We start from the raw sequence: 144,179 nt of genomic DNA on the forward strand, positions 1-144,179 counted from the left end.
CCAGGCAATTGGTCAGGCCTAGCCCTGTGCTCCTTAGCAGTTAGTTCATTTCTCCCAACAGTGTTTATAGGGTATGTGTTTATTCATAGGTCTGTATCACCTCATGGATTATGACTTTCCTAAAGACAAGGATTCAATGCCTAGCACACTTTCAGGCTCATAGCAAGGGCTCAATGAAAGTTTAATGAATGAATGGTTGAATGTTTGAGTGAATAAACTTCATTGAGGAACTTGACCAAATATTTTAGAAGCATTTTTGTTAATATACAAAGAATGCCCCAATAACAGTTTCACCTACTATATTAACGGAGAAGGCAATGGCACCCCACTCCAGTACTCTTGCCTGGAAAATCCCGTGGACGGAGGAGCCTGGTAGGCTGCAGTCCATGAGGTCCCTAAGAGTCGGACACAACTGAGCGACTTCACTTTCACTTTTCACTTTCATGCATTGGAGAAGGAAATGGCAGCCCACTCCAGTGTTCCTGCCTGGAGAGTCCCAGGGACAGAGGAGCCTGGTAGGAGGCCGTCTATGGGGTCACACAGAGTTGGACATGACTGAAGTGACTTAGCAGCTACCATATTAAACATGATATTAACAGTAGTGTACCATAACTAAAATGTTCAACTAGCTTTCCTTCTATTAACATAGACATATATTCTATGACTTATCCCGGAGCCAAGGGTGGAAAATGTGAGTGTCATGTACTCTAACAACACATTTATTTCTTGAATAAATAGCACATTTACTCTTCAGAATCTCATAAGACTGTTAATCTACGTTCCTGAACTTCTCCAGTGTCAGGGATACACCTGCCCTCCAATTCACCCTCTTTCAAAATCAGAAAATCACCATTTTCAAAGAAAGTATTCTAAGAGCTAAAAAGAGAATTGAATTTTAAATTAAAGGTTTAGATTTGAGGCCTACATCTACTATGAACTGGCTGTTGTGTCCATCTTTTTACTATTTTAAGCTCCATTTCCTTATCTTGAAGATAACTGCCTGAGCAGGGTGGCTGTGAATGCAAAATGTGAAAATGAATAGAAAGGTATGTTGTAAACAATGAAACAGTGTATATATTTAAGGGAGGAGTGGAAGGGAGAATGGGAGGTTACTATGCACACATATCAGTTCAGTTCAGTTCAGTCGCTCAGTCGTGTCCAACTCTTTGCAATCCCATGAATCACAGCACGCCAGGCCTCCCTGACCATCACCAGCTCCCAGAGTTCACTCAGACTCACGTCCGTCGACTCAGTGATGCCATCCAGCCATCTCATCCTCTGTCGTCCCCTTGTCCTCCTGCCCCCAATCCCTCCCAGCATCAGAGTCTTTTCCAATGAGTCAACTCTTCGCATGAGGTGGCCAAAGTACTGAGTTTCAGCTTTAGCATCATTCCTTCCAAAGAAATCCCAGGGCTGATCTCCTTCAGAATGGACTGGTTGGATCTCCTTGCAGTCCAAGGGACTCTCAAGAGTCTTCTCCAACACCACAGTTCAAAAGCATCAATTCTTCAGCGCTCAGCTTTCTTCACAGTCCAACTGTCACATCCATACATGACCACTGGAAAAACCATAGCCTTGACTAGACGGACCTTTGTTGGCAAAGAAAAGGAGTACGTCAAGGCTGTATATTGTCACCCTGCTTATTTAACTTATATGCAGAGTACATCATGAGAAACGCTGGACTGGAAGAAACACAAGCTGGAATCAAGATTGCCGGGAGAAATATCAATAACCTCAGATATGCAGATGACACCACCCTTATGGCAGAAAGTGAAGAGGAACTAAAAAGCCTCTTGATGAAAGTGAAAGTGGAGAGTGAAAAAATTGGCTTAAAGCTCAACATTCAGAAAACGAAGATCATGGCATACGGTCCCATCACCTCATGGGAAATAGATGGGAAAACAGTGGAAACAGTGTCAGACTTTATTTTTGGGGGCTCCAAAATCACTGCAGATGATGACTGCAGCCATGAAATTACAAGACGCTTACTCCTTGGAAGGAAAGTTATGTCCAACCTAGATAGCATATTCAAAAGCAGAGACATTACATTACTTTGCACACATATATCTGTCTTAAATAAAAGAGAATAAATGTCAGAACAAAAGAGAAAAAATTGTTCTCCAGAGAGGAGGAAGGTACTGGAATTGTGGGGTATTGTGTTACAGGGGAGGGGAATGCCTTGCTTATAGTCATGTGGAGCTGGTGGAGAGAACAGTCTCATAACTACTGATGCTGCATCCTTCCTGCCTCCTTCCTCCCAAGTTTCTGGTCTTGTCTCTAAGAACACAGGCTCTGAGCCACCCTCTCTGGACTTGAGTTCTGACTGTGCCACTGACTGAACTCCCAGAAGTACTTCCCTTCTCTATACATCACTTTCTCCATCTGTGAAATCAGAGTAACCATAGGATCCTCACATAGGATCCTCTCTTCCCTGTTATCCAATTTTATTTCCACAGTCTCTCATGACAACTTGCTTGTATCAATACTTAGTCTCAACTCCCTTGCTGCTCTTTCTCCTCCCTGTGCTGTACTCACTTTGCAAGATCACGCCCTAATGATTTTAAGTCTCCCCAAGCTCTCTGCCTGCCCTCCTGCAGCTGAGTGGAGCTTGAAAAAAGCTCAGGACCACACTGACTGCTTTAGATGCAGGACCAAGGACCACAGGTGTGCACTTAAGACTGTCCAGCCTCCCTTTCTTATCCCCTTGGACCAACCACTCTCCCACCCTGTTAGGAACAACTTCACAACATCCTCCTCCTCAATTTGCCTTTGCCCACACTCTTGGCTAATGGCCTTGCTTTTCACATCACTGAGAAAATGGAAGCCATCAAAAGAGCATTTCCATGGACTCCCACAAATCTATCTATAAACCTGCCAGCATTTTCAAACAAGTGTTCTACCTTCCATTCTGTTAGTAAAGATAAATTGTCCACCTCCTCTGGAAAGCTATTATGGTGGAACTATGCCCTTCAAAACTTTATATTGAAATCTTGACCCTCAGCACCTCTGAATGTGACCTTATTTAGAAAGAGGGACGTTGCAGAGATAATTAGTTAAGATGAGATCACCCTGGCGTAGGGTGAGCCTCTAATTCAATACCACTGGTGTCCTCATACAAAGGGGAAATTTGCTCACAGACACACACAGGAAAAATACCAAGTGAAAAGGGAGGAAAGACCAGGGTGATGTGCCTACAAGCCAAGAAATGACAAAGATTTCCTGCAAACCACGAGAAGCCAGGGGAGAGGTTACACATAGATCCTCCCTTATAGACTCAGAAGGAGCCAGCACTGCCAACACCTTAACCTTGGACTTCTAGCCTCCAGGACTACAAGAAAATTAACTTCCATTGTTCAAGCCACTTGGCTTATGGTCCTTTGCGTTGGCAGCTCCAGAAAACTACCAAAAAGCTGACCCTCAGTCTTTTAAGTGACTAGATTCTACCCCCTTTAGAAGACCCAGAGACACTGGCTCCAGCAGCACTTTCCCCCGAGGCATTAATTTTTTCTGTCTATTGTATTATTCTCATCAGCTCCACGCAGGCTGTAATTTGTTCCATCTCAAAAAGATGTTTACTGCTTTTAACTTCCTTCGACACTCATTGCCTTGCCTGCTACCTCTTCTCTATCTACCACACTCTGCAGCAACATTTCTTATGTTGATACACTCATTATCTCCAATTCCTTTCCTGTTTTCTCTTAAACACACTCAGACTCTCTCATGAGTTTGATGCTCTCATGGCCTTTACTCCACATAGGGTTCTAGTCAAGGTCGCTAACAGCTTCCACATTGCTGTGTCTACCTGCCGGCTCAGTCCTATCCATGTCTGAACCACTAGTGACCTTTGACACAGCAGGTCATTACTGTGACCTCAAGGCACTTCTTCCTTTAGCTCCTGGGACTACATGCTGCGGACTTTGTCCTCCCTTTCTGACTACACCTGATCATTCTCCCTGGGTAGTTCCTCATCTTCTCCCAGACTCAAGGTGTGGGCCACCCCAAGGTCATGTCCTTGGTCCTCTCTACCTATGCACAACATATATCCCCTCAGTGTATGCATTCAAGCTCTAGAGTTAATAACCATCCATGTGCCAAAGACACCTACCTGCACACTTCCTGCCAAGGCACTCCCCTGTACTCCAGGCTAGCATAGCCAACTGCCCACTCCAGCAGATACACAAATGTAGCATATTCCAAACTGAACTCCCAGTCTTCCTCCAAAAGCCTCTTCTCCTGCTTTCTTCCCACCTTGACAGGGCAACTCCATTCTTCCAGGTGCTTAGGCCAAAATCTGGTATTCGTTTTTACCATTTCACTTTCACTTCTGCCATAGATCCAAGGAGTTCTATGAACTCTACATTTAAATCATATCTGGAATCTAAATCTTTCTCATTCCCTCTGCTAAGCTGCCACCATCTCTCACCAAGATTATTGCACCAGCCACCTAACTGGTTCCCTACTTCTCCCCTTGCATCCTGCACTTTATTCTCAGCACAGTGGTCAGCTCCTGGAAGACACAGGTCACCTTAAGTAAAGTCCTCCATGGCTTCTCCCTTGATTATAGAGAAAGCTTGGTACTTCCTGTGGCTTCTTGGTCCTTTCATGGCCTCTGACTTCATCCCCCTTCCCTCCACTCCAGGCACAGGGACCAGGTCCTTGGTGGTCCCAGAGTGCCCAGGTTGCTCTCCCTGCAGGGTCTTTGCACTGGAACACTGGTCCCCCAGGTAACCCCAGAGATAACTTCGTTACCATCTCCATCTTCCCTCAAATGTCACTTCCTCAATGAGGCCTACCTGGACCAACAATAAAATTGTGATTTGTTCTCAGATGTTCCCTTTCCCTTCTCCTGCCCCATTACTTCCTAATATGCAATATAATTTATTTATTCATTACAGTTATCATATAAATTCTGTCTCCCTGTACTAGGATGTAGGTTCTGGAAGGCAGGGGGTATTTTTCTGATTTATATGTAAATTTATTAAATACCCAGTAAATATTTGTTGAATGAGTGAATAAATGAATGGATGAACATAAAGTATCTAGAATACTGTGTGGCACAAAATACATGCTTAATAATATTATGCATCATCCATATTCAAATCAGATTTTGTGGCAGGAAGATCTAGGGCTGGCAGATTTCCCCTTGAAAGAAAGATCCTGGGTAAAGGGGGGAAACCTGCCAGTTATAGGTGCTTATGCAAGGCTCGTTTATTTCCAAACGACTTCGCATGTGCTCTTTCAGTTCTCCTCTGACAGCTCCCTTGTGTCAGACTTGGATGGGTCCCTTGGACCTACCCCGGCAGGGCTCTGCTTGAATCACTGCTCTGAGCTCTTCAGGAGAACTTCAGGCCCAATTTAGCTAGAGAGAAATAAAATTAATAATCTCAAAGAAATCTCAGCCTATTTCTGCTGTTACCACATTTCCTGGAGTTTTCAGTCTTTAAGAGACTTTAGGAGAATTAGGTCCAAACCCAAGAGCTGGTGGTAGTTAATACTACTGAACAGAGGACACATAGACTCTGTTGAGCCTGTCAGACATTCCCATGATCAGCAGAGCATGCAAATGGTTTGTAACTTTATTTTGATAGAAGGGTTTGCAAGGGAACTGATTTTAGGTGACTTAGGTTTTGCAGGACCACCCTGGGTATAATTTTTTAAATAGAGTGTATGGGGAAAGTAGGGAAAGCAATTAGGAGGCTATTGCACTAATCCTAGTGAAATCTCAGATCACAGTAAGGGAAGTAAGACATGGTTGGATTCCGGACACGCTTTGAAAATAGAGTCAATAGGATTTCCTGACTGGTTGGATCTGTGGCATAAGAGAAAGAGGAGTCACAAAGACAGCATGGTTTTAAGGCCGAGCCCCAGAGAGTGGGAGAACTCACAGCACCGCACATGACCCACAGGACACTCTTGGTTTTGAGAAGATGTATGTGAGGGCAGGACAGAGGAAGAGTTGTATTAAATAAAACTGTTTTGTACACAAACATTGCACATATGTCTTCTATAAAGCAGAGAAGAGTTTTTGAGAGAGAAGAGCTTGTCCTCAGAATTCCTGATAATTAATTCCTGCTTTCCTTGCTTCCTTTTTATACTCTGTCCAGGAAAACTCATTTTCTGAATAACTTTCACATAATAGAATAGTTTAAGCCTAACATATTGTTTAATTAAAATGCAACTTTAAAGATGTCCACACACTCACAGCGCTTCCTGGGGGAGCTCAGACCCTCAACATGCAGGTTTTGTCTGAAGGCTCTGCGTTGATCTGTTTATTTATTTTTAATTGGAGGATAGTTGCTGTACAATGTTGTGTTGGTTTCTGCCATAGATCAACATGAATCAATCATAGGCATACATATGTCCCCTCCCTCTTGAACCTCCCTCCCACCTCCCAGCCCATTCCACCCCTCCAGGTAGTCACAGAACACCGAGTTTAAGGCTCCTGCCTCATACAGCAAATTCCCATCTGTTGGGTTACTCTACTTTACATATGGTAATGTTTCAGTGCTCCTCTCTCTATTCACCCACCTCTCCTTCCCTCACTGTTTCTATACGTCTGTTCTCTGTGTGTGTATTTCGTTGCTGCCCTGCAAATAGGTTCGCCAGTACCACCTTTCTAGACCCCATTTTTATGTGTTAATACACAATATTCTCTTTCTGAGTTAACTCATTCAGTCTAATAAGCTCTGGGTTCATCTACCTCGTTAGAACTGACTCAAATGCATTCCTTTCAATGGCTGAGTAATATTCCATTGTATATATTTAGCACAACTTCTTTATGCATTTATCTGTGGATGGGCATCTAGGTTTCTTCCATTTCCTAGCTATTGTAAATAGTGCTGCAATGAACATTAGGGTACATGTGTCTTTTTCAATTCTGGTTTCCTCAGGGTGTATGCCCAGTATAGGGATTATTGGGTCATACGGTAGTTTTAGTTTTTAAAGGAATCTCCATACTATTCTCCATACTGGCTGTATCAACGTACATTCCCACCAACAATGCAGGAAGGTTCCCTTTTCTCCACACCCTCTCCAGCATTTATTGCTTGTCAATTTTTTTGATGATGGCCATTCTGACTGGTGTGAGGTGATACCTCATTATAATTTTGATTTGCATTTCTCTAATAATGAGCAATGTTGAGCATCTTTTCGTGTTATTAGCCAACTGTATGTCTTCTAGAAAAAAGTCTATTTCGGTCTTCTGCCCACTTTTTGATTGGGTTGCTTGTTTTTCTGGTATTGAGCTGCATGAGCTGCTTGTGTATTTTGGGAGATTAATCCTTTGTCAGTTGTTTCATTTGCTATTATTTTCTCCCATTCTGAGGGTTGTTTTTTCACCTTGCTTATAGTTTCCTTTGCTGTGCAAAAGCTTTTAAATTTAATTAGGTTCCATTTGTTTTTTCTGTTTGTTTGTTTTTATTTCTGTTGCTCTAAGAGGACGGTCATAGAGTATCTTGCTGTGACTTATGTCAAGGAGTGCATTGCCTATGTACTGCCTAAAAGCTTTATAGTTTCTGCTTTACATTTAAGCCTTTAATCCATTTTGAGTTTATTTTTGTGTATGGTGTTATGTCAGTGTTGATTTAAAGCCCACCCTGTGAGAGGGGTGAGTATTCAAAGGACTGAGAGGAGTACAGGGAGGGGGAGGGCTGTGTTTTACATTTCTAAGCACCTGGGGTAAGGACCAGCCTCATTTTCTGATCCAGTGTCCTCTGGGCTGTTGGATTTCTACAGCTACACAATGTCAATCTGTTCAATGACAGAGGCTCACCCAGACAGAGCCTGACCCATAGGATGGGCCTTGTTGGAGACAAAAAGGGGAAAAGAGTGGAGAAGAGGACCAAGGGTCTCCCAACTCCCCATTACTAACATTAGATTACTTTGTGTAGGTAGCCTATGATTTGGAAATTTGGTATCACATGAAGCAGTAAGACCAGACAGAAACCTACAACTGGTTGTCTTAGGATGGCCTGGGAGGCTCAGGACACCGTGAGGAAGAACACAAGGAACAGGAGACTCGGAGGTGTCCAGGGGTGCTTCCCTGGCCAGCAGCGCATAAGGTCTTGTATGTCTGCCTGAATCTCAGTGGAGACCTTTGTGTTTTGTTTGAATAGTGACGTCCCCAGTAAAATTGAATCCAGCCTTTGTACTACAACACTGAATTAAATCTCAGGACAGAGTTTTGGGTGAAACAGAAAAGAATAGCTTTATTGCTTCACCAAGCAAAGGGGGTCAATGCCCTCAAAACTGTGTCCCCCTTGGAGAGAGCAGTGAAGCTTTATAGTAATGGTTCAAAGACGGCATGATCAGCTCATGGACATTATTCTGATTGGTTGGTGAGGCAGTAAATGGAAGTCAATCAACATCATCGACCTTCTGGTTCCAGCTGGTCTGGGGTCTACATCTTTATGGTCAGCATCCTGTCACTAACTGTTAACTTCTCCTGCCTGGTTGGTGTTTCAGTATCTGCAAAATATCTCACAGATATTGTTGTATGTATCCCTTAATGGGGAACCAAGACCTTGCCCCAAGGATGCTCTACTGTTTCTCTTGACTGTTTGTTTCTCCCTGGTTTCACATCCCCTCCCTTCCCTAATTAACAATTGCTTGAATCTGCCTGTTGAAACTTAGGGAAGATCATGGAGGGTGTGTGCATGCTAAGTCGCTTCAGTCGTGTCAAACTCTTTGCGACCCCATAGACTGCAGCCCGCCAGGCTCCTCTGTCCGTGGGATTCTTCAGGCAAGAATACTGGAGTGGGTTGTCATTTCCTTCTCCAGGGGGATTTTCCCACCCAGGGATCAAACCTGCATCTCTATGTCTCCTGCATTGGCAGATGGATTCTTTACCAATAGCACCAGGGTGAATGAAGCCTATTTCCTATTATCAAAGAAATGAGGGACACAGAAAGGCTTTTTTCCCAGGAACCCCAGAGGCTCCTGCTTGGTATCACCAGTCCCATGCTCTTATCTTCCAGAAGAAAAATTTCAAGAAAGAAAAAGAGGATGGGCATGGTCAGACCAGTTACAATTTCCCACCAAGCAGGACTGGGTCCATCAACTCTGCTAGGAGGTAAGTTCCTCATATTTGTGTTCTTTGGAGCCCCGAGTCTGTGTCTATTTTGAACTTTGTCTCCTGCCACCACAGCCTGCAAAACCATTCAAACAAAACCAGTAGGAAGATTGCATGTCAGCAGAGCACTTCGTAGTTAACAGAAGGTATTCAGATGTTTTCTGGTTTTGATTCTCAGACTAGCCTGGACTGTCAGCTTCATCAGGACAGAGAACCGTGTCTGTTTCATTCAGTGTATCCATGGTCTTTGGAGCAGGGAGTGGTGCATAATAGGCTGTCAGTGCATATCTGTCAAATAAATAAACACTGTGGGACCACAAAAGGGAGATATTATCCCCATTCTAGATTTAAGGCCCAGAGACTCGCAGTTAATAAGTGGCAGAGCCAGAGCCAGGCAGAGCCTCCTAACCTAAGGTCATTGCTAGTCATTTGGTCCCTTGATGCTTCTAGGTCACTAGCCTAAGGAAGTAAAGAACACTAAAGCCATGAGTATGTGTAACAGCCATCCAGTGCACAGAACAGGCAGCAAAGGTTTTCCAGCACAGAGAAAGATATTCAAAGAAAACTCAGGACAGAGATGTGGGCATATAGCTGACAAAAAGCTCCACGCCCTCCTTGTGCAGAACAAAGTGTGTTCCAGCAGGCAGAAACATGTGCAGCTCTTCAGCATCCCCTGGAGCAGAGCTCCAGAATACAGCCTTTCTGCAGGGCTCAAGTGCTCATAAGAAACCCACATCCAAACGCACCTTAGTTATATCTAACTGATGCTTCATGGTCCACTATTTCGTTTTTAGCTATTAGCCATAGTAAGGCTCAGGATTCATCACTCCTTCTATTTCTTCTCTAGGGAAAATAACCAAGAGTTTAGTCTAACCACAAATCAGAAAGCAATACACATAGCTGCCCATGCTCAGTTGTTAAGTTGTGTCCGACTCTTTGTAACTCCATGGACTGGAGACAGCCAGGCTTCTCTGTCCATGGGATTTTCCAGGCAAGAATACTGAAATGGGTTGCCATTTCCTCTCCAGGGATTATCTCAACGCAGGGATCAAACTCACGTCTCCCGCATCTTCTGCGTTGTCAGGCAGATTCGTTTCCACTGAGCCACCTGGGAAGCCCAGGACAGCTGACCACTGAGAGTGAATACATGACCTTAGGTTCTTAAGGCTGAGAATTCTGAGTGGTTCACAGCCTGGGTCCCTAGAAACAAGGTCTGAGAAGCTGCTGAAATAACATGTGTGTCATGAGTGTTCTCGGAGAAGGCAATTGGAGAAGTGTTCTCGGAGAAGTGTTCTTGGCTGGAGAATCCCAGGGATGTGGGAGCCTGGTGGGCTGCCGTCTCTGGGGTCGCACAGAGTCGCACACGACCGAAGCGACTTAGCAGCAGCAGCAGCATGAGTGTTCTGGAGGACAGCATCCATGGCTTCCATCAGATCCTCACAGAGTTCTCCGATTTCAATCCAGCCACTGAGAATCTGGAGTTACCTCCCGACTTCCCAGCTTTGCTCAAAGGCCCAGGGATGGGACATAGGTCCCTAGCAAGGTATCCCAACCATTTCTTTTCAATTTCCATTGCCCAGGTGATCAATACCTGGCCCCACAGAGACTGAGGTGTGGGCTGATTTTCCCACTAGGACCTGAACAAAATATCTCCCTCCGGTATCTAGCCCATGTTGTCAGAACCAGGGCTGCAACAGCAATGCCAGGACAACCTTCAGCAGGTATCAGGGGCTGCTTTTCAAAAGTGTGTATTTAAAGACAGCTAATGACAAGTTTCCCCAAACTGAGGTATTTATATGCTGCTCATATATCTCAGAAGAGCCTCTTACATGGAAGCCACATCTGGAGCTGGTGGCGTCCATCAGGCCCAAGTCTAATGGACTGCCCCCAAACAAGATTTCAGATATGGAGGCAAGACCCAAGTTTGTGGGGAAAAAAAAAAAAAAAAGAGATCCTCTCCTGCCATCTGGTGGCTAATGCTAATTATGCACCTTTTTACAACATGTATGTATATCAAGTTCAGTCTCAGATATTTTCAAGGGTTTCAGAACTGGACCTAGTATAAACTCCTCCCTTTACTTACATGAAGTTGCAGCTCAGGAATTGTATAAGCACGTGTCACACATCTTATCAGTGGCAGAGCCCAAACTGAGGCTTAAGCCTTCTTGCTGTCCTTCAGGAGCTCTTTCACACCCTGTGCCGTGTTTTGTGTTTAATCTTTCCTATCTTTTTGCCCTTTTCCTAGGACAGGCACTTTCCATCTGGAAACAAGGTCCGGTCTGGTTGCACCCCTCCATGCTTCCACAGCTCCCTGCACTTCCCTCTATAACAGATTCTCTCTCTACCCAGGGTCTCTCCATCGACTTTCCTATGTCCTTTACTCAACAAGAAACCCGTGAGAGCAGAGACGGTTCACAGCCTAGAGCCTAGCAGATATAAACTGATGAGAGAAGTCACCTGTCATCTTGCTCACCAGGTGGGCAGCACAATCTGTGTCTGAACCAGGAGCATCTTCACCACACGTCTCACCACAGCCACTGTCTTCCTGTTCTCTGCTATGGAACCCCATGCTTCTGGGGTCCTGGAGAGAGCAGGTGTGGGTCCCTTATTGAAGAGCTCCAGGGGGTAGGAGGCCCAGCCAGGACAATACTGAGTTGGGGGAGGCTTACACCTGGGTGCCCAAAGGGCAAAAAGAGAATGTGGTACGGCTATCAGGCTCAGGGTAGTTTCGGTGAAGAATGTTCAGGGAAGTTTCTGGGACTTGAAGGTGAATTCAGGAGAACCTTGGTGGAGAGCAGCAGAACAACCAGGCCCAGAGGTGGAGCAGGCAGGTGTGTTAAGGGTACATCTAGGGTATGGAGAACTCTCGAGAGTTGTGGGGAGAAGAAGCCTAAGCCAAGAGCTGCACCAGGGCCAAATGACAAAGGCCTTAATGCCAGGATCTGGGAGCTTAGCCTCAGTTTCTGGGGAAAGAAGGCCATGCAAGACTTTAAGGAGAACAGTGAGATGGGGACTGGACAGCAGTGGGGCCGATGAGTCAGGAAACACTGGACTAAAAAGTGGGGCCCAGTGGACGTCCATAGAGCTCGTTGTTCTCACACTTCATCATGCTTTCGAATTCCCAGGACAGACAGCTTGAATGCAGATTCCCAGGTCCTCTGCAGAGGTTCTGATTCAGTAGGTCTGTGCATTTGCACTTTCAGCAAGAAGCAAACTTTTTGAGTGTTTCTGATACATATGACTTGAGGGCACACTTGAGGTATCACAGAGGAGAATGAGAGGAGAGAGCAGAGGACAACGGGCAACACGCAGAGGATGGGCAGTGAAGCTGGTGGTGGAGGGAAAGCAATTTGGCAACAGGAAGTGGAAGGGAGAAACGGAAGGAAGACTACTTTACGGAGGGGAGACTATTCCTTCCCAAATATAGGCAAGGGACTTGACACAGTAGGGGAAGGAAAGAGTGGAACAAATGAAGAAAGTGGCATCCACATACCATGTGTAAAGCAGCCCAACCTGGTGCTCTATTATGACCTAAAGGGAAGGAATAAGGGGAAGGGAGGGAGGTGATATATGTATAGTTATGGCTGATTTGCATTGTTGTATGGCAGAAACCAACATAACATTGTAAAGCAATTTTCCTCCAATTAAAAAATTAAAAAATAAAATAAGGACCAGTCACACATACAAAAAAAAGAAAAAAAGTAGAGACTATTCCTCAAAACAAACTCAACATGAAAGTTAAATTAGGTATGAATAGATAATGGGTTGATGGGATTTGGACAACTACACAGTCATTACTGACTCTATCCAGCAGTGGTCTATTGAACAGGGGGGACAAAAGCCAGACAACACAGGGTAGGAAGTCCCTGCAGGAGTGAAGCACCAGTACTCAGGGGATTTTCCTTCTGGAAGCTTGACTAGGAAAGAAAATGAGAAGGGGAATGGAGGCTGGGTGGGAAGGGACTGATGGTGTGGAGGCATTTTGGTTTTAGATGGGAAAAACTGGGATATTTTTCCATGCGCTGGAGGATGCATGGGCTGACATCAGAGCAGAGGGTCCAGGAGAGAGAGGTGGGGCTCCCAGAGCGCAGGCAGGATTGGGGAGCTGTCCTGAGCCCCCAGAGGCAGGACCCTCCTTTCTTGAGGTAGATGATAAGAGGAAGAGCGTGAATGCAAATAGGCTTGCAGGTTGACTAAATTAAGGGACAAAAGAAAACAAATAGTGTAAATATGTAAACTTACCTTGTCAAAATTTGAGTTGATAAATAAATCTGGGAGAAATAGAGAGTTGATTAAATAACTGGATTAAGAGTTAAAAAAATGTTGAGTCTCAAATGAAGACCTAAAAACTGACTTTAACCATGCAAATATAAATTCTACACTTGGTTTAAAAATTAGCTTCTGAAAATACAAAAGGGTAACTTAACCTAATGGCAGCCAACTATTTTTAAAAACTAATAATTGATGATATTCTCCATTTAACTAAAAAGGATTATGAAGCTTTTAAAAGCTAAGAATTTGAGGTTATCACTGTAGGATCCAGGAATTTGCAGAATTCTAGATTAAGGCTGTTACTCCATCCCTTTCTAAAGGAATGAAAGTGAGAAAGAGTGGGTGGTGTGATTGTTGAGACAACTTAATCTATACTCTGCTTTATATTTAAGTCATTCATTTGCAAACTTTTATCTTTTAACTGTAACTGGAAACTAGTTCATTGTGTTCTATCTCAAATCTAATCACACTGATCTCACCAAATGAAACTCACAAATCTCCCTGACCACTTAGGAAGTCCTTCTAAGGCTAAAGAATCCTAAATCTCCACCCCTCGGATGCTCTGATGGCCTGGGTCTTGGGAGTGAGATGGGAAGCTCTCCATGAATCATTCTCATGATCCGTTAGGTTTGGAAGTCACTGAACTATTAGGAAATCTTTGGGGGTGTCTGGTTGCCACACTAAGCTACTAAGGAGAAACAGAACTTTTTTCCTTGTGTTTTGCAAGTACTCAGAGCTATCATATTATGCCTTTGGAGAGTATGACAAATTACATACGTGAAACTATGGCTAATTATGGTCTACATCAAATCTAGTCAATCCTAAAGGAAATCAATCCTGAATGTTCATTGGAAGGACTGATGCTGAAACTGAAGCTCCAATACTTTGGCCACCTGATGCGAAAAACTGACTCATTGGGAAAGACCCTGATGCTGGGAAAGATCGAAGGCAGGAGGAGAAGGGGATAACACAGGATGAGATGGCTGGATGGCATCACTGACTCAATGGACATGAGTTTGAGCAAGCTTCGGGAGTTGGTGATAGACAGGGAAGCTTGTCGTGCTACAGTCCATTGGGTCGCAAAGAATCAGACACCACTGAGCAACTGAACTGAACTGAATGGCATTTGTTGGTGTTGCATAATGTTAGAAGACTTGCTCAGGCTTATAAACTCCTTAAAAAAGTTTTAGTGTTCAATATAAGCCTAATCACTCTATATCTAATCTTTTCATATGACTAGTATTCATGAGTAGTATATTTATGTGCAATGATGCTATGGAAGATATGAAGAGAGACTAATAAGGCAATAAGAGGTGGTCCAGAACTAACTCATCATGCCTAAAAAACAACACAATTGAATAAATCATGTATCATCTTTATCCTTCAGGTTTAATTTTATTAGTTGTCACATCTCTTTGAGTTATAATGTACATATTGTAAAGTTCACTCATGTTAGTGTACTATTGGATGAGTTTTAGCTCATTTACAGGGCTGAATAACATTCATCAAGTTTTAGAATACTGCTGTCACTCCACAAAGTTCCCACACACAGCCCTACAGCCCAGGAAAACCTATGATCTGCTCTCCGTCTCTAAGGTTTTGCCTTTTATAGAAATGTTATGTAAATGGAAACACAAAGTATTTAGTTTTCATGTTTGTCTTCTTTCACTTCACATAATGTTCATGAGGGTTCATCCTTGTGGTTAACATACACGCATAGTTCACTACTTACTTTTAGCCCTTAATATTTCAATTTCTGATCCATTTTAAATTCACTTTTGTGTGTCATGTGAAGTAGCTGTAAGTGTACAGATGCATATATGTATGTATGTATTTTTGAATATGGATAGCCAATTGTGCCACCACCGCCTAAAAAACCTGTTCTTATTTGTTGAATTGCCTTGGCACCTTGGGTGGAAATCACTTGACCGTAAATGTGTAGGTTTATTTCTGGATTCTCTCTGGTTTCCACTGATGAACATGTTAGTGCTTGCTGGAAGGGTAAGCATTGATTCGTGAAAACTTTGTTTCAGTTTTGTATACTAAGTTACCCTGGGAAATGTATTTCTTACTAAGGATTGTGGTAAAAATATTATCCAGGCATTTCCAGATAATATTCATAGTAAGACACAAAAAAAGGGTCCTAGAATAGTCTATCGGGATGCGTAAGGATGGTGGAACATGAGTATAGCCTCATACTTTGCAAAAGGGGAAACTGAGGCTGGAAGGGAGGAAGTAACTTACCTAAAGTTACAGCAGAATGCAACCCAGGTGCTCTTCCTGATGCCCCCATCTTTCCAATGCATCGGCTTTTCCTCCCTGTTCTTCAGCAACTCCTTAAGCTGTTTCCACCCCATCCTCCACTGAGGCTGTTCCCGCAGCAGCTGGCTGGGCCCACGTGGGCATACAGCTGGACAGGAGTCTCCCTCTCCTCGGCCTCCTCTCTGAGACTTGCCAGTCTCCTCAAGGGCTGAGTTGCCTGCAGGATGGCCCTAGATGACTTGCCCCCCGTGCTCCTGCCCCTCCCTCTTCGGGGAGAGTAGAATTGGCTTTTCTTCAGGGACTCTTCTCAGAACAGAAAGAAGAAAGTCATGCCACCGACGTCAAATGGCTCTTACACAACAGCAGCATCTTGCTGAGTATTGTGCAAATAACTCCAGAACATATGGATTGAATTTCCCTTCACTTATTCAGGAATGTAATAAGTCATTGCCATGGAGGAAAGCTGCCACTGGGCCCTGACATTCAGAACACTTGAAAGAGTCATCTCCCCATGCCAGGGACCTCTTAGTCTGGAGCTCTCCCATCCATCTCAAGTTCAAAGGGCTCCTACCCTCAGCAAGGCACTGGCTGGGTGGGTCGCAGAAGCAGTGTCCCAGGCATACTGCTGCCACCCTCCTTCATAGGAAGGCTGTGCTTCTAACCACATGAACTGGGCAGAACGTCTGCTCATTAGTTCATTCATCCATCCATTCATTCAACTGTACTTATTGAGCCCTGTGGGAGCAGGGGGAGTAAGAATATCAGAGTGAACAAGAAAGCACAGCCCTGTTCTGGTGTCCAGTGAAAGAACTTTTTTAGAACTCTAGGCTTTTGAATGGGAGTGAGTTCCCTTCAGAGGTTGATAGAAACTCAAGCATCAGATGAAGAATTGGGTGGCTGAGCTCTGAGATTCCCCCCAAAGGTTTCATGGACTTTTAAGTTCTTGGAATGCTGTCACTGCTCCCTTGCTACCAGTGTCCCTTTGGATGGCACCTGCAGAAGCTTAGACCCAGAGATTTTTGTTGGAAGGCATGAGTGGTCTCTGGAGAAGCAATAGAGGATCCAGGAAAATCAGATACCTGTTTTTCCTGCTGAGAAAACTCTTTCCTTTATTATTTCTTTTTATATCCTGTCTTCTTTATCTACTCAGAAGAAATTTGAAAACTTTATCCTCTTTAACCACAGTTTGGGAGGTTCTGACTGTGCTCGGGAAGCAGAGCTGAATAGTCAGGTCCTCAGCTTCCTTTCGGAGAAGGCAATGGCACCCCACTCCAGTACTCTTGCCTGGGAAATCCTGTGTGTAGAGGAGCCTGGTAGGCTGCAGTCCATGGGGTCTCGAAGAATCGGACACGACTGAGCGACTTCACTTTCCCTTTTTACTTTCATGCATTGGAGAAGAAAATGGCAACCCACTCCAGTGTTCTTGCCTGGAGAATCCCAGGGATGGAGGAGCCTGGTGGGCTGCCGTCTATGGGGTTACACAGAGTCGGACATGACTGAAGCGACTTGGCAGCAGCGGCAGCAGCTTCCTTTTGCCTCATTTCCCTAGAACAGTAATTTTCACACTTTTGCTGCCTTGGAATTACCTGGGGAGCTTCTTATAACACAGAGCGCTGGGCCCTGCCCCTAGAGTTCCCTGATCTCTGTTCGTTTCCAAGGCAAACCATTCAATATCACAGTAATCCAAGCCTATGCCCCAACCAGTAATGATGAAGAAGCTGAAGTTGAATGGTTCTATTAAGACCTACAAGACCTTTTAAAACTAACACCCAAAAAAGATGTCCTTTTCATTATAGGGGACTGGAATGCAAAAGTAGGAAGTAAAGAAACACCTGGAGTAAAAGGCAAATTTGGCCTTGGAATACGGAATGAAGGGCCAAGGCTAATAGAGTTTTGCCAAGAGAACACACTGGTCATAGCAAACACCCTCGTCCAACAACACAAGAGAAGATTCTACACATGGACATCACCAGATGGTCAACACCAAAATCTGATTGATTATATTCTTTGCAGCCAAAGATGGAGAAGCTCTATAGAGTCAGCAAAAACAAGACTGGGAGCTGACTGTGGATCAGATCATGAACGCCTTATTGCCAAATTCAGACTTAAATTGAAGAAAGTGGGGAAAATCACTGGAGAAGGCAGCGGCACCCCACTCCAGTACTCTTGCCTGGAAAATCCCATGGATGGAGGAGCCTGGTAGGCTATAGTCCATGGGGTCTCGAAGAGTCAGACGCGACTGAGCAACTTCACTTTCACGCATTGGAGAAGGAAATGGCAACCCACTCCAGTGTTCTTGCCTGGAGAATGCCAGGGACGGAGGAGCCTGGTGGGCTGCTGTCTATGGGGTCACACAAGAGTCGGACACAACTGAAATAATTTAGCAGTAGCAGCAGCAACAGGGAAAATCACTAGACCATTCAGGTGTGACCTAAATCAAATCCCTTATGATTATACAGTGGAAGTGAGAAATAGATTTAAGGGCCTAGATCTGATAGAGTGCCTGATGAACGGAGGTTCTTGACATTGTACAGGAGACAGGGATCAAGACCATCCCCATGGAAAAGAAATGCAAAAAAGCAAAATGGCTGTCTGGGGAGGCCTTACAAATAGCAGTGAAAAGAAGAGAAGCGAAAAGCAAAGGAGAAAAGGAAAGATACAAGCATCTGAATACAGAGTTCCAAAGAATAACAAGAAGAGATAAGAAAGCCTTCCTCAGCGATCAATGCAAAGAAATAGAGGAAAACAACAGAATGGGAAAGACTAGAGATCTCTTCAAGAAAATTAGAGATACCAAGGGAACATTTCATGCAAAGATGGGCTCAATAAAAGACAAAAATTGTATGGACCTAACAGAAGCAGAAAATATTAAGAAGAGGTGAGAATACACAGAATAACTATACAAAAAAGATCTTCACTACCCAGATAATCACGATGGTGTGATCACTCACCTAGAGCCAGACATCCTGGAATGTGAAGTCAAGTGGGCCTTAGAAAGCGTCACTAGGAACAAAGCTAGTGGAGGTGAGGGAATTCCAGTTGAGCTATTTCAACTGCTGAAAGATGATGCTGTGAAAGTGCTGCACTCAATATGCCAGCAAATTTGGAAAACTCAGCAGTGGCCACAGGACTGGAAAAGGTCAGTTTTCATTCCAATCCCAAAGAAAGGCAATGCCAAAGAATGCTCAAACTACCACACAATTGCACTCATCTCACATGCTAGTAAAGTAATGTTCAAAATTCTGCAAGCCAGGCTTCAGCAATACATGAACCGTGAACTTCCAGATGTTCAAGCTGGTTTTAGAAAAGGCAGAGGAACCAGAGATCAAATTGCCAACATCTGTTGGATCATGGAAAAAGCAAGAGAGTTCCAGAAAAACATCTATTTCTTCTTTATTGACTATGCCAAAGCCTTTGACTGTGTGGATCACAATAAACTATGGAAAATTCTGAAAGAGATGGGAATACCAGACCACCTGACCTGCCTCTTGAGGAATCTGTATGCAGGTCAGGAAGCAACAGTTAGAACTGGACATGGAACAACAGACTGGTTCCAAATGGGAAAAGGAATACGTCAAGGCTGTATATTGTCACCCTGCTTATTTAACTTATATGCAGAGTACATCTGGAGAAGGCAATGGCACCCCACTCCAGCACTCTTGCCTGGAAAATCCCATGGACAGAGGAGCCTGGTAGGCTGCAGTCCAGGGGGTTGCTAAGAGTCAGACACAACTGAGCGACTTTACTTTCACTTTTCACTTTCATGCATTGGAGAAGAAAATGGCAACCCACTCCAGTGTTCTTGCCTGGAGAATCCCAGGGACAGGGGAGCCTGGTGGGCTGCTGTCTACAGGATCACACAGAGTCGGACACGATAGAACGACTGAATTGAACCAAACTGAACTGAGGCCTAGTGCCTTCAGGGAATGTGGGTCTTCAGCAAGTCCTCAGATAATACTACTGCTGGCATGGGTTCTCTGCAAACCCAGAAGATGGCTACAGGCCCCATGTTCCAGAAAAAAAAAAAAAAAAATGCAGATTTGCCAAGGAGCTTGGCCCTGAGGCCTGAAGCCAAAGAGGAGAAAGAGATGCGGGCTGGGAGGAGGGTGACAGATGGGAGGGAGTCTGATAGAGATCAGAGCAGGGACTGGCCCTGCAAGAGAAGGTCACTCTAACTTTTCCTTTTTTTCTCCCTTCCCACTTGAAATGAAGCACTGCCGTCCAGCCCCTCTGCCCTCACTCCCACCCCTGGGAAGTAACCAGAATCAGGTGAGGATAGACCCAGGCTGAAGTTCTGAAGTTCTCCCTGGCAGAGGAAGGGAAAGGAGCCCTGGGGGAGGACCTCCAAAGCCCAAGACTCACAAGCTGGGAGGGGAGTGGAATGGAGTCCATTCCAGAATGGTTTGTTGGGGGCACGTTCCTGGTGGGTGGAAGACTACAGAAGTGGGAGCTTGCCTGTGGCTGTGCTTATGTTTGCCAAGACCCACATGTGCTGCGATGAAAAGTGAGGTGGGAGATGAAGAAGAATAGCTAACTTTTATTTAGTACTTAAGTAAGCGTCAGGTGCTGAGTAAGCACCTGAAGTAGGTATTATCCCCGTGCTCACATAGTGGATGCTCCCCAGTTACACAGACACCTGCCCCAACTGACACCTGATATCAGACAGTGCTCTCTGCATGGTCACAACCTGGGCCCTGCACTCCTACAAGCCATGAGACTTTGACCCAATCAATTTTTCTGAGTCCCGGTGTCTCTGCCAGTGTTAAAAAAAAAAAAAAAAAAAGTCAATATTGAGTGCTTCCAAAGGATGTTAGGACACAGATAAACAGCAAGATGAAACAATAAGGTGAGATTCAGTTAGCTGTGCTGTGTATATCTCAGCCCTCCACCTAACAGTTAGTAGCAATGACCCCACTGCTGGCCTCTGACATTAACTTAGAGGCCTTACATTTGGTTCTGGGCATCACCAGGTTAACATTTCATCTTGTTTTAAATAAAACCATTACTCACCAGTGTAACTAAAGTTTTATTATTACTAATTCCAAAACCATTACACTATGGAGCCAGAGTTTAAAAAGAATTTAATTGAAGACCAAAACATGCCCAGTAGCATTGCCTATTTTGTAAATAATTTCTGTTCCAAATCCTAACTTGGTGCAGCTTTTTTGGTATATTTCAGTTTTCAGTGTGTGATATAAAATGTTTTCATTGTATCTCCATGCAGAATCCTGAAACGTTCAGAAAAGTATTAACAGCAACAACAATAATTATCTTTCTCACTTTTGTAGCACCAAATGGTAGGCTGAACGACCACTCATGTCTTTTTGTTATAGATGAGGAAACAGGCCCAGGCAAGTAACATGGGATGCTCAGGTTCTTTGATCTGAATCCATCCATTCAGGTAGCATGTGTGCAGACCCAGTGTTCTTTGTCCATGCTATTTCCACAGAACATTTGAAAAAAGAACATGCTGCCCTACCCAACACTATTAGCGAGGCTGTCTTTTCATCTAAATGTGCGCAACCATCCATAGGGAAATGCCCTCTTAGAACCAACACCCATTCCAACCCCCAGCTGCTAATTTTATGGAGCCATTTCTCAGGCTCTGGGAATGACTTTGGGTGGCTTTGATCAGTAAGCTATGTCCTGGAGTTTTGTTGGTTGTGTTCTGTGTAAGTGTCTCTGGGGAGCTGTATGGTTTCACAGGGTCCCAGGAGTTTCCTGCTAAGATCATTGTCCTGGAAAAAGTCTGGAATGACTCTCAAGTGACTTAAGTTTTTTTCTCAGGACTACAAGCATGAAGCATTTCCTGGAGTGTATACTCATATGTCCTTTATTTTCTTGATAGACAGCAGAATCTTGTCTACCTTGTTAAGATTAGAGACTCCGGAGTTGTGTAAATGTCGCTTTGTTGCTTGTTGGGTATATGACATTGGAAACCTTAAATTTTTCTGAGCCTCAGTCTCCAAGTCTGTATAATGCAAATAATAATGATGTTTAACTCAGAAGATTGTTGGCATAACCTAAGTGCTTGATATATGTATACTGTCATGTTAATTATGCCTTTCTTTGCACTCAAATTAATACAGACTCTTTTGCTTCCATGAGAATATCTTTTTGAAACAAAAGAAGGGTAAAGACCTTTCCAGATACACAACTTTAAAGAACTGGAGGATAAATCCATTAAAAATATGCAATAGAGATATGTTGGGGAAAAAAAAATCAATGAAATCAAGAGCAGCCTCTCCGAGAAGGTGATAAAGTTGACAAACTTCTATCAAAACTGATCAGCACAAAAAGAGAGAAGATGCAAATTACCAAATTCAGGAATAAGAGAGGTGACATTACTAAAGATTTTATAAGTAGTAAAAGTACAATAAAGCAATACTACAGTAAACAATGTTACGCCATTAAGCAGAAACCAGCACAATATTGTAACGTAATTAACTTCCAATTAAAAATAAATTTTAAAAAAGACAGCATAGATAAAATGTACAAATTCCTTGAAAAACACAAAAATTTACTCAAGATGAAATAGATAACTTGTACAACCTTTTATCTGTTAAATAAGTGGAATTTGTAGTTAAAATGATCTCCCCACAGAGAAGAAGGGGGGGAAAGTCAAGCCTATATAATTTCACTGTATTAAGAAATGCTTAAGAAAGAAAGAATACCAATTCTATACAAACTCTTCCATAAAATTGAAGAGAAGGGAATGCTTCTCAACTCATTCTTTGAAGCCAATGTTATAAGAAAACTTCATACCAGTATACCTCAAAACCATATATAAAAAATTATTGACAAAATTTTATAAAATTGAATTCAACAATCTACAAAAAGATTAATATATCATAACCAAGTAGAGTTAATGCAAGATTAACTTTCTGGAAAAGTCGAGAAAATAAATCAATGTAATTTACCATATTTTTAAAGTGGTAAATTTTTAATACTGACATTTTAAATATTAACAAATGAAAAATCATATGATTATGTCAATAAAAGTAGAAAATGGAATTCCCTGGAGGTCCAGTGGTTAGGACTCTGTGCTTCCACTACCTGGTCGGGGACTGAGATCGCACAAGCCATGTGGCATGGCCAAAATAAATAAATAAATAAAGGCAGAAAAAAATAACTGATAAAACCTAACAGCCATTCCTGGTATAAATTCTTAGCAAACTGAGAATAGATGGGAACTTCCTCAATCTGATAAATGACAACTACAAAAACCCCACAGTTAGCAAATAACGTAATGGCAAAGACTGAATGCTTTCTCCATAAGATCAAGAATAAAACTTTTATGTTCAGTCTCCACTTCTATGCAATATTACACTTTTGGTTCCTGCCAGTGCAACAAAGCAAGGAAAAGAAAAGAAGTAAAACCGTCTTTATTCTTTTGATGATATGATCATCTATGTAAAAAATCTGATGGGATCTTAAAAAAAGTTATCATAACTAAAATGTAAATTCAGTAAGATTGCAGACAGACAGAAAGAAATCACTTATATTTCTATATTAGCAATGAGCAATCAGAAATCAAAAGTGTCATATGCAATGAAATCAAAATTTATGAAAGACCTAGAGATAAATATGACAATAGGTAGATAAGAACTATTCACTAAAAACAACAAATCATTACTGAGAGAAATTTTAAAGAACTTTATAAGTTAAGAGATATATGGTGTTCATTTAAGAATACTGAATGTTCTTAATATGAATACTTAATTATTCTTAAGATGCCAATTCTTCCCCAAACTGATGTTTAGATTCAACAGAATTCCAATCAAAATCACAGCAGGCTTTCTGGTAGGAATTAACAAACTCTTTCTAAAACAACTTTGAAAAAGAACAATGCAGGAGAGCTAACACTACATATTTCTAGTTTTTTCTAAAGCTACAGTAATTAAGACAATGTGGTACTGGCATAAAGATCCACAAATAGATGAACAGAACAGATTGAGAAACCAGATACAAATTCACACTTAAGGACAACTGACAAAGGTGTAAAAGCAAATCAGTGGAGAAAGGATGGTCCTTTTAACAAGTGATGCTGAAACAATTGGATATCTATATGCTAAAAAATGAGCTTCAGTCCAAATCTTGTGCAATGTACAAAAATCAGCTCCATATGGATCATAGACCAAACTGTAAATCATAGTATCATAGGCCTAATGTGAATCTAAATCTAAAAATTTTAGAAGAAATAAAATTTTTTAAAAAAAGGAAAAACTATTGTGACCTTGGTGTTACAGACTGAACATTTGTATCCCCCAAAATTCGTATATTGAAGCCCTGTTCCTCAATGAGATAGTTTGGAGGTGGAAACTGGGAAGTAATTAAGGTTGGAGGAGATCATGAGGGTGGTGCCCATGATTAGATTAGCATCCTTATAAGAAAAGACACCCTTTCCCTCTCCCATATGAGGACACCACAGGAAGGCAGTCTGCAAACCAGGAAAAGGGCTCTCACCAGAAACCCAGTCTGTGGCACCTTGCTTTTCGGCTTCCCAGCCTCCAAAACTGAAAAATAAATGTCTGTTGTTTAAACCCCCAGTACATGGTATTTTATTATTGTGAATACTTGGGTTAAGCAAAGATTTTCTTGATACAACACCAAAAGCATGATCTATAGAAGAAAAAAATTGATCTTGTACTTCATCAAAATTAAAAACTTTTCCTCTGCAAAAAACATTAAAGTAATGAAAAGACAAGCCATGGACGAGGGAGAAATATTTGCAAATTACACATCTCATATACAGTGGTGTGCTTAGACTCTTCATCATGTCAGACTCTTTATGACCCCATGGACTGTAGCCAGCCAGGCTCCTCTGTCCATGGGATTTTCCAGGCAAGAATACTGGGGTGGGTTGCCATTTCCTCCTCCAGGGTATCTTCCTGACACAGGGAGCAAACCCATGGCTCTTGTGTCTCCTGCATTGGCAGGCAAATTCTTTACTACTAGTGTCACCTAGGAAGTCCCATATACAGTGGATTCATATATAAATAAATCAATAATTAGGAAAAAAAAAACACAAAAAATTTCTAAAAAGGCAAAGGTTTGAACAATTTACCAAAAATGATACATGAATGAAAACACTTAAAAATGCTCAAAATCATTCATCATTAGGGGAATGCAAATTAAAATTCAATGAGATACCTCTACATATATATGATAATGGTTAAAGTTTTTCAAAAATCGAACTTACCAAGTTTGGGGACAAGTATGGCACAACTGGAATGCTCATTCACTATTGATGGTAATGTAAAATTGTACAACCACTTTGGAGAAGTGTTTGGTAGTGTATTAAAACATTAGACATACACCAACAATCTGATCTAGCCATCCCATTCCTAGAGATGGACCAAATAAAAATGGAAGCATCTTTCCAAATAAAGACACATACATGAATGTTCATAGAAGCTTTATTTGTAATAGCTGAAACCTGGTAATAATCCAGGTGTCCATGAACAGATGAATAAGCGAATCATGACATATGAAGTAATTACATGTGTAACAACATGAGGGAATCTCAAAATAATTATGCTAAGTGAGAGAAGCCAGACAAAAATGAATATATGCTATGTGATTCCATTGCCTTAAATCTCTAGAAAGTGCAAATGAACCTGTATTGACAGAAAAATAATCAATTATTTGCTAAGGAAGCAGGAGCAAAGTTGAGTGGGTAATTCTGAGTAAGAACATTTCCTTTTCTCTGTTTCCTATTCTCTAACAATATCTCATTGTAGAGGTTGAAGTAAATAATGCATATCACACCTAGAACGGAGCTAAGTCTCAGTAGTATTACTCATCCTGCATACTCCCTTCATCACTGAGTCTTACTTCAATTTTTGCCATTTCTGTAGCTCTTGTTTTCCTTTCGGCCTGTTGAAAGCCTACTCATCTTTTCAGGCCCATCCTGAAGGCCACTTTCTTTGTATACCTTTCATGGTCCTTACTCTTACTTTCTAATTATATTAATAACAACTACTATTGGTTGAATCTCCACAAAGGGCCAGGAGCTTTGCAGGTGATTTGTAAACATTACCAAAGATTGGTTTCTCTCATAGCTCAGTTGGTAAAGAATCTGCCTGCAATGCAGGAGACCCAGGTTTGATTCCTGGGTCGGGAAGATCCACTGGAGAAAGGATAGGCTACCCACTCCAGTTTTCTGGCCTGGAGAATTCCGTAAGAGTCGGACACCACTAAGCGAATTTCACTTTCACATCACCAAGGATTAATCACCAGTCTTATAAATATCTAGATACAGGAAAACTTTATACTTTTCTCCAGAGAAGGTCAACTTTTCTTAGAATCCCAAAGGTATCACTCATTTAAAAGACTTTAAGAACAACTGTTTCCTTGAAACAAGATGTGAAAAAAAGTGCTCTCATTTCTCCCATCTTGCGGGGAAAAACAAAAAAACTCAGGCCCGGAGAGTTACCACAGCTTACCCAAATACCCTCACTGTCCTGATGAGTGCAGCACTGAGTATCATGTTAACTATCAGGGTCTGCTGGCATGTCTTCAGAAGAGGCATACTTGTTCACAGTCCTATATGGTAAAGACACACACAGAGCTCGTGCCCCTTCCTGCTTCAGCCCTTTCATCTAGGGCCTGAAAATATTTTGAAGCCCACCACTTAAAAATCATTATCTGAGAGATGGCCAGCTTTCTTGCAATGCTTTTTTGTGTGTGTGAAATACTTTTGGTCTTAAAATTCTGCTTTTAAAAATTCATTATGGTTCAGGTTCACTGTTTTGTGACAACTGAACATTTAAATTAGCACTGCGGTTTGGCCAGAGAACGCTGATGGCCCCAAGGCCCATGTGCTCCAAATGCCCCTGGGCTTCAGCCAAGCTGTGCTCTGGGCTGGGTCTGGCCAGGAGGTCTTTTCAGCTCTTTTCCAAACAGCTTTAGTTCCATTAAATTTTTCCTAGCCTGGGAGTGGCTGACAATCAGACAGCCTGGGTTTGTTAGGTATTATAGTTCCTGATTATCCTCCAATCTCTTGTGAACTCATTACTGCTATCAAATATGAATTTAAAAACAAAACAAAACGCTACCTGATCAGGTCATTCTCTGTTTAAAAATCTTGCCTTTCTGTGGCCTAAAATGTCAGCGTTCCTCAACCCTTTCAAGATTTTGGATGGGATCAAGTCTGGGAGCTGTGGCAGAAATTTGAATTTGTCAAGCTCCCCATGTGACTCTCGGACTTATCCAGAGTTGAGAAAATCCTCAGCCTGCCTAGTAGGTTTTCTGCATCTAGTGTGGCATGCAAGGCCCCTTACACCCTGACCCCCACTCACCCTCTATCTCTCTTCCCCCATCTCAGTAAGTGGCAACAACACAATCTTGAGTCAGAATTCTGGGAGTTGTCTTTGCTGTCTTCCTTTCCCTGAATTTCTCACTCTCAATTTACGGCCAGGTTCAGGCTTTTCTGAAAGACAAAATATATTTTGTCTTTATCCTCTGGGTTCCATGTTCACCACCACCAGTCCAATCCATCCAGGCTTTCTCTCCCCTAACCTGGGCTTTATTCATAAAAATATAAATAAATAAACAAATGTTATATTTTAGTGTTGCATTGCTACAAAGATAATTGGATTCTTTATTATATATCCATTATCATTTTATTTTTTAATTCTGATTTTAAAAGAAATTAAAACATTTTCATGGGCCCCAGGCTCTGTGCCCAGAGTGCCTAATGGTCCTAAGTACTGCAACAGGCTCCAAACTGGCCTCCAAATCCATTTTCCTCACAATACCCAGAGTCCTCTTTTACCCTTAAAATTCCCTGCTTAAACAGCCTTGGTCAGTCACTAAAAGTTTTGCTTATTATAAATATGAATAAAGCCTCTCACCACATCCTCCACACAAGTAACTAGTTATTTTTGATTTATTTCCTTCCACTTTTGTCAGTTATATATGGAAAATATATGCAAAATATCTATGAAATGAGCAAAATGTGTATTTCATGTTGAACCTATTGCTTTTTCATTAAATAAATTGTATCCTAATGCACATACCATTCTTCAACCTGCCCATTTCACTCAACAGTAAATCTTAGAGATAAATCCAGGTTGACGCATATATCAATAGATCTTCCGTATCCCTTCTTATTGTTGTTTCGTGTTCCATAGTATGACTATATTATATTTAGCCATTATTCCACGGAAGCCCATTTTTCACCTTGACAAATAATGCTACAATAAATATGTTTGCAAATAGAAGTTTCTCTGAGACAGATATCTCGAGGTAAGATTATTGGTTTGTAGGATATGCCCATTTTTCTTTTGTTAATATCCCCAGATTGTATTCCAAGTAGCCAGGCCACTTTATGTTCTGACAAGCATGATACGCGTGTACTTGAAAGTGTTGAAAGTGTTAGTTGCTCAGTCATGTCCAATTCTTTGTGAACCCAGGGGCTTTGTGACTCCATGATCACCAGACCAGTCCATGGAATTCTCCAGGCAAGAATACTGGAGAGGGTTGCCATTTCCTTCTCCAGGGGATCTTCCCAAACCAGGGATTGAACCCAGATCTCCTACACTGCAGATGGATTCTTTATCATCTGAGCCACCAGGGTTCTAGTGTGCTTATTTCTCCACAATTTCACCAACGCTAACCAGCTCCAACATCCTCCAGTAACTCTTTCTGAAAGGGCCTGCAAATGGTAGGCTTTTTAGAGTCTGAAAATGTCTTCATTATTTCAGCTTCATGTATATAATTCTTAGTAAAAAAATGATAAATTTAAAGGTATTTTCTTTTTTCACATTTGGATATTCTCTATTTCCCTTTTGTTTCCATGTGGCTGGTGAAAATGTATGAATGATAATCTAATTTAATTTTTTTCTCTTAAAAATTGGTAATTTTAAGATTCTAATTTTATTCTTAATACATTGACCTTTCATGACAAGGAATCTAGGTCTAATTTTATGTGAATATCTCACCTGGGCCTTGGTAGATCTTTTCAGTCTGAGAATTCTTGTCTTTTCTCAATTCTGGGAAAATTAAGACCAATATATCATCAAAGATTGTTTCACATTCCCCCTCTTTATTTCATTTTTAAAGAAAATTCTAGTAGACATATGTAAGAACTTCAGAATCTATATCCCTTTATTTTTTTCTATACTTCTGATCTCTTTATCTGAGAGAATTCTTCAGCTTGATTTTTCAAATCATTAATTAATTTTTCATTTGCAGCCATTCAGCTATTTATACTCACAATTGCATCTTATTTTTTAATTTCAATAAACATTTAATAAATGTAAATTGTTACTTTAATTTCATTAATTGTCCAGTGCTTCTTTTTTGCATTTCAACCTGTTCTTATTTCAAATCTTTCTCCTTTTCTCATAGATGATATCCCCTCCTTTAACTTTCTGGAGACAGTTATTTTAAAATTCTGTTCTTGTGGTTCTATTGACTCTATTTCCTTCCATGAAATCCTTTTCTTATTGAGTTTAGTATCACTTTTCCATATATAGGCTTTGAGAAATATTTGTTGACTATTGTTTGGCAATTTTTCTGTGTTGGTGATTCTCTCTCCTTTCCCAGTGACTTTACATACAGTCTTGTCAGCCCCAGCGGGACTATGAAGACCTCCCACATGGTCAAGATGGGTTCCTACTGTGGGAAACTCACTGCCATAACTTCTCATCTACCGCCTTCCTTTTATGGACTTTCCCACTTCCTCATCCACAGGTCATTCCTTTTCTTGCCTCTGAGTGCAGCTGTTCACATTTCTATATCTTTATTATTTCTATGAACTGGGTTATAAAAATGGGGAGTTTCCACACATGTGATGTCCAAGTAGGGTAGTCCATCACTGAGAAATCACCAGCTCATCACTAGCAAACTTGTACTCATCCTATTGATTTTAAATAACAGTTCACCATGACTTTGCTGACCACTCTGCATAAATTAAGCCCTTCTATTAGCCTCTCTCATAGCTCTCTTTCTGTGTAGCAGTCATCATAATTTATAATTATAGACTTAATTATATGTTTACCTGTCCTGATATCTTTCTAAAAATTTATTTAGACATCTATACATTCAATAAGCATTTATTGAGTTGAAAGTGCAAAGGATATTGTTCAGACCCTCAAATTATTGTGATGAAAGAATGACACAAATCAACAAAAAAATTGCTCTATAATTTGACACATGCAATTTAAAGTAAAATTTAAAGTTTAAGTGTAAGGAACAAAGGTAGTGTTTACTTCCATGCTGAATGATTGGGGAAAATTTTCCAGAGAAGCTGATGTTTAAGAGATTTCAAATGATAAATAAGAGGAAGTTCTGTAGACAAATGAGGAAGAAAACAGCATTAAAGACCAATAGAACCAAGTATATAAGTGCCTACAGACATGAGAGAACATGATAAAATCTGAAATATGAAACTAGTTTGGTACCAGTTCTAGACAGTAAAGTATGATGTGTAGGCGTGCTGGTTCTGGGGGAAAATACAGAGGTGAAAGAGTAAACCCATATAAGAGTATTGTGTCAGTCAGAGCAGGCTAAATTATCTACAGTAACAAACAATACCAAGAGCTCAGTGGCTTCACACAACAGTTTCTTTCTCGCTTAGGCAGTCTGCTGTGGATCCAGGCCATTCTCCAGGCAGCTGTCCTCCACATGTTGGCTCAGCACTGTAGGCTACTTCAGTTTCACGGCAGCATTAGACTTTAAGGCTCAAAGGCTATTCTAAGGTATTTTTATTTTATTCTCTAGGCAAAGGAAGGATCTGAAAGGTCTATCAAAGGGAGAGAATTAATGAGACTTATATACTTATAAGAGTGGTACTAAAGGTAAAGAAACCAATGAGAAGTTATTGAAATAATCCAATGAAAACTAATGAATCATTCCACTAGTGCAAGGGCAATGGGGAATGGATGTTATGCATAATGATGGATTTAAAGATACTTATATGTAAACAATAGGAGTTATTGATTGATGGCAGATGAGAAGAAAAGGAAAAAATAAGTCAATGATGACACTCAAATATCTGGCTTGAATTTCTGATTTGCTAGTAGTTCATGAACATTGTTCATATGAGAGAATGAGCAGGTTGGATATAGAAAATGACTTCTGCCTAATGGAACCTTGAGATGGAGGTGAGAATAGACATTTGACTTAAGCATGAGGAACTATGGAAAGACATTTAGACTAAAGAAGTAGTAGATTTGCTAGTGATCAGTATGTAATGATTTTTAAAACTATAGTGGGATGTATGAGAAATATTTGAGATGACTGGTTACAATTGAGCTTCTGAGCTTCATGGTTTTAGGAGAGCCATCAAGCCCCTGAAATTATATCCCAAATTTGAAGAATAGTACCTATTAAATGTTTCTTGGAAGAAAACTCATTCCACAAATGTTTATTAAGGTCCTATTTTGTGCAAGCCAAGGGCATTATTCTTGGTACTGGGAATAGAGCAGTAAACAAAAAACATACAAAAATACTTGTCCACTCATAGACAGTGTTATTCTAATGGGGTAGAGAACAAACAACAAACCAATGAAAACTTAAAATAAATACCATCTTAGCTGGTGGCTAGTGCCACAAAGACAAATGAAGCAGAATATGGGGAGAGCAAATGGGGGTGAGAATAGAAGTAATAGAGTGGCCAGGAAGGACCTCACTAATAAGGTGACATTTTTAGAAAGAATTGAAGGAGTGAGGGAATGAATTATGTGGTCTTGTTGGGGATATTCAAAACAGAAGGATCTGGCTTTCATTAGATTCTCAATGATTTACCAGAAATATTAAGAATCATTCCTCTTAAGTAAGAAGAGAGTCGAGAAACTGGTTAAAAAAAAAAGAATCCACTAAGGAGTGATGGTGCTTGTTTGTGGAATGCAGAAAAGATATAAAGCCAAGAGAATCTGATAGACTAGAATTGGAATGGTGTAAGAGGGCTAGCTATCCTGATGAGGTTGAATTCTAGGGTTATTGAAGAAGTCAGACTTAGAAAGATGGGAGACAGTGGTCAGGGAATGGGGTATCACAAGAGTGAGATTTCAGACATAGATATGGCTATAAGTAGAGTAGCTGGCTATGGTGAAAAGGAAGAAATCATCATTAAACTAGGTCAAGCAATGAGAGACCACTGTCACTCAGGATGTCAGGAGGAATCAGGAAGGAGAGGTGAGCATAGTGTCACACACCTAAGTTATGAATGAAAGGAACAGAGGATAGGATAAAGAAATTGGAAGATGACAGTAGTAGAGATGAGTAGAGTGTGCCAGAATGATAGGAAAGCAGGGGAATTTAGAAGGAGTTTGGAAAAGTAATGGTCATGAAACAGCACTAGAGAGTTAGGGAGGTGATAATCCTGAACCCCCTGACCTTTCACAAGGTCTGACCCCTGCTATTCATTTGCTTCTTAAGGCCTAATTAATCCTGTCTGATGGTTGTATCTTCTTAATCCATGTGGTCTTAGCATCTGAGGAACTTCTGGGGGAGGGGAGACCTAAAATGAGTGAAGAGCAACTATAATTTGTATCAAACGTATTTAGGTGAGCAAAGGTAAGGCAAGTATAGATGGCGTATTAGCTTCCTAGGGCTGCCATACTGAAATACCACAGACTGGGTCACTCAAGTAAAAGACATTCATTTTCTCACAGTTATAGAGGCCAGAAGTCTAAGATCAAGGTGTTGGCAGCTTTAATTTCTTTTGAGAGCCTTTTCCTTGGCTTGCAGATGGCTGCCTTCTTACTGCATTCCCTCATGGTCTCCCTACTGTCTGTGTTGTCTGTATCCTAAACTCTTCTTCTTACATTAATAATTAGATTAGGCCCATTCATCCCTATTTTAACTTAATCACTTATTTAAAGCTCCTGTCTTCAAATATGTTCATATTTTAAGATACTGGGAGTTAAGGCTTCAATATATGATTTTGGGGAGGAAATAATTCAGCCCATAACAGATGGTCTATTTTTCATGTACCTAACCCTAGGACACATCACCCCTCCTAGGACTGGCAGAAGACAAAAAAAAAGAAAATGTCCTCAGGCCCACCTTCTGCCTCACTTCTTGCTACACAAGGAAAATAAACTCTGTTTCAGCACTAGTCAAGGTTTCTCTTATCACCTACCAAACAAAACCTTAACTGCCCAGTGTTTGTTAATTCCGTGTATGTGATGCTTGAAATTAGCTTGACACAGGACGGGGAAGCCTGGTGAGCTGCCGTCTATGGGGTCGCACAGAGTCAGACACGACTGAAGCGACTTAGCAGCAGCAGCAGCATGGTAGTATGGGCTTACTTACGCTTTGGGAGAAGTTCTATTAGACAGTCTGTATTAGTTTGCCCAGCTTCCATGACAAAGGATCAGAGACTAGGTAGTTTAAACAGCAAAAATATATTTTCTCACAGTTTGGGAGACTAGAAATTCAAGCTCAAGGTGTTGGCAGGTATTTTAAGGAAGTTCAAGATCAAGGTTGTTCTTCTGAGACCTCTCTCCTTGGCTCACAGATGGCTGTCTCTTCACCCCATCTTTCCTCTGTGTTGTCTGTATCTTAATCTCCTCCTCTTATAAGGATACCAGTCATACTGGATTAGAGCCCACCCTAACAACCTCCAGTTTAATCACCTCTTTAAAGATCCTGTCTCCAAACAAATTCTGAGATACTGGGGGTTAGGGCTTCAGCATATGAATTTTGGAGGAGCACAATTCAGCCCATAATAGAGCCTAGTTTATTTTTTGCATATAAATTATTTTTCCCTCCCCTAAAATCTTGCAGTCACATGACAGCATGGCTCATGAATGCTCAAAATCCACAGGCAGAATCAGGGGTCTACAGATGAGGAGTAAGAGAGCTGGATTTAGGGTCAGGAGTCCAAGGCTCTAGATGTTGATCATCCTCTTGTTGGCAAACTTAGTCTCTCTGAACCTCATCTGGAAAAACATGTCAACATTACATGTAGTGATGTACATGAAGGTATCTGGCAGATACTAAGAATATTACATCAAATCTAAGATGTCATTAATTATGACACACCATTATGTGTACCCAAAATGGGACACTTGTGCATGGGAGCTTTTAAAATTATAGATTCAAAAGCCCCTCCCAAGATTCATTGAATTTAGTCTTCTGAGACGAAGCTCAGGCATTGTTATTTTTTTAATTTCCCGTATTAGTCTGATGATCTGATAGTTTCTGAAGTCAGGGTTTCCAGCATTCTGTCAGTCAGTGTATTAAATAACCCAAAATTTAATTCTAAGGTATAATCTTTGGGGTCATTTATCAGTTTTTAGATATTCTATAGGAAGCCTGGATTTCACATTTGGTCAATAAAAACTTTTTGCCCAAATATTTTACTTTTTCCAACGCATTCATGGAATTCCAGAAAGTCTGTGCTGAAGAGTTGTATATAATAAACACTTTGGTAGAACATGTAAACAAAGCCCTGTTCTAGTTGTAGGAATGCTGTAGTATTTACTCTGTTAGTAGTAGGTTTCTGATCCGTTTCCCTTACTATAAACGGGATGTTGAGCCAACATCCGTCATTCTACACTTTTATGATTCTAACTGACATACTGTTAGTTTCTTATATGTAAGTATGTGAACCTTTTCATCAACATTTTTTAAAACAAGTTGAATCTTCTTAGAAATTATCTTTCTAAATACCTATGATTGGATCCTGAGTGATGTGATATTATAACCACAGATAAAAGCAAGTGTCAAGATTAGAAGGCCACTCTGGGCTCTTTGACTTTTAACAGATTATTAGCAATTCACCTCGCCACCCCCACTGCAATTTCATTCCATAGTCCTCACACACATTTACATGTGCTCCGTGCTCCCAATGGACTCCTATCCCCTGCAGCAAGGGGACTCCTATCCCCTTTATAGTAGAGCAAACTGATGTCCCTCCTTCCCCTCCTGCAGCAGAGAAAATAGGTGACTTGCCCAAGGTCACATATGAGTTACCCATGTTTGAGTCTATTCCTAGACCACTGTCTTTTCCATTCCTCCCACTCTTCATGATTTATTCATGTCGCTCCAGGACGTTCTTATCAAAAGATCAGGACGGTATCACCAGTGCAGCCCCACACAATGGGAAATTGCCCTGAATCCAGGCCAGATCAGTCCTGAGCCACGCAGTTTTCATGCAGATTCCATCTGAGCCTTGGCTAACTCCCAAGGAAGCACATATCAGCTCTGCTGTATATTGGCAGAAGTTTGGCTCAGAACATATTTCAAATGCCTCCCATTGAGCGTTGGCAGCCTTAAAAAAAAAACATAGGAAATTATTCTGGGACGCTCAGTGGCTCTGTGACACTTTACAAGGAGAAGCTGATGGCTTTCCCTCCCAAACTCTCCCCTCTCTGCCCAGAACAAATGACTGCATTTCCCTGGATATGCCCTAAATTAGGAGAGGGCCAGCTCATCTGCAGCACTAATGGAGGGAATGTCTTTAGTGGGCAGGGCCCTCTGCATGGCGCAGGGTGCTTTGTGCCAAGTTCTTCCTCTCTTGGTTTTAAAATGCTTGTATATTCCAAGAGAAATGCAGTCCATGTGTTTCTGATTCATTTACACTTAAATCATTAAAATGTTGGTGAGAGTTATTTGATGTCTGAGGAGCCTGTGAGTCTTCTTAATGGGACTTTTACAGATTTTTTTTTTTTCTCTTGCCTAAACCAGAAAGCAGTATTTTGCAAAAACAGTGCCTAGGTTCAAACATTTCCTCATCGCATATACTTGCACCCACAATATCAAACACAGCTTCTTAATAATGCCCAGCTTAGCGAAGTTGACCTTTAAAGGTGATAAAACAGAGCAACTGGAGAAAAAATGGAACAAGGAGAACTTCAGTAAGATTCAAGGCACTGTTCCCCCAAATGTGCCAAAGCAGTGTTATCAGAGTATGGAGAATGCATGTGTTTGCCACCTTGCTTGGAATGGGTGGGAGCCATCTCTTGAGTACACTGAACAGCTAAAAAAGCATAAGAATAATTTCCTTTAAGTCTCATAGCAAACCCCATTTTCCAGATGAGGAAATAGGATCAGAGATGTTCTTGAGTCCAAAGTACACAGTTCGCTTGAATAGAAAGGAAAGATTATAGCTAACTCTGAGTCTAATTGCTCTTTTCAAAAAATGCCTCAAATTGAGTTTCTCTGTGAATGTGGTATGTATTTGTAATGCCATATGCACTATAATATGTTAGTGAGAAGCAGCACAACATAGTGGATACCAGCTCAGATTTTTGCCCATCACTTTCTAGCTGTGTGATCTTGGGTAACTTACTTAAACTCTCTGAGCAGTTTCTTCATCTGGAAGCAGGAATAATATTACTTACTCAGCTCTGCAAAATGTAAAGACAATCAAAAGCAGTTAACTCATTACTAGACCAGTACCTGACACATAGTGCTCAGTAAATGTTAATTGTTAGCTGTGACAGCAGTAGGAGTAATAAGAGGCTGGATAATCTAGGCAAGTTATGGACCTCTCTTGCCTCAGTTTTCTTGTCTGTAAAATGGGTATGATAGTGTGACCCTCTCAAGTTTGTGGAAATAATTGAGATGACGTTTGCACCCAGCCCTGTGCCTAACACAGAAAAGGTCCTCAGTGAACTGTACTTTTTATAACCAGACATCCTTCTCCTTGTTCAGGACTGGTGGTCATGGTTGTGGAGAAAGGAAATTTCCTTCTTCAGCTCGGCTGAGATCCGGTGCTGCTTTTCTTCACAATCCCTGGGTCTAGCCACGTACACAGGCCCAGGTCTCTTCACAGCCATGGGGTGTGAGGCTCTTTGACTGCGGTGGGTCCTCCCTGGGCGGTAACAGGCCCCTGCTCAGCCTGAGTTGGTAAAAAACTCAAGCCTCACTTTCAAGTGGTGAGGAACAACTAGCCAAGTGAAGGACTGGCTGCTAGCTCACAAGCCCGGCCAGCTGCTCAGTTCACCAAAAAGCCTGTGGTTGTTTGTAGACAGACAAGCTTTGGGATTTGGATCTTTTTTTCCTGCCTAGTGTAGGATACTAGAATTGCCTTCTTAGTATTGTCCTTGGTTAATTGACGTCCTTTTGCCAGTGTCCTGAAGACGAGCAGAGAATTATAGCCATCTGGCAAGGGAGACTAGGGAGAGCTGACGTTGTCCCTCTCCACTGTCTACACACACACACACACACACACACACACACACACACACGGTGATACAAATACCTATTTGAGCTGCTCAGTGATTCTCTCCCGGGAGCTGGAAGCAGCCGTACAGGATGAAGGAGGGAACTGGAGGAGGAGATCTTGTAAGGAAGAAGACGGATTCTGTTCTGTCAGGTTCCTCTGAGTGTGTGTAAGAGCAAGTCAGAGGAGAGAGAGAGAGAGGAGAAGGCAGAGGGAGAGAGGGGGAGAGGGGATCTGTTGCAGGCAGGGGAAGGCGTGACCTGAATGGAGAATGCCAGCCAATTCCAGAGTCACACAGGGACCTCAGAACAAAGATAAGGCTGATACCACACTGGGGACGAGCTCGCGGACGAGCCAGGCCAAGGGGACCAGGCAGCCAGGAGCACTCAAGGCAGGAAAATGAGGTGAGTGCCAGGGCAGAAGTGGGCATGGGGTGGGTGGGGGGAGGCTTTCAGGGACCAGACGCCAAGTAGCTCTGGAAGGTCTGACCTTGTCTCTGGGCAGACTCACCTGCATGTCCTATGGTTGGTGCAGGGGCTCCTCATCAGTTCTTGGGGCTCTAAGAAGGGAGCCAGGCTGGGGCCTTGCCTGGGACTCCAGAGACTTGCAACTTGAAACGGGAGGCTGTGGCTGTGTGCAAATGCCGCCGGTGCCGCTGGAGCTCAGATTTCTCCTCTGCCAACGCAGGGTGCTGCCCACCGGCCAATGTGACTTTTCTCCTGTTGCCTACAAGGTTGAGTTTTTGTTTTCCTCCTTTGAAAACAGCACTGGTTTCTCTCTTCCAACACTCTGTGAGTTAAATATGTGTTTGTGTGTTTATTTGTTCTGACCGGAAAAGAAACCAGATTCCCATTGCTCAGCTCTGTGGCTTCTTAAACCTTCAGAAGTTTGCTAGTTTAAGCCTCAGTTTAAAAAAGCAAAAACCTGTCCACATTTTACAGTCCCCTATAAATTTCTGCATTTCTCACTGAAATCAGAGGCCGCCAGTAGCATGAATCAGGCTATGAATTGCACCAAATGACTCTTAAAGGGATATTTCAAATTAAAAAAAAAAAAAGTCTTCCTGATTCTGAACCTAAGATTTTAAATTGCAATTGTTTCCAAGCTCTTCAATATTTCCAATGTCTCAGCCTATACTTAGTTACTAGCTGCTTGTTACCAGACATTTCTTGTAAGTTTTCCTCTCTAAGTGTGAAAATCCAGCCACCATAATTATTTTTACTACTTATAAGTGCTAATACTGTTAAAAATACAAAAAAGAAAAAATGAACACTCCAGAGATGTGTTAAGTCTCTGAACACCTCTTTTCCCGTTAATTTTACTCTCAATTGGAAAAGGGTTTCTATTTGTTTCTCTTCTGCAGTCACCTAGCAACTTTTCAGGGTCTGGGGCCAATGAGGGGCCTCAGGCTGTGTTAACTCTTTGAACTCAGATAACCTGTGGTTTAGAGAGATAATCAGGTCTTTAAGGTTAATCCAATCACTAGGTTCTTTTTAAATCCATTGTAATGTTAAACCTGCTGTCTAACTTCATTTTCCTTTCTCCTAAAAGAGATGAGATTTATGCCCATCTACATGGAATGACAATTTGACTCATCTGTCCACTATTCAAGTCTTTACCCTACCACCCAGGACCCCAGCCATACAAACTATAGGGCCGATGATCAGTTCTGTCTTGGCATTTGCTCATCCCTCAACTCTTTTATTTCCCCTATTTCTAGAGTAGTGGTCCCCAGTCTTTTTGGTACCAGGGACCGGTTTCATGTAAGAAAATTTTCCAGGGATGGAGGGAAGGAGGGAGGGGTTCAGGCAGTAATGCAAGCTACAGGGAGCGACAGATGAAGCTTTGCCCACTGGTCTGCTGCTCACCTCCAGCTGCACAGCCCGGTTCCTAACGGGCGGCAGACTGTACCAGTCCTCGGCCGGCCCACGGGTTGGGGACCACTGTTCTACAAGACTCGATCACTCAAGCTTGCTCAAACATCACCTCCTCTTCCCTGCTCAGCTTCCCCAGAGTCAGCATCTTATCCTTTGTGCTTTTTCTGTCCTTGGGAGTTCTCTCTCTTAATATTATCATGTTGAAATGTCCACCTCCTCCTCCAAGACTGAATATTCCTTAAGGAATAGGATCTGTGGCTTGTTCACCTTTGTATGCCTCGTACCTAGCATAATGTCTGTTTCATACATATGATCATTTCTTTGCATACAATCTATACTGGCTGAATTGAATTCAGTTGTTCAATAGCAAAACTTCTCCTGGAAAAGTGCTCCACTACATTCATGCATTGGAGAAGGAAATGGCAACCCACTCCAGTGTTCTTGCCTGGAGAATCCCAGGGACGGGGGAGCCTGGTGGGCTGCCATCTATGGGGTCGCACAGAGTCGGACACAACTGAAGTGACTTAGCAGCAGCAGAAGTCTCCAAAAGGTCTTGCCTCATACAAGCACAACACTGTTTGCAAAGCACTTGTATAGTCACTGTTGCATCTGGTCTTCAGATTTTGGATGAGGTAAGGGTTTATGGAGACATGAGGATAAAAGAGTTAAGCAACTTGCCCAAAGCCGCACTGATGATCTTGAAAAAGCCGAGACCCAAATTTGGATCTTTGGGCTCCAAGTTTAGGATTTCTTTCTATAATACTGTGCCAGACTCTCAACCAAGTATATTATTGTACATCAGCAGCTCTCAACCCTAGCTGCACATTAGAACAATTTATAGTACTTTAAAAAATATGCCAATGACCAGGCCTCACTCCAGACCAATTAAACTAAAATCTGACCAATTAAACTAAATACTTTTGTATTAGTTTTTGTTTTTTTTTTAATTTTCAAATAAAGCTATGGGTTTTTGAAATTATTTTTCACAGGATTAATTGCTTTGGCCAGATGCCCAGGCATGATATGGGCATGGACCCAGCTTCCTCTGTGAGCTTTTGTTATTGCTTTTTTCTGTGGAAGCTAACTCACCATATGGCATTGGGCGTGACATGTCACCTCTTGGGGTATCCTTTTTGTCCTCTGTCAAGTAAGACTGTCAAAGAGATCTACACAAACCTTTTCAACTCTTCTATCCCAAAACAGTCTTGGTGTTGCGTAGGCTGAAGTGAGGAGTGAATGGAAAGGATAGAAAGTGCTACTCGTTCCACAACCATGGCTATATGCCGGCATTTTTTATGCATTCCTTAGAGCCTGTGCCTACAGTAGGGCTTATGAAATCCCGGCTTTATATATTACTTGTGACATTTCAAGCAAACATAACTAAACTTTTTGATTAGTCGGAGAATAGATAGCAGGTGTCAGAATTTGTACAGCCGGTGCCTGGTGGATAAGAAGCCAAAAACACTCAGAGAGCGTGATGGGAAATGGAAGCCGCCACTTACATTCTTTGATTTGCAGCCCCGCAAGCAAGCAAGTGAGCATATGCTCAGGCTTATTATGTGAAAAGAGAGATTTGTTTCATATGTTTGAAACTGTTTTGAAATGCAAACAAAATAGAACAGAGTGCTTCACAGGCCTTCCTCCTACGCTGACCAGTTGCCTACTACACGTGGTCTGAGGCCTCTGAGGATAGATGGAGCCATCCGCCTGGGCCAGCCCATGACAGAACTAGCAGCAGGAAGCTCAGGGTCTTCTCCATGTGGTTTGAAAAAAGCAGAAGTGGAGAAAGCTGACCTTTCAGCCTTGCATAATCAGAGTGTTGCTATTGCAGGGAAGTCCAGTTTGGGAACCAAAGCTCATTCCTAACCCCTGCTTTTCGGGAAGCAGCCTGATGGGGTAATAGTAACTAATGTTTAACTAGGGCTGGACAGCTGACAAAGTACTTACTCTCCAATCCTCCTTTATTGTGACAGCAGCCTTGGGGGGTGTCATTACTATGACACTTAATGAATGAAGAGGTTGAGAGGGAGAACTTACATGACTTCCCTGAGATGGGTTAGATGAATGAAATAAAAGTCTGGACTGGAATCCAGCTCTTCCAACCCAAGACTAGTGCCCACCCCTGCTCAAGAGGCACTTAACCAGAATTTCCGGTGCAGGTTGGAAATATCAGTATATTTCCTCATTTCAAAGTGGGGCTGCCTGACCCCTGCAAGCCAGAGTTTTCAAACTTACCTTTCCTACTACTTCATCAGGGAGCTTGGACCCATGCCTGCCTTTCTCTCTGCCTTGGAGGCCCTTCCTCCACAGACTGGTTTATAACAATACTGACCCTGGCAAGTGGATGAAAACATTTTGTCTCCTCAGTTGCAGCTCATGTGTTGCTGTTGTAGGGGCCTTGGAAAAAAATATACCTCTATTTTTCTTAATTGAAAAAATAGCACAATTTGAACATTTTACATACACAAAAGTAAAATTGAAAGCACTCATTTTTATTGAGTGTAGTTTTATATTACCACTTCAGAGATAACCACTGTTAATACCCCGGTGATACCCTTCTAGGCCTCTTTGCACTTATGTATTTACCTTTTATGTAAATATTATACAAAACAGCTAGATAATTTCATTGCAGTTATCTCATTGTGTTTATACACTCAAAAATTCATATATATGCATGTAGACACATATATGCATCTTTTTAATGAGCAGGGAGGGGTAGGTTGGGAGAAACAACTTTCCGATTAGCCAAATTCTAACTATTAATGTTAAAATGCTGGTATAGTTCCCCAGAACTTACTTTTTAGACTATATATTAATAAGGCTCTGGCCCCACATTCATGCTTTAGCTCATTCATTCATTCATTATCTATTATATACCAGGCTTTATATTGGGCCCTTTACATACATTATCCTTAATATTCATGTGAGCTCTGTAAATTAAAGACTATAATCTTCACTTTACATTTGAGGAAACCTGAACTCAGAGACTAATTCCCCAAGATTTCACAGCCAGTAAGGAAGTGAACTGGGATTTGAACCCAAATACACCTAACTTCAGAGCCGTGCCTAAAGCATTGCTCTAATTGGAAGCATGTACAGGGAGCTGCAATCTGGAGTGAAGGATATTCCATGGTATCCTGGGAAGCTTTGAGCTGGATGGTGGAGGATAAATGAGATGACCAGGTGAGGAATGAGTGGGGCATGTGTGATGGCGTTGAGGCCCAGATGGGTGTGGCGTGCTTCCAGAATGATCTGCCTCAGGCTGGTATGAGATGAAGCTGGACAGGCAAATCAGCGCTAGATCAAAAAGGGCTCATCAGCCAGCCCAGTAGCAGATGCTTTGCCCTGCAGGCACAGTGAAGCCACATGGACACGTCTGTGTTTTAGAAAATCAAATTTGGCAGAAGATTGCTAAATGGTATGAAATGGGGGCCAAGGAAATCAGTTAGGATTCAGTAGCAATAGTCCGGATAAGAACGTTTAAATTAATTGACTGAGGAGAAACAGAGGGTTTCCAAAACATAGGAATCAGAATAAATAAGATTTAGGGGAGAAATTGACAAGCCAGGTTTGAGATGTTGGAGTTCAAGGTCCTCGAGTCTTGCAGGGGAACAATCTATTGGATGCCTTGGTTGTACTGTACATTGACCATTAGGTTTTTGGCAAGCCTTGGACATTCTGCCTCATTATTGAATCAGCCACTTGGGTGTGTTCTGTAAGTTTTAGTTGAATTTCCCATGCCCCTTATGCAACTCTTAACAGTCTGTTATCTTGGATTCCTACAACTGGAAATAGATTGTAAGTTTTTTATCCTTTTATAAGAACACTTGTCAAAGGAGGGGAAAAACAACTTGTTTTGGTAATTTCTTCTTAATTCAAAATTTTATATTTATTGATTAATTTTGTCAAATCTGTTTAAGATACTGCAGATCCCATCATTGAGTACAAGCCTTATCTCAATATTTCCATGTTACTATTACTTACTTTTTAGGAAACTGAATCAAGAGTTTATGATTCTTAAATTAAGCTGAGCTGAAGAAATTATATCAGCTTTTACCTAACTATGACATTTATACTTTAAACCAAAAAACAATATGTCTCAGAGTCCCAAATATGATATTTTCTGGGAAAGTTTAATACTATTATTGAATCTTTAAAAGAGTACAACTGGGAGTAACCTTAGAAATCAAGTTACTATTCTCCAGTATTATACAGTGGATAAGCAAGGCCCGTAAGGGAAAAATCATTACAGCAGGTCAGTGATGTGCTGGGAACTTTGTCTCCTGGCTGCTGATTTAGTTAAATGACAAGGACCGTTACCCGAGTGTGATGAATCCATTCATGTCTTTCAGGTGGCTCCTTCTCTCTCATGCTCTGTGCTTCTCCTTGTTGAAGGCCTCAGCCCACATTGTGGAGCTTAACAACATGTTCGGCCAGATCCAGTCTCCTGGCTATCCGGACGCCTATCCAAGTGATTCAGAGGTGACTTGGAATATCACTGTTCCAGAGGGATTTCGAATCAAGCTTTACTTCATGCACTTCAACTTGGAATCCTCCTACCTTTGTGAATACGACTATGTGAAGGTGAGATCCTGATGTTCCCTTGCCGTGGCCGGTTCTCTACTGGAGAATCTGCTGAGAGTTAGAGGAACCTAGATGAATTAGATCATGCGTTTGCCCCGCAGGCTGGCAGTCCAGTGAGGGAGACATACAGTATCATAACATGATAAATGAAGGTTGCGGGTGGTACACTAGGAGCAGGTTGAGTAGGAAGACCTAGAAAAGATCTTAAGGGAAGATGAAGTTGGCAACGTGTTACTCAAATACAGCCTTCCCTTTGCCTTTCTGTTCTCAAAGTCGAACATTTCTGCTAACCTCTGCTCCAATGTCACCTTTAATTCAACAAGCAAAAGAGACTCCAGAGTAAGCTATCATTATATCCAAAGCTGAGGCATTAGAAAGCATTGTCCAGTTCCCTAGGCAATGATCAAGGTAATAGAAGTGTAGAGTATGCCACAGGGGAAATAAGAGGTGAGGCTGGAAGGTTGGATTGGAGTGAGGTCCTGAAGGGCTTTGAATGTAATGCTAAAAAGTTTGGATTTTATTAACAAAGAGTTTGGGCAACAGTAAGGGGTCATCACAGAAAATGGAAGTGACAATGGATGTAAAAAACAAAGGAAAGAGGAGCAGGAAGTGATTACAGCATCAAACAACAATTTCTCAGAATTTAGAAAGAATCCACAAGCAATGCCATAGATATGAAGCTGTTTTCTTTTAAAAGTGGAGCTAAGAAAGGTCAAAGTACTTCTGAGAAATGACACATATTACAGTTATATCTGGTTCAAAAAGAGGTGAAGACCTAAGAACCTACTTATAACCTCTCTCTGGCTTCTTGGAAGAAGCTCTTATTAAACCACTCTAGCATAAATTTCCTATATTTTTGGTTAGTATAGTTTCATTTTTCTACAGCTGTAATTCAGTAAGAATTAACCTGGTATTAACCAGAATGTTTGATCATCAGCAAAGAAGTGAGTTGGCAAGGTGCTTACACTTATAATCTCATTCAACCTTTAAAACAATCCTATGAGATAGGTTTACTATCCCATTTAGAAGCAAAGACACAACCCCAAGAAGGTGAAGCAACTCACCCAAGATTGTACAGCTAGTAAATGATGGATCAAGATTCCAAATCCATGTCTTATGACTTTCATTCTTTTGGCTCCTCCAAACTGCTCACAAGCTGTACTCCACTGAGCCCTAGGATACTGCAGAGGCTGACAAGAGCAGTGGGGTGGGGGCCGGGAAAGCCTGGTAACTGGGGCTGTGAACTCCTACCCTGATTAACTCATTTTGAATGGTGAGTGTTGCTGATTACATATGTTGGATATGCATCAAGTATCCCATTTAAAGCAAATTTTCTGTGACTAAAAACTTTCTAAAATTGGTCCTCCATGGCACAGTTTTTCAATTTTAGCACTATTAACATTTTGAGCCAGATAAGTATTTGCCGAAGAAAGCTATTCTGCAAATTATAGGATGTTTAGCAGCATCCCTGGCTTCACTTACTGGATGTCAATAGCACTCACATTCCAGTTGTGACAACCAAAAATGCCTCCAGCAGTTATCAATAGCCCCAGAGGAGCAAAAACTCCACATGTGAGAACCATTGCTCTCTCTCTGCTGCCCATCTTTGAATGTCCTGTGCTAGGAACTGTGAGAATTTAAGGACCTAGAAATCTAGTCCATTACCAAAAGAGATGAGCCTAGAAAAAGAGCCATTGCACAAAGTGGAAAAGAGTAATGATGATAAAAGACTGACAAAGAAAGAATGAGAAATGTTGAAACTATCTGCTCTCAGAGATGATGTGGCCTGGTAATCTAGATCAAATACAGTTTCTATAAATTCATTACAAATGGAGCCAACTTCTCAGAGTCACAAGGAGCAAACAGGGAGTATTCACCAAGGCCCTAAGTGTTCATCATCGTAAATTGAAATTTCTAACAAACAGGCTAGTTATGTCTTCTAAGATATAATCTAGCCTCTGGAAGAACCAAACTCCAGGATCCCAGATGTATTATGGGTAAGGGGCATTTGGTTAGCGGAATCCCCCAGCCCATTCCCCTAGCTAATGCTGGCTGTACCACCATTGTATTCTCAGATATTTAGGTTGGAAAGTGAACTTAGCAGAAGGAAAATGACCAAACATTGCTTAATACAAGAGTAAATTCCATGGATTTAGACAAGGCTAGATGTGAACTTCCTAACTGCTTTTTATCTACTTTCAAACATGTCAAACATCTAGAAATTTTGCCAGTGGAAACATTTGCCTTTATTAGTAATTGAGGCTTCAAGACCACAGAAAATTGCAATTTTTTTTTTCTTTAGCTATGACAATGACTTTGTTTTTCATTATTTCCCATCCCTCCACTGCAAGAATTCACTCTCAATTCATTTGCAATTGTTTTTTTTTTTTTTTCTAACAAGTTTTCCTATTATTGAGACAGAGGTCAAGTCTGACCTTGTTAGGACACCTCTGGGGCTTCCCTGGTGGCTCAGCTTGTAAAGAATCTGCCTTCAGTACAGGAGGCCTGGGTTTGATCTCTGGATTGGCAAAAACCCCTGGAGGAGGGCATGGCAACACACTCCAGTATTGTTACCTGGAGAATCCTCATGGTCAGAGGAGCCTGGTGGCCTATAGTCTGTGGGGCCGCAAAGAGTAGAACACAACTGAGTGACTAAGCACAGCATGGCACAGGACTCCACTACCAAGATGATAAACACACAACAGAGGACGCAGCCCATTCCTTTGCTCCCAAATAAGTGGATTCTCCTGACAAGATAGATTAAGGGGTTGACATTGGCTATTTTGTAATGGAAACACACACACACACACTGTACTTTTCAAGGGCCACAACAGAATATGAAGACCTCTTCTGACCCTGAATTAGGGACACTGGAATACATAGATGCCCAAAGCTTGGCTTTTCTGGCTGGAGAATATTTTGGAGACTAATTGATGATTTCTATTCAGGGTGATATGACACCTTCCTGAAAATTCAAGGACATGGGACTAGGCCCTCTGGAAGGCAGCATGCTCTGGGTCCTTGCCTGGAGTTTGGGAACTTCCTGTTCTGGTCCCAGATCTGCCACTAACTCCCGAATGATCTGGAGTGGACAAGACAATAATTTAGCACTCTCTGCTCCAAAATTAGACCTCTGAGCATAGCAAAGAATCAGTCTGGGTGAGACAACACAGAGTTTGAGCCACCTATCTGAAGTGCCCGACAGTTTTCCCAATTCCTTTAGAAAGGATTAACATATTGGACAGAGAGGTATTTCTTTCCTCGGGCTTACACAGCTCTCTTCCTTCCAGAATGCTGTCCAGCATCATCACTGGCCCCTCTTCAGAGGTTTTAGCAGCCATGGGGCCTGAGTAGGCCTTCCTACTGCACCCTGATCGGCTGTCAACTGATGCTCACATGGAGACAGGCCCAGTGCCCTTGCTCACACGCCCCTGGCAGAGTTCCCCTCCTAGACTCAAGGACTTATAGAATGTCAGACTGCAGAGGGCCGCTGGAGACCCACCTAGACCCACGTTGTTGTTATTGTTTTTCAAATACTTTCTGCCCCGTGGACGTTTTTCTCCTTAGAAATCCTCTGGTAGTCCTGATTCAGGAAACAGAAGTGGGGCTGTTGGGGCTGAAGATGGCTCAGAAGCTCACTCTGCTCACTTAGTCTTCTTGGTTCCCCTGAAGGTCACAGCTTGTAGGAATTACAGTCTGTATGCATGCATGGGCACATGCTAGATTGCTTCAGTTGTATCAGACTCTTTGCAACTCTATAGATTGTAACCCTCCAGGCTCTTCTGTCCATGGGATTTCCCAGGCAAGAATACTGGGGTGGGTTGTCCTGCCCTCCTCTAGGGGATCTTCCCAACTCAGGGATTGACCCCTCGTCTCTTCATCTCCTGCACCAGCAGGCAGGTGCTCTACGACTCGCACCACCTGAAAGTCAAAGTGAAGCTCGCTCAGTTGCGTCTGACTCTTTGAGACCTCGACTATACAGTCCATGGAATTCTCCAGGCCAGAATACTGGAGTGGGCAGCCTTCCCCTTCTCCAGGGGATCTTCCCAACCCAGGGATCAGACCCAGGTCTCCCGTATTGTGGGTAGATTCTTTACCAGCTAAGCCACAAGGGAAATCCAAGAATACTTGAGTGGGTAGCTCATCCCTTCTCCAGTGGATCTTCCCAACTCAGAAACTGAATCAGGGTCTCCTGCATTGCAGGTGGATTCTTTACCAACTGAATTATCAGGGAAGCCCAACTGGGAAGCCCCAATTACAGCTTAAATACTCCCTAAGTTCTCAATTCAGGTACAAGACTAGTATTTCCATCTGAGAACTCAGAAGCTTTCAAACCCAGAAGTCTTCCACATATAGTTGAACCCAATTGAATTTTTCAAATTGCATTCTCTCCCTAACCCTCTGCCCCCAGGATATGTGGATTTTCTGGCTATGAATGAGAAAGAGGCTCTTCCCTTCTCATCTGAATGAAGCGTGAGCCTGCTGGTTATATCACCCTCAGATAAGTCAATACGGCTTTACAAACTTCTGTTCTTTCATTTGTTCCATGAGGAGTAAGATGAGATGATCCCTAAAGTCCCGAAAATTCCAGAATTTTAATCTTAATTCTCCTTTCCAGGGCTTTCCAGATGACCTCACTAAATCCTCATTATCCTAGGTAGGATAATGCCAGAAAATAATAATATGGTACAACAGCCACTTCTCCAAGTTCCTTGGCCATAAGCACTCTGGTAAGAGACCACAGTCTGCTGGAGTTGCCTTAGTGACACATCATTTAAAGAGAACTTGTAAATATATCATTCTAGTGCTGTTCTTTTTCCACGGAACTGTGAATATCACACATTTCCTTCCAGTGAGATAATACTCCTGTCCTGGGGATCTTTCACTCTGTGACTGAATTCCCCTGGCAGGCCTGGGAGTGGGAGTAAAGGACCCTCCAGTTCACAGGAATCCTTTCTTCCCAGCCACAGTTCCACAGACTGCCCTTCCCATCCTGGCCCATCAGGGTCATGATGACGGAATTGCTGACACTGCACATCAGCAGCTTGAAGAAGAGCAGGACCCCAAGGCTGTGGTCCAGATACTCTCACTTTATGAAAATTCCTCTCCAGCCTAATCTCCCACAGTCCTTGGTCTTCAAGGCTCATGAGCATCTGCACGATAGTATTTGCCTCCTTGGAATGTGGCTGCAATGTATGGACTCCTGCAGTGCACAAACAAGCGTAGGAGTCCCATCTGGTTAATGCCACAGGCGAGGGGCAGAGCACAGACATGGCCCAGGGAACAGGAGGCCTGGATTCTTGTGGCCATTCTCTATAACTAAGAAACCCTGGGCAAGGGATTCCTCTCTCACATAAAGGAGTTAAGCCAGATGGTCTCTAAGGCTCATCTAGCCCTGATAGTCTATGTATCAAAGACCCCAGGAATCATGGTTCAACTTCATGATCATCACACTGAAGCCCAGGGAAGGGCAATTCTTGGGCCAAGGTCACACTACGACCAGAATTTATATCTCAAAACATTCAGTCTTTTTTTCCTTTAAAAATATTAAGTCATAGTGAAATCCCCCATCATATGGATGCTTAGGCTTTTAAGTGTAATGTAACGCAAGTGTTGTATGGATGTGAGAGTTGGACTATAAAGAAAGCTGAGTGCCGAAGAATTGATGCTTTTGAACTGTGGTGTTGGAAAAGACTCTTGAGAGTCCCTTGGACTGCAAGGAGATCCAAGCAGTCCATCCTAAAGGAAATCAGTCCTGAATATTCATTGGAAGGACTGATGCTGAAGCTGAAACTCCAATACTTTGGCCACCTGATGTGAAGAGCTGACTCATTTGAAAAGACCCTGACGCTGGGAAAGATTGAGGGCAGGAGGAGAAGGGGATGACAGAGGATGAGATGGTTGGATGGCATCACCGACTCAAGGGACATGAGTTTGGGTAGGCTCCGGGAGTTGGTGATGGACAGGGAGGCCTGGAATGCTGCAGTTCATGGGGTCGCAAAGAGTCGGACACGACTGAGCGACTGAATGGAACTGAAGGCAAATATTGTCTATAATCAAACTTAATCTCTTAAATACAGTAGGGCACTGTCTTTTAGAATGTCCAGAAGAGACTTTTTTTTTTCAGAAATGCAACCAATTATGGTTCCTTTAATTGAGCATCAGGTGAAGTAACTGATTTGTGCTGAGAAAGGAGCCCTGGAGCTATACTTACTACAAAAGGTACTCAGAAATCAGAACCACCAAGGGAACAGCAGATTGACACATCCTATTTTCGAGTTCACTTCATGGCATCTGTTCATTGGAAAAGGAGATAATAAAAACCTACATTTGGCTTTTATTCTCTTTCTCTCTTTTTCCTTCTCTTGTTGAATGCATACAACTCAACTGGCAACTGTTAAATGCTCTTATGATGTAACACCATTTTTCTCCTCTTAATCCTATATTCTTGATATATTCAACATTTTTTCCCCATTCTCTTCACTTTAGCCCCTTGTTCCAATTCTTGTTCTTCTCACCTAGTTTATTATAATAGCCTCCTAAATGTCTACCAGCAGTCAGTCTCTCCCCATCCAATCCTCCGCTACATGTGTCCAGAGAAATGTTCTTAAATACCGCTTTGATTTTGCCACCCTCAAAACCTTTCAACGGTTCCCCACTGTCTATAGAATGAAGTCCAAGAATTCTATTGAAATCCTACTGTAAGTTGGACACTGCACCAAAGACGGGGCCCATGAAGATGAGTAAAACAGTACCTGCCCTACAGGAACTCACAGTTTCATAGTATTTCATGAGACAAGTATATAATTAATAAGCTAAAGCCAGGAAGAGGAACACAAGAGTATGAGGCAGTATATATGCTGTAAAGTGGTCATTTCTGGAGGTTCAAAAAAGGCTTTGGAAATGGTTGATGTTTGAGATAAGTCTTGAAGGATAAATAGGAATTTAACAATTTCTATTTAACAATTCTCTAAATACCTTGATCTCCCTAAGCATTGGTTTTTTAATTATACCAAAAAAAAAAAGGACTTAATAATACAGTACCTTCCTCAAAGGTTATATGAGGATTTAAGTGAAATGATGGCTCTGAGTGGAATCAATACTGTGAAAAGGCAAACATGTTCAATGGTTTGGAGATCAGGGCCTAGAGCCAGTCAGACCTAGAGTCAGGTCCCATCTCCACTGCTGCTGCTGCTGCTGCTAAGTCGCTTCAGTTGTGTCCGACTCTGTGCGACCCCAGAGACGGCAGCCCACCAGGCTCCCCCGTCCCTGGGATTCTCCAGGCAAGAACACTGGAGCGGGTTGCCATTTCCTATCTCCACTACTTATGGTAAAATAGGGATAACAATAATGCCTGTCTCCTGGGCTTATTATTGTGAACGCCAAGTGAGGTAGATGCTGTATTTGCATGTGTCCAATGCCTATGTAATGAGCTCAGTAAGTACTGTTTCAGTGGTGATGATGGCAAGGGTGTGAGTACTGAAGCACCAGCTGATACTATCGGATGCTCAGTGTCAGTTTCCTCATCTCCTCTAACACTAACTGGTTGCCTATGACCTTGCTCAAGTCACTGAGTTTCTCAGTTTATGGGGAAGTACTTTGAACAGACTGATCAAATGCAAGAGGCTGTTTATTTCTTCTGTGTGTTCACCTTGTAGTAACACAAGTTTATGGCAACGTCAACTAAAAAATATAATTACAACCTGAAAACAGGGAGCTATTTTCTTCGGTCGGAATGTTTAGGACTCCAAGCTCGGGAGGCAGCGTCTCAGTAGCTCTGAGAAAACTGTTCCAGGGAGGCCAGAGGGGGAGTCCAACTATATACTGGTTTACAACAAACGGAGCAGGCAATCTGAACATCCAAGATCAGATTTCAAGTTAAGGAATTTAGTGTTCTATATATGGGAAGATACAAGCCTCTGGGCTCAGTGAATTCATTCCTTTCATATGCACCTCTGCTCTGGGGGGAGGGGTGGGGGGCGCAAACCCTGTTTTCTTGTTCACCTTAAGGAGTGGCAGATGGCTGCTTCTTGCCTTCCCCCAACTCCTTAGCAATCACGGTAGAGGGTTGACAGCATCTGTTGGATACCAGTTTTGGGAGCCCTCATTCACATTTGGAGGCCAGAAATCAACAATGGCTATGATATTTCCTGTTTATTGATATGGCAGGAGATATTTTCATTTCACAGCACTTTCTAATCTATTACTTTATTTGATGCTCATGGACTAGAGAGAGTCAGAATTATTACACCTAATTTACAGGAAAGGAAGCTGAGCATCAAGAGCTTAAGTGCATTCGTCTAGGACTTTATAGCAAAGCCAGATCTCAATCCCTGGTCTTCTTACTCCCAAGTTAAGATTGGGTCTCTCTGTTTGGACTTTCTCAGAACAGGTTTTATCCTGAACGGAGTATCAGGATTTTTATATGCTTCCTGGGTTACAAGAGAAATTTAGTAAAATTTTGTAAAACTGTGGGACCTTGAGGGTCCCTATGTTGTCCAGGTTTTGTTAAAGAACTTTTTCTCTTATCCTGACTTTGTGAGGAAAAATATATATATATTTTTTTGGAAAAAAATATTTTATAAAAATAAGAGGAAATGGACTCTGTGCTATGAAAGATGGAAAGTGCTTGATTTATTTGTTTGTGGTACACAAGTTCTAACAGTAAACTCAAGGTCATTGCATGGACTGTCAGCCTCATGAACTCAGGGCCTGTGTCTGTGTTTGTTTCTTGTAGTGAACACAGTCCTGGGGGGCAGAACAGGAAAAAGCATGGGTCTCCTGGTGGTGAGCATAAAGGAAAGGGCTCTGGTTTAGAGGTGAGCCACTGACTCCTGCCGAGACATTGGCAAGTCACCTGTCTGTTCTCAGCCTCAGTTTCTCCATCTGCTCAATGAGGAAATTGGACTGGCTGGCCTCTCCCAGTCCTTCCAGTCCTGATTCTCCTTTCACAAGCCTCGCTGGGTCAGTCTACACCCTGCTGTATAATTGAGAGATAAGTCCCTCTCATGGCCCTGCTCCAAGACTGACTCCTCTGACCCCCAGCTCCTAATTTCTGTGCAGTGCTCTGTGTTTACTCTGAACATGCCCTCGACCTTCAACTACTGATGCAGCTCTGCTCATTCTCTGGGAGTAGATAGGAGGCCTTGCCCCTGAAGGAAAAGAAGAATGAGCAAATGTTTCTCATGAGTTTCAATGGTATTCCCTAGTGGAATTCCTCCACTCCAGAGATGCCCGGTTCCCAAATCCATTCTAGTTGATTCAGAAGAATCAGGAAGTGAAAATGAGCTTCAGAAACAGTGTGACAAAGTCTTATTTTATGCAGGAGATACAAGCAGCACAGCTTTGGGAGTGATGAAAAACAGGAGGATGGTCCCGGCTCTGAGGCAGAAAATGCGGGCAAGAGTGAGGTGGAATGCTCTGGAGTGCCCTGGTGTGCAAATCTGTGAGTGTAAGTGTACACAGCTGCTCTCAGACACACCTTAGTAAAAAGCAGAGCGTGAGTTTACTTTGGGGTGCTTATACAAGAAAAAGGGAAGTATTCATTTATTCAATAAATCTTCACTGAATGCCTACCATTTACTAGCACTTGGAGTATAGCAGTAATTAAGACAGAAATGTTTATTGGCACTGCTTACATTACACTGGGGGGAACAGACAATAAACACTAAACACAATCCAAAGCTAATTATATAGTGAGTAGTAAGATATGGAAAAGGAAATGGCAACCCACTCTAATATTCTTGCCTGGGAAATTCCATGGACAGAGGAGCCTGGCGAGCTATATAGTCTATGGGGTTGCAAAGAGTTGGACCTTAATTAGCAATTAAACCACCACCACCAGTAAGGTAATAGGCAAATAAATGAAATAGAGCAGGGTAAAGAAGGGTGAGTGTTACGACTGAAATGTGTTGGTCAAGGCAGTCCTAGATGAAAGGGTGATATTTGAGCAAAGACGAAGAAACTGAGGAAGTCAGCCATGTGGCTTTCAGGGAAAAGCTCTCAACCAGAGAACAGCCAGGGCTTTAGAGGGAAAATGCCTAGTGTATTTGAAGAATGGCAAGGAAGGCTGGCTTCCCTGATATCTCAGTTGGTAAAGAATCTGCCTGCAATGCAGGAGACCCCAGTTCAATTCCTGGGTCGAGAAGATATACTGGAGAAGGGCTAGGCTACCCACTCCAGTATTCTTGGGCTTCCCTTGTGGCTCAGCTGGTAAAGAATCCACCTGCAATGTGGGAGACCTGGGTTCGATCCCTGGGTTGGGAAGATCCCCCGGAGAAGGGAAAGACTACCCACTCCAGTATTCTGGCCTGGAGAATTCCATGGACTGTATAGTCCATGGGGTCTCAAAGAGTTGGACACAACCGAGTGACTTTCACTTTCAAGGAAGGTTGTGTGGCTGGAGCACAAGGGAGAGGGGTAGAAGATGAAGACAGAGGTACACCTGGGAGCTGGATCGCCTCGGGGCCTGGGAAATAAGGGCCCTGCTGAATGCTCACAGGCAATGGCAGACTTTACTAGCTGCTTTTCTGCCCATGTGCCATTTGACCTCCTGACTCTTAGAGGATAGAATGAAGTTCCACCTAGTAGTATGTTTGTGAAAACTGAGCTGGAACCCAGCAGTGTACTTATCATAATCAGCAACTGAGTCTGGACTGGGGGGTGGACTGGGAGGGCAGACAGGAGCCTGCTCTTCACCACTCCAATATTCTAGAAGTTAGTAAACTCAACTGCAGAGATAATGGTAAAATTTTAGAATTGTTAGGAGGTGATGAGTTTGAGTCTGAGTGAACTCCGGGAGTTGGTGATGGACAGGGAGGCCTGGCATGCTGCGATTCATTGGGTCACAAAGAGTTGGACACGACTGAGCGACTGAACTGAACTGATGAGTTTTTACATAATTTATTTCTTTTTAATATAATTTATTTAACTGTAAGTTTATAAAACTGAATCTTTCATAATGGCTGTGTCTAACAAAAGCATAGCAAAAATCCCTGAGAAGTGACAGCTGGTCCCTATAGGTTGATATGAGCCAGCTTCAGGGCATGTGCTGGGGAGAGGTTGAAATAACACATATCAGTGGTAGGGTGGTGGCCAGAACCCAGGTCTTTAGGTCCCTATTCCAGGGACCTTAAAATTTTCCCTGCGAAGATTTGAGGATGTACTTTCAGGCAGGTGCAGGGCAGAGTCCTGGGCGATGTCCCTCTAATGAGTGACACACCAGCTTACACATTCCTGGAAAGTGCCTGGTGACGCTGGCCCGCGGCAGGTCCCTTCTCTCTGCTAGGCACTTACTTAATCACTGCTTTCACCCCAGTGCTGACTGCGACTGACTTGGAGCCAGGCTGCCTCTGCCATAGAAGAACACAACAAGGCTTTGTTTTTGCCTGTCCCCAGGCTATTTTCCTGCCCCTGAACCACTTGGGGCTCAGCCTCCCAGTCCCAAAGGAGATTTGCATGTGAATAGGCCTGTCTCTGAAGTCACAGAAGGGGTGTGTGGAGAGTCTAAGCCATTCACAGGCCAATGAGAGTAAAGTCCTTCCTGGCCCCCCTTCCCAGCCATGACTCCCAGACGATTCGGCCCACACCCCCAGCCCTGCCACACTGAGATGCTGGGCACCGCCAGTTTCCCACCTGCGGGATGCCTGCTTCCCACGCTGGAGGTTACCCCTCCCCAGCCAGCTCTTTCTTCTCCCCATGCTCTGCTGCCTGGAGACCATCTCCTTTTCTGCCCAGGGCCCTCCTGGCAAATGGGCAATCCTTCCTGGTAGCAGTGGGATTCCTGGATTCTAAGGACCTGCCAGCGTGTCTAGGCCCTCACACTGTGAGTGGCGTCCAGTACTGATGTCCAGTAATTGTATGTGCACAATACATACCTTGCTAGGGTTAGGGGGTTCCCCTATCTCCATTAAGAGGTTCTTACTTGAACTAACAAATATATAAGAACACTTTACTGGGACTCTCAATAGAGCTGGGCCTTGACAGTGGCTTCACCATTATGTGGCCATGTGACTTTCAACCAGGTACTTCACTTCTTTGAGCTCAGTTTCCTCATCTAAGAGAGGAAAAAGATAGCTTTAAAATCCTTTCTATGTCTGATCTGCTATGGTCTTGTAATTCCAGTTATTGAACCAGGGCTGACTCATGTCAGGACATTTAGGTTTTGTCTTAGGTCTGCTATTCCCAGGCTATGTGAACTTGGAGATTCATATCACCAGTCTGGTTCAGAAACTACAATCTACCTGAAGTACATTCATTACAAGACTACCTAAAGAGGGTTGAAAATACCCTGTCAACTGGAAATCCACATGGAAAGTGGGAGTGGATTATTTCTATTGAGATCCAACCAGTCCATTCTAAAGGAGATCAGCCCTGGGTGTTCTTTGGAAGGAATGATGCTAAAGCTGAAACTCCAGTACTTTGGCCACCTCATGTGAAGAGTTGACTCATTGGAAAAGACTCTGATGCTGGGAGAGATTGGGGGCAGGAGGAGAAGGGGACGACAGAGGATGAGATGGCTGGATGGCATCACCGACTCGATGGACGTGAGTCTGAGTGAACTCTGGGAGATGGTGATGGACAGGGAGGCCTGGCGTGCTGCGATTCATGGGGCTGCAAAGAGTCGGACACGACTGAGCGACTGAACTGAACTGAGCTACTACTATTACTGCTAGTGGGCTTCCCCAATAGCTCAGCAGGTAAAGAATCTGCCTAGACATGCAGGAGACATAGGAGATGTGGGTTTGATCCCTGGGTCAGGAAAATCCCCTGGAGGAGGAAATGGTAACCCCCTCCAGTATTCTTGCTGGGATAATCCCATAGACAGAAGAACCTGTTGGGCTACAGTCCACAGAGTTGCAAAGAGTTGGACACAACTAAAGGACTAAGACCGCACTACTAGTTTAATTATTATTAATATAAAATATAATAATATATAAAATATATAATATAATAATATATAAATATAATAAAATATAAACTATAATAATATAAAATATTTAATTATTAAGTACTTTAATTATTATTATCATTATTATTTTATAGCCAAATGACTTGGTCAGGACTGAAGTAACAACCTACAGCCCCTCTCAAATATGGCCAACTTGAGTCTTAACCACACCGGCTGTGCTATTTTTACTTACGTGGCTTTCAAGAACTTCTGAAATACAACACATACACACATCTCCTTTTTTTTTTTTTTAGTCCCAGGTTCTTGTCTAGCATCTGGTATTTTTAATTTGCTCCTTCTCATGGTCTTTGGGCTTCTCTGGTGGCTCAGTTGGTTAAGAATCTGCCTGTAGTACAGGAGACCTGGGTTCGATCCCTGGGTTGGGAAGATCCCCTGGAGAAAGGAAAGGTTATCCACTCCAGTATTCCAGCCTGGAGAATTCCATGAACTGTATAGTTCATGGGGTCACAGAGAGTCGGACATGACTGGGTGACTTTCACTTTCACTTTCATGATCTTTAACTGCAGTTTGGGCAGCTGAGTAAAGCAGTAACATTGGGCTGTTGCCCCTGGCCCAGTCCCTGGAATCAGGAGTTCTGGGTCCAGGGCTGTCACTGAAACACTGGCCTAAATTCACACACCTAGAGAAATCCTTTGAAACCCAGGACAGTAAGGGGGAGGTCTCTAGACTTAATATTATTCTCTTGTGGATATAAGCTGTCAGAGATCCTTTAAATTACTCTGGTCCTCTCGTATAAAATTAGGAAAATATCTTCACTGTGTCACCCACCTCCCAGGACCATTAGGAAGCTTGTAAAGTACAGAGAGTCAAAGAGACCTAAGGTGCCACCTGTCAGATGAGGAGGCCGTGTGGCGAGGGCTCCCTCGGTTCCCTTCCCACCCCATTAACCTGTGATCTGGGGGCCTCATAAAAAGAGAGGTCTGTGTTGCTAGCTCCAGCGAGGTTAGGAATGAAGGAGTGGAACCAGAAAACAAGGCATCCAGGAATGGTTCCAATCTCTTAATTCTTCTTCAAATGTATGAAATTACCCACACTCCACTTATCTGGGAGTCCAGAAAGATGTCACCTCAGTTGGCTCAGTCTTAGTGCTCCTGTTTTTCTCTCTGATTTACTGAGTGCTGACTATATTTCAGATAACTATCTACATAGTTTACATATATGTTCACCAAGTCCTCTGATTTACAAATACTATTATTTTCACTATTTTACAAATGAGAAAAACCTATTTACAGAGCATTTCCAATTTGTAGGGCTGTCATAATAAATTACCATTAACCTAGTGGTTATATCATTCATAAATAAATAAATATATAGCGATTTCTTCTGTCACAGTTCTGGAGGCCAGAAGTCTGAAATTAAGGTGTCAGTGGAGCCATGTGACCTCTGAAGGTAACAGCACACTCTGAATATCTGCCTAAATTAAGCCTGAATAGCTCTTCAAGGGCCCAGAGAAGATGTCAAAGGGGCTCAAGGATGTAGCTTGGGAACATTGACAAGCAAATTTCTGAGGTATTTGGACTTATACCACAGCCTTTTTGAAAAAAAAAAATGAGGTAGAGTTGATATACAGTTGTAGTTCAGTCACTCACTCATGTCCCAACTCTTTGTGACCCCAAAAACTGCAGCACGCCAGGCCTCCCTGTCCTTCACCATCTCCTAGAGCTTGCTCAATTCATGTCCATTGCGTCGGTGATGCCTTCCAACCACCTCATCCTCTGTCACCCTGTTCTCCTCCTGCTTTCCCAGCATCAGGGTCTTTTCCAATGAGTTGGCTCTTCCCATCAGGTGGCCAAAGTATTGGAGCTTCAACTTCAGCATCAGTCCTTCCAATGAATATTTAGGGTTGATTTCCTTTAGGATTAACTGGTTTGATCTCTTGCAGTCCAAGGGACTCTCAAGAATCTTCTCCAACACCATGGTTCAAAAGCATCAGTTCTTTGGCATTCAACCTTCTTTATACATTATTATGTAAGTTACAGGGGTACAACATGGTGATTCACAATTTTTTAAAGTTAAATTCCACTTATAGTTATCATTAAACATTAGCTATATTCCCTGTGTTGTACAGTGTATGCTTGTAGCTTACTTATTTATACATAATAGCTCCTTCCTCTTAATCCCCTACTCCTATCTTGTCCCCACCCTCTCCTCTCTCTACTGGTACCCACTGGTTAGTTCTCTGTATCTGTGAGTCTGTTTCTTTTTTGTTATATTCGTCAATTCATATTATTTTTTAGATTCCACATATAAGGGATATCACATAGTAGTGGACAGCCATTTTTGTTCACCTCGTGTTTTGTGTGTGTGTGTGTATATGAAGAAAGCCCTGCTTTTATTTTTTTTTTTATTTTATTTTATTTTTAAACTTTACAATATTGTATTGGTTCTGCCATATATCAAAATGAATCCGCCACAGGTATACATGTGTTCCCCATCCTGAACCCTCCTCCCTCCTCCCTCCCCATACCATCCCTCTGGGTCGTCCCGGTGCACCAGCCCCAAGCATCCAGTATCGTGCATCGAACCTGGACTGGCAACTCGTTTCATACATGATAGTATACATATTTCAATGCCATTCTCCCAAATCATCTCACCCTCTCCCTCTCCCACAGAGTCCAAAAGACTGTTCTATACACCAGTGTCTCTTTTGCTGTCTCGTTTACATGGTTATCGTTACCATCTTTCTAAATTCCATATATATGCGTTAGTATACTGTATTGGTGTTTTTCTTTCTGGCTTACTTCACTCTGTATAATAGGCTCCAGTTTCATCCACCTGATTAGAACTGATTCAAATGTATTCTTTTTAATGGCTGAGTAATACTCCATTGTGTATATGTACCACTGCTTTCTTATCCATTCATCTGCTGATGGACATCTAGGTTGCTTCCATGTCCTGGCTATTATAAACAGTGCTGCGATGAACACTGGGGTACGTGTGTCTCTTTCCCTTCTGGTTTCCTCAATGTGTATGCCCAGCAGTGGGATTGCTGGATCATAAGGCAGTTCTATTTCCAGTTTTTCAAGGAATCTCCACACTGTTCTCCATAGTGGCTGTATTAGTTTGCATTCCCACCAACAGTATAAGAGGGTTCCCTTTTCTCCACATCCTCTCCAGCATTTATTGCTTGTAGACTTTTGGATCGCAGCCATTCTGACTGGTGTAAAATGGTACCTCATAGTGGTTTTGATTTGCATTTCTCTGATAATGAGTGATATTGAGCATCTTTTCATGTGTTTGTTAGCCATCTGTATGTCTTCTTTGGAGAAATGTCTATTTAGTTCTTTGGCCCATTTTTTGATTGGGTCATTTATTTTTCTGGATTGAGGTGTAGGAGTTGCTTGTATATTTTTGAGATTAGTTGTTTGTCAGTTGCTTCATTTGCTATTATTTTCTCCCATTCTGAAGGCTGTCTTTTCACCTTGCTTATAGTTTCCTTTGTTGTGCAGAAGCTTTTAAGTTTAATTAGGTCCCATTTATTTATTTTTGTTTTTATTTCCAATATTCTGGGAGGTGGGTCATAGAGGATCCTGCTGTGATGTATGTCGGAGAGTGTTTTGCCTATGTTCTCCTCTAGGAGTTTTATAGTTTCTGGTCTTACATTTAAATCTTTAGTCCATTTTGAGTTTTTTTTTGTGTATGGTGTTAGAAAGTGGTCTAGTTTCATTCTTTTACAAGTGGTTGACCAGATTTCCCAGCACCACTTGTTAAAGAGATTGTCTTTAATCCATTGTATATTCTTGCCTCGTTTGTCAAAGATAAGGTATCCATATGTGCGTGGATTTATCTCTGGGCTTTCTATTTTGTTCCATTGATCTATATTTCTGTCTTTGTGCCAGTACCATACTGTCTTCATGACTGTGGCTTTGTAGTAGAGCCTGAAGTCAGGTAGGTTGATTCCTCCAGTTCCATTCTTCTTTCTCAAGATAGCTTTGGCTATTCGAGGTTTTTTGTATTTCCATACAAATTGTGAAATTATTTGCTCTAGCTCTGTGAAGAATACCGTTGGTAGCTTGATAGGGATTGCATTGAATCTATAAATTGCTTTGGGTAGTATACTCATTTTCACTATATTGATTCTTCCAATCCATGAACATGGTATATTTCTCCATCTATTAGTGTCCTCTTTGATTTCTTTCACCAGTTTTAAAGGAGCAGGAGACATCACTGATTGGGGAATCAGAAAGCTGCAGTGTGAAACTGAAGCCACCGCTCACTAGATAATGGCTTTGATTGAGTCACTGAAATCATCTCAGCTTCAAGTTTGTCACTGGGTGGATGTCGATGCATTGATCGTCTCTGATGGGATCGTTTTATGGACACGTGGAAAGAAGCCATAGCTGTCCTCTTACAGAAAGTTCACCAAGTTTTCTGCTGCCCTGCCTTAGCTTTGCCTAGGAGGTTTGTGCTATTTCTACTAAGATGGACAGCTCATAGAAAGCAGGCTCTGGTTTCTCCTCCTTCAATCTCTCTTTCCTGCTCCCTGTCCTCAAGAACCCCTTTCCTATATCAGGTAGTGGTGGGTAGGGAGGGGCAGCTGAGACTCCAAATGCCCTCAGAACTTTGCTACTCCCTCTACCTAGATGTCCTCCCTTCTGCCCCCTTCCCAGCTCTCCACCTACGATTTCTACCTGCCTACGTCCTACTCACCTTTTGGTCCCAGCTCAGAGACCATTCTCTTCTTCCTGTTTTCTGATTCCCTAGGCTGGAAATATTTTCCCATTTATAACCCGAGGAACTTCCTAGCTTTCATTGCAATAACTATAATCTGGTAATTCCCTAACACAGACACATGTGAGTACTTATTCTCCTACTAAGTTTTATATTCCCAGAGGCAGGGGGCTTGCTTATTAAACACATGCAACAAATTAGTAGTTTTTGGCATCCTTCATGTTATAATGAGGACAGAACTTGGTATATAAATATTTGTTGAGATGAAAGAAAGCAAATTGAGGACATGCATCCATATGTTAGTGCCGAAAATCACAATAGGACACGGCTGAAAGGACATGGCTGCCCATAATAAGTAGAAAAATAAAAGAGTCTGTGATCCCCAGCCAAATGGTTTTCTACTATTATGAATTTTTTGTTTTCATTTGATAAGGTATTTCCCCCCATCATGTTAATACAATGACCCTAGTACAGGGACAGTCCAAACAGAAGCCAGGGCTCAATCCTCCATCTGTACTCAGAAGTCAATGGGTTTTGTAGAATTTTACAGTCATAGCAAGGGCTGCAAATATTAAGTAGGGCCAGTGACCCCTCTGTTTAGGTTACGACCAGAGCTGTCACTGAGCCACATCCTCTCTGGGAGACAGTCCATGCATGCCAGATAAAGTTTCAAGAGGCCCTTGAGCCAAAAAGTTGTTTGGCAAAGTGCCTGTGTCATTTGCCTTGCAGTCTCTGGATTGGTGGGCTCCTTTCTCCAGGGTCAGAACCGTTCCAAAAGCAAATCTGGTATCAGGAAATGCTCGTGGTTATCTCTCTACTCTTGAGCAAGTCATTGCCCTTCTCTGGACCTCAGTTTCCTCTAGAAGGAGGGGATTGAAACAGCTTTTAAAGGTCCCTCCCTCCAGCTCCATTTGGAGCTGCAGGCTGAATTCCCAGGGCCCTGGGGCCTTCTCTTTCCTGCTTCTAAAGGTCTATCAGACTCAGATTTTCCCATGGGTCTCAGCTGGGGCATGCTTACCTGTCCTCTGAAACAGTGAGGCACTACAGGTGAGGACTGTTTATCTGCCATCATAAACTTAGGTATCCTTAAGCCTGGAAGTTACAAGAAGGGAGGCTGTTTATCGTAGACCTTCATTAGGTCTCTCCTTGATCCAAAAGATCTCTGGTTGGTTTCACTTGAAAGTCTCATGCTACAGGTACTACAGAACCCTGGAGACCTCGGGGTTAACAAACGAGGAATGAGGCTGTCGTGTCTAGAAATGCTGATGCTCAAGGCTTGACTCTTCATTAGTAATTGCTTCTAGAACACATGGTATAGACCACAAACAAGTTCAAGTTCTTAAGTAGGAAGCACTCTCTGTGTTGAAACTCCTCCTCACCATTCTCTAGCTCAACGAATCCCAACTTTTTTGACACCAGGGACTGGTTTTGTGGAAGATAATTTTTCCACAGACCGGGGGTGGGAGATGGTTTCAGGATGATTCAAGTGCATTACATTTATTATGCACTTTGTTTCTATTATTATTATATCATCTCCACCTCGGATCATCAGGCATTAAGATCCCAGAGGTTGGGGACCCCTGCTCTAGTTGGTTTATTTAATGTATGGATATAATGCCTTATTAGAATACTAGCATGTCAGGACTGGAAGAGAACGTAGAACTCAGCTTGTTCAAACCCCTAGTTTACCAGGTGGATAATTGAGGAGTCAGGAGTCAGCCATATACCACTTTTTGGTGGAGTCAGAAATAGGGGTCCGGACCTCTAACAGCCAGGTCCATACATTTCGCTCCAATGCAGAGGTCACCGAGATAGTGCATTTCAGCTCATGTGGTTACTCATAGAAGAAGCCTCCTCCCAGACCCTCACTCTTTATGTATTTAGTCTTATTCTCATAAAATTCTAATGATAGCAGCTTAATGAATTTCTGCTGCTGCTGCTGCTAAGTCGCTTCAGTTGTGTCCGACTCTGTGTGACCCCATAGACGGCAGCCCACCAGGCTCCCCGGTCCCTGGGATTCTCCAGGCAAGAACACTGGAGTGGGTTGCCATTTCCTTCTCCAATGCATGAAAGTGAAAAGTGAAAGTGAAGTCGCTCAGTTGTGTCCGACTCTTCGAGACTCCATGGACTGCAGCCCACCAGGCTCCTCCGTCCATGGGGTTCCCCAGGCAAGAGTACTGGAGTGGGGTGCCATTGCCTTCTCTGAATGAATTTCTACCTGAATTTAAAACAGTAAATAAAATCCTGTCTACATAAAGAAGATATAAGAATTGCAAAGGCTTTATAGTCTGGGGGCTTTCAATGCAGGGCAAGCAACATTACAAAACCCAATATCCCCAAGAAACTTGATGTTTATAATACTGTCCTTGGATCACCAAAAAGGATTAGTATATTTTCCTGAGAAAGCAGGCATTTGAATAAAGCGCTTTGAAAAGCATTACACTCACAAACACCCCAGTTTTTAAAAAAATCATAGGTAAAACTTCAGCTACCTGGAAAACTCAGATCATCAAAACAACAAAGCAGCTGAGATGTTCAAGAAAGTGACATTTCAGCTGTGTGTAGGTTGGAACACTCTACAGCAATAAGGCTGGTGTGAGTTTGGCTAGTATCTGCAGAGTAGCGGAAAACATAGCAAAGCCATGATCTCATCTTCTGTTTACACTTCAATTTCCAAAGTTAGTGATTAATTGTCCTCATGTTTTGTTGCCAGGGCAAACTGTTTTCCTTTAAAGCTCCCACTTATTTTAAATAAATAAATCATTAGTTTCAAAACAGAAGTGTCAAATGTCAAGATACTTCTGACACACTAAGCTAATGAACAAAACAATTCATTAGAAGCTACTAGAGATAGGCAGCCTTTGAGAACTTTCCTTTAAAGGCTTTGAAAGGCAGCAGACATCATTCTTGGTCAGATTTTTCTCATGCATCTTGGCTAAAACATCAATCTGGAGGATGCAGATAGAAATGCTTCAGACGCTTTACCGACTGAGCCACGAGGGAAGTCCTAAAAGGATCGAGATAGGTATAAATGATAGAATGGTAGGTAAGCAAAGTATGGTAGTCATAAAAACATACCAGCCAGCTACAACACTGCTTCCCAAACCGAACACACAAAATCTGCTTTAGACAACCAGTTTAGAATCTCTCCTTGGGTCTCTGAATCTACCCAGGGCCCCCGGCTCTTGCAAAATAGGGAATTCTTTAGCAAATAGGCAATTTTTGAGCTGAGTCTTAAAAAAATGCAACTATTTTGGGGTGATTCCAGTAGTTTCTGTATTAGTAAGACTACCTATTAAATATAGTTCTGATTACGTGACTTGCCTTTTTGTTGTTTAGTCGCTAAGCCGTGCCTGACTCTTTTGCAATCCCGTGGACTGTAGCCCACTAGGCTCCTCTGTCCATGGGATTTCAAGTCACTTGTTACATGATTCAAGGTCAATAATAATCTAGTTTCAACCTATGCCTCCAAATACATCTTTTCCTACAATCCCCACAGAATTTCTGGCTTCTCATTATTCTCAGAATAGGTCTTGCACTTTTAGTTCTGGCTGACAAATATTTATTGGATAACTGCTATATTCTAGGTCCTATTCCATGCACTGAAGATATAACTGTAAAGAAAAGAATCTGAAAAAGAATATGTGTGTGTGTGTAACTGAATCACTTTACACCTGAAACTAACACATTGTAACTAAACACATGGTTTATTTACAATGTTTATTTACAATTTACATTTTTAAAAATTCCAATCTGATATAGATAATGTATCATTTAAAAAATAAAGCTCAAATATACCAATAATAAAGTAATTAATTAAAAGTCTCGCCTTCCTGTAGCTTATATTCCAATGGTGATCTTTTGCCTCCTTCTGAGTACATCCTTCACAAGACACTTGTCACACTGTATGATAGCTCTGTCTGTTTTCCGCCATCTGAACACTGCTTCCCCATGGGCATGTGTGTGCTCAGTCGCTTAGCTGTGTCCAGCTTTTTGTGACCCCATGAACTATAGCCTGCCAGGCTCCTCTGTCCATGGAATTTTCCAGGAAAGAATACTGGAGTGGGTTGCCATTTCCTACTCCAGAGGATCCTCCTGACCCAGGGACTGAACCCAAGCATCTGTGTGTCTTGCATTGCCAGGTGGGTTCTTTACTACTGAGAGACCTGGGAAGCCCTTCCGCATGCACAGCCCAATGGCTTAGTCATCTCCCATCATCCCCATCCCACGCTTTGTTCCGTGGTTGGCACACACTGAATTCTCAATGAATGACTTATATTGTGTATAGTTTCTTTTCCTGGAAATGTAAGTTCCTGTTGTATCTAGAATCCATCTGTGAAATCTAACTCTTCTGTTTTATTAAATATGAAAATTTATTTTAACATTGAATTTTTTTTTAACAAATAAGCCATATTGTTGCCAACAGGACTAACGTGAAGCTACTTCTGATGGACTTAAACAAAATGAATGAAACGGGGAGAGGACAGATACATTGGCTTAACCTGTAATGTGTCTTTCCTCAAATTCCAGAATTCCTAAGCCTCTTTCTTTGGGCTTCCCAGGCTGCCTGGTCCACTTGTGGGCAGCTCCTCTGTCTTTTCTCCTTGAGACCAGCAGAGAAGCTAATTTGGGAAGATGCACATCATGTTTCCTTTCTTTTTGACCCTAAAGGTAGAAACTGAAGACCAGGTGCTGGCAACCTTCTGTGGCAGGGAGACCACGGACACAGAACAAACCCCTGGCCAGGAAGTGGTTCTCTCCCCTGGCTCCTTTATGTCCATCACTTTCCGGTCAGATTTCTCCGATGAAGAGCGATTCACAGGATTTGATGCCCACTATGTGGCTGTGGGTAAGTTGGAGAAGTGGGTGACTCATCCCCACATCTCCCTTTCTCTCTCAAAATTAAGTGTCTTGTGCTCTCTTCTTTAAAATGAACACCTACTACATAAATTCTACCATTAATGTCTTACTGCATTTAGTCTATCACACATCTATCCATCTATCTATCCTCTATCCATCAATTCATTTTTTTTTGACACATTTCAAAATAAATTGCAGACATCAGTACTCTTCTTCCTAAATAGTTTAGCATGCATATTGTTTATCTAGGGTTCAATAGCTATTCACAATTTTTTCTTTTCATGTAAAATCTGTATATTCAATGAAATGCATAAATCTTAAGTACATTTGTTAAGCTTTGAAAAATATATATTTGTATATAACTGAATCTCTAACAAGATGTTGAGCTTTACCATTAACCCCCAAAGTTCCTTTATGCTCCTTTCCAATTACACCACACTCTGACCTCTTCAGAGGTCACCACAACAGTCCTGATTTTTTTCACCACCATAGATTAGTTTTGCCTCTTGCAAAACTTAATATAAATGAACACATACAGATTATATTTTGGAGATGAGAAATATTTTACTCAGCACAAAGTTTTTGATTTTCATTAATGTTACAATTCATTAGTAACTGTTTCTTTTCCTGGCAGAATAATTTTCCATTATATAAATATACTACAATCTATTTATTCATTCTCCTATTGACAGACACCTGGGTTCTATCCATTTTTTGGATCTCATTAATAAAATTTCCACAAACATTTTTGTACAAGCCATTTTGTAAACATATGTTTCACTTCTGTGGGATATATATTAATATCTAGGAGCAAAATTGCTTAATCATAGTGTAGGTGTATGTCTAGTTCTATAAGAAATTGTCTTACAGTCTTTTTCCACAGTGTTTGCACAATTTTGTATCCCTCCACCAATGTATGAGAGTTCTGGCTGCTCTATATCCTCACCAACATTTGATGTCATCAATTAAAAAAAAAAAATTTAACCATTCCAAAGGACATGCGTTGGTACTTCATTATGGTTTTAATTTGCATTTTCCTGGCACCTAGTGATGCTGAGTATCTGTTCATGTGTAAGCTTCTTGGCCATTCCTGTATCTTTTGGGAAGAAATATGTGTTCAAATTGGGTTGAGAACATACATCTTTTTATCTTTATATTTCCAATACCTAAGATAGGGCTTGACCCACCTTAGAAACTTAGAAAGAGAGAAGCAACATGGAGGAGAGGTTAAAAACCCAGATTTTAGAGCCAGCCCACCTTGATTTGAACGAGGACTCCACTTACTATCTGTGTGACTTGGAGTAAGTTCTTTAATGGCTCTAAGTCTCAGTTTCTTCATCTATAACAAGGGGGTCATAACCGTCCTGCTTGCTGTCATCACAACTGTTAGAGAACAGTGGCAGCACCAGGAGTCAGGCTGCCCGGGTTTGACCAGGTTTTCTGTGACCTTGGGTAAGTCTCCTCGTTTGTAATTGGAGGCTTAGGTGAGGCTTAAATGAGACAATGCAGGTATCTCCCAACAAAGTGAGTGGCTCCACTGAGTGCTCTGTAAATGTTGGCTGTTCTCTTCACCATCACACTTGAATTGGTTGTGAGAGGCTCTACCTGCCCTACAGATGTGGATGAGTGCACGGAGCGGGAGGACGAGGAGCTGTCCTGTGACCACTACTGCCATAACTACATCGGCGGCTACTACTGCTCCTGTCGCTTCGGCTACATTCTCCACACAGACAACAGGACGTGCCGAGGTGGGGCCCAGCATTGATTCTGTGCATCACTTTTAGGAGTCATATTTTCCAGTAAGATGAGGGGAGGCTCAGAGGAAGGATGGACAGGCAGTAGGAACAATTAAAAGTACAATCGGACCACAAGAATAAAGATGCTGTAATGCCCACCAGCCTGGAAGTCAGGTTCAGATTCTCAGAGAACTGCATTTGAGAAGCCCCGGCCTCTAGGCCATCTTTCTTCCTGGGGAGCAGGGCTTTCTGCTCTTTAGTCCCTATTTCCTCTCCTCCTGTAAGTAATAGGCCAAGTCAAGGGAAAACCCAGGTTTCCCAGGTCTGAACCCTGCACTAGGTTTTACCCACCAGCTCCTTTTTTTCTGCTCTTCCCTGGCCTCTCACTTTTATATTGTGATAGAGAGAACCCCAGTGCAAGCGAGAGAAGGGGAGAGAGAGAGACAAAGATAAGACAGCAAGAAAACATCCCTTTCCTTCTTGCTCTCTTTGCTCTCCCCTCTCATCCACGTGCCTTCTCTGCCATAGTATCCAGGCTGAGGTGGGGAGGGAGAAGTAGGAGGACTAAGACATTTCCAGGAGGACCTCCTGGCTAGCAGGTAATAGCCACACAGGCAAATAATAAAATCTAGTAAGTGTTGTAAATGAAGTGTGGGTGTGGCACCGTCAGACCTGAGTCTGCAGCAAGTGAGCAAGCACTTGACAGAGACGATGCCCTTGATGAAGGAAAAAGGACAAGGAAAGGGAGGGCACGACAGGCAGAGAGAACCGCTTCTGCAAACATTCAGAAGCATGACAGGATTCGGAATGTTTGGGGAGTTGCCAGTAGATCAGTATGACTGCAGGGTAAGGATGTGGGTCCCAGAAAGACTGCTTGGAAGCTGAGTGAGGGAGCGTTGGGGGAGGGCATGCTAGAAACAGGATGTCTTTTCCTTCCTCCTTCAAAAACTTCTACTTCTGAATAAAACCCCTCAGTATAAAGCAGGCACATACATGAGTGTTCTTGAAGAGGGTTGTATTTTCCATGGTTTTCATTCAGTAAGTATTTATTGAGTATCTACCATGTGCTGACCACAGAGGGGCTAAGACTGAGCAATGTTTATGAATCCTTTTTTCATTTTTGCTTCTGCCCCCCAAGAGCCTTTTTCTGTTCCTAATTGTCTCACCCATGAAATTTAATACCACAAATACCCTGTATATATGTTTATGTACTATATGTCTGCCTGTGTGTTATGCATAAAAAGAGTAACAACTTCCCCTCTCTAAGAACCAACTTTGGCCCCTCTGGGAGCAATGTCATCCCCATGAAAATGCTTGGGGTAGAATATTAAAGCACAGGGATTCAGAGACCACTCTAAACCTTGTTCTAAAGCTTGTAACTGAGGAACTTTAGGGTTAGCTATGCCCCCTTTCTGGGCCACAGTTTTCTCATTTACAAATGACTAGAAAGAACTGATATACCAGATCCAAGGACAATGGTTCAATGGCATATCACAGGGCCTTTGCAGGGTTAAGCCATGGCCAGGATACAAGACACTGGTTGCTGGGTTGCAACTGTGATGGGGAACAGAGCAGACTCCCAGAGCTCAGGGGATTTGTGGGGGCAGGAAAATCCACCAAGAAATACATTTCACAATGCAAGCAGTGGTCAACAGCATGAAGAGAAACAAGGCAAGGCCAGGGGCCAGAGAGTGAGGGTATGTGTGAGGGTCCTGTGTTAATGAGGGATCAAGGATGGCTTTGAGCAGAGATTTCATGGAGTCCTGGGCTGAGGGGAGAGCAGCACAAAAGAGGAGAAGATCCTCTCCCTGACCACACATCTCAAAACCTTTCATCTGAGACCCCTCACGCCCCACACCAAGATCGGAGAATTGGACAAAAAGGTATATCACACTCACTGCCTGTGAGTCTTAACCCTGAAAATTACTTGCTTGTGTGACCTTGCGTAAATCTCTTCCCCTCACTGAACTTCAGTTTCCCCATCTGTAAAATGGGGATAGTGACTCCTTCCCCCACTTGGCTCTCAGAACCACTGGGAAAATTGTGCCGTAGCAGATAAGAAACGGGCTGCTGTGGCCCTGAGTGTGGTGTACCACTTTGCTCCCGTGTGCTTCCCACAGTGGAGTGCAGTGACAACCTCTTCACCCAGCGGACCGGCGTGATCACCAGCCCCGACTTCCCCAGCCCTTACCCCAAGAGCTCCGAATGCCTCTACACCATTGAGCTAGAGGAGGGTTTCATGATCAGCCTGCAGTTTGAGGATATTTTCGACATTGAGGACCATCCTGAGGTGTCCTGCCCCTATGACTACATCAAGGTAAGATAGCAGTGGCTATACGCCCTGGGGATACTGACAAATCTTGGCTGAATTGGGAAAATTGACATTCTCTACCTTCTTCCAGGATAGGGGGCCAAGCAGGCGGCTTCCTAAAAAGTAATTATTTAAAATAACATCCACCACCTTCATTGGACCCAGTCTAGGGAACTTCCCTGATCCCAAATCAGCCCTTTGCCCCACCTGAAAAATCCCTTCTGCCAGGTAACATAATATCATCATGAAGTGACACCAGGGTGAAGATCAAGGGGACCATCTTAGAACTCTGTCTGTGTGTGTTAGTCATTTAGTCAAAAAATGTCTGACTCTTTATGACCCCATGGACTGTAGTCCATCAGGCTCCTCTATCCATGGAATTTTCCAGGCAAGAATACTGGAGTGGGTTTCCTCCTCCAAGGGATCTTTCCAAACCAGGGATGGAACCCAGGTCTCCCACATTGCAGACAGATTCTTTACCATCTGAGCCACAAGGCAGGCCCAGAACTCTGTCTACCATACATTATATCCCAGCTGCTATGCTATGAGCTTATCATTAGGCAGGTAACTCTAGGGGCTTCACTGTCCCCCTCACCACAGTAAGGGTGACAAGATGAAGATATACCCAGGATTATAGAAGTCATCAAATGAGGATTAAGAAGTGCTGGTCCTCAGAGGAGGAAGGAGAAAGAGTTAAAGCAGAGGCAGGACCCAGGCCTGGGGGCTGGAAATCTGGACCAGCCCAGAGTGCCTCTTCCTTCTCTCCATCTCCACTGCCTCTGCTGCTGCTAAGTCACTTTAGTCATGTCTGACTCTGTGCGACCCCATAGATGGCAGCCCATCAGGCTCCCCCATCCCTGGGATTCTCCAGGCAAGAACACTGGAGTGAGTTGCCATTTCTTTCTCCAATGCATGAAAGTGAAAATTGATAGTGAAGTCGCTCAGTCGTCTCCGACTCTTCGAGACCCCATGGACAGCAGCCCACCAGGCTCCTCTGCCCATGGGATTTTCCAGGCAAGAGTACTGGAGTGGGGTGCCATTGCCTTCTCCTGAGTCCAATCCCTGCTCTCTCTGGTCAGCTGCAAAGCTACCTGGAGGGTTTTCTGGCATCCACTCTTGCTCTGCATGGTATGTTATCTTCTAGCATCCAGGGTAAATTTTATAAAAGCCAGGTTATATCAAGATTGTACTTGGAATAAACATGAATTCCTCAACACAGCATGGCTCATGGCTGCCTTCCCATCCTCAAGCCATGGCATTCCCTCTCCTCCAGCCTCACTGGCTTCCTTCCTGCTCTTGATACTTACCAGGCTCTTTCCCACTTTTGGCCTCAACCTTTATATACATTGTTTTCCCTGCCTGGAATGTATTCTCCCCTCCTCTCCAAATGACAAGCTCCTACTCATCCTACATGTTTCAAATCCAATGTTACCTCCACAAAGAGGCCTTCCCTAACTATTTAAAGTTATTATCTATTATACTGAAGCTTCCCTGGTGGTACAGTGGTAAAGAATCCACCTGCAATGCAGGAGACACATGCAGGAGACAGGGGTTCGATCCCTGGGTAGGAAAGATTCCCCTAGAGAAGGAAATGGCAACCCATTCCAGTATTCCTGCCTGGAAAATTCCATGGACAGAGGAGCCTGGTTGGCTGCAGTCCATGGGGTCACAAAAGAGTTGGACATGACTTAGCAACTAAACAACATCTACTATATTAATGATGAAAATTATAGAGACTACATAGATTTTACTACTTAAATTATAAACATATAGCATACATTTATATTATATATGTATGTTATATATCACCCTGATTATTTTTGTGATACTTACTACAGCTGGTAATTATTTTTTTTTATTATTATCTATTAGTCTGCCTGGACTAGACTGCAGGATCTTTGCAAGCAGGGGCATTTTCTGTCCTATGTATCTGGACAGGGCTCTGCCCCTCTCTGAACCATAATATGTTCATCTCTGAGGAGAGGAAAATCAGCCTGCCTTGTCCACTTCCAAGGTCATTGTAATCTGTGAATGGCAGAATGGAGATGGAACCCATTGGTGAATGGTAATGCCCACTAAGAATGTGAGTGAACATCATGGACTCACATGGAAGCTTCCAGAAAACCCTGGGTGCAGAGTAGCGATGATCCCAGAAGCAGTCACTGCCACTCAGGTGTGACCCTGCTTTTTTTCTATCTTGCCCCTCACAGATTAAAGCTGGTCCAAAAGTTCTGGGGCCCTTCTGTGGAGAGAAAGCCCCAGAACCCATCAATACCCAGAGCCACAGCATCCAGATCCTGTTTCGCAGTGACAACTCGGGGGAGAACCGGGGCTGGAGGCTGTCATACAGGGCGACAGGTAACACAGTCTCTCCCCTTCTGGGTCACACCTGTCTTCCATGCTCAGCCCTCATGGTGTAGCAGCCAGGGAGTGTGAGGGGGTGCTGGCCTGGGCTCCTCCGGGGATGTGGCAGGACTCCCAACCCTGCCACTGAGCAGCTTGGGACCAAGGCAGATTCTCTCTGCTGACTAGTTTCTCATCTATAAATGGGATAAAGGGCAGCAATGATGGTGGGTTTGGATAAGATGTTTTCAAAACTGGCTGCACTTCAGAATCAAGTGGGGAGATTTTTAAAAACAAAAAACATATATGCATCAGTACATGATACTTGTTTTTCTCTTTCTGACTTACTTCACTCTGTATGACAGATTTTAGGTCCATCCACATCTCTACAAATGACCAAATTTCGTTCCTTTTTATGGCTGAGTAATATTCCATTGTATATATGCATCACATCTTTCTCCATTCATCTGTCGATGGACATTTAGGTTGCTTCCATGTCCTGGCTGTTGTAAATAGTGCTGCAGTGAACACTGGGGTACACATGTCACTTTGAATTATGGTTTTCTCAGAGTATATGCCCTAGGAAAAATGGTACAGATGAACCTATTTCCAGGGCAGGAAAAGAGATGCTAATATAAGAGAATAGACATGCAAACACGGGGTGAGGGAAAGGGGAGGGTGGAACAAATTGGGAGATTGGGATTCACATATATGTATTGCTGCTGCTGCTGCTGCTGCTGTCACTTCAGTCGTGTCCGACTCTGTGCGACCCCATAGACGGCAGCCCACCAGGCTCCCCTGTCCCTGGGATTCTCCAAGCAAGAACACTGGCGTGGGTTGCCATTTCCTTCTCCAATTCATGAAAGTGAAAAGTGAAAGTGAGGTTGCTCAGTTGCGATCCAATGTACTACCTTATCTAAAATAGATAGTTTGTGGAAACCTGCTATAAAGCACAGGAAGCTCAGCTCGGTGCTCTGTGGTGACCTAGATAGACAGTATGGGGGGTGGGGGGTGGAGGGAGGGGATAAATGTATACATACAGCTGATTCACTTTGTTGTACAACAGAAATCAATACGACATTGTAAAGCAATTAGACTCCAATAAAATAAATAATTTTTTTAAACTATAATTTTCAAAAAAAATAGTTTCCAGAACTTCACACTGTGATTGACTGGGCCTGGAGAGGATCCTTCCGGCCCCAGGCCTTCCAAAGTCTGGGGCATAAATTTGGGTGTAGGCCTCTAGTACAAAATGCTTCATCATGGTGCTTTGCCTCCTTGAGCACCCAGAGTGACAAAGCCCACAGGCCTCATCGCCCAATACCTTGAGGCACCCGGTCCTGGTCCAAACCCTGCTGGAGTTACTTGACCAAGGGGCGTACAGTAACTGGAGGAAGAGGGGCAGCGGCAGGACCACAGCTGGGTGTGACTAACACAGTGCAAAGACGCTATATCCTGGCCTTGGCTCATCACCAGCTTCAGTGCCTGCTTGTGGGGAGAGGCAGGAAGAGGATATTAATGAGGGAGAATAAACCAGGAAATGCGTCAGGCATAGGAATTCTATCCAGTTTAGCCTTTTGAAGTGCAAATCACAGTCTCTCTGGCACTGTGAAGAATGATCTTGGGAAGAAAGAGTGGGGTCATCGTGAGTGGCCCGAAAGAGCCAACTACTCCCACTGAGTAAAAACTTGAAGGGTGTAAATTTCAGCGGAATATGAAAATTCTGTTCCTCTCATTGGAGGAGTCTAGTATGAAAGGTACACACTGGTGGGTACTGAGCTCCTCGTCCCTGTAGAAGTGTCCCACAGGCCTACTGTGGAAGATGGAAAGGAAACACCAGACAAGAGTTATGCTCAGACATTTAATACCTTTTCCTACCCTGAGTTTTGATGAGATCATCTGGCAAACCACCTCATTTTACAGATGAGGAAATAAAGGTCCAAGTTGGAAAGTGACCTGCTCAAGTGTCCAAAGTAAGCCTTCTACAGGGCCTGGTAGGTCTAGGCCCCCATGCCCTGGGGGTGCGGTTTTCACGTGTTCTTTCCCACCTCCATCAGGCCTTGAATTCTAGGGAAAGGCTTCTCATGACCACCCTTTCCTTTGTTTTCTCACCTACTCCTTTCATTGCTCCCCACCAGGGAATGAGTGCCCCAAGCTGCAGCCTCCTGTCCATGGGAAAATCGAACCCTTGCAAACCACGTATTCCTTCAAAGACCAGGTGCTCATCAGCTGTGACACAGGCTACAAAGTGCTGAAGGTACAGGGTCCTGCCAGGGGAGGGGTGGGTCTCCAGGCTAGAGAAACTCCCCAGAGCCTCCCAGGGCAGATGGGCTTCCAGAGCTTGTCCTGGTCCCACCACGGTATTTCCGAGCTTTCCCACAATGCGCCAAAAATTCCAGCCTTCTGAAAATTCAAAGCATGTGTCCCAGACTCTCCCTTCTGAAAGTGGTACAAAAGTCCGAGCAAAATATCCATTTAGCCCGACAGTCAGTACAAACAGCCTTAACACAGTTCATCAGGCTTACCGAGTAGCCCTGGGACAGAAGCTGAGCTTTTAAAGGTGGCAGGTGAGCATTGCTCATTCTCTGAAACAGTGGTTCTCGAAGTAATCCACTAGTTAACAAAACCACCTCCCAGGCCCCACCTGAGATCAAGTAGAATCTCTGGGGCAGGGCCCGTGATCATTTTGTCTGTTAAGTTGCCCAGGTGAGTTCAGTGTAAGCCAAGCTAGTGGACTGCTGCTCTCATGGAATGATAATCCAAGTGGGGTCCCCACCACACCAGCACATCACTAGTTAGAAATGCAAGGGCTTGGTCCCTAGGCCAGAGCCACTGATTCAGAAACTCTGGGAGGGGGCCTGCGACACTGATGCTCACTGAGTGAGGTTTCAGAACCACAGCTCTGAAGAAGGCGTCACCAGTACAGGTGTCCCTTCTCAGACAGCTGCCCAGCCCCCAACCAACACCCGCACCCCCCAGCCCCACCCTAGCACTAGGTGTCTCTCCAGAGTAGGAACGGGTGACATGAACTCAGTGTCTGTCCTCCCCTTGATTTCAAGCCCTCGGAGGCCCCCGTTGGGAAAGCCCAGCGGAGAACAGCCAGCTCTGGAGGGAGAGCTGGTTACACTGGGAAACAGTCACCAACCCACTCCCCCTCCTTTCCTCCCCTTCTTCATGCTTCTTCCTAGGATAATGTGGAGATGGACACATTCCAGATGGAGTGTCTGAAGGACGGGACGTGGAGTAGCAAGATTCCCACCTGTAAAAGTAAGAACACACTGTTGGCTGGTTATAAGGGTCATGAGCCCCCCAGCACTGGGGGGATGTGAGCAGAGCCCACACGGGGTGGGGGGAGCCTGGCAAGTGCACCCTGAGAGGGATGGGGCAGGAATTTTACAGACACAGTGCGGTTGGATGAAAAGCTCTCAAATGTTCCTTTCAGCAGTAAGGTGTTAGGATTTCAAAAGACACTACTTGTGAGTCCCAGTTTGCTTTCCAAATACTAATTTTACCTCTGCCTGCAGACAGGTTGCCAAATTTGCTAGATGAATAGCTTGTCTCCACGTTTGAAACTAGCTCTGGCATTTGCTAATATAGGACACTATTTTGGCACTGATGACCTTGACCGTCTTTAAGTGGCCATCAGCTGTATCCGCTGTCTCCTGGGATGGCTGTGAAGGCAGGGTGGTGAGGTCAGCACAGTGGATCTGCGTGAAGCAGGGGTTCTTGGAACCCAGAGTTCTTGCCTTGGCTCTGCTTCTAACCCATGCTGTGATCATGGATAAGATCCTTCACCTCAGCTACAAAGAAGTTTGGACTAGCCTTAATATTCTAGAATATATCCCAGTGGTTCTGAAATAATGCAATCCATATAAATCCTTCAGTAAGTTTTGTAAAAATACAAACTGACTGCCACCACGCCCTCTCCTGCTACCCAGGTGATTTTAATGCAAGATTTGTAAGGACCACAGTTTTAGAGGACATCTGTGGCAAAAATGATGGGAGGAGGCATAGTGACAGAAAATGAAAGAGAAGAAGGGAAGGAGGGGAGGAGGATTTATTTTTGAATGGAGAGGTGAGACGTCAAGAACTAGAGTGGGTCTTCACCCAGCCCCAGCCCCATTTCATGACCCTATATAAACTTTGAAGTACTATTCCCTTCCCTAGTCCTAAATGACTCGAGTCCAGTAAGCAGGCAGATGCATTCCCAAGGGGACACTCTCAGGGTGGGGCTCCCCTGAAGCAAATCCCAGGCATAATTTTGGATCGGAAAGTGCTTGTTTTAAATTTTATTTTTAATGGGACATTGTGGCTGGAGTCAGAGCCCAGTGTAGGAAAGAGGGGCATTTTATGACTCCAACAAAAAGTTTCAACAGACGTTTAAGTGAAAATGAGTGAAATCGCGTCTGACTCTTTGCGACCCCATGGACTGCAGCCTACCAGGCTCCTCCATCCATGGATTCTCCAGGTAAGAATACTGGAGTGGGTTGCCATTTCCTTCTTCAGGAGATCTCCCTGACCCAGGGATCGAACCCAGGTCTCCCACATTTCAGGCAGACGCTTTAACCTCTGAGCCACCAGGGAAGCCCCTGGTTGCCTATGCAGAAGTCCATAGGGATTTCAGACGGAAAAGACAAGGTCAGACGGTAAAGAACTCAAATGCCAGCAGACATGTGTGCCACCTCCTCCAGCAGGTGGCTCCTGTGTGGTGCTGTGACTGAGGCCTTTGTGAAGCACTCTGCAGGACAAGGCAAGGGAGCGTTCTGAAGGAATCGGAGGACAAGGGGTAGAAAGGACAGGATATTGCTTTGGAGACAAGAAGTTCTAGATTCCAATCCAGACTCCACCAGTTCAACATCCCTGAACCATTGGCTCGTCCTCATTTGGCCTGTTTCCAGCATTGTTGATCGTTCTGAGGACTAATTGAGATTCGGGCTCAATCCCTGGGTTAGGAAGTTCTCCTGGAGGAGGAAATGGCAACCCACTCCGGTATTCTTGCCTGGAAATTCCATGGGAAAGGGGAGCCTGGCAGGCAACAGTCCATGGGGTCAAAAGGAGTCGGACATGACTGAGCACAACTGAGTTAATGTACACATCATACCTAAGGTGCACCAGGAATAAGTGAAAACTCAGTAGAAGCTTGTTCATCTCCCCCATCCAATGCCCTTTATAAGAAGAGGTTTTGGTCTCTCTTTCATGCTTTTGGAAATTTGGGTAATAATTTTTCTTCCCTAATGAGACACATACTTTTTATGGTAACAGAAGTGTTGACAGAGCAGGGCAACTCATGTGTTTGATGGTACTTTTATGTGACATATTAATATACAAAAGTATCAGGAAAAGAGGAATTTTTTCCTTCCTAATATGGCCTGGTTCTCCCACATACCAGTTCTCAGACACACCGGCATCTCTGCTTGTTCACTGAGTAGGTATTTATTGAGCACTTTTGTTCCAGGCATGTGCTGGGTCCTAGGAGAGATGCAAAGGCAAAAAAGACTGAGAAGTTGAGAGTCCCCAGGGAAAGGGGTTGAGACAGACAGGAAGTGTACATGTGCAGTGAAGAAACTTGCATGGGAACAGGAAGTGGGAATTATGGGTTGTGGTCCTGGCCCTGCCTCCACCTGCTGTGGTGACTCCAAACAAGTCTTGGTCTGCTCTGATGCCATCTGTCAAATAAGGGTTTGGAACAGATGAATGCAAAGCTTGCTCAGGGAGCAGAATGTTACCATTGCCGCGAGCCAGGACTTATGACTGTGCGAGTTCTCAGAATGGTACACATCCCACAATCCCAAGCTGTCCTTCACGCTGACTACCTGCACTGTGCATTCTTAATCAATTCTGGTGGAGCAATTTCTGTATTTCCTGCATAAACTGTGTCTGCTTTGCTTGCTAATTTTTCTTTCTCTTCTTTTTCTCTCTCCCTTCTCTCCGCTTCCTTTCTCTGCACCTCCTAACCCCTCTTTGATCTTCATCATGGTGGCAGAAACGGAAATGGATGTGGAAAGCGAACCTGAGTCAGAGCAAATGGCAGAGTGAATGCTGGGACCCCACACTGTGCAGACATCCAGGAATGGACCACTCACAAGACCCTGGGTCCCAGGGGTCCTCCATCCCTCCCTATCTTCCCAACACTCCATTTCCCATTTCAGTGCGGGTTAGAATGGATGCTGAGCAAGGCAACTCAGGCCCAAGCAGTTGAAACTGCCTAGTGTGTGAGAACAACTCTCCTTCTGAGGGTTCACCCATCATTTAAACATTATGCTGGAAAATAATGAAAAGACAAAGGGGGATTTCTTTTTTAGCACTTCTATGTGGACTATACTCTTCTGAAAGGAAAAAATGGCTTTGATTCTAGAGACACTCGATTTAATTTATATTCAAAAGCTTAGGAGGACCAGGTCAAAGTGAGCCCTGATTTCTACTCCACACCTCAAGGTTAAATGGGCCAGAGTCACTTTGTGACTTTAATATTTGTACCTGTTGCTACTTTCTTAACAACCCTGAGTAGGTGAAGTTAACAATAACTCATATAGTGTGGGTTTTTAGGAAACCTAGATCTAGTCTCATGCCCAAAAGTTTCTCTTCCACCTGTACCTAAAATGGGGCTAAAATCCCATCACCAGGAGATCTTTCCTCTGGGGCTTACAAAGTTTGCATTTCTGAAAATTTCCTAATTAAAGTTTTTCAAAAGATAGGCATCAGACTTGAAAACAGCAGTGTTCAGCTTTGGAGTCATGGGACATCACTGGGTTATGAACAATGATGAAGAAGGGGCTGCAGAGGTTGGGAGTCTCTGCTTCAGCCTGAACAAAATCTAGGTAGACATATCAAAGAACCCTTGCATTACACCGTGACTGCTTATTAGTTTATTCGCTGATTGAATGGCCTCTTGATGAGGGCAGAATCCTGCAAAGTTGGCCAAAGAATGGTCCAGAGACTGAAGTGCCATTCTAGGTCAAGGGTGCCCCTGAGAGAGGAGCTGGGGCAATCACTAAAAATAATCATCAGTTGAATCAATATTTTTAACAGCACAAAGGATAACAGGCCTTGCACTCAGTGTGATAGAGGGGATCATCATTTAGGCAGAAGATATGATATGAACCCAAATAATTACAATACCAGGAAACAAAAGATACATGCATCAGAGGGTGAAGAATAAAGGGCCATGCAAAGAAAAATGTGGAAGCAGCTGTACCCAATTAAAAGAATGAGAAAATACTTTCAAGAAGCAGCAATGTTTGATCAAGGTCGAAGCGTGGGCAGAGCATGAACCACAGGGTTTCCCCGAGTGGGAAAGCAGCAGCACAGTGAGGGGTCCTTGACACTGGAGCACAAGGGCACCACGGGAGGGATGCCCAGAAGATGGGGCTGGGGGCTGGGTGGGCTGGGCTGGGCATTTCCGGATCTTGAGGGCCAGGTGAGCCAATTGTGTGTGGTTGCCTAGGACTCCCCTAGACTCTGTCAAAGCATCTTCAGGATGGCGGATCAAGAAAAACATGTCTGAAGGGAAATAAACGACAGCAAGAGTGAGAGTGAAGACAGGGTCTGGGTAGCAGAGCCCCATGCAGAGATGCAGGAGAAAGGGGGGCCGAGGGAATGGAGGGAGGAAGCGTATTTCGATTCCAGAGTGCGGAAGTGACCAGGTGCACTTTAGAGAAGACGTCAAGACCCTTCCTCAAGCAAAGAAGATAGACTGAGGAGACAGGGCCTGATCTACCATCTTGGATTGTGTCAGGCAGAGCTCAAAGGGTTTTGCTAAGGGAAGTTGTCTCCATGTCCCACAGAGATACAGTAATTTGCCTACTACTGTAGACCTGGAGAGAAGGTGCACCTCTTCCCCACTCACTATATCCAAGCTGCAGTGATCCTCTGTTTTCCACTATTTGTCACACCCTCTGTGTGGCTGTAAGAGCAGCTTCATCAGTGGGCCAAGTGACTTCTCTGGAGGGAAGTGAAAGCAGACCCTCAGTCCAGACAATTTCTGCTAGTGCTGGACACGTACAGGCTCTCAGGGGCTTGAACACCTAGCCCTGGAATTGCTCCACCTAATACTAGATACTAGGTTTTGAGGATAATTTGGGCAAAATAAACTGCTAGACCTAAGTTAAGGGAGACAAGGCTCATACAAAGATCCAGACACTAATCAATGATATTTCCTAAAAAAAAGGAAGAAAAAGCTGCTTTGAGACTCATCAGGAAAATACATGTAAAATTGTTTACAGTTCTAGATAGTAAATATTATTCCCTCTTGCTATCGTAGTGCTGACCCTTACACACTTTCCCCGCCCCTGCCCAGAGTAGAAGGGTGTCTCTACTTTTGGGCGATCAAAACAAATGGGAGTGATTCATCCAGGGGGATTGGAGGCCAGGAAACACCACTAACCAGTTTTCTGGGTGTGTTTGCCTTTCTTGTGGATAGGAGGTACCTACCTGCATTTACTTCCATCCTTCATCCCTCTCCTCCATGCTGGAGGCTCTTAAGATCACCTTAAGATCACCTATGTTTTAGATAACACTCTATTCAGTAAAAAAGATAAATTTGGAATTCTAATATTAAAAAATCACAACTTCTGAGTAGCATCTCACAGGTAAATTGTCCCTGTTTCTGTTTTCCAAGCAAATTCAGGAGGAAGGAAACTGGCTTTAGAATGTGATCCTCTGACATCAGACAGCTAATGTCTAGCCTTACCCAGAATATTGATTATAGGCCATTTTCACTAGAAAACAGATTCTAATAACTGTCAGTCTGGTTTACTTATAAAAAGCATTGAGTTTAAGATCAGGTCTAGTTCTCTGACTAATTCACTGTATGACCTTAGACCAATCAAGGCTCCTCTCTGGCTCATCTGTAAGTAAAGATGATGTTCTAGATTGCCTAACTTCAGATTCCATTCCCCCTGGGAAGTTCTGAGCTCCCTGGGATTCTTCAGTTCTGACAGAGGCTGTTTGGTCTAAGATTATGATTTCCTTAGAATGGAGCATCACCCCCTAACAAGGCCCTTGAAGAGATATTGACAAACTGGCTCCTCAGATATTGCTCCTGGCTCCTGGCAGACTCGTGCTGGCAACTCCCAAGACTTGCCTGGACTGGCAAGCTCTCCTAAGACCACCTCTGAGGAGCAGGTATCTTTGGTCTTGTCCTTCAGCCAGCCCCCAGGAGCAGCCACCCACAACCAGAGAAAATGTACAGGTGAAGATGAAAGTTTGGTTCACCCTAGCCGCCCCCATCCTGCCTTCTGTGCCTGCGGGGAGCCAGCAGGGTGGGGCTGTGCAGGCATGCAGGAGCTGAGTTTTTGTTTGTTTTTGTTTTTTCTTAAATGCCAAGCTTCAAAGTGAACACAGTAACTGCTCTTACTCAGCATGTGGTTGGGGCTGGAAGAAGTGAAGGTTCTTTAGTTTATATGAGCCAGAATTTTCTCACTGAGCCACGGGTTTCATATTTGGACAGAAGAGGATAAGAGGATTGCACAATAGAACTGGAAGTCAAGGAGAGGGCCCTGGTGGGGAAAAGTCTAGGATCTGCTTGAATCTCAGCAGACCAGCCCCTGCCCTGACATTGACACCAGGCCAGGTGAGCTGACCACCCAGCAGGACTATCACAGATGGGAGAGACCCCAAATGCAAGGCTGTAACATTGCTCTCTGGAGCTGTGTGCAGTGGACAACCTGCACATCGTATGGGACAGACCCACCACGCGGCCCCAAGAAGAAGGGGCAAGGCCATCTGAGGGCTCTGCTCTCTTCCCTCTCAGTTGCGGACTGTGGAGCTCCGGCAGAGCTGGAAAACGGAGTGGTCACCTTCTCCACCAGGAACAACCTCACCACATACAAGTCTGAGATCAGATATTCCTGCCAGAGGCCCTACTACAAGATGCTACACAATACCACAGGTGAGCCCTGCATGCTTACCCAGCCCACTCCCTCCTCATACTTTGGGCTCAGGGTTAGGCTGGGGGCTAACACAGCCAGTCTGCTGGCCATCGCTTGAGAGGAACTGGGAGGAGAAACCCTTGGAGACATACCTCACCTCTCCCTGCCTCAGGCCTGCACCCTGAGAGTTAAGCTTCATGACACCCCAGCAGCATGACATACTGCTAGGACCTATATGACATACGCACACAGACACACTCACAGCCCCCCGCAAAAAAGGAACCCTCAAAAAGATGTGAAGGCCAATCAGTTCTGCCTCCACCACAGACAAGAACCAAGAAAATGCTCCAAATTTCTCAGAGCCTCCAAGTCCTCTCTTTCAAAGAGGAATAGTGGCAGAGCTCACAGAGCTAGTGTAAGCCTCATGAGATGGTGGGCACGACTGTGGTTTATGAAAGCGTTTATTAAGTGGGGAAGCAGGGGCAGGGCAAGTGCGCCACCCAGAGCTGTGTGACTAATGATGAGAAGTGCCCTCCAGGGTCTGGGCGGGGCCCCCACAGGCAGGAGTCAGATTGCTCAGAGACACCATACTGAAGAGCATGCCATTTATTTTGGGGGCCAATGGGGAGCTATTGTGATTTTGAGCAGAGACAGGACGAAATCAGATTCCCATTTTAGAAAGATGCTTCAAGTTGCAGACCAGACTGGCTCAGAAAGAACAGCATCAGAAAGACTCTTTGGAAGACTTGCAGTGATTCACAGCGGAGGAATTAAGAGCTCAGATCTATTTTCCATGTGCTATGAATCAACCACGTTCTCCTTTTTCTTCAACCTTTTTTCCCTCACCCAGGTGTATATACCTGTTCTGCCCAAGGAGTCTGGATGAATGAAGTCCTGGGGAGAAGCCAGCCCACCTGCCTGCCAGGTACCTTGCTCTCAAGTTCTCTGCCTCAAGGTCCCATGCAAGGCACTGGGTCCACGGGTGCTCTGGCTGTTAATGGAGTAAGGGGTAGGGAGCATGATGCTTTGATTGCTTTTGAAGAGATATCTTTAGATGGTCAAAGGTCAGAAAAGTCTAGCCTCACATCCTCTCGAACAAACCAGCCTGTATGTTCAACCTGTTCTATCACAACAGGACACTTCCTGCCTCCTCTCTCTGCCATTCTGCTCTCTTCCTGCCAGGCTTCTCATCTCACACAGTTGGTATTTGTATCGGCTGTGCACCAGGAAAAGTGAGAAAGTGGGCACCTGCTCCTCGAGTACTCACTGTGTGGTAGTGAAGTGAAATTGCTCAGTCGTGTCCAACTCTTTGCAACCCCATGACAGTAGCCAACCAGGCTCCTCCGTCCATGGGATTTTCCAGGCAAGAATACTGCAGTGGGTTGCCATTTCCTTCTCCAGGGGATCTTCCTGACCCAGGGATCGAACCCAGGTCTCCCACATTGAAGGCAGATGCTTTACCATCTGAGCCACCACGGGGTAGAGGAGGTGGAAATCAGACAAGCACCAAATAACCATAGGCATAGCAACAAGTTCTTCCAAAAAGCAGTATGCTCAAGTCTTAGTGACTGCTGTCTCCCCTGAGCTCACTTACTGACCCTACTTTAAAATGAACAAAGAGTTTTGTGGTAACAGGAAGTGTCCCTGTGCATGTAGATTTGGGGGCTATTTTATGGATACCTGCATTGGTATTAAACGGATGAATGATTTACATCGTAATCATGATGTATGCACATATTCAAATTGACTTAGAATAGTATAGCCCTAAATGCACACTCTAGGGTTAAATAAATAACCCACCAAAAATTAAATATTCACAACACAGAAATTTACACTTCAAAAAGAAATAAGAATAGTGATTCAATCAATAGTGATTGAAAGATATAATCATTCAAGAAAAGCAGTGTTGATTTCATCATTTGGTTGAACAGCAGTAGCTTTACCATATGGTTCAGGGTTGAGTGGCATTCATATTTTACTGAATTAGAGTGTTGGGTAAACTGAGATAGTGTATTGTTTGAATGGTACATTGTAGTAACCTCCAATATTCACTCAGTAGATTTCTAGATTTAGGCATTAAAATGGAAAGGCTATGGAGCCGTCTACCAGACCTGAAGAAAGTTTTAGCATTTGGGCATCAGCTTTGGCCATCACAACTGCTACAAGATCTCAGAGAAGGAAGACATTCCTACCTGTGGTTGTCTGGGAGCAGAGAAATGAGGACGGGTTAGGAAGACTTCACTTAAGAGTGCTTTCAATCTAAGCAAGAATTCAAAGAATTCATGAGGGTCTGGAAGAAGGAAAAGGTCAACCCATCCACACTCTGCTGGCCCCCGTCATCTCAGTTAGGCTTAGCCAGGAACACACCTAAGGGCCACAGCTGGGAAAGCCTTGGAGAAGATGGGGAATGGTACAGCTGTGGCAAACTAGAGATCAATTCCTCATTTTGCTAATACTATGTGGGCCAAAGAAAATGGCAGTGTAGGTGGGTTCCATCCTGGGCAGTACTGTTGTGATGTCTAGAAGGGATGAGGTACTACGCTGGGAGTCAAGGGCCCAGCTCCTAGTCCTGGTGTTGCCTTTTCCTGATCTCCATCTTTGTTAAGTCATCTGACCTCTTTGGGGCTAGGATTTCATACCTCAGAAGTAGGGGAGCAGAATCAGGTGATCCATGACATTCTATGACTCTTGATGGTCATCATCCTCTAGATTCATACAAAGCATGCTGGATATAATGAGTCTTGAAATTCTGGTAACACCTAGTCTTGAGCAGAACATGGTGTATCATTGGACCAGGCCAGGAAATTACAAATTCTCTTCTAAAACACTGAGATTGAATGCAGAGACAAGCCAGAATAGAGAAAGCCATTTCATCTGGCATCATAATATCCACCTTTCCAAGAAAACTATTAAGCAAATATTATTTTCCCCTTATTTTACACTGAGAAAACTAAGGACCAAGAAGGTATAATGATTTAACCACAGTTATCTGCAAAAAGTTAAAGGCAAAACTGGAAGGTGGACTCAAGACTTCTGATGTCAACACAAGCAATGCTCAGCCATTCTTGACTCTGCCATCCTCAGGAACCCAGGATTCCAGAATATCACAATTTTGTTTTTAGGGACCTCCCTCAGTACCTCCAGTCTTCTAGAGCCCAAATCTGATTTCAGCACAGCTGAAGCTCTAGTATTTCAAGTCAAGTCTTCTGTCCCAGGAAAGACTGGATGGAGAATGGTAGCAGATAAAAAGAATGGCCCCATTTCAATGAGCACTCTCGAAGGCTTGTGGCATCATTCAACGTCTTGAAAGGACAAGAGCATATCAAGAAGAAAAAAAGACTTTAGTGGAAAAAATGAAGCTAGAATCCAAAGAAACAGGCTCCACTCCTGGCTCTGTCACTAATGACTTTGAATATATCTCTTGCATTCCCTGAACCTTAATTTCGCCATCAGTAAATTAGCCGTTCTCCAAGCTTCCCCAGCTTGGAGACATTCTGTGACCTGGGTATGCCACAGGCACCTTGGTTGGAAAAGGCACCATTCAGTGCTGGCTTTGTTCTGACCATGGATTGAGCCACAGGCATGTCCTTCATCAGATGCGGGTCTTTCAGCACTCAATAAGTTGCTGCAAAGGGCTAGTCACAGACCGGCCTTGAGAAGTCACTCTGTAGGCTGCTGCTTATAATTGGGATTCTGGCCTTCAACTCTGAAAGGCTCAGCCACAGCCAATTAGCAAAACCCAGCTCACATCTGGCCTGGGGTGAACAGCAGGGTGCCTCAGGATCACATAAAACATCCGGAAGAAGAGCATCTGAAAAGCATTAGGTTGCTGGAAGCCTGACCTCTCAAAGTTGCCAAGACAACTCAAATGCTCCTTGGTCTTTAAAGGATTACTGAAAGTATCCAGGGCCAAGGGGTGTAGCCCTGGCAATTTGCAACCAAGAGGAGGTCAATGCTCATACCAGGCTTACCTACCAGACCTAAGCACTCTGCTGAGAGGGGCCCTTGTGAGCTGGTTCTTAGCCAGCAGGGGGCTGGTACTGAAGACCCTCTGCTCATGGGCCAAAGGCGTATGGCTGCAGGAGACTGGTGGTGCATGTGCATGCTCGGGGTACAACTCGGTGGAATGAAGTTTGATCAGACCTTTCTTCTTCCCCTGAAGGTACTACTGGGCTCCTGGGTGCAATGATGGATGGCTCAGAGCAGAGCCCATGCATCATTGCTTGTAGATTACGCCACCTTTCTCTAAGCTCGGATGCCCTGGCCATCCCTTCACAGCATGTGTCCCATAGGCCAGAGAAGAAGAGGTTACAGGGCATGAGACCACACCCTTCATATGTAATGAGGCATTGTGGAATACAGGATAAGACATTCGTCTTAGAATCTAGTTAAGCCCTTGCTAACCAGCTTAACAGCCATGTGACCTTGGGTCAGTCACTTACCCTCTGGAGAGTTTTATTCACCTATAAAATGAGAGTGGCCAGGGCAAATGAAATAAAAATCAAAGGAATTTGTAATTTAAAGGATCCTTGAAGATCATTTTGACCAACAGTCTCATCTAGCAGATCAAAAAGTGAAATCCAGAGAAGGAAATTTACTTACCAGAGTCACACAGGACAGAGTGGAGAAAAGCCAGATCAAGACCCCAAGTGTCTTGTTTTCCACTCCAGTGTTTGCTGTGACCTGCTAGACAGTCTTTTAATCTCCTGTCTCTCAAAGCCATTGACCTGTGGTTCTCAGAAGTTTTCCAAGTGCCCACAGCATGGACCATATCTGGGTTCTGAGATGCCTTTTCTAGAGAAGAAAGGGGCAAAGGGACTGCTGCTGGAGATAGTCCTGGTAAAGATGATCCAGACCACAGGTGGTCTTGGCTGAAAGGGTTCAGGATGGTGAAGGCCCACAAGTAAACTGGTCTGGTCCATAGAGGGTCCTGGCTACAGAAGGGTCAGACTACAGAGGAGCCAGGCTAGAAAGACTTAGGCCAAAAATGACCCCATTCAGAGCTTTCTCAGGCCAGCACGGCCCCCAAACATAGGCCAGGGTCCACAGTGGCATAATCTACAGTGGGTGAGATGTGCATTTCTTTAAGAGGCTCTTTGCACCTGGCTGACCTGACCAGTCTCCTTCTCTCGTCCCTCCCCCTCCTTCTTACAGTGTGCGGTCAGCCCTCACGCTCGCTGCCAAACCTGGTCAAGCGGATCATTGGGGGCCGCAACGCCGAGCCTGGCCTCTTCCCGTGGCAGGCCCTGATTGTGGTGGAGGACACCTCAAGGGTGCCCAATGACAAGTGGTTTGGGAGCGGGGCCCTGCTCTCCGAGTCCTGGATCCTCACGGCCGCCCACGTGCTGCGCTCCCAGCGCAGAGACAACACAGTGACACCGGTCTCCAAGGAGCATGTCACCGTCCACCTGGGCCTGCACGACGTGCGGGACAAATCCGGGGCTGTCAACAGCTCGGCTGCCCGAGTGGTGCTGCACCCGGACTTCAACATCCAGAGTTACAACCATGACATCGCCCTGGTGCAGCTGCGGGAGCCCGTGCCCCTGGGGCCCCACATCCTCCCCGTCTGCCTGCCGCCGCCCGAGCCCGCAGGCCCGGCACCCCACGTGCTGGGGCTGGTAGCCGGCTGGGGCATCTCCAACCCGAACGTGACAGTGGACGAGATCATCGGCAGCGGCACGCGGACCTTGTCAGACGTCCTGCAGTATGTCAAGCTACCCGTGGTGCCCCACGCCGAGTGCAAGACCAGCTACGAGTCGCGGTCAGGCAACTACAGCGTCACCGAGAACATGTTCTGCGCCGGCTACTACGAGGGCGGCAAGGACACGTGCCTAGGAGACAGCGGTGGCGCCTTTGTCATCCTCGACGACGCCAGCCAGCGCTGGGTGGCCCAAGGCCTGGTGTCCTGGGGAGGCCCTGAAGAATGTGGCAGCAAGCAGGTGTATGGGGTCTACACGAAGGTCTCCAACTATGTGGACTGGGTGTGGGAGCAGATGGGTTCCCCGCAGGGCCTGGGCGAGCTGCAGGTGGAGCGGTGAGCTGCCGGACTCCTGCCTGCCAACCTCCCTGCCCAGCCCCAGCAAGACTGCACCCTCCTAATGACAACGCACTCCACTGTTACTCACAAGACCAAGGGATGGACACACTGTTCCCACCCTCCCCAGATGGCTCCTGGCTCCCTGAGAGGCAGCAGTGTGGTACAGGAAAAGGCCCTACATAAGAAACCTGGGTCCCTGGCCCTGGGGCAAGTCCCTTTCCCTCTCTGGGCCTCACTCTCCCGCAGGACGGGGAGGGAGCTAGACTCGGGCCAGTGCCCGGACTCCTCTCCTGGAATGCCCACCCCAAGGGCCTCATTCACTCCTAGTTGTGCATCAAATCCAGTGGCACCACCATTGGTATAACTGAGCTTGGACCTGACTGTTAGAAAATGTTTCCTTGCCTAGAGCTGAGTCCATATATTTTCCCCACTCTGCCCTCTGGTCTAGACCCTTTTCTATCAGAAAAGCCCTCAGATTTGAGGAGACAGGGATGACACCCCAGAGGCCCCTCTCTCTAAATATAAGGCCTTGTGGTACTTTCATCCCTGGGTTTTCTCTCCCCAAAGCTTCTTGTAGTCCAAGTCTTATCTCTTCTATTCCCTGTTAAAGGAATCTCAAAGGACAAAGAGAAAGCTGGGAAACTCTATGATGACCGGGGGGAGAAGAACAGTGGGAAGCTTTCCAACCCCATTAAATTCCTATCATCAACGCAAAACATGTATCTGGGTACATCCACACCTGACTCTCCAGACAAGCACGAAGCAAGCTTCCAGTCTTGAAATGTGTCGCCTGAAAGGGCTATCCGAGCCCCAGCCCTAGATGTGGAGACTCAACCCGATTGCTTGGAGAAAGAGAAGGCTCACACCATGCTGCTGTGCCTCTGGGCAGGGAAACGGAAGAAGGGAGGATTATATGAGTGACCTCCTCACACCAGACCTTGTTCCCCCCACAGCATTCCTGCAGTCTGAGCTCTACAGAGAACCCACCTGGCATGAATGTTCTGAGGGACCCACTCCTCCAGCTTCCAGGAGCCAAGTCAAGAGAAGCATGGACTTGCCCAAGAAAGGCAGTAAGAGGAGAAGGAGAGCCCAGGGTCCTGGGTTCAAGCCGCAGCTCTGCCCCAAAACTGGCTTGTAACTTTTGACAAATTGCTTTCCCTCCCTGGGCCTCAGTTTCCCCATTTGTAAAAGGAAGGCATCGGATCCCCCTCAGGGTGCTTCCAGCTCCAGCGTTCACTGCTTCCAATGCCAGCAACCTCTCCCTGGCTATCCCCAGCCTGATCGTCCTCCTCCCCGGGGTTTGCTCTCCTGGGGACTCCCCATCAGAGACAGAAGCCTTGAGAAGGATTCCAAGAGAGCAGTTGGGAAGCATCTGCTTTTCCAGTTGGGTCCTGACAGCACACTCCTGTGTCTGAGCGGTGCATGTAGAGGATGCTATACTTTGTATATTTATATCACAAGCTTCACTCCTCTGTAAGGTTCCTCTGAGCTGTTTCCTCCATCAGGGAACCAAAATGGAAATAAATCCTCTGTGGATAACCAACAGCCTTTGTTTGGGGGTTTGGTTATTGTTGGTGTTTGTTTGTTTTGACCTTTTGAAGAAAATCTGACCCTTCATTAAGCCACAATCTCTCTCACTGTGGAAAGAGTACAGTTTTTGTCACCTGGACATTATCCAAGAAAGGGTGATGAGAAATGGAGGTGGTTATGGACATGTGTTCTCTCAAAGGCTACCTGTTCCATCATAGAAGTGCCTGCCATTTAAGTCCTTGAGTTCAAAGTGCCCAGATAAGCACAGGAAGCAAGATCGTGTGCACCCAAGTCTCATGCAGGCAAGGGGAGTTCAATGTCATGAGCGGAGTGGAGATCGTAGTGTTATGGGAATTTAAGGAGGGGGAGGTTCACACAGCCGAAAGGGGTCTGGGTAACTTTTCAAAGAGGTTACAAAGAATACACTGGGAGATAGGAGGGCAGGGCAGAGGGGACAAAGGTCAGGTAGGAAAGTGTGCCCCGAGTGGATGGGAACAGAGGGCGTAGGGGAGAGTGGACAGTCTTGAATGTCATACTTGTGTTAGTGCCCTGTCCTGTAGCCAGTGACTGCCTAATTTGGGGCATATCAGAATCACTTGTGTTTATTAGGAATGCAGGTTCCTAGGTCTCACCCATGGCAGGTTCTGAATCAGTAGGCTGAGTGTGGGCAGCAGGCTGTGGCAAGTGGAGGGGGTGAAGGGAGGGACCAACCTAGAGAGTGATAGGAAATCAGTGCAACCATTCTGGAGAGAGGTGGTGCAAACCACCAGACCAAGGCGTGACACCGAAGATGTGGGGGTGCAGTCTGAAAGCGTTCAAGTAGTGTAGTGGGTAGAACTTGGTGCAGAGGCATTGTGTGAAATAGTGCAGACAGGAGATGTAGTGGAACACAAGCTAATATGTTAGTGAGGGCTCCCATGTCATACGCTCACAGTTTGTGTTTGGGGTTTGTATCATATTGAAACTGTCATGCTTTTTACACTACTGAGAACTAAAAGAATCCTACATCATACCTTACACTTTATGTGCAGCTGGTTTCAGAGATTATCAGTCTTGTGTTCCATCACATCCTCTAGGTTTTTGGATTTATATTGTTGATGTATTGAGACACTGAAGTGTCGTGGGGTTGCATGAAGAGCACACGGCGACATTACTCTCTGCTTCTCCTGGTAATTTTTTTTTTACCAGTAGCTGATTAAAGATGGTGGCTGAAGAAAAGGGAGGCAACAAGGACACTGTCTGTGCAGACATTAACAGACATCTGGAGTAACAAAAGGGAGATGGCTGGTGAAGGATGCTGTGTTTGAGGAGTTTATGAGCAATCCAGCTGGAGGTGTAGAAAGGAGGAGTCCACAGGAGAAGGCAGATTAGAGACACTGATCTGAAATTCATCAGAGTCTAAGTGTGGTGTGATGGCATGGGAAGAAGTGGCATCATCCACTGGAAAGGAAAAGAAAAGACGAGGGGGCTGAGGACTAAAGAAGGGGAACACCAGCATGGATTGCATGGAAAGAAGAAGAAAAACCCCAAGAAAGACATAGAAAAGGGAAATCAGAAACACGAGAAGAAAAGAGCTTCAGAAGCCAAGGAGAGAAAGTGTCAAGAAGAAAAAAGTGATCAACAATGCAAATGAGCCGGGACAGTCCAGAGGACACTTCCAGGCTGGATGTTCCTAGGCACCAGGACCAACAACTGCCATCAAGTCTGGAAGAGGATCCAGGGGACAGACCCATGCTCATATTTAAGTCCCTAGCCCTTCCTCCCCCTTCCTTTATGCTCCATTTCCCTAATCCTCCTCCCTTTCCTCCTCCATAGCCTCTTCCTTCTTTCCCACTTTTCTCTTCCTTGCTCTCTCCCTCCCTCAGTTCTCCCTCCTTCTCTCTTTCTCTCTCTCAAGCTTTTCCTAGGTTTTTTATCTCTTTCCTGAGGCAGCCTTTCTGGGACATCTTTGCCCAGTTCTCCAGGTTTTGCTTCCCTGAAACCAATTAATACAAACCTCTTGTTCTTGTCTGACTCTTCAAATGAGTTTGTATTTTCAGACTTTGGTTTCTGTTTTGCTCTTTCATGAGTCAAAGCTGTATCTAGCCTCACCTAAAACAACAGATGCTCCAGCTTTAACAGTGGTTAGCTGCAAGGTGAGGAGAATTCTTAGAGATGAAGAATACATGAGAGAAAATTTCAGAAATAGTGTCCTCCTATACATGTAAATATCACCACTGAAGTTCCAGTTATGGGTCCAGAGCCATTCTGTCATATGATTACAAATCTATTAGATTGTCAAATGGCCACTTTATGTCCAAGTTTGTGTGAACCATGGTACTTTGTTCTTTTGAGTCCACCTCCAAAGGACAGGGAAGGATGTGAATACTGAGTGTCAATTTTCTTTCCAGAAGCTTGACTATGGAAGAAAGGACAGGGAGACACTATGGAATGAATGAGAAGCTGAGAAAATGAAAATGCAATTTTTAGCATGAAAAGTCTTGATCATGTTTTGGAGGCATAAAGAAAGGAGAAGTGCAAGATAGAGGAGAAGGGTATGAATCCTCAAAACCAGGTCCCCAAGAGTTTGGAAGTGAGGGGATCCAGAGCCCAGAATCAGTTCTGAAGAGATGTTTAGAGAGGGAGTAGATACAAAGGAGGATGGTTTCTTGTGGGCTTTGTGTTTGTTTGTTGAAACTTTTTCTACAAACTTTCCATAAAGTGATGATTGGCAGGTCTGGGCTTATAGCCCGTAGTCTAGCAACCCCAACTGAGAAGGACCTTCTAGCAAAACTCCCAAGGCAGGCTTTTATTGGCCTGTCCAGGGTTACATTCCCATCTCTGGGCAATCACTGTGACCAGAGTATAAGAGTCTTTCACTAGTCAGGTCATGGTCACATTCCTAAACCCTAGAACCAGAGGTAAGATCATTGCAACTCAGGCTAAAGGGAAAAGAAATGGGGGAAGAGAGGACCCTAGAGGAAACTTCGGGTGCTATTAGTGAAAGGGGCAATGGGTGCTGGGAAATCAAAAATAACAGATATTCCTTACAGAGGGTGATGAGCTAGCAGCTTTTGCAAAGGGCAAGGTGGAGCCCAGAGTGTGACCTATCCTCCTTCCCTTGGCTGCAGTGTGTGGGATCCCCAAGTTCTCCCGGAATCTGTTGGCCAGGATCATCAATGGACGCCCTGCCCAGAAGGGCACCACCCCCTGGATTGCCATGCTGTCACACCTGAATGGGCAGCCCTTCTGCGGGGGCTCCCTTCTAGGTAAGGAGAGGTGGAAGGGATGGAGGATCCAGGATTAGAGGGTGGGGTAGAGGAAAGGGACCTGACCCTCTTCTTGGAGACTGACAAGGTTTCTTCACTGAGAAGCTTCCACTCTAGCAGCAGGGCCCAGAAGCACAATGTGGTAGAAAGAGCCCTTAGCTGGAGCAGGGAGACACTTGTTCTGTTCCAGCTGGCTCCTTCAGGCAACACTTCCTGAGCCCTGGTCACTCTCTGGCACTGAGAAGGGTCAGGGAGTCAGACCCTTAAACATGGACTACAACACAAAGCACTTCCATGCAGCTCAAAGTCAGGGTGTGCCAGTGCCCTGGGCCGAGGGAGAACCAGGAAACCCACCCTAGAGGAGTCAAAGAAGGGAGATTTTCAAAGCTTTGAATGCGATGCTTGGGAATCAAGATGCATCTTAAATGCTACTCCAGGTTTATAATCATGTTCCTAAAAGTCCTCTCCCGAGACAACATGGATTGAAAGAAGGGTTAATCTGGAAGCCAAGAGTCCAGTGAGGTGGCTAGATTGCAGTAGTGAGGAGGGAAGTCATTAGCCTCAGAATAAGAATAGGGGATGAGGGATGGAAACAGGCAGAGTCAGATTCAAAGCCATTGGAAAAGGGAACTGCCAGACTTTTGTAATGGACTGAACGTGGTTGGGAGTGGCAGCAGAGGCAAGAAAGAAATGATTTATGGCTCTTCCTATCACAGTTCAGCTAAGATGAGCTAAGGTCCATCCCAGCTCTGACATCATAATAAAAATTAATAGCAATCTAGAGTCCCTCTGACCCCATCACAGAGGAGGAAGGCATGGACGGGTCCACCTCTGCTTGGGCAGCTCTAGGGTTGCTGGCCTCGCCTCACCCTGACCCACCCTCTCCTCCAGGGTGCGCTCAGGGGAGGACAGCTCCCTGACAAGGGACCCCTGAGGGAAGGTGCGGGCACTGGTGAGACTGCAGCCTGGACATCTGGGTTACGTGAAGTGGTAACCCAGCAGAGGGGCTGATCCTTATATTCCCACAAACACAAAGACAGGAGCTCTCACTCTCTGGAGCCTCCCAAAGGGTCACAGTGAGTGAGCACAGGTTAAAGGGGAGCCCAGTGGGGAGCAGGCAGGGGAGAGAACCAAGAATGAGAGGGGTTAGAAGGACAGAGACAAAAATAGCGTAAGAGGGCATGTCAGAGACCTAGAGAGGGGAGTGAAGGGAGACGAAGGGCGAAATGAAAGAAAACAAGTACAAACAGAGAAAGAGAAACTGGTAGGGCAGGAAATGAGAGATAGAGAATCATGAAAGGAGAAAAGCAGGGGGACCAGAGGAGAGGAAAGCATCAGAAAAGAAGCAGAGAGGGGAGGAGCAGACAGGGAGAGTGGACGAGAGCAAAGACACTTCTGATTTTGTTAGAATGTATTATATGTAAGAGAGATGGGTTAAGTACCCACTGTTTAAGGGTTAGACTCCTGTTCTGAAGCCTTGGGTGTTTCAGCTCAATGATGTTCAGTGCTCACTGTGTCTACTGCACGCTTGTTCCCACTTCCCTAACCTCAGCCAAGCTACAAGAGCTCTGCAAGGTATCCTCAGCCTTGCCCAGAGCCCTTCTCATCTGGAATCTCCTCCTCCTCCTGTTGTCTAGTTTTGTAGAGGGAAGGAAAGGCAGGAGAGGGCGTAAGAAACCGAGAAGAAGCTGAGGGACAGACAGAGGGAACCTGCCCGTTCAGTGCCCACTATGAAGCCTGTGCAGAGGGGTCCTGACTCAGGGACTCACTATCTGCAGAGCTGGGAGATGAAGCTATGTCTTGGTCTCATCATTGCTCTCCCCAGCCCTGTTCCATGGCAGGCTTCCTAATCTGGGTGCCTCATTCCACTTTATCCACTTGGAAAATTATCCAGGAGCCCCTGGCTGTAGACAGGGATCAAAAATACCACCAGGGGAAAGAGGATGGCCTGTGTAGGGCACTATCTGGAAGCCAGTAGCCGGAGCACATGGCTGCCCCTGAGAGAGTCAGGAACCTGCACAGAAAGGGACCTCTGCCCGCAACTCTGAACTCTGCTATGATACCCACACTCCAAAGCCCTGGTACCTTTCTTTCTGTTTGGCTCATCCCAGTATGTCTCTGGGCTCAGCTATTTACGGGTTTGTCACCTGATTCACCTTGGGGATGAACCAAGCCCTGATCCTATATTAAGCAAAGAGCAGGAATGTGTCCAGCAAGGGAAAAAGAGCCAAGATACAAGAGATGTGCTAGGCTGATCATCAGGAGACCCACGGTCAGCCCTGGTCCTGCCACCCACCTGCAGAGCTGCCCTAGACATCCCCGCTCCCCTCAGGCCTCAGAATCCATGTCTATAAAATGAGAGGTTTGGGTCAGAGCAGTGGTTCCCAGCCTTCGTGACAGCAGAACTTTGGGGGCACTTTTAAAGTGTGTTTGTACCTGGGCCTCACTCCACGACTTAGATGGTCTGGCTCAAGCCCAGACATTGTCTGGGGAGGATTTCTTTGTTTGTTTTTAATTCCCCACATGATTCTATTATAAATGTGTACTCACATTTGAGAAGAATCATGTGCAGCAATACTTTTCAAACTTTAATACGCCTAGAAGTTACTTGAAGTTCTTTTTAAGATTCTCAGATTTTACTACTGAGTACAGATTCTGATTCAGTAGACCTGTGTGGGGGCCTGAGAGTCTGCATTTCCAAGAAGCTCCCAGGTGAGGCTGAGGCCGCTAGTCCAGGGACCGCACCTTGAGCAGCAAGGCCCCAAGGGGCAACCGGTGAGCAAGACTATGGACGCCTTGGGCTGTCTGGAGCTTGCCAACCCCATGCATTTAAGGGAAACCTGGAATCGTTTTTAAAATGTTCAGTGTTGACCTAGGTTGGGGAAGTAGATGAAATCACAGATTCAACTCCTCATCTTCAGATTAAGATCAATGAGTTTCTGCCCTGGGGGCTGTGAAATGCAAGGGAGTAGGGTGCTGTGGAGAGGGGTCTGAAGCCCTCAGCTTGAGGTAGTGGGACGCAAGGTGGGGCCATGAGGACAGGGTGTGTTCACAATTCTGTTCTCAGGCTCCAAATGGATTGTGACTGCGGCTCACTGTCTCCATGAAGCGCCGGATTCAGAGGACGTAACTCTCCGTGATTTGGACTTGCTCAGCCCCTCTGCCTTCAAAATCATCATGGGTGAGTGTGGGCCAAGCTGATTCCTGAATCCAGCTGTGGTTCTGGGGATGGGGTGTATCTACTCACTCAGTCATCAGGGAGGGAGTCATTGGAAATGAAGGACAAGCCAGGACAGGAGTCCAGGGACCTGCCCAAGTCCTGGATCACAGTCGAAGCCCAAGGCAGTGATTCTTGAATGTTAGGACCATGAGCAGATCATTGAAGGTGAGGCCTTATATTTTATAATAAAGACTCCCATCTGGATAACTTCCAAAGATGTCTCAGACTTCTATGAATCCGTGGTTTCAAGTGATTCATACACAAACAATCCAAGCTTCCCTTCTCCTTTGTAAACTGGCTGATGGAGTTCAGTTCACCACATATTTATGTCCTGACATTATGTCAGATCTAAAGACACAAGTTCCTGCCCACAAGGACTGATAGTCTAATAAAGGAATAAAATATGAGCACAAAGCCCCCTAATAAAATGCAGGAAGCAGTAAGTTCTGTAGGAGAGGAACAGGGGGAGTTCATAGGGAAGAGATTCCTAACTGAAGCGTCTAACTCAAGAATCTCCGAGGTTTCACGGAGGAGGCAACACATTACCCGGGTACGGAAGGGTGACTATGGTTTGGACATATGGTAATGGGCCCTGGAATGAGTATTAATTACAAGGCGATGGGATCAGATCAGATTATGAAGAAAGATAGAGGTTCGAGCCCAGGACAATATGTGGGGAAAGGCAAATGGGGAGGGATGGCTTAAAACAGGTACGTGAAGGGCACTGTAAGGGTTAGGGCTGGAAGCATGGGCTGCATGGCAGGGGCTGGCAGGGAACAAGGTGGGACTTTATCCTCCAAGCTTCCTATGCCCTCATGTCTCACATGCCTTCTTCTTGCCCAGGCAAGCTTCGGAGGACCCAGTCAGATGAGAATGAACAGAGTCTCAGAGTCAAACAAGTCTTCTTCCATCCCCTGTATAACCCCAACACGTACGAGAATGATGTTGCTCTGTTGGAGCTGTCGAGGGGCCCGGTGCTAAATGACTTTGTGATGCCCATCTGTCTACCCCAGAGGCCACCGGAGGAAGGTACCGCACCCACCTGATTCCACCTCGGCAGAGCCTCCAGGGAGGCTTTTACTCCAGCGCTGGTCAGGCTTCAGTGCCAGCTGAGTCAGCTGACTGTGTCTGCCTGATTCCTCAGCCGCCTTCCCTAAAACAGCTAAGCCAAAACAAGTTTCAAGGCGGTGCACAAAAGCAGGCAGGCTTGGTCAGTATTTCAAGCAAGTATCCGTCAGGGTCCAGACAGGAAAACAGAAACCAGACTAGTTACTGTAACAAAAAGAATTTAATACAGGGTATTGGAGAGCTGGAGAAGTAAAGCGGGATGCTGAGATCAGAGAGAGAGCACTTGCAGGGAGGAACTGCCAGTCCTGGGGGTGGAGGAACAAAGGGAAGAGGTTGGAGTTACAGAGCCTGGAAGTTTAGGCAGGGGCTCTGTGAAGTAGGAACTCAGACTCTGCAGAAGAGGCCCTGTGCTGACGGTGCCGGGAAGCAACCGCCACTGCTGGGGGAGCCACCACTAGGGTGATGCCATCGGGAACAGCAGGGCTTCCTGGAACTGCCCCCTGTTTTCAGGAATGTTCCTGATAAAATGGATCTGCCATTCCAGAGTCTCATTCGCAGCATCACAAAGCAGAGTATAAAAGGGTACGCTGGAGCTGAGAGATAATGACTTAATCGCTAACACAGGCTCAACTCTCCAGGCTGCCATCTCCTAGCTGGACAACCTTGAAGAAGTTGCCTAACTTCAAGCCCCTTCCCTTTACACTAGGAATAATAAATACCCCATGGGTGGTTGTGATGTTTCAGTGAAATAATAATCAAACATATTCAGCATAGAGTGAGAGTCCAACTCAGGGAAGTTGGTTTTTGTTTCATCCTGTTCTAAATTCAGTGGTGCCATGTCACAGCTAACCTTCTTTAGTTCAACGAAGTTATTTTTTTAAAAATGACTGAATGGAATATGAGAAGTATTGAGGGGAAGTGAGCCCACAGGAAAGGCTCTGATGCATCAGATACCATGTGTCTGCCATGTACCACTTGATTTACATTAATTAATTTATGTGCTACTTATAAAAGCCTTGTGAAGTAGTATTGTAGTCCCATTTTCAGGTGAGAAAACTGAGGCTTGGCAAAGGGAAGTGCTTTACCCGAGGTTCAGCTTGTAAGAAGTAGATCTGGGGCTGGAATTCAGATCTTCCAACTTAAGGCCCAGAGCTGTTTTCAGTATCCAGGCTCTTTTCAAATGATGAAACAAGTAAGTGCTCTATCCGTGCCCAGCCCATGTTCACATTGCCTCAAGATTTGCCAACCTTACAGACTTCTAGAACATCAGAGCTAGGAGGGGTTTTAGAGGTACCGAGTCCGACCTCTTCGTTTTATGGATGAGAAAACTAAGGATCAGAAGGGGAGGGAGCACATCCTGTTGTGGGCTAGGCTGGACTTTGTATTTATTCAGTTATTGATTGAGCATCTACTCTGTGTCAGCCCTGCTGTAGGCATAAGGATACAGCCCTGAATAAGGCAGATGAGATTACTGCTCTCACGGAGCTGAGGTTCCAAGCTAGTTGGGAGTGGGAGAGAACAGACAACTAAACACATAAACCAGCTAACATCTCATAGAAACAAATGCCCAAACCACTGTCTCAGGTAAGCTCCAGCCCAAGTCTTCCTCCTCACCATGCTGGCATTTTCTCAGGGGGAACACTCAGTGTTTCCTCCACATGCAGGGGATGAGGGGGTTGCAAGGTGCCACCCTCAAAAAACCTGCAGACAGCCTGTCCGCTCTCACTGTGTCTTCTCTCCTCCAGGGGCCGTGGTCATCGTCAGTGGTTGGGGGAAGCAGTTCTTGCAAAGGTTCCCAGAGACCCTGATGGAGGTGAAGTTCAATATATACCCTTCAGAGGGTGACACTTGTGCCCCACATTGGGCATTTCTGAGCCCCAGTGTCTCTCAGGGGTTTGGAGGTTTGGACTGGGGATGAGTGAGACAGGTACGAAGGGACCAGACTCACCTTCAAAGTTAAGTGAGATTGAATCCCAACTAGTTTGATCTATTTGTTCTACATGTCATAAGACTCTAGTCTGTAAACATTGTTTAGTATTTCTGTAGCTTATTAAAAGCTCAATTTATGGAAACACTTCCAGAAAAACAGAAGGTTTGGACACCCTAAAAGGTGATCCATCTGTATACATCAGGAAGACTCACATAGCAGTAACCAAGAATGGGTCAAGGGATGGGCCCTGAGAGCCACAGTCGTTGCAGCAATGAACTTGACTATGGCATTTGAAAGTTTACATTTCTCATCATTTCAGAAAAGAACACTGAACCAGGAGTAAGAAGCCACACTTCCAAGTCCCAGCCCCTAGTAACCTACTGGGTGATCTTAAACAAGTCATCTTGCCTCTGGACTGCAGTGTCGTTTCTCAAGCTGCAAAGCCACCAGCAACACTAGATGTCCTCCAAGAGCTGTCTGGCTTGGACATTACCAGGTTCTACGAGAGCCACGGCTAGTTTCTAAACTGTTCAATGTACATTATTTTAACCACACTTTAAATTTTGGGGTTTGCAACAACCATTTACCCCTTCAATCATTCACTCTTGAGTATTTATTCAGTGCCTCTTCCCAGGGGGCATTAGTGGTAAAAAGCTCACCTGCCAATGCAGGAGACATAACAGACGTGGGTTCAATCCCTGGATTGGGATGATCCCCTGAAGAAGGAAATGACAACCGTGGAGAATTCCATGGACAGAAGAGCCTGGTGGGCTACAGTCCATGGGGTCGCAGAGTCAGACACGACTGACATTGTATTAACGACTTTGTATTGTATTAACTACTAAGTATGCAGGGGGATAAGAGGACAGATCTGGCCCCTTGTCTTCTTGGCTTATAGGGACAGACAGAAAGTATTCATCAGTGTGATCATCGGAATGAGGAAGAGGTGCAGGATGCTTCAGAATATATAACCAGGCTCTGACTTTGTCTTGGGAGTGCAGAAGGCCAGAGGAAGTGACAGTTAAGCGATGTAATGAGTGGTGGATAGAGGTTAGTCAGACACTCGATGGTTTGCTGAGGACAGGTGCTTATACCACCCTGCCTGGCTTCCTCTCCCCCACCTCTCTGGGAAGGCGATGCCTCAGAGGGACGTGGATACCTCTGGTACCCTCCCAGCAAGGGCCAATAGAATTTGTGCTTTGTGGGAGATGTGACTCATTCAGTTCTTGGTTTGGCTGAATGAGACTCATGCGATTCCTCTTTTTATTCTAGGCACCCACTCCAACATTTACCCTCAAGCTGAATCAAGGGCAATAAGAAACGCAATACCTTACCTTTATGTATCAATGCATCATCTCAATTCAAAATAACATTTCCTGAGTAGTGACCATGTTCCAAGCTATATAAGATAGAAATGTGCAACATACAGTCTGAGGGTATGGAAACTCAAACCATGGTGAGGGAGAACATAAGTGAAGTTTGCTGCAAGGTGAGCCTCACGAACCTCTATGTGAGTGTGTGTGTGGCTCAGTCATGTCTGACTCTTTGCGATCCCCACGGACTCCACTGTCCATGGAATTTTCCAGGCAAGAACACTGGAGTTGGTTGCCATTTCCTACTCCAGAGAATCTTCCCAACTCAGAGATTGAAACTGCATCTCTTGCGCCTCCTGCAGTGGCAGACAGATCCCTTATACTGCGCTGCCTGGGAAGCCCACACCACCCACTGTGTATGCAGGGTTTGTAGTTCACAGAGCATCTGCTCGTTCAACTCCTCTCTTCGTAACAACTCCATTTAATTAGCATGTCAAATATTATGATTCCCATTTTTCAGATGAGGAAACAGAGTCTCAGAAATCTGAAAAAACAGTGAAGGCTACATGTCCCACATCCCACAACCAGTAATGTTAAGGGTGGGGAAAAGAAGACTGCCCATAGGTTTTGCATATGCTAATGTGTTTGAAATAATGCATATGCTAAGCAAAATTATCTCCATTTGACAGATGAGAAAACTGAGGTCCAGAGGGGGCAAATGACATGTGCAAGGTCACACCGCAAGTTCATGACTAAGACTGTACCAGAACACAGACCTCCTGGTTCTGCGTTCAGTACCTGTACCAGAGGGCAGTTTCTGAGGCGAGGTCTAAGGCAGACCCAGGTTTGTCCAGGAAGGAGACAGAGCGGGGGATGGGGTGTCAGAAGAGCAGGGCTCAGCCAGGGTTGGGGACTGACAACGGTCTTGTGTTCCAGATCGAAATCCCAATTGTTGACCACCACATCTGTCGGGAGGCCTATGCTCCACTGAAGAAAAAAGTGACCAGAGACATGATCTGTGCTGGGGAGAAGGAAGGTGAGTCAAGACGCCTGCCTACAGCAGGGCGCCACCAGCCAGGGCGGGGCACCACGCCCAGCAAAGGCGGCCCTGCAGACCTTGGAGCTGGCAGGTTGAACAGCAGAGGAAGGGGAGGAACGAGGCTGGGGACGGGGAGGAAGATCATGAGAGGAAAGATTCCACTGGAGAAGTTACATCGGAGAAAAGTGTGCCAAGTAAGGGATTTCCATACTTCCCTTCTCCCAGCCCAGGTTTCCCCCTATGTAACCGAGAGTCCTGAACCTACGCTTTCTAAAATCACAGAGGTAGGAGGAGGCCTGACTACAACTCTCAGAGTCCAAGTTTCAGTCCAACGGTCTGCTGCGCCCCCTGGTGTCCAATTCTCTGAACTACATGTCAGTCGTAGGGAGAGGGAGGGCCCTCTGGATTTGGGTCTAAGGAAGGAGTCACGTTAACCCGGGTCACTTCTTCCTCTAGGGGGCAGGGATGCCTGTGCGGGTGACTCTGGAGGGCCCATGGTGACACTGGATACACAGAGAGGCCAGTGGTACCTGGTGGGCACGGTGTCCTGGGGCGTGGACTGCGGAAAGAAGGACCGCTACGGAGTGTATTCGTACATCTTCCACAACAAGGACTGGATCCGGAGGGTCACCGGCATGAGCAATTGAGTTCAGTTCCTCACCCTCTGCCTCACCTGCCCATGGTCAGTCAGCACCAGAGGATAATTATCTGATGCCAAACGGCCCTCACCCTACACGCACCTCATTCAGCCCACCTATTACTGGCCAATTAAGGGGGCATCTCAGCCATCTTCTCACTCTCCTTAAAGAAGCAGAGTAGCAGAGTGATCAGAACCCAGGTTGTATCGCCTACTAGCTTTGCAACACTGGACAGGTGACTTCACCTCTTTGAGCCTCAGTTTCTTCATCCCTGTGATGGAAATGGCCTACCTTACCTGCTCAGAAACATATGATGAAGATCAAATTTATTTCATAGCACTTAGCGACTTCACTTTCACCTTCCACTTTCACGCATTGGAGAAGGAAATGGCAACCCACTCCAGTGTTCTTGCCTGGAGAATCCCAGGGACGGCGGGGCCTGGTGGGCTGCCGTCTAAGGGGTCGCACAGAGTCGGACATGACTGACTCGACTTAGCAGCAGCAGCAGCAGCACAATGCAGGTATAAACTAAGTGCTGAATAAATGTGACTTAGTGGAAGGCCGGTGTGTCTACCAGGCACACTGCATTCGCTTATAAATCCTGGCTGGGGCTTAGGGTTGAGCAAGTGTGTACCTGTCCCCTCAACCTTGACCATAGCCTTCGCCTGCCCCCAAATGCGCTATGCTTCTTTGCTGCCACGCATTCCCCAACCCCAGTTCCCACCCCTCTCCATGAAAAGGTAAAAGAGACAGTCTGAGTCTCTGCAGGTCCCATAGTGATGCACTTATGACTGAGCTGGATACCGAACTGTGAGAGTGCCTGAGAGAAGCAGAGACAGGGAGAGGGGAGACTGGGAACCAGCTCGCCCCCAGCTCCCTGTGACTCTATGCAAGTCCCTTCCCCTCATCCCAACAAAGACCCTCCCAGTTCTGACAGTCAAGGATCCAACAAAGCCATTTCTCCCTGATGAGATGAGTTAAAGCCAAAATTACCAAAAGGTCAAAAAGGGCCAATAGAGCTTTGAAGTGAAAGTGTTAGTCGTTCAGTCATGTCCAACTCATCGTGACCCCATGTGCTCCAGGCAAGAATACTGGAGTGGGTAGCCATTGCCTTCTCCAGGGGATCTTCCTGACCCAGGAATTGAACCCAGGTCTCCTGCATTGCAGGCAGATTCTTTACCACTTGAGCCACCAGAACCCGTAGAGCTTTGATGCAGACCAAATCCTGCTGCTACTGCAACACCTACCCCGTGCACCACACCCTGGCTCCCCAGGATGTAGCCCAGGCAGAGTGCAAGCCTAGGGGCCTTTTCTTATTCCTAAGCAGAGCCTCTGTTCTAGGTGCCCACCTCCTTTTCTTCCTGGGAACCTGGCATGAGGTGGGCCCTGGGAGGCCAGACTCAGGCCCCTGTACTCTCGCTCCCTGTGTCCACAGCTGACCCCAAGCACCGTTCCCCTGGTTCCTCACCCCTGTTCCTCAGCCAGAACACCCCAGCCCTGCAGGTCATAAAATCTTCCCAAGCAGAATGCCTCTTCCCTTCAGGAGCCACCTTCTCTCTCAGGAAGATTCCAGGGTCCTCCTCCCCTCCAGAACTCTGAGATGTGAGCCCTTCAAGGGATCAGAAGCTCCAAGTCCTGTCTTCTGTTCTGTCTTCAATTCTGTTCCAAAATTGGTCTTCATGGGAGATTTCAGTTCTTGACCTGCACTGCATTCAAGGTCTCTTGCCGAAAGAAGATACTGGGAATGAGAACTTATGAACACTAAGCCCTAGGCTGACCACTCAGGGACAGCAATTTACAGCCAGTTTTTGATTCTCTGAGCAGGGCATTCTACCTCTCTGTGCCCTGCTGTTTGTTCTCTACAAAGAAGGCGGCCTTCATACTCAGTCCCACCAGACATTTGTCAAGCAAACTGGAGTTCTATTTTAGATACCAAAGAAGAATCACAATGCAAAGTTTTGGAACTACCTAAAGCATTCCAAACATCATGCCTGCTCATTTCACAGCACTGCCTGAGTGTCCCTCCCTGTGCCAGGCTGTCATGACTGCTATGGGTACCACCATGATGAAGGGAACATGATTCATACTTTCCAGGAGCTCCTGCACAAAGAACTGACACCTACACAAGTATCCACCATAACAGAATGAACCCTACTGCGTGCTATGTGTCAGAACAGCACAGATGTGAAAGAAAGGCCATTCCTGTATGCAGGCATTGGAGGAGGGGACACCAGGAAAGCATCTCAGAGGAGACGGTGTTGGAATTGGCCTTGAAGAAGGTGGGCATTTCTACAGGTAAGACAAAAGGAGGCCTTCTAGACACAACAATAAGAGCACATGTCCATTCTTCTCTCATAAAAATGACGTGTCCAGCAGACCAGTGCTCTGACTCTGGAATCAGAGTCAATATCTAGAAGAACTTTTCTCCTTAAATTCAGGCAATTCTGGGACTTGAAGCAGCCTCGAGATTTGTGTACAAATGCCAATTTCTGGCTGGATGAGTTTATCCTGTTTATTCCAATTGCAACTTCATCCTTATCTAAGGGATGTCTAGATGTGCTGCTGGACTTTACCTTACCCTTGATCTATGAGCATTTACTAGATATGCCAGCCCCTGCACTGCTGCTAAGGTCCAAGAAACCCAAATGTCTCACAGGGTTGTAGAAGCAGAGGGTTGGAGGGTCTGTTAGGACCATATTGTCTAACTCTATGACCTCATTCTTGAGCATATCTAAAGATATGACACTAGCTACCTCCAAATATAGCCAACTTCAACGTCAAAATGACTATCTCTTAGAGAGGTCTCTCTTCTATGCAACCACAATTCACCTCCCAGAGAATAGTTAGTATACCTAAAGCTAGGATTCTGTACCATGGAATGTTATTATTAGCAACACTGATCATGCCCAATTTCATCAGAAACAGAAACTGTTGCTCTACAACATGTGTAGCTGTAACTGCACATTTTTTCCAATAAACATCTGTATTGAGTCAAAGCATCCTATTTGGCTTGTATGTTTTTCATGGACTGATGGTTCTGGTGAGTTGCATTGTCATTTATCAACAGTTCTCTGTATCCAATTAGGATCCCTGTACCATGGAGAGAGAGAGAGAGATTATGATGGGAAAATCAAATCATTGATACCAAAGCACTTCTTAGGCTTCTCAGGTCAGTTCTGATGAAATACCTTATTCTTTTGTTCCTGTAAGTTATCAAAATATTCCAGGAAGACCATCTTTCAATATCCAAGTTACATTTCTTGATTCATCCACACCCAGAATAGAAAAAACATTTTTTTTTTTTTTTTTTTGGATCATGTGTTCAATTGTTTGGTTCAGAGACTATGGCACCAGGTTGATGAGTAGCCTATTCTGAATTAGAGTACGTACTTTCCTTCTGCAATGAATTAAACTTATTACCAGGTGACAGAATCAAAGAATCAGCACCACCAAGAAGTCCTTAAGTAAAGGTAAGCAAGAATCAGGGAAGGAAAATCTATAGCCTCTTGCAGCAGAAACAGTAGCCAATCTGGGTCTAGAGTGAGTCTTGAAATCAAGAGACTTAGGTTGTAATCCAAGCATTGGTTGACTTCTTTATTCACTTAATTTTCCCATCTACAAACTGGCAGAAAAATCTTTGCCCTACCCTTGTCTGAGGGTTGTGCTATCAGATGAATTAACATACAGGAAAAAAATTTGGAAACTAAATTAGATCAATATAAATAGTTCTATGGGAGATTATAACACTTTGGAGTATTTCCCAAGCTTGGGTCTTCAACTCAGGTCACACATCTGGTGGGAGGCAGAGGCGAGGCAGACACCCTCCTGCTCTGGCCCTAGATCCAGAACTACTCTGACTCAGCAGCAGCACCATCACTAAGACATTCCGCTTTAGTGTTTTCCTGGAAAGAACCGTGTTCTTTTACTTTGCAAACTGAAGAAGAAAGCATCCCAGTCTCTGAACCAAACAACTGAACAATGGACAATAGGATATGAAAAAGCAGGGAGATGAAAGGGTAGTGAACGGGGAAGACTGAGCGGCCCATTGTCCCTGGAGAGCCAGAGAAATCAGGAGAAAAAAGATCACCTTCAGGAAGTCCCGACTGGGATGCTTAGCGTGGTTTGGGGAATTTGAGGATTGTAGACCAAGGAGAGACGTGATCGGCTATATCTTTCAAAATCAAGTTTACTGCAGAGAGTAAACTGAGGGAGAAGAGCCTAAAGATAAGGAGACTCAATATGGCTTCTGAACAACAGGCGAGGGACCCCCTGGCCCTGAACAAGGGCAGGCTGAGGAGAGGGAGGAGAGGAACCCGCTTCCAGGGGCTCTGAGGACCTAGGGCTGGGCCCTGAGAAGCCTGTTTAGAGAGGTTCAAACGTCTGTTCATGTGTGAGAGTGAATAAGTAGAGAGCACAGAGGGGAAAGAGCAGAGGCCAAAACCCAAAGGCAGTCATCGTTTTCAGGTCCCTGGATGTTCTGTGACCCTCCGGCATCAGCGCGGTCTCCAGAAAGCAAGCCAGGGCATTCTCTGAACTTGAGAGAGAGAGACAAACAGAGCCTTTGTGGCCCCCTCCTGTGTCTGGTATGTGCTGACCTTTTTTCAAGAAGATAAGGAAAATGTTTTTTGTATGCAAAAACACAGGCTCTGTTCTCAGCAATGAGCCTCTGATCACAGGAAAAAGAGCCAGGACCCTGCCAGTATTTAGGCAAAGGCTCCATGGGAGGCCCCTGTGAGGAAGGGCGTTAGGACAATACAGTGCTCTGACGAGGGGAAGATGTGCCAAGCTGGGCCTGTGCCCAGGGCGAGCGTGCAGAATGGTGAACAGATTAGTGTGGGTGGGAACAGAACTCTTCCTCTAATATCCTCCAGTCCCAGGGGAAGACTCTGCAAAGTAACATGCCAATGGGCCAGCACCAAACAGAACAAGCCCCAGGCATACGAAAGGCACAGCAGAGATGCAGTGCAGGCCCGGGGCTCTCAGAAATGCTGACCTACTTTAACAGTGAGGATTCTCGCCTCCCCCGAGCTATTCATCCTATGCCACTATTCCATCTTGCCCATCTTCTGGCATTATCTGGTTTATTTAACCAGGCCCACTAAACACTCACATGTGGCCCAGACCTGTTGACGGGATCCCAGACAATGGAATCTTTCCAAAAACAACTCCCTTTGGTCTGAGTTTGTATGCCCAAGGCCCAAATCCATGTTGGCAGTCTAGGCCTCCCATTATGTCTTTTTATTTCAGGGCATTTCAACATTATGAAATGCTTTTAAAAAAAAGAAAAAAACAGAGACACAAATCTGTGTCCAGCTCAGACCTGCCGAAACAACACACCCCACACGGAGGACGTGGGCAGGATTCCAATCTGAGGAGTAAGTTGGTGCCACTGGGAGAGAAGGCACTTTAGACTCATGGGAAGAGCCCTGGACCCTGACCCTGAAGACTCGGGCTCCAGAGCCAGCTCTGCCGCCTGATAGTTCCAAAAACTCAAGTGGTTCATGCTCTCTGTTCAGTTTCCACTGTCTCTGAGGGTGTCTCCTTTCCAGCCTCTATACTCAGACAGCCCCGGGACTCAGTCTCTGGGCCTCCTTTCTGGACTCTCAACTCTCACTCCCTCAGGGATCTCATCTAATCTCATGACATTTAATATGGTGGGAATGCTAATGACTTGACCTGCGTCTCTAGCTTGGTCCTTGCCTCGGAACCATAGGTATGGATATTCACCTGCCTTGGCGTTTCTTGTGTTCAATATCCAACAGGATGCCTTCAGCATCTCAACCTTCATGTGTCCACAGTCAAGCTCCTGATATGGCCCCCACATCGGTTCCTCACACAGCCTTCCCGTCTCAGAAAGCAGTAACTCTACTCTTCCAGATGACCTGACCCAAAATCTTAGGGTGTCTTTGACTCCCCTTTCTCTTAGACCCCACATCTGAGTCATCGACAAACCCTCTCAGCTCTACCTTAAAATATAGCCAGACTCAATCCCAGTTGCTGCCACCCTGTTACAGGTCCCCACCCTGGAACAGGCCACTATCCCCTCTTTGCTGGATTGTTGCACCAGCCTCCTGGCTAATCTTTCCTTTTTCATTGTTATCCCTCTGTGGTCATTCTCAACACAGTGACAGTAAACTGAATTACATCACCCCACTGCTCAAACCCTCCAATGGCATCTTATCTTGTTTAAGTTAAAAATCGATGTCCTGATAATGACCTATATGGATTCTATGCTCTGAATCCATCACCCCATTCCCACTTAGTAATGGCTACTAAGCCTGAACTGCATTCCAGCCACGTTGGCCTCCTCATGGTTCAGCATTCCAGGCTGCTCCCACCTCTGGGCCTTCATATGCCCTTCCCCTTCCCCTTACAGTTTCTTCATCTTTTTTTTTCCAAATGTCACCTCTTAGTGAGACCTTCCCTAGCTACCTAATCTAAAACTGTAACTCTGTCCCCTGCCCTTCCTGTCCCCCTTGCCTCTTTGATTCTTCTTAGTCCTTTAACTAGTGTACCACACAGCCTACTTATACTGTTTTCTGTCTAGTTCCTCTACTCTCCATAAAGTCAGTGATTTAGTCACTTTGCTCTTCCATGTATCCCAGCACCTAGAACAATGACTGGCACATAATATATACTCAACAAACATTCATTGAGTGAATGAATCTTGAAAATACTGAGTATTTTATTATGTCCTCAAAATAAAATTATAGGCCTATTAAGATGGAAGTGAAGAAAAACTATTGGGCTTATTTTAGAAGAGAGAGAATAAGACACAGGCTGAAATTTCATCACTACCACACAAGTATTTGTATAAGGTGACACCTTTCAAAATAACTACCTTTCAAAATGTGAATACCTTTAAAGAGAGGTTGAGTCAAAGTAAGACATATAACAGTTTGCTGCCAGAAAGGAAAGGAAGATGCTATGGGCGTTCAGATAAGAAGGTCCAACTCCAAGCTGACCTAAGCAGACAGAAATCTTGGTGTAACAACTAGATGACCTATTAGAGGGATCAGGGTCAGGGCACCATCCCAAATGCCTGAGGACAAAATAAGGCTAAGCAGAAGTTTTTGAGTGATGTCAGAGCTAGTAGGGACTCTTCAGATCACCTTACCTTTTTACTTGATAAGTGAGGAAACTGAGAGCCAGGGAAGAGAAAAGACTAGGTCACCCAAGGTCAGCAGCCTAGATGCCTAGATAATGGCTAAGCCAGGGCTGAAACTCGGGTTTCCGGCTCTCAGGTCAATGAGTTTTCTATACCACCACCCACCCTCACAAGGTCCTGTCACAACAAAGCCATAAAATAGGCAGCTTTCATTCCCCTGACGCATGCAGCAGTACCCACGCAAACGCCGAAAACGTTCCCAAAGGACATTTCTTAGCTGGGAGTCCTACAGAGAACCAGAATGGGACTTGGAAAAGAACTAAATTCCTTCTTGGCTATTTCAGCCAATGGGAATGGAGCCCAGAAATCACTGGTGTTTTCTGTTTGGGGAGACTTTTTTAATAGCTATCTTTGAAGAATGAGGAGTGCTACCATGCTGCTGGAAAAATGAAGTCATTGCTTTGAGAGATATATGAGGAGAAGAAAAGAAATCATACTACATATATTAAAATAAACCAGTTTCCAACTCTTGGGCTGGGAAGTTAACTCTTGTTTTCCTAAATTATTTAGCAACATAACCAAAATCACAAAGAGGAAGAGCCCTTGAAGCCTCAAAGGGGAGGCTGCCAATTGAAAGGGAAAGGAGAAGAAAGATAAGGATGACTGTTTAATCTCATCAGAAAGAAGAGAATGAATATGGGGTTTGAATCTGGAATGTCGTAGATAATGTATTATTTATTCCTTATAATAGACATCCATGGCAAATCTATTATTCCCATTTTGATGAGGAGGAAAATGGGGCTCAAGGAGCTTAACTTATTGGCCCAAGGCCATGTCAAATACAAAGGCTGAGCACTGAAGAATTGATACCTTCTAACTGTGGTGCTAGAGAAAACTCTTGAGAGTCCCTTGGACAACAAGGGGATCAAATCAGTAAATCTTAAAGGAAATCAACACTGAATATTCATTGGAAGTACTGATGCTGAAGCTGAAGCTCCAATACTTTGGCCACCTGATGTGAAGAGCCGACTCACTGGAAAAGACCCTGATGCAGGAGGAGAAGGGGGCAACAGAGAATGAGATGATCAGATGGCATCATTGACTCAATGACATGAGTTTGAGCAAACTCCAGGAGATAGTGAAGGACAGAGAAGCCTGGCATCCTGCAGTCCGTGGTGTCAAACAAGGCTTAGCAGCTGGACAACAACAATACAGCTAGTAAGTAGCAGAACCAGGACTTAAGTGTTTCTTCCTCAGATTTCATGATCTTGCCTTACTCCAGAGTGTAACTTTGGTGCTTTCTCTAGGCTTCAGTTTCTTCTCCATAAAATAAGGGCACTTAATCAAGACACCTCTAATGTGTCTTATAGCTCTGACGGCCTATGGACTTACTAATGTTAGAAGTTGTCCTTAGTCGGTGATCTTCTGGAGCCCCCTCAAGAACCACAGGACTCTTGAGCCCCAAGAAGAGTGAGCTGATCCCCTGACCTGCTGAGTTTGAAGGAAGTGATCAAGGCAGCACTTCTTGCTGACCCTAACCAAGGATTGCAGCCTCTCCAACCCCAATTCAGTGTCTACAGTTCTCCTCCTGGCTTGAACATCAAGACAAATGCACAGAACCTCTACTGGGAGAGGCCTGGGATCCTGAAACATCCCTGAGGTGTGTATTTATAACACCTAGGGTACATCTAACAAGTTCATCATGTGGCATGTGGCCATGTTTGCAAAGAACTGTCCCTGAGAAGTCTTTGCTAAGACAAGGGCTAAGCTGTGAGCTAGTCTAGCAAGTATAAGGGACAATAAGGGAGACAGAGGAGGTGTTCATAGATTGTAGACATCTTCCTACAGAGCAGTAAGAAGCCTAATGCTTTAGCAAAGAGCTCTGGACTAAAACCAGGTGAGAGTTGGACTCCTTGCTCTGCCACTGCCTGACAGTGGAATCTGGAGTAACTTTGATCATGCTCTAGCATGCAGTATAGCTATAGACCAGTATTAAATAATTGCAACAAAGTTTGACAAGCATCTGGCAAGGGTGACAGAGATTAAAAAATGGAGACTCTCAGAGCAAGATGAAGCCATGGTCACAGGTGGACAGGCAGGAGCAGGGAGGTTTGAGGGAGGGTTAAGTTCCCAGCAGGGAGGGGTAGTGAGTAGGGAAACTGTGCCCAAATCCTAAAGAATCCAAGCGAGGTCATCAAGGAAGATCTCAGGGCTTATAATCATAAGTCTGGGTACAGAAGAAAACCTATTCCTCAGGTAGGCAGCATTACCCCAGGCAACTCAGGTGGGCCACCTGGGGGTCTGATTCTAATTCAGATCCTCAAGTGCCACCCAGGAAGTCTGATTCTATGGGTCTGAGGTAGTGGCTGAGCACTGACATTTCTCTAAAAGCTCTCCAGGATTTCTAAACGACAGCCGAGTTTGAGAATATCTGCTGTAAGCAGAGATCTCTGAGAGACAGAGCCCATCCCTTAGTGGCCACTGCATCAAGCCTGGCCAGACAGAAGGTGCTCAGGTATGCTTCCTGGATAAAGGAAAGAATACTGTGTACGTGAAGCAGAGGAAGTCACCAGCCAGTTATTAGAATCAGAGCAAGGCCGAGAATAAGACTGATCTTATGCTGAGTCCTCCCCTGAATGACTTGCCAAGGGCTGCCTGCATCCCTCCTGATTATGTACATGATTGGCCCTGACCTGGAAGCTGGAGCCAGATCAAGTTTATGTGAGGACCCCAGAAAGGGGAGAGAAGGGATCAGGTGTCCAACAGCCTATTACAGATCAAGGACACTGGTGAATCTCAAGCACACATTAATGACTACAAAGCCTGATTGAAGAAATCTCATCTTTATTAAAGTACCCTGCCTATATATAAATGGCCCTCCTCCTTCCACCACTACAGATGGTGGTGACTTTCTCTTAGAAAGGGGAGTGGTGAGGGAAGAAGAAGGAGTCTGTTATTAACAAAAGTGAGGTGAATGAGGACCATCAGAAATGAAGGTGGTTCCTGCTTCTTGCTCTCTGCCTCCCCCATACCTTATTCTATACCCCTACTGTCAGAAATCATCTCTCCCCCTCTCCAAACCATATTGCATCCCATTTGAAAACTATCAGGATTCTTGCACCGACCTATGCACTTCTCTATGGGCAAAACCCTTTGCATCTTTAATGCTCCCTCTCTTACTAATGAACCCCCAACCCTGTAGTTCTGGGTGCACTGCTGACTTTGGTGAGAGGAACCAAGCCTGGCCAGTATGGGAAAGTCTCTCAACAAACAGCCCAGGAAGCCAGGTCTCTTTTCCTGTATTCTGACCATCAGAACCGCTGAGAATCAGTTGCACTTGCTCCCTGAACTTTGCATACTCTTCACTATAATGGAGACACACTGATTTGTTTCCTAGGAATTTTGTGCTTTACTTCTAACACTCTACCTTCTAAACCCCTGCTAAATTCTCTGATGGTTCATATGCAGCAGGTGGGAAGCCAAGAGCTATGGGACTCCACCCTAATCCCATGACTTCCCTGAATGGAGGGAAGCTGGAAACTGGGAGTGTGACCCTGACATACCCAGGAAAAAAGGGCAGCCTAGTGCCCCCACCTCTCTCTCTCTCTCTTTGAGAGGAACCTCTGCTGTTTGTGTGGAGACAGAGCTCTGGAAGAGACTCATACACTAGGCAGAGGCTAATTTAAGGCCGAAGCTCCGGATGTGGGCGATAATGAGGGGAAGGGGTAGGGTGAACCAGAAAGCAAGGGTGAGCTCATCACTGGAAAGGCCCTTTAAGATCACCTAGTCCTGTAACTTTCAAACTTTTTAAAACCAGTTGGACCTTTTTCCATCCAAAACTCTTAAATAAAACTCCATCTAACATGGAGCTGCTCTGATTAAAGCAAGAGGAGGAAATAGGAGTTGGGGATGGGGATGGGAGGTAGGACCAGGGTGGGAAAGCCACTCTCTCAGTCTCCCTTCCAAATGCAAAAGTCCCTAAGGCACCATGCAGAGCATTGGGGCCCTGGGTCTCACTTTGAAAAGCCAATGATTAAACCCAAACCCTTAATTTTATAGATGGAAAAGCTGGGTGATTTGTGCAGGGTCCCTGTGGAGTCAGTGGTGGCACCAGCGCTAGAACTTAACCCCACTCCCAACCCAGGTCTCTCTTCACCCCCTCCCACCAGCTGGCTGGCCCCTCGGGCCTTGGGCCCCCAGCATCGCCCTGGGCCCAGCAAGGGAATCTTAGACGGAGCTGCGGAAGGAGAACTGCAGGTAGATGATCAGCAGCAGGACCGTGGCCCAAAACAAGCACCAGGGGATGGAGAAGAAATTGCAGCCAGAACCCTCCTCGGCCTGCGGCTTGGTGGGGCTGGGCGCCCGGGAGAAGGTATAGGTGGTCGCCTCCTCCTCCAGAAGCTTCTCGCTGGGCTTCCAGTGCACAATGCCCTCCTGGCAGGCCTCACAGAACTCGCCGCGGTGCCGCCGGGTATCTTGGCGGCTGGCCACGTGGATGCGGTACTGGCCGCCGCGCTCTCCGTAGCACTGCTCTCGCAGGCTGGTGATGAGATTGTCCACGAGGCATTCGATGTTCTCCTCCAGCATGCTCGACTCGTCCAGCCGCGCCGTGCCGCACTCATAGCACAGCTGCTTGAAGACGCGCATGCGCACCGAGCCCGCCCGCTGGGCGCGGTCCAGGTACATGTGGAAGAGGATGACCAAGTGGGGCGACTGCCAGGTGTGCCAGCACCAGGAACAGTGGAACCTGCGGGGACGAGGAGAGGAGAGGACAAAGTGGAGACGGTGGAAACAGATTGCAGGAAGGAGGTATGGGGCAGGAGGCAGAGCTGGGAGGTGGAGGCGGTGTGTTTACGCCTCCCTGAGTTCATTAGCTTTCCCCAGGTGACTGCTCAGCCCGCCCTCTTGTGGACTCTTCTAGGACCAGAGACCCCACCTCAGGATGCGCTTGGGATCCAGCAGTGCTCAGCCATCTCGGGGCCCTTCTCTGTGCCCTGCAGAAGCCTCAGTGCCCTCCATCTCAATGCCCAAGGGCTTTGCCTCTAGGAGAGTGGCCCTGGGCAGCTTTCCTCACATGGAAAACGTGCACATTGTATGAAAGGAGTTCTTCCTGCTCAAATATCCTTTGAGTCTGATAGCAGGGATGGCCCACATCACCTAGAAAACGCAAAATCCATCCACACGCTCTTACCTGTCAACACTGACTGTGAACAGGCTAGACCCAAATCAGGAGAAAATGACACCATTATCGCTTCTTAGCCTCTGGGCCAGTGCCAAGATTAATGTGTCTGAAGTCCTGGATATGGAGGCAATCTACACCCAGAGTGAGCTAACTGGAGCCAGCTGGGGCTCTCAGGCTGTCAGCTGGGTCCAGAGGAGACACCAGCCCTCCCCACTCAGCCCCACAAGCCCTGGGCCCTGTCAACGAGTGTCCAGTACTTTTGCATCTGTCCTGTCTGCTGGGTAAGGGGTTCCACATTTTCATTTTTTTATCTATTTTCTTTTACTCACATCCTTTGGGGACTGTTTCCCCTCTCTGAAACAAAACTACAAAACTTGGAATGGAAAATGTCAGAACTAGAGGGACCTTAGGAGTCACCTAGTTAGCCCTTTGTTTTACTCTGAGGCACAGAGAGTAAGGAAGCGGAACACACAGTGAGTTAGAGGCAGAGCTGGTATCCAACACATAACAGGTGCCCAGTAGATGTTTCTTGAATTAAACTGAGTGACTTGAACCAGGAAAAGTAGGAAGGAAGGCCTTGCTTCTGACCCCCAGGCTGCACCACTCAGCCTCCAAACCTTGTGCCCCAGCGGCAAGACTTTACATAATCTACCCATGGACAAGAGTGCTGGAAAGTCATCTTGGACATTATTGTAAGTACAAATCACTTAGGAACCTTGTTGAAATGCAGGTTCTGATTCAGTAGGTCTAGAATGGGACCCAAGATTCTGCATCTTTAACAAGTTCCAGGTGATGCCGATACTACTGTTCTCTCTTTCTTCCACCAAGTGGGGAAGGAGATCCAAGAAGGAAACTGGATTGTTCAAAGGCCATGAAGAGTAGAGCTAGTTTCCAACATACTTCATGTGTTCAGTATTTTATATTAAGTCAAGCTGAATTAAATAGATTGAAACTGAATTGGTCCAGGACCAGAACACAAATCTCTTGACCCACAAGCACGTCCCCCTTCTCTTGGCTTTCAACCTTTTTAAGAGGTTGAAAGTGAATGTCGCTTAGTCATGTCCTACAACTCTTTGTGACCCCCTGGACTATACAGTCCATGGAATTCTCTAGGCCAGAATACTGGAGTGGGTAGCCTTTTCTTTTTCCAGGGGATCTTCCCAACCCAGGGATCAAACCCAGGTCTCCTGAATTGCAGGCAGAGTCTTTACCAGCTGAGCCATAAGGGAAGCCCAAGAAGGGGGTGGGTAGCCTATCCCTTCTCCAGTGAATCCTCCCAACCCAGGAATCAAACCGGGGTCTCCTGCATTGCAGGTGGATTCTTTAAAACTGAGCTATCAAAGAGGTTATTAAATATAAAAATAGATAAAATATCAGCACTTAGAGCTATGACTCAGAGAGGGAAAGTTACCAGGTGCTCAGTGGAAGAACTGGGGTCAAACTCACATATCCCAACTCCCAGTTAGCTCCTCTTCCTCTGTCTCCCAGTCTACAGTGGCCTCACAGCAAAGCTGACCCTTAGCACATGGGTTCTCCACGTTTCTGTCTCTTCTGGAAAGGTATCCCCGGGGCTGCCTGCAGAGCCTGTTTCCTGGGCTACTTACCTGCCTGAAGCATGCAACTCCAGGTACTGCTTCCAGCCTGGAGCTAGCACATTGTGCTTGAGGTTGGGATCTATGATGAGGTCCCAGCTGTCCGCTGGCTTTGCCTCCTCCATCTTCTCATAGAAGATTTTCTTCCATTCATCTGTGGTCACACTTTTACACATGGTCTCGTCAGGGGCGAGGGAGGGCAAGCTCCACTTGAGTGAGAACACAGGGAGTGAGGGCAGGTGCAGGGCAGGGCAGCGCAGTCTCCACGGTCTAAAAATCCTCATCAGTAGAACCGGGAGGAAGCGGGACCCAGCTCCCTCCTTTGTCCGCAGTGGAACCTGTTTCCACGGCAACCAGGCAGGGAGCCAAGAGACAGAGGTTGAGAAGGAGGGAGTCTCTGAAGGGGTGTTTCAGGGCCCCAAACTGAGGCTGCGGAGGCAGAGTTTGTGAATCTAAGCGGCCTTAGACAGGGTGGGGGGCCTGAAAGGAGAGTGAGCTTCAGATGATCTCACTATGGCCTGCCAAGGGCATGCAGAGGCGAGGACCTGGGAAATGGCTCAGCTTTACCTTGCTGTCCCTGGAGGTATCATCAGCATCTGGCTGCTGTGGTAACCGTGATGCCTTTGGGAGCTAAAGAGAAATAAGGGATGGGAAGATGCAGACCTGTTAATAGATGCAGCAATAATAATAAACCCTTTCTCTGCACCCTCACCTGTCTTGCAACCAGCACTTTGCCATTTACAAAAACGATTGGAGGTCTCTTGACCCACAACTGTTATTGCCACTATACAGATCAGGAGACTGGGACTCACCTAGCATATAAATGGCAGAGCTCCTGGCAAAATCCAAGCTTTTGAGCCTGTACCAATCCATCAATTCATTTGTCAAACATACCCATGTGCCAGGCTCTGTGTATGCCAGACAGTTGTACCAGTAACCAGAATGCAACAGAATCTGTGCTGTGACAGCCATGTAGAAGAGCAGCCACCTGTGCACAAAGGTGGGACCATTGCATCAGCCTGGCAGACGCAGAAAAGATAATCTTCAACTTGTTTATAGAAGCGGAACATAATACCCATGGGGAAAACAACCTTTACTATTGGTGCCTCTTTGGCTAATCTTTAATACATTTTCCTTTATAAAAGTTATACAGGTTTTTTATAGAAAAATTGGAAAATATAGATCAAACAAGGCAAAGATAAGATTCTTCCTAATACCCGTGCTCAAGATAGTCACTGTTAATATTATGATGTGCACACCCTGCCTGTTATTTTTCTGTACATGTACAAGTGTATATATATGTGTGTGTGTGTGCATGTGTATGCATATATACACACATACATCATTAATATTATTCCATCTCAGAAGCTGCCTATATGCTGTTATATGGTTGAGCATAATTTATTCAGGAAACCCTCTTTGCAGGGGCATTAATTTTTCCCAACATTTCACAATTACACTCACTTCCTATTTGAATAAAGCTTATTGCTGAAGCTCACGGGCCTGCATTTCAGGCATGAGAGATGATGCTTCCTGCAGTTGGAAAACACACTTGTGGCTCTACTCCTGTAGAAGCTTGATGTGGCTAGAACATAAGCAGGCTCTTGCAACAGCATAACTTGTAGACCGCCTACAGATTCTGAAGCTTAAGGATGAAAAAGAAGGGCCTAAATCGCCTATGTGATACCCGAGACTGTCTTCCAAGTGATTCTTCTGCTTTTGCATGAATGCTTGATGCTTTGGCATCCTTTATTTTAGCCTCAGTTTATTCAGATAGGCAGTGGGATAATCACGAAGCAGTGTCTCTGGTGATTAAAAGCAGGAGCTCTGAAATTGCTTGCCTAGGTAGTTTTTTTCTCTCTTTTTTTTTTTTTTGAATGCTCTTATATCCTCTTGGGTATCCTAATATATTTATATATATCATTTCAAAATGTATGTTGGTGTTTTATGTGAATACATTTTTAATTTGCATAGCAACAGCAATCACTCGCACTTAAGCGAGGTATCAGGCATTTTCCTAAGTACTGTATATGTCTTAATTTATTTCATCTTAATAATAATCTCTATACAGAGGTAATATCAGCAGCTTCACCATTCCTGTGATGCCATAGACATTTGATGAGAGGCACCCAGGTTCAGCGGAGAAGGAAATGGTAACCCACTCCAGTACTCTTGCCTGGAAAATCCAGTGGGTGGAAGAGCCCAGTAGGCTGCAGTTCATGGGGTCACAAAGAGTCTGACACGATTGAGTGACTTCACTTTCACTTTTCACTTTCATGCATTGGAGAAGGAAATGGCAACCCACTCCGGTGTCTTGCCTGGAGAATCCCAGGGACAGCAGAGACTGGTGGGCTGCCATCTATGGGGTCACACAGAGTCAGGCCCAACTGAAGTGACTTAGCAGCAGCAGCAGCAGCAACCCAGGTTCAGTGTAGAGAACACTGAACTGGAAGGTGGAGATATCAACATATATCCTCAGCCCTTTTACTGGCTTCCTTTGTGACCATGGTCAAGTCACTTCTCTTAGCCTCAGTTTGTTCATCTGTTCAGTGAAGAATTAGAGTAGAGGGCAAGGCTAAGGTCCCCTTTGACTGTAGCCACATATGAATTCACGGAGCTTTATACTTAGAAACCCGAATCCTTGGAGGACAAGATGTAGGCTGGAGGCCACTGGATGGCAGAAGGACGCTTCTCATGAGGCATCGCAGGTAGTGCCTGGGGCCTGTCTGTCTGTCTGGGGGCTGCTACGTAGTTAAAGGTCTCTGGGGAGGTGTCAGTCCACTAGCTTTGTACAGGACATAATAAGAAGGACAGAAATTAAGTCAGAACCACAGCACATTCATGCTGGAAAGGATTTTTAGGCTCATTAAACTTTTATCCTTCAAGTCAGTGTTCTTGTCTCTGAGTTAAGGCAGTTGATATCCAGAGAAGTACATAAACTGACTAACCAGCCTCAGAGGTGTGATGGGAGCTGTCTTACATTGCAGCCACAGGCCAAGGAGAGAGTGGAAACTGAGGATATTTCCAGGAAGTTTGTGAAGCTGAGAGAAGCTTCTGTGAACTCGTTGTGAAACCAAAGTGTGTTACCTGATATCAGGAACAAATTCTCTAGAAGTATTTTGCAGTTGTTGCTACAATAAACATTATGATGAAAGACAAGAACACAGAAGGTAAGAATCACCAGAGGTGTGTGTGTGTGTGTGTGTGTGCGTGTGTCCACATGTGTGTGTGTAACCAGCTGATGCAATTCCCACTGGCACAAATTAAGTTTAATTTAGAACCTGAGCTTACTATTGTGGAGATCTATGTAGTACATCCTTCTGTATAGGGGAATATTTTCTCTAATATAATAATATTTCTATCAATGCAAATAACCCTACTGTATTGCAACTTGCTCTCTATCAAATGAACTCTGATGCCATGAAATCCACAATTTAGAGATTGCCAGTCTTTTAGCATCAGGCTTCTTGGGCTCTAATCCATATAAATTGATAAGAGGCCGGAGGAAAAATTCAGGCAAGGCTTTGCTGGGACTCGTGCTGCAGCAGGAAGGTGTGGAAACAAGTAAGGGGTTCTCTTGCTCGTTCCCTGAAGGGAGCAATGAGCTAGTTCTTTGTATGGGGTGGGTCCAGGGGTCGTGCCAGAGGGGTAGCTTAGGTAGTTTGACCCTTGTACTAAGGGCAAGGGGCATGCGCAGAACCTTGTTTTTGCTTTGAACCCGTCTGAAGTGGCAGTGGGCTTTTGGTCTTTTCATATCCTGATGTTCTTAATTTGCCCCAACTGCACATGCCTGCAATTGTTTTTAGCCCCTTATAGTTTCTTCGTTTTTTGTTTTCTGTTTTGTTTTTTGCTTGAGGGTATGTTTGTCCAGCTGCAAGCACTGCAGCAGAGGGGCCCTTGTCCCAGCCTGTCTCAAATATAGATGTCTTTAAAGCCAGTGACATCACCTTGACCAGTTTCTTAAAGTTTGTGATCACAATTTAAATCCGTTAAATAGTTTAAAGCTAAATCCCCAAGTAGAAAATAGTGTGGCAGTGGGGGAGAAAGAAGGAAGAAAACCATGTCTCTAATTTGGTATTTGGCTCAATCAGAAATATTTCCTGAAGTTTATTATTCTATTATTGCTTATCAAAATGTTATAAAAATAAACATCCTCGCTCTTAAAATAACACACTAATGACAAGTGATTCTCAGCCATGAACAATGCCATATCCCTAAAGGGCATTTGGGAAGGAGGGGGTATGTTTGCTGGTTGGATCAATGACTAGACGTTTCTGTTGGCACACAGTGCCTGGAGACCAAGGATCTAAATACACCTGACATTTCCACAACAAAGAACTGTCCTTCCTAAAATGACCTACATTTTCTGAACCCAAATAGTAAGCCCCTCCATGATCTGTTGATTTGCTGGTATAAAGAGCCCAGGTGGTAATCTCAACTTCCACCTAATTAAACGATTTTTTTCTTCCTTGATGGAAACATTCCTCCCTTGGAAACCAAAAGTTGTGGCAGAAAGGAAGCAAAGAGTAAACCAAAAACAAACATACAAAACACTCTAACTAACTAACTGCTAAGTCACTTCAGTCGTGTCCGACTCTGTGCAACCCCATAGACGGCAGCCCACCAGGCTCCCCCGTCCCTGGGATTCTCCAGGCAAGAACACTGGAGTGGGTTGCTATTTCCTTCTCCAATGCACAAAAGTGAAAAGTGAAAGTGAAGTCGCTCAGTCGTGTCTGACTCTTACCGACCTCATGGACTGCAGCCTACCAGGCTCCTCTGTTCATGGGATTTTCCAGGCAAGAGTACTGGAGTGGGGTAACTAATCAGTAACTAAAATCTCAGAAACAACCGAATGATCTCTGTTCATTTCCAAGGCAAACCATTCAATATCACAGTAATCCAAGTCTGGGCCCCAAACAGTAATACTGAAGAAGCTGAAGTTGAACGGTTCTATGAAGACCTACAAGACCTTTTAGAACTAACACCCAAAAAAGATGTCCTTTTCATTATAGGGGACTGGAATGCAAAAGTAGGAAGTCAAGAAATACCTGGAGTAACAGGCAAATCTGGCTTTGGCGTACAGAATGAAGCAGGGAAAAGGCTAATAGAGTTTTGCCAAGAGAACACACTGGTCATAGCAAACACCCTCTTCCAACAACACGAGAGAAGAGTCTACACGTTGACATCACCAGATAGCCAACACTGAAATCAGATTGACTATGTTCTTTGCAGCCAAAGATGGAGAAGCTCTATAGAGTCAGCAAAAACAAGACCAGGAGCTGATGGTGGCTCAGATCATGAACTCCTTATTGTAAATTCAGACTTAAATTGAAGAAAGTGGGGAAAACCATTAGACCATTCAGGTATGACCTAAATCAAATCCCTTACGATTATACAGTGGAAGTGAGAAATAGATTTAAGGGACTAGATCTGATAGAGTGCCTGATGAACTATGGATGGAGGTTCGTGACATTGTACAGGAGACAGGGATCAAGACCATTCCCAAGAAAAAGAAATGCAAAAAGGTAAAATGGTTGTCTGGGGAGGCCTTACAAATAGCTGTGAAAAGAAGAGAAGCGAAAAGCAAAGGAGAAAAGGAAAGATATAAGCATCTGAATGCAGAGTTCCAAAGAATAGCAAGAAGAGATAAGAAAGCCTTCCTCAGCGATCAATGCAAAGAAATAGAGGAAAACAACAGAATGGGAAAGACTAGAGATCTCTTCAAGAAAATGAGAGATAACAAGGGAACATTTCATGCAAAGATGGGCTCAATAAAGGACAGAAATGGTATGGACCTAACAGAAGCAGAAGATATTAAGAAGAGGTGGCAAGAATACACAGAAGAACTGTACAAAAAAGATCTTCACGACCCAGATAATCACAATGGTATGATCACTCACACTCACCTAGAGCCAGACATCCTGGAATGTGAAGTCAAGTGGGCCTTAGAAAGCATCACTACGAACAAAGCTAGTGGAGGTGATGGAATTTCAGTTGAGCTATTTCAAATCCTGAAAGATGATACTGTGAAAGTGCTGCACTCAACATGCCAGCAAATTTGGAAAACTCAGCAGTGGTCACAGAACTGGAAAAGGTCAGTTTTCATTCCAATCCCAAAGAAAGGCAATGCCAAAGAATGCTCAAACTACCACACAATTGCACTCATCTCACATGCTAGTAAAGTAATGCTCAAAATTCTCCAAGCCAGGCTTCAGCAGTACATGAACCATGAACTTCCAGATGTTCAGGCTGGTTTTAGAAAAGGCAGAGGAACCAGAGATCAAATTGCCAACATCTGTTGGATTATCTGAAAAAGTTCCAGAAAAACGTTTATTTCTGCTTTATTGACTATGCCAAAGTATTTGACTGAGTGGATCACAATAAACTGTGGAAAATTCTGAAAGAGATGGGCATACAAGACCACCTGATCTGCCTCTTGAGAAATCTGTATGCAGGTCAGGGAGAAACAGTTAGAACTGGACATGGAACAATAGACTGTTTCCAAATAGGGAAAGGAGTAAGTCAAGGCTGTATATTGTCACCCTGCGTATTTAACTTCTATGCAGAGTACATCATGAGAAACGCTGGGCTGGAAGAACCACAAGCTGGAATCAAGATTGCCTGGAGAAATATCAATAACCTCAGATATGCAGATGACACCACCCTTATGGCAGAAAGTGAAGAAGAACTAAAGAGCCTCTTGATGAAAGTGAAAGAGAAGAGTGAAGAAGTTGGCTTAAAGCTCAACATTCAGAAAGCTAAGATCATGGCATCTGGTCCCATCACTTCATGGCAAATAGATGGGGAAACAGTGGAAACAGTGACAGACTATATGTTTTTGGGCTCCAAAATCACTGCAGATGGTGATTGCAGCCATGAAATTAAAAGATGCTTACTCCTTGGAAGGAAAGTTATGACCAACCTAGACAGCACATTAAAAAGCAGAGGCATTACTTTGCCAATAAAGGTCCATTTGGTCAAAGGTATGGTTTTTCCAGTAGTCATGTATGGATGTGAGAGTTGGACTATAAAGAAAGCTGAGAGCTGAAGAATTGATGCTTTTGAACTGTGGTATTGGAGGAGACCCTTGAGAGTCCCTTGGATTACAAGGAGATCCAACCACTCCATCCTAAATGAAATCAGTCCTGAATATTCATTGCAAGGACTGACACCGAAGGTGAAACTCCAATACTTTGGCCACCAGATGTGAAGAAATGGCTCATTGGAAAAGATTTTGATGCTGGGAAAGATTGAAGGAGGGAGGAGAAGGGGACGACAGAGGGTGAGATGGCTGGATGGCATCACTGACTCGATGGACGTGAGTCTGAGTGAACTCCGGGAGTTGGTGATGGACAGGGAGGCCTAGTGTGCTGCAGTCCATGGGGTCGCAAAGAGTCGGACATGACTAAGCAACCGAACTGAACTGAACTAAAATCACTAGTGTACCATCAGAGGTAATTTTGAGAGAGCTTTTCCACCTCTTAATACTTGAGGCTGAGGAAAACAGCACTAAACCTTGGTTGCTAATTTAGAGTATATGCCACATCCTGGAGAATAATACCCCAGTCCTACAAGGTCAGCTGTGTGTTAGTCGATCAGTTGTGTCCAAGTCCTAGTGACCCCATGTATTGTAGCCCACCAGGCTCCTCTGTCCATGGAATTTCTCAGGTAAGAATACTGGAGTAGGTTGTCATTCCCTTCTCCAGGGGATATTCCCCACCCGGTATCAAGCTCAGCTCTCCTGCATCGCAGCCAGATTCTTTACCATCTGAGCCACCAGGGACGCCCTGCAAGGTCACCTAGATGGCTCTATAAATGAGTCTTCCAAAGGCCTCCCACTGTTTATTCAGGTCAGTCACTTTAGAGTGATGGGATATGTAGTAAGACAAATGAATTCCGTGAGCATGAACCCAAACAATGCTATGCAGAATATCATAGTGGCAAATAAGGTATTCTCTAGGCTCACTGCTGAGTGTCCAAATGACAAGATGTCAATGATCAGCATTGAACCCTTTACTGGGGGGCACAATCCCATGGGGAACCCGCTAACCACCTGGTGGCAGTTTGATTATACTTGACCATTTCCATCAGGGAAATGAAAATAGGTAGAACTTTGTTTTTAACTGAAATAGACAAGTACTATGGATACAGGTTTCTCTTCCTTCTTCATAATGCTGTGGCATTTGTGGACTTTCAGAATTCCTTATTCACTATTATGGCATTCCTCAGCTACTTAGGTGTCCTCATTGCATGGTGGATGGTTTCCAGGAAGGAGCATTCCAAGAGGAAGGAAATGGAAGCTGCCAGTCCTCTTAAGTCTGGGGTCAGAAATCCCAGAATATCATTCCTATCATATTCTGTTGGTCAAAGCAATCACAGGGCCAGAGTGAAGGAGATAGAAAATGAACTCCGCCTCTTTTTAAAATTGAAGTACCATTGGTTTACAATGTCGTGTTAGTTTCAGCTGTACAGCAAAGTGATATAGTTACACATATATATCTGTAATTTTTCAGATTCTTTTCCACCATAGGTTATTACAGGATATCGAACATAGTTCCCTGTGTTATACATAGGTCCTTGTTGTTTATGTACTTTGTGTATAGTAGTGTGTATCTGTTAATCCCAAACTCCTAAGTTATCCCTCTCTCAGCCCCTTATCTGAGTGCCCATGGGGAACAAGTCTAGAAGGCTCAAACAGATTAACACACCAGCCCGGAACTAGCCAAGTCTGCCCCAGAGTGAGCTCATGGGTTATAGTGACCCAGGCATCACCCAGACCACTTGTGCCTGACTGAGAAGGATTTTGGCATACATAGCCATTTCAACCCAAGTGTTACCTTGACTATTTTCTTTGGACTCTTTGCCATTGTTTGACTGAATTGCATTTTAACATCTGGGACACCTCACCTGCTTCTGGAAGCAACTGGCCTCTTGTCTAACTATATGGTACCATATACCCCTGCATATTATATATAATATGATATTCAGTACATATCTACATATATAAACTCTCAGAAACTACAAGGAGAGAGAGAAGTATAAAGAATTGTGGAATGAATGAGAGCAAGAAAAACTGAGGTGGGGGGGGGTCTCCATTCTGTCGCTGACTTGCTGTGTTACCCAAAGAAGCTGACCTCTCTGGTCCTACATTTCTGTAACCCTAAGGTTAATAGAATTGTACCACATATCTGTAAGTTTCTTCTTTGTCCTAACAATTTACGGGCCCACAGTTATATGAAACACCTAAAGCTCTGGCAAAGGTAGGATTTCCCTCTTCAAACGCCACCTAGGAGAATAAGATGACAGAGGAGTAGGTGGATGTGGAGTACATCTCTCTCCACAGATACTCCAGGAATACACCTTCACACAGAAGTACATGCAGAACACCAGCTGAGAGTGGACAGGAGTACCTGATGAGTGGAAAAGAATATATAGATCCATACAAAACTCAGTAGGATGAAGGAACTAGAGGGAAAAACAGGTATGTTAGTAGGACTGGACCTGCCCTCGGCGGGTAGGGGAAGCAGGGGTCTGATTCTCACATCAGGGCAATTGTCTGAGTCAGAGGAGAAACATTTAAGGTTGAGAGTGAAACAGCTGATCTGTGGCAGCCTAAATGGAATGAGAATCAAATAGTCCTTGCCTCAGACATACATACCCCGGACAGGGATGCAGGTCCCCTGGAAGGTGCAGTGGCTGGGAGTTGGAGTTTAGGGATTGTGGAGCAATCCCAAGGTGAGGGCTGCTGTTCACTGTGGAGAGATGGATTGAGGGTATGTGAGGGAGGAGGTTGTGGTGGGAAATGCCTGTGGAGGGAAGCCAGGCAGCCATGGAAGCAAGGTGATATGCTGAGTCATGCTTAGGAGGTGGAGCCATCACCATAGCCTTTCTCTTACCACATGCCAGCATCAGCAGCTGAACAATAGAGAGGCTGGACCATCAAACACCTGACGCACGGAACTACAGAGTAGGAACCCACCAAGAGTGCCCCTTTAAGTGCCTGACACACCAATCCACAGAGTAGGACCCAAGCCAGGGGGTCCCCTCTATGTGCCTGATGCTCCAGATAACAGAGAAGGACCCCAGGCAAGGCAGCCCTCTAAATGCCTGAACAGGCGAAGCTATGGAGAAAGACTGGCCAAAGAGGTCTTCTGATCGCCAGCTACAAAAGGCTAGAAAAAAAGACTCTGATAGGGCCATAACTTCTGCTATGGAGACAGTCCATGTCCCTGCATACTTGGCACCACCAGGGTCCCCACAAGCCAAGCAGCTGCACCACCTTCACGCTCAGCCCTTACTCGGGCAGAGCTACCACAGGCAAAAAAAGTCTTGTGTCTGTGCATGCAGGGTTGTTTCAGTCGTGTCCAACTCTTTGCAGCACTGGTGACCATGGCCTGCCAGGCTTCTCTGTCAGGCGGGTTCTCCAGGCAAGAATACTGGAGCGTATTGGCCAATACTGGTTGCCATACCCTTCTAGAGCACCATATTTCCTGCTGACCTAGCTGCCAACTCCCCTGAGTACCTGATGTTGCCAGAACCTCTGCAACCCCAGCATCTACACTACCTCCACACCTGGCCCTGAATGGGACAGACCCAAGTCCTCCAGGGAAGCTTCAGGAGCAAACCCTAGTGGACGACCCACATGCAGAGGTGGGCAGTATGACTAAGGAAGAAGACCCAAAACCTTCCCACCAGCTGAACAAGTTGCAGATTAAATCCACACGATCAACTAGGCAGACTCTGTGTATATGGATATACAAAAGGACACTGAGAGCTCCCCCAAAAGAAAACGCACTAATTCTAATAGCTGTGGACTTTGGAGGCAAGAAAACACAGGAGTAGGACCAGATTAGAATCTGAGCTGCCCCCACAGCAGCTCCAGAGATCAACACAGTGTTGGAGGGCATCTTAGGAAAGTGAGGTGGACTGTGACTCCCAGTGAGGGAAAGGATTCTGACAGCAGTGACTCAAGAAAAAATTTACTATTCTTACATTTCTACTTGTTCTATAGACCTTTGGGTTTTTCCCCCCTTTTTTTGTCCCCCCTCTGGTATAGTTGTCAATTTTATTGGCACTATGAAATCTAATTAAGCTTTTGAGCTTTTTTTTTTCCTCAGTCACATTTTTTATTGTTGTTATAAACTTCTGCCTCTATGTTGGGCTTTTGCAGTTGTGTGTTTTTTAATTTTTTTTCTCACTTCTTGCCCTTTTTTCTTTTCTCTTTTTTAATTTTAATTTTTTAAAACCTATTATTATTTTTTCTGCATTTATTCTTTTGTTTCCTTTCCTACTGTCCTTTTCCCATTGCAGTTAATCTTTAATGTATATAAATCTTCTTTGCTGCTGCTAAGTCACTTCAGTCATGTCCGACTCTGTGCGACCCCATAGATGGCAGCCCATCAGGCTCCCCCGTCCCTGGGATTCTCCAGGCAAGAACATTGGAGTGGGTTGCCATTTCCTTCTCCAATGCATGAAAGTGAAAAGTGAAAGTGAAGTCGCTCAGTCGTGTCCGACTCTTAGCGACCCCATGGACTGCAGCCCACCAGGCTCCTCCATCCATGGGATTTTCCAGGCAAGAGTACTGCAGTCGGGTGCCATTGCCTTCTCCGAAATCTTCTTTATCTACCTCTATTTAACTTTGCATATCTATTATTTCTTTCTTTCCTTTTCTCTCAACATATTGTTTTATTTTACTGCTTTACTCCCCAATGGCACCTTGCTTTAGTTTTGTTTTCCAATGTGTGCTTTAGTTCAGTTTAGTTCAGTTCAGTCACTCAGTCGTTTCCAGCTCTTTGCAACCCCATGGACTGCAGCACACCAGGCCTCCCTGTCCATCACCAACTCCCAGAGTTTACTCAAATTCATGTCCATTGAGTCAGTGATGCCATTCAACCGTCTCATCCTCTGTTGTCCACTTCTCTTCTTGCTTTCAATCTTTCCCAGCATCAGGGTCTTTTCAAATGAGTCAGTTCTTTGCATCAGGTGGCCAAAGTACTGGAGTTTCAGCTTGGGTGTCAGTCCTTGCAATGAATATTCAGGACTGATTTCCTTTAGGATTGACTGGTTGGATCTTGTTGCTGTCCAAGGGACTCTCAAGAATCTTCTCCAACACCACAGTTCAAAAGCATCAGTGCTTCAGTACTCAGCTTTCTTTATAGTCCAACTCTCACATCCATACATGACTACTGGAAAAACCAGAGCTTTGACTTAATGGACCTTTGTTGGCAAAGTAATGTCTCTGCTTCTTAATAAGCTGTCTAGGTTTATCATAACTTTTCTTTCAAGGAGCAAGTGCCTTTTAATTTCATGGCTATAGTCACCATCTGCAGTGATTTTGGAGCCCAGGAACATAAAGTCTGTCACTGTTTCCACTGTTTCCCCATCTATTTGCCATGAAATGATGGGACCAGATGCCGTGATCTTAGCTTTCTGAATGTTGAGCTTTAAGCCAACTTTTTCACTCTCCTCTTTCACTTTCATCAAGAGGCTCTTTAGTTCTTCACTTTCTGCCATAAGGGTGCTGTCATCTGCATATCTGAGGTTATTGATATTTCTCCCAGCAATCTTGATTCCAGCTTGTTCTTCATCCAGTCCAGCGTTTCTCATGATGTACTCTGCATAGAAGTTAAATACGCAGGGTGACAATATACAGCCTTGACGTACTCCTTTCCCTATTTGGAACCAGTCTGTTGTTCTATGTCCAGTTCTAACTGTTGCCTCTTGACCTGCACAGATATTTCTCAGGAGGCAGGTCAGGTGGTCTGGTATTCCCATCTCTTTCAGAATTTTCCACAGTTTGTTGTGATCCACATAGTCAAAGGCTTTGGCATAGTCAATAAAGCAGAAGTAGATGTTTTTCTGGAACTCTCTTGCTTTTTCAATGATCCAGTGGATGTTGGCAATTTGATCTCTAGTTTCTCTGCCTTTTCTAAAACCAGCCTGAACATCTGGAAGTTCATGGTTCACGTATTGTTGAAGCCTGGCTTGGAGAATTTTGAGCATTATTTTACTAGCGTGTGAGATGAGTGCAATTGTGTGGTAGTTTGAGCACCCTTTGGCATTGCCTTTCTTTGGGATTGGAATAAAAACTGACCTTTTTGCTTTAGTTAGTTTTTTTTTTTTTTTTAACTGGTAGATATAATTTTTGGTTTTCTTTGTTCACCAGGTCAATCTATTGTACTTTTTTTTGTTGGACTGTTTTGATTTTACTTATGGGTGTATATGTATATGTGAATATTCAGTCACACTTTTTATTGTTATAAACCTCTGCCTCTACGTTAGGCTTTTGCAGTTCTGTGGTTTTCCTTTTTTTTTTTATTCTTCCTTTCTTTTTCTTTCTTCTTCCTTTTTTTTCTTTTATCTTTTTTAAATTCAGTTTTTAATCTTTTAAAACCAATTATATTTTCTCTACATTTATTCTTTTGTTTGCCTTTCCTACTGTTCTTTTCCTCTTGTATTTAATCTTTAATGCATGTAAATCTTCTTCATCTACCTCTATTTAACTATGCATATCTACTCTTTTTTCTTTTCTTTCTTTCCTTTCCTCTCAACATATTTTAAAATTTTGTTTTCATTGCTTTATTCCCCACTTAGGACCCTGCTTTAATTTTGTTTTCCAGTTTGTGCTTTAGTCAGTTTTGTTCTTAACTGGTCAGAGAAGGCGATGACACCCCACTCCAGTACTCTTGCCTAGAAAATCCCATGGACGGAGGAGCCTGGTAGGTTGCAGTCCATGGGGTTGCGAAGAGTCAGACATGACTGAGCGACTTCACTTTCACTTTTCACTTTCATGCATTGGAGAAGGAAATGGCAACCCACTCCAGTGTTCTTGCCTGGAGAATCCCAGGGACGGGAGAGCCTGGTGGGCTGCTGTCTATGGGGTCGCACAGAGTTGGACATGACTGAAGTGACTTGGCAGCAGCAGTTCTTAACTGGTAAATATAATTTTTGATTTCCTTTGTTCACCTGGTCAGTCTACAGTACTTTATTTTTGTTGGACTGTTTTGATTTTGCTATGGGTGTATATGTGTATATTCCATTATTTTAATCATTATTTGTCTGATTATGTAATTGTCATTTGTCTGGTGTTCATTTTGGGGTATTTGTTTTAATCTCACTTAATATCATAACAAACCACTTGTGGAATCTTCATTTCTGACCAGAGATCAAACCCTGAGCCTTCGGAGTGGGAACACTGACTTCAAGACCCTAGACTACCAGAAAACTAACCCTGGGGAGTATCAAGTAGTGAGAACTCACACAAAGGAAACCACTTGAATACAAGACTGGGCATCACCCAACCACCAGTAGCACCCTGTGCAGGACACCTCATCTAAATGACAAACAAAACAAAAATACAGACCCAATCATTAGCAGACAAGATTACCACCTCACTCAGCTTCGCCCATCAGAGGAAAAACAAGCAAACAAACTCAGCACAAACTCACCCTATACAAAGCTTACACAAGCCCCTGGACCAACCTTAGGAGGGCAGAAACCAAAAGGAATAAAGAATTTAACCTTGAAGCCTGGGGAAAGGGGACCTCAAACACAATAAGTTAAAAAAAAAAAAATAATGAAAAGGCAGAGAAATACTACACAAATTAAGGAAGAAATTAGAAACACAGAAGTCCAAATAAATGAAGAGGAAATAGGCAAGCTACCTGAAAATGTATTCAGAATAATGATAGTAAAGTGGTCAAAAACCTTGAAAACAAAATGGAGAAAATGCGAGAATCAATTAACGAAGACCTAGAAGAATTAGCGAATAAACATACAAAGAAAAACAACACAATTACTGAAATTACAAATACTGTAGAAGGAATCAATAGCAGAATATCTGAAGCAGAAGAAAGAATCAGTGAGCTGGAAGATAAAATGGTGGAAATAACTACTGAAGACCAGAATAAAGTAAAAATGAAAAGAACTGAGGATAGTCTCAGAGACTGCTGGGACAATATCAAACACACCAACATTCAAATTATAGGCCTTCCAGAAGAAGAAGAGAAAAAGAAAGGGTATGAGAAATTTTTTGAAGAGATTATAGTTGAAATTTTCCTCAGCATGGAAAAGGAAATAGTCAATCAAGTCCAAGAGACACAAAGAGTCCCATACAGGGTAAACCCAAGGAGAAATATGCCAAGACACATACTAATCAAACTAACAAAGACTAAACACAAGGAAAGAATATTAAAAGTAGCAAGGGAAAAGCAATAAGTAACATACAAGGGAAACCCCATACGCTTAACAGCTGATCTTTCAGCAGAAACTCTGCAGGCCAGAAGGAAATGGCAGGATATATTTAAAGTACTTAAAGGGAAAAATCTACAACCAAGATTACTGTATCTGGCAAGGATCTCATTCAAAATTGATGGAGAAATAAAAAGCTTTTCAGACAAGCAAAAGTTAAGAGAATTCAGTACCACCAAACCAGCTTTACAATAAATGTTAAACAGACTTATATAGTCAAGAAATACAAGAGAAGAAAAAGACCTACAAAATCAACCCCAAACAATTAAGCAAATGGCAATAGGAACATATATATCAATAATTACTTTAAATGTAAATGGGTTAAATGTGCCAACCAAAAAACACAGACTGGTTAAATGGATACACAAACAAGACCTATATATATACTGTCTACAAAAAACCCACTTCAGACCTAAAGACACGTATAGACTGAAAGTGAGAGGATGGAAAAATATATGCCATGCAAATGGGAAGCAGAAGAAGGCTGGAGTAGCAATCCTCATGTCAGACAAAACAGACCTTAAAATAAAGATTACAGGAGATAATGGAGGACACTACATAATGATCAAGGCATCAGTCCAAGAGGAAGACATAGCAATTGTAAATATCTATGCACCCCACATAGGAGCACCTCAATACCTAAGACAAACACTAACAGACATAAAAGGAGAAATTGACAGTAACACAATAATAGTAGGAGACTTTAACACCCCACTCACACCAATGGAAAGATCATTAAAACAGAAAGTTAATAAAGAAACACAAGTCTTAAATGATACATTAGATGAGATGGATCTCATTAATATCTTCAGGACATTCCATCCAAATGCAGAAGAATACACCTTCTTCTCAAGTGCACATGGAACATTCCCCAGGATAGACCACATTTTGGGTCACAAATCAAACCTCAGTAAATTTAAGAAAATTGAAATCATATCAAGCATCTTCTCTGACCACAATGCTATAAGACTAGATATCAATTACAAGAAAAAAAATGTAAAAAATGCAAACACATGGAGATTAAACAATACGTTTTTAAATAGCCAACAGGTTCCTGAAGAAGTCAAAAGGGGAAATAAAAAAAATTCTAGAAACAAATGACAGTGAAAATACATCAACTCAAAACCTGTGGGATGCAGCAAAAGCAGTTCTAAGGCGGAAATTTGTAACAATGCAATCCTACCTCAAGAAACAAGAAAAACATCAAATAGAAGTTATTGGAAACCTAAAAAAACTGGAAAAATAACAAAAAAAAATAGTAGAAGGAAAGAAATCATAAAGATCAGAGCAGAAATAATCAAAAAAGAAATGAAAGAAATAACAGTAAAGATTAATAAAACTAAATTCTGGTTCTTTGAGAAGAAAAACAAAATTGACAAACCTTTAGCCAGATTCATCAAGGAAAAAAGAAGAATCAAATTAACAAAATTAGAAATGAAAAAGAAGAGGTTGCAACAGACAATACAGAAATACAAAGGATTATAAGAGACTATTATGAACAACAATATGGCAATAAAATTGATAACCTCAAAGAAATGGACAGATTCTTAGAAAAGTTCAATCTTCCAAGACTGAACCAGGAAGAAATAGAAATTATGAATCACCCAATTACAAGCACTGAAATTGAAGCTGTGATCAAAAATCTCCCATAAAACAAAAGCCCAGGACCAGATGGCTTCACAGGAGAATTCTATCAAACAATTAGAGAAGAACTAATGCCTATCCTTCTAAAATGCTTCAAAAAATTCCAGAGGAAGGAACACTTCCAAACTCACTCTATGAGGCCACCATCACCCTGATACCAACACCAGACAAAGACAACACAAAAAAGTAAAACTATAGACCAATATCACTTATGAACATAGATGCAAAAATCCTCAACAAAATTTTAGCAAACAGAGTTCAGCAACTTATCAAAAAGCTCACACACCATGATCCCAAGTTGGGTTTATTCCAAGGATGCAAGGATTCTTCAATATATGCAAATCAATCAATGTGATACACCATATGAGCAAATTGAAAGATAAAAACATATGATAATCTCAATAGATGCAGAAAACACCTTTGACAAAATTCAGCACCCAAAATTCAGTTTTTATGATTAAAACTCTTAAAAAAATGGGCATAGAAGGAACCTACCTCAACATAGTAAAGGCCATATATGATAAGCTTACAGCAAACATTATTCTCAATGGTGAAAAACTGAAAGCATTCCCCCTAAGATCGGGAACAAGGCAAGGGTGTCCACTTTCACCACTATTATTCAACATAGTTCTGGAAGTCCTACCTACAGCAGTCAGAAAAGAAAAAGAAAGAAAAAGAATCCAGATCAGAAAAGAAGTAAAGCTCTCACTGTTTGCAGATGAAATGATACTGTACATAGAAAACCCTAAAATAGTATCAGAAATTACTAGAGCTAATCAGTGAATTTAGCAAAGTTGCAGGATACAAAATCAATACACAAAAATCACTTGCATTTCTATATACTAACAATGAAAAATCAGGAAGAGAAATTAAGGAATCAATCCCGTTCACCATTGCAACAAAAAGAATGAAATATCTAGGAATAAACTTACCTAAGCAGACAAAAGAACAGAACACAGAAAAGTATAAGACCCTAGTGAAAGAAATCAAAGATGACATAAACAGATGGAGAGATATTCCATGTTCCTGGGTAGGAAGAATCCATATTGTGAAAATGACTATACTACCAAATGCAATCTACAGAGTCAATGCGATCCCTATCAAATTACCAATGGCATTTTTCTCAGAACTAGAACAGAAAATTTCACAATTCATATGGAAACACAAAAGACCCTGAATAGCCAAAGCAGTCTTGAAAAAGAAGAATGGAGCTGGAGGAATGAACCTTCCTGACTTCAGATTATACTACAGAGCTACAGTCATCAAGACAGTATGGTACTGGCACAAAAACAGAAACATAAACCAATGGAACAAGATAGAAGCCAAGAAATAAACCCATGCACCTATGGGGACCTTCTTTTTGACAAAGGAGGCAAGAATATACAATGGAGCAAAGGCACACTCTTCAATAAATAGTGCTGGGAAAACTTGACAGCTACATGTAAAAGAATGAAATTAGAACACTTTCTAACACCACACACAAAGATAAACTCAAAATGGATTAAAGACTTAAATATAAGACCAAAAACTATAAAACCCTTAGAGAAAAACATAGGCAGAACACTAGATGACATAAATCAAAGCAAGATCCTCTATGACCCACCTCCTAGAGTAATGGAAATAAAAACAAAAGTAAACAAGTGGGACCTGATTAAACTTAGAAGCTTTTGCACAGCAAAGGAAACTATAAGCAATGTGAAAAGACAACCCTCAGAATGGGAGAAATTATAGCAAATGAAACAACTGACAAAGGATTAATTTCCAAAATATTCAACCAGCTCATACAACTCAATACCAGAAAAATAAACAACCCAATCAAAAAGTGGGAAAACGACCTAAACAGACATTTTTCCAAAGAAGACATACAGATGGCTAACAAACACATGAAAAGATGTTCAACATCGCTCATTATTAGAGAAATGCGAATCAAAACTACAATGATATATCACCTCACATCAGTCAGAATGCCCATCATCAAAAAGTCTACAAACAGTAAATGCTGGAGAGGGTGTGGAGAAAAGGGAATGCTCTTGCACTGTTGGTGGGAATGTTGATGCAGCCACTTTGGAAGATGGTATGGAGATTCCTTTAAAAACTAGGAATAAAACCACCATATGACCCAGCAATCCCACTCCTAGGCATATACCCTAAAGTGAAAGTGAAAGTGAAGTCGCTCAGTCATGTCCGACTCTTTGCGACCCCATGGACGGCAACCTACCAGGCTCCGCGGCCCATTGGATTTTCCAGGCAAGAATACTGGAGTGGGCTGCCATTTCCTTCTCCAGGGGATCTACCCAACCCAGGAATCGAACCCAGGTCTCCTGCATTGCAGACAAATGCTATACCATCTGAGCCACTAGGGAAGCCCAGGCATTTCCACTAAGGAAACCAAAATTGAAAAAGACACATGTATCCCATTGTTCGTTGCAACACTATTTACAATAGCAAGAACACAGAAGCAACCTAGATGTCCACTGACAGATGAATGGATAAAGAAGTCATGGTACATATACACAATGGACTACTAGTCATAAAAAGGAACTCATCTGAGTCAATTTTAATAAGGTGGATGAACCTAGAACCTATTATACCGAGTGAAGTAAGTCAGAAAGAGAAAGATAAATATTGTATTCTAATGCAAATTTTCAGAATCTAGACAATGGTACTGAAAAATTTATTTACAGGGCAGCAGTGGAGAAACAGACATAGAGAATAGACTTATGGACATGGGGAGAGGGCAGGAGAGGGTGAGATGTATGGTAAGAGTAAGACAGAAACACATTACCATATGTAAAATAGATAGCCAATGGGAATTTTCAGTATGGCTCAGGAAACTCAAATAGGGGCTCTGTATCAACCTAGAGGGATGGGATGGGGAGGGAGATAGGAGGCAGTTTTAAAGGGAGGGGATATATGTATACCTAGGGCTGATTCATGTTGAGGTTTGACAAAAAACAACAAAATTCTGTAAAGCAATTATCCTTCAGTAAAAGAATAAATTAATTTTTAAAAAGCTACTTAGATACTCAGAAACATATAAGGAGCTACTTTCTATTTTCCCAATGAATAGATATTGCTATGCCCTTATTTTTCTTCATGAAATATTTTCTGAATAAACAAGAACTGGTGATTATTTAGAAAACTCCTCAGATTTTTAAACGGCCAAAGTTATGAAATAACTACCCTCACATCCAGATAATTCAAGATTATGTATTTACCTGAATCAGTGTATCCTCCAGGTCTTTTCTGATTCCACGTAAACTCAGCAGGGCCTGCAAAGGAGGATGGATGTACAAGTGTGGAAATAAGTCCCCATGGGACTCAAGTTCTCCTATCACCTGCTCTCAGTCTAATTCACCAAGCACAGCTCCCACCACATCAGCCCTTCTCAACCCCCCTTGCCAATGCTTCTTTCTCCAGAACAGGACCTGGAATCCACCTCCTCTTTTGTTCTTTCTGTTTCTTCTACCTGACATGCCTTGTTGCCATTTTCATAGAGCACCAGTTTACCCAGCCGGGTATGCTTGTTCCCCTATATGGTAGAAGGGGAGAGAGCGCATATGTTCTCTGTAGCAGCCCACATATTCCATACTGCCACATTTATAAAGATTGCTGGCATTTACTGAGCACTTACTATATGCCAAGCAGGCACCCTGCTAAAGGTCCATGTTTTACTCTCATATCAACCCTATAAAGTAAGCTCTTGTTTTTCTGCTTTTCATGGATGACTCAAGCCGTGAAATGGTTCAGCATCTTGCCATGGGTCACTTGTCAGCAGGTGGTGAAGGAGGGATTTGAAATCTGATGGCAGTGCCCACTGTCTTATCCACTGTGCTGGGTAATGGCAGGATAATCCGTCTTCTCCAAGAAAAGCTGAGCTGAGAACAAGTTCCTCCTCCAGCTTAGCTCACTGATGTGTAAGGCATAGCATCAAAGAAAGCTGAATGAATGAGTTAAAGTCCTGCTTGCGCTGGGAAGCTTCCCCACTCTGCCCTGTGAAAAAACGCCCTTTGTCTTCTAAGCCACTGCAAACTCTTTTCTGATGCCTCTGTTACACTTGCGATGTTATCTTGAGTGTGAGTGAGTTATGACTGTGACAGCAATTCTAATAGTTCACAAGCCCCTTAAGGGTAGGGTTGTGTCTGCCAGAACTATCCAGGCTTGGTGCTCTTGTCTGGGAACCCAGGCTGACTCACAAGAGGCAAGGCCCCAAGAAATATGCTGGGCCTCAAGAAATATGGCTACACTTCCTGCCCACAAGGACCTCCACTCAGATAGGACAACTGGGTCATATATTCTTGGTCCCCCTCTAAGCTCGCAAGAGAAGCAAAGAAATGCATCTGCAAACTTACTCTCCACTTGCTGGGTAACATCCATCACTTAGAGGCTGTCAAGGGCTTGATTATCTTATTCCTGCCTCAGGTAAATAGCAGTGATATGACCCCTCAGTTCACTTCAGTTCAGTCACTCAGTTGTGTCCGACTCTTTGCGACCCCATGAACTGCAGCACGCCAGGCCTCGCTGTCCATCACCAACTCCCAGAGTTGACTCAAACTCATGTGCATCGAGTCGGTGATGCCATCCAGCCATCTCATCCTCTGTCTTCCCCTTTTCCTCCTGCCCCCATTCCCTCCCAGCATCAGAGTCTTTTCCAATGAGTCAACTCTTCACATGAGGTGGCCAAAGTATTAGAGTTTCAGCTTTAGCATCAGTCCTTCCAATGAACACCCAGGACTGATCTCCTTTAGGATGGACTGGTTGGATCTCCTTGCAGTCCAAGGGACTCTCAAGAGTCTTCTCCAACACAGTTCAAAAGCATCAACTCTTCCGCACTCAGCTTTCTTCACAGTCCAACTCTCACATCCATACATGACCGCTGGAAAAACCATAGCCTTGACTACATGGACCTTTTTTGGCAAAGTAATGTCTCTGCTTTTTAATATGCTATCTAGGTTGGTCATAACTTTCCTTTCAAGGAGTAAGCATCTTTTAATTTCATCAAGGTACCATTGTTTGTGGACACTTTATAGATGACTGAGTTAAGTAACTCACTGAGTGGAGGGGACATTTACTAACTCATCAGAGTCTATCACTTTTATTCCTGGGCTTTTCCTACTGATGTGGGGTGGTCAATGATGCCACAGGCTCAGACTTGAAAGCAGATTCTAGAGTCAGCCTTCTGCATTCACATCTTGGCACTACCTCTTCCTAGTTATGTGACAATTGGCTAAATGACTTATTTAGATCTCCCTAGTTTCAATTTCCTATATATAAAATGAACGATAGTGCCCACTTTATGAACTTGTGAGGATTAAATTAGGTAATACATTCAGAGTGCTTGGAAGAGTATTTGGTATATAGCAAATGTTGAATAAATGTTTGTCATTCTTATATCATCTCTGAGCTGGCATCTGTGTCTGGCATCAGTTGCTCAGTTGTGTCTGACTCTTTGCAACCCCATGGACTGCAGCCCACCAGGCTCCTCTGTCCATGAGATTTCCCAGGCAAGAATACTGGAGTAGGTTGCCATTTCCTTCTCTAGGGAATCTTCCCAACGCAGGGATCAAACCCACACCACATCTCTTATGTCTCCTGTGCTGGCAGGTGGATTCTTTACCACTGCGCCACCTGGGAAGCCCCTCTGAGCTGGAATGGGCTTTAAAGTTTATTTAGATCAACTGCCAATTCCAAAGAAAGAATCTTCTCTCTAATATTGTCTCCAACTTCTTCTTGAATATCTCCTCCTATAGTCAACTCACTACTTCAAAACCTACCTAATTCTGAAAAAACACTGTCTTCCTTTAACCTCTTTCTTTCAATGCAGTGAACCATCTGTTCTCCTGTTTCATCCATTAGTGATCTTAGGTTTGCCTTATGAATTCACATTGAGTAAATGATAGCCATTTCCCCCACTTTAAGGCACCCTTCAGATATTTAAAGGCAGCTGCAGTTATGACCCTTGGAACTTTTCTAGCACTCACTTCAAGACACAAGCCTTAGAAATGGCTCTGTGAATAAACTTCTATTAAATAAAAGATGCTAGAAGCCTTTGGGAAACATCTGCATCTTCCTGCCATATTTGAAGTATTAATATATGAAAACACCTCCAGGACAAGGTCTCTTCTATTCCATTCTATCCATTCTATGCTTTATCCAAAGTGTCTTTAAAGGACATTATCTTTGAGAAATTAGATCCTCTTTAGTCACAATAATCTGGGACTTGACGACCTGCAAAGACTTGAACTCCTTCCAGATAACTCTCTGCCTACATTCTTGCTACTTACCCCTCATCTCTAACTATCAAAATCTGGCCTTTTTCTCAGGCCCAATTCAATGCTACCTCACCCAGGACCCTTCTTGCATCATCCCCCAAAGATGATATGTCCCTTTTGTAGGCTTTTTCTTGCTCCTTTATTAGTTTGGTCATTATCTTTTTGTACCTTGAATGAAAGGCCAAACCCCTGTCTGAGTACCCTGCATCTCATTCATCACTCTGACTACAGAAGTATATTGGATGGGTGAATATATATTATGCCCATCCCCAAGATATCACTCCAGCTCTCCACCTAGATGCCCTCCTCTCTGCTGATGCCCCAGGCATCCCTCACCTAGGAATACTGGGACTGCTGATGGCTCATTGGGAATTGCCCTTCACAGTAGGCTTCCAAAGGGCAATGACTGGCTGATTCAAGGATCCAAAGTGCTGCCCCTGCCCCCCAAGCCTGATTCGAGACAACTCTAAAGGACCATCTTACTGCCAGAGCCCCACATAGGACAGACTATTGCTCAGTTGCAACCATATTGCATGTTCCTTTCTTATCTATCCAATCCTGCCTTCCTCACCTCCCTACAGGTATAACTCCTGAGAGCACTTCCCAATAAACTCTGCACACAACTCTGCAACTCTGAGCTTGTTTCCAGGAAACTCAATCCAAGGCACCCTTGGACTCTGCATAGGGCATCACTCCTGCCACACACACCTGGTGCAGCTTGCCTTCCCTAACAAGCCTCAACAAGTGAACATAGAGCCAAGGGAATCTGATGTAAGATGTGAACTTAAACTCTGAAAAGGAGGTAACCACAGGAAGAGACATTCCCCCCCAACCCCAGGTGTCTCAGGGGCTGAGATGACCTGGGACTTCAGATCCCACATGCCCCCCATGACACAGGATAGAGAATGGGGGGAAGAGTTAAAGATGTCCACCTTGTCATCCTTAGAAAGGACTATGGAAACTTAAAAGGATAATGGGAAAACAGGAAACATTAGAGAGGGAGGAAGAAAGAGAGGTCATATGGACAGGGAGGAAGAGAAGAAAAAGAATATGGAACAGTGAAAGATTATGAGAAACAAGGGAGTCACAGGAAGAAAGAAAAGGAAGTTGGAGAGGAAATAAGGGAAAGCTGCTGCTGCTGCTGCTGCTGCTAAGTCGGGTCAGTCGTGTTCGACTCTGTGCAGCTCCACAGAGAGCAGCCCAGCAGGCTCCCCCGTCCTTGGGATTCTCCAGGCAAGAACACTGGAGTGGGTTGCCATTTCCTTCTCCAGTGAATAGAAGTGAAAAATGAAAGGGAAATCGCTCAGTTGTGTCTGACTCTTAGCAACCCCCATGGACTAAGCCTACCAGGCTCCCCTGTCCGTGGGATTTTCTAGGCAAGAGTACTGGAGTGGGGTGCCATTGCCTTCTCCAATAAGGGAAAGCAGATTACTCTAAAGCAAGCTTTTGTTTCCTATAGTAACTTCTTTTAAATTTGTATTTCGTTTGCAACTGTAGAGTATTACTATGCTTTTTTGTGGCTTGTTTTGTAGATTCCACTTGGATTGTGTTTTTATTTTTATTTGGCTTTATTTGAGGCTTGTTTGTTTTTCTCTTTGCTCAAATTTGAAAGGAGATCCATGAAGGCTCCGTGTTTTCCAGAAAATTGTTGGTATGGATACCCTCTTTACCGACTGCTTGCCTGAGTTCTCCTCATTCAGGTCACACGCATGAGGGAGGTGATTGTCCTGTAGAAAATTAGGCTTCAGGAGTGACCCACTCTGACTAAGAAGGAATATTTTGATTCTTCCACTGTCCATTTGTCTGACTGTGAAGGGAAGGTAACTTTGGACCACCATACAATCATTCATTACACAGCGCTACAACCAAAAGAAGCACAGTCCAAAAGAGGCAATGAAAAATAATTTATATTTTTATTGACATTACTCAGAGGGTTGCCAGGTAGTGAATTATATTGTGTAACACAAAGCAACATGTCCTAAATGTTCTTTTCACTTATCCACCTCTTGTTTACCATAGCATATTCCTCTAAAATCTTTTTCTTTTCCTTTCTTCGAAGTAACATAGAAACCTAACCCTTACTGGCTCTCCTGAGTGCCTCCCTCAACAAAACCTGTTAAATCCCTCTCCCCCCGCCCCACTGAGATCTCTTGGCCTCCTTTCCAAGCAACCTTATGCCCATCTATTACTTCTCTTGGCACAAGAAAGGGAGGGAGAGGCAGGGCAGTGCTGTCTCAGGAAACAAAACCCCTGAAGGCGCTGCCCCCAAGGCTCTACATTTTGTGCCAGGAAGAATCTAACACATACACTTTCTCCATTCTCCCTCCACCCAGGGAATTGCTGTCCAGTAGATGTGACAACTTAGAGATGAAGGGTTGCTATGGCCTGGAGAGAGGACCTCCGGGAGGGGAGTGTCAGATCTGCTTTGTAGCATCATCACGGCTAGTCCTGCTGTTCTGTGTCACAGGTCAAAGGGAAAGTTTGTCATTGTAAGCCCCTCCACATCTCACTTAGTGGGGAAATCTTCTCAGACACTAGCAAATAGTCCATTACTATCCTTAATTTGCAATGCTTTTACAATTGTGTCCTGTGTGTATTTTTGCACATTTTGGTGGGAAGGAGGGAGATGGCATATTAAGGATGGTTAGACTGGTGCTGTCTTAGACAGCCATGTTCGAAAAGGGACAGCAGCACAAAAGCCTGTCACCAGGGACAGGCCCAGAAGGCTCCTTTCCCATGAAAGAATCCTGTGCAGGACAGATGTGGCAGCTCCTCGGGCACTGATCATGGAAAACGTGACTGCAGGAGTTTCTTATGTGACAGCCACACTTGCCAACGTCTTGACAACTTGGCCTATCCTGTTTAGTTAATATGTTGGCTGTGCTTAGAGTCAGGCTTTATTTTCTGTTGATATATTTTTTCTTCTTTTTTAGAAACTTTGCCAGGGATTCACAGTTTCATTCCAGAAGACCTGGATTCAAGCACTAGGATGTAAGTGGACTCATGGTATCTGGTAGGACCCAGCCTTGCTTTCTAGGTCTGCTCATAGCTAGAAGGAGACATATCTACATTGCATGCGGTGCACCCAAGCACATGGACGGGTTTCAGTTAGTACATAGTCGGTACATACATATTAATTCACACATAACTGATTGCATGCTCACAGCCAATTTAAATCTCAATCTGGTATTATCTGCAAACACATTAGGTGCTTACATTATGAACACGAAGTTATAGTCCATAAAGTTTCATATCTACATGGCACTGTGTTCAAGATACATATTATAAAAACCAAACAATTACAGAAGACTTTTATTTACTTGCTTTGCCAAAATGAGACAAAGGGATCAAATGCACCAACTTAGCACCATTTCACATATTCCCCTCCCCGTCTTCACCTCCTGTGTCCCCTAGCACCTCTCATTTACTGCCCCCATCCTGCCACCACACTGCCCGCCTCCAGCCTCTGTAGCCTCAGTTTTATCATCTCCCAGTCCTCCATTTTTCTCCTTAGGTCATTTCCCTCTGTCATAAAATCTGGAAACTGGACTGGCAATGACAAGTTTAGAGTACAAAGGATGGGAAAAGCCTGTGGAAATGGAAAAGGTTGACCTGGCAGTGATGGCGCTGGCTTTGGTGGACTGGGGGGAGAGGGAAGTATATGGATAATCCCTGGTTAATACTAGTATTCACAACAGAAAATTATGCCCATAGATAATAGATATACATACAATCATAAATCTATTTATTGCATCAAAAAGTATTATTATAATAATGAAAATAAAAATTAATTCATGCCCCAAGTTTCTTAGAAAAAAGTTTAAAACAGCATTCAAATATGCACAAAATATGACAATAGTTTCTATATCTTAAGACACCCAAAATATATAACAGAATAATACATGCATTTCCCTTCAACTCAGCAATCCCAAGTTTAGAAATCTTGGCCTAATATATACTGGCAAAAATATAAAATGATATACACCGGAAGTTATTGGTTGCAATGTTATTTTTAGTATCTAAAGATTAAAAACATCCTAAATGCTTACCAGTAGGGCACTAGATGAATAAATATGCAACACCCACAAAATGGAGAACTATGGGGCTGAACAAAAGAACAAGGATTGTCTCTATAGACTATTATAGTCTCCAGGATATATTCTTGACTTAAAAAGAGAGAAAAGAAAAAAATCAAGGGGCAGAAGAACTATACATAGAGATTGCTACCTTTGATCTGGTGGTGCAGTGGTAAAGAATCCATTTGCCAATGCAGGAAATGCAGGACACCAGATTCAATCCCTGGGTTGGGAAGATCCCCTGGAGTAGGAAATGGCAACTTGCTCCAGTATTCTTATCTGGAAAATTCCATGGACAGAGGAGCCTGTCCATGGGGTTGCAGAGAGTTGGACAAGACTGAGCAACTGAGCATGCACACTTTTGATTTAAAGATGAGAGATAAATATTTGCATACAATAAAAATAAATGGAATAATAAATAACCAAATAAAATTCTTCTCTCTCAGGGAAAAAAAAACAGGACAGGGTGAATCAATCATGAAAAGAAATACAACCAGGTGTTATGTGCCTCTTGATATAATGGTGGAGGAATTGTACAATACTAATCATGAAATATTCATGTCAGAAAACTAAATCTGAATCTAATCAGGCCTCTAGTCTAATCAGAATTCTTAATTTTGTTGGGTATCATAGGTCATTGTGGGCTTCCCTGGTGGCTCAGCTGGTAAAGAATCCACCTGCAATGTGGGAGACCTAAGTTCAATCTCTGGGTTGGGAAGATCCCCTGAAGAAGGGAAAAGCTACCCACTACAGTATTCTGGCCTGGGAGAATGCCATGGACTGTATAGTCTATGGGGTCACAAAGAGTCAGACATGACTGAACGACTTTCACTTCACTTCATATATCACTGTGGATTTTTAAGAACCTGTCCAAAATTTTTAGAGGTACATACTGAAGTATTTAAGCTCAAAATGAGAAGGTCCTTGGACTTGCTTCAAAATTCTCCAAGCATGAACCAAAAGAAAAAGGAACCAATAATGCAAATGTGGCAAAATCTTGATAACTTTAGTCTGGGGGTGGATATTGTTGCTGTTGATCACTTTAGTCTGGGGGATAGATATGTGGAAGCTTATTATACTA

General features: G+C 44.1%; 2 protein-coding genes and 1 long non-coding RNA gene across 9 annotated transcripts; 1 reads left to right on the top strand and 2 right to left on the bottom strand.

Annotated features, from left to right (window-relative positions):
• Positions 1-20,613: 20,613 nt before the first annotated feature.
• On the bottom strand, positions 20,614-37,899 carry LOC109556973 (uncharacterized). Of its 4 annotated transcripts, none has more exons than XR_011566782.1 (6): positions 37,242-37,899; positions 36,771-36,890; positions 34,538-34,835; positions 30,149-33,501; positions 28,552-28,602; positions 20,614-27,038 (listed from the first exon to the last, which is right to left on the bottom strand). It is a non-coding gene; the product is annotated as an uncharacterized lncRNA (long non-coding RNA). The 4 variants fall into 4 exon arrangements; XR_011566779.1 differs by adding an exon at positions 35,856-35,913 and having other exon boundaries at positions 30,149-34,835; XR_011566777.1 differs by having other exon boundaries at positions 30,149-34,835.
• MASP1 (MBL associated serine protease 1) lies at positions 36,884-104,974 on the top strand. Of its 4 annotated transcripts, XM_019958299.2 has the most exons (17): positions 36,884-37,135; positions 42,961-43,192; positions 65,505-65,682; positions 67,310-67,441; positions 69,550-69,746; positions 71,951-72,098; positions 74,222-74,340; positions 75,272-75,350; positions 81,835-81,972; positions 82,803-82,877; positions 92,630-92,767; positions 95,835-95,948; positions 96,831-97,016; positions 98,801-98,868; positions 101,235-101,334; positions 101,794-102,019; positions 103,519-104,974. In XM_019958299.2, exons 1-16 carry the CDS (start codon positions 37,131-37,133, stop codon positions 101,982-101,984), a joined length of 2,100 nt encoding a protein of 699 aa, XP_019813858.1. In that variant the 5' UTR covers positions 36,884-37,130; the 3' UTR covers positions 101,985-102,019; positions 103,519-104,974. The 4 variants fall into 4 exon arrangements, with proteins under 4 accessions (XP_019813858.1, XP_019813852.1, XP_019813847.2 ...); XM_019958293.2 differs by having other exon boundaries at positions 101,794-104,974; XM_019958288.2 differs by lacking the exons at positions 92,630-92,767; positions 95,835-95,948; positions 96,831-97,016; ... (2 more) ...; positions 101,794-102,019; positions 103,519-104,974 and adding an exon at positions 87,107-89,532.
• A 6,940-nt stretch (positions 104,975-111,914) lies between these two features.
• RTP1 (receptor transporter protein 1) lies at positions 111,915-116,477 on the bottom strand. The gene is made up of 2 exons (XM_019958327.2): positions 115,870-116,477; positions 111,915-113,830 (listed from the first exon to the last, which is right to left on the bottom strand). Exons 1-2 carry the CDS (start codon positions 116,139-116,141, stop codon positions 113,311-113,313), a joined length of 792 nt encoding a protein of 263 aa, XP_019813886.1. The 5' UTR covers positions 116,142-116,477; the 3' UTR covers positions 111,915-113,310.
• Positions 116,478-144,179: the final 27,702 nt, after the last annotated feature.

This window comes from Bos indicus, chromosome 1 (genome assembly GCF_029378745.1).
Source record: "Bos indicus isolate NIAB-ARS_2022 breed Sahiwal x Tharparkar chromosome 1, NIAB-ARS_B.indTharparkar_mat_pri_1.0, whole genome shotgun sequence".
Taxonomy (NCBI): Eukaryota; Metazoa; Chordata; class Mammalia; order Artiodactyla; family Bovidae; genus Bos; species Bos indicus.

Bases quoted from the DNA above. Each gene is read 5' to 3' on its own strand.
- MASP1 (XM_019958288.2), top strand. The intron at 43,193-65,504 runs GTGAGATCCTGA...TTGACCCTAAAG, and splicing joins GTGAATACGACTATGTGAAG to GTAGAAACTGAAGACCAGGT. The intron at 82,878-87,106 runs GTACCTTGCTCT...TCCTTCTTACAG, and splicing joins CCAGCCCACCTGCCTGCCAG to TGTGCGGTCAGCCCTCACGC.
- RTP1 (XM_019958327.2), bottom strand. From the start codon at position 116,141: ATGAGGATTTTTAGACCGTGGAGACTGCGCTGCCCTGCCCTGCACCTG. The intron at 113,831-115,869 runs GTAAGTAGCCCA...TCGTCCCCGCAG, and splicing joins GAGTTGCATGCTTCAGGCAG to GTTCCACTGTTCCTGGTGCT.